At 42.2% G+C, this 144179-nt stretch overlaps 1 protein-coding gene across 1 annotated transcript; it reads right to left on the reverse strand.

Moving 5' to 3' along the window:
* Positions 1–16577: 16577 nt before the first annotated feature.
* On the reverse strand, positions 16578–81910 carry LOC141107850 (uncharacterized). The gene is made up of 4 exons (XM_073598875.1): positions 81744–81910; positions 46829–48502; positions 22313–22398; positions 16578–19103 (listed from the first exon to the last, which is right to left on the reverse strand). Exons 1-4 carry the CDS (start codon positions 81805–81807, stop codon positions 18900–18902), a joined length of 2028 nt encoding a protein of 675 aa, XP_073454976.1. The 5' UTR covers positions 81808–81910; the 3' UTR covers positions 16578–18899.
* Positions 81911–144179: the final 62269 nt, after the last annotated feature.

Consider the following 144179-nt stretch of genomic DNA (forward strand, 5'->3'; position numbering starts at 1 on the left):
TGCTAGTTACATCAGTGAAACTAGCAAAGAAAACCTTAATCATTTGTAGTGCTTACCCCTGCAGGAGTCGCTGGTGAGGATGGTTTCTCATGTAGTCAGGAAAAGCAACGCTGGAACCAGAGTCCAAATAAATCTTGATAGGGAATTGAGGGGTCAGTGCTCGGGCTCTAAGTGTCTTCCAGTCACCCATACAAAATGCACATGAAAATAGTCAGCCGGGCAACCCGAAACATCCAAGTGTATGAGTCTTTATTAGCTACAAGGTGATAACAGGATAAAACAGCTTACGCGTTTCATCCAGGTAGCCTTAATCATAGCATGACTCTTAAAGCTGCTTGGTTCCCACTGACACACCTGACTATAAGTAGAAAGCCGATCACAGCTGTGGAACCTAAGAATTAGTATGCTACACTATAACACTACACAGGAAATAGGCCAGGCAACTGGTGGTAGATTAGGGCTAGGGTTAGGATGAATACATTAAAGCAATGCAGTTAAACAATTCAGAAATCATACAACAGGGGCAGATAAAAAGATTTGAAGATACTGTACTGAGTAAAAAAAATCATAAAAATGTAATTTGGGTACAGCGTTGCATGACTGCGCTATTGTCATTCAAAGTGTGACAGGCAGGAAGGGAGTAAAAGTGCCCAGTATTGAAGCGTTTAACCATATCTCTCAGAGTAATGTTTTCATGCTATTGCTAGTTTGCATTAACCACATGCCAACCGGGCCATAGCCGAAAGATGGCTACAGCGCGGTCGGCTTATTCTGGGAAAGCGTCCATGGACGTCCTCCCAGAATCGTGCTCCCGCTCGCCCCCGGGAAAATCCATGACCGTCGGTCCTCCGGACCCGCCGTGTCATGGAACGGTGTAAAGGGCCAATGTCAGCGGCTCTTTACCATGTGATCGCTCCGTCCAATGATGGAGCGATCACTTGTCAACAAACCAGAGCTTGTCCGGTGCAGCTTCTCCCCTCTCCTCGCACCGATCGGTACAGTGTACGATGAGAGGAGAGAGCTGGGTGCAGCAGCGCTGTGGCCTGCCTCTGGAGTGCCCACAGTGCTGATCTGTGCCCATCCATGCTCCATCCATTCATCCATCCCTGACTCATCTATGCTCCATATGTGCTCATACATGCCTCATGCCTCATATGTGCCCATCCATGCTCCATATGTGCCCATCTATTTATGTGTCCATCTTTACTTCATCCATCCCTGGCTCATCCATGCTCCATCCATCCCTGGCTCATCCATGCTCCATCCATCCCTGGCTCATAAGTGCTCCATTTATCCGTGCTAATCCATGCTTCATTCATTCCTGGCTCATCCGTGCTTCATCCATCCCTGGCTCATCAATGCTCCATCCATCCCTGGCTCATCCATGCGCCATTCATCCCTGGCTCATCCATGCTTCATCCATCTGTGTTCATCCATGCTCCATCCATTCCTGGCTCATCTGTGCTCCATCCATCCCTGGCTCATCCATGCTCCATCCATCTGTGCTCATCCATGCTCCATCCATTCCTGGCTCATCTGTGCTCCATCCATTCCTGGCTCATCCGTGCTCCATCCATCCATGCTAATCCATGCTCCATCCATCCCTGGCTCATCTGTGCTCCATCCATGCTCATCCATGCTCCACCCGTGCTTATCCATGCTCCATCCATAGCTGGCTCATCTGTGCTCCATCCATGCTCATCCATGCTCAGTCGGTGCTCATCCATGCTCCATCTGTACTCATCTATCCTCCATCTGTGCTCATCCATGCTCCATCTATCCCTGGCTCATCCATGCTTATCCATGTTTATCCATGCTCCATCCGTGCTCATCCATGCCCATCCATGCCACATCAGTGCTCTGTTCATCTGTGCCACATCCATGCCACATCAGTTTTCATCCATGCTGCATCCTTGCCACTACAGTGCACATCAGTGTCTCACAAAAATGTAATAGGTAGTCAAATTAGATTTGAAATGTATGTCCCTGATGGTCTCCCTGCATGTTGGGCCTCCGTATGTGGCCAGGCTGAGGAAAAGTCTCCCACATGTGTTTTCATTTTCTTTCCACGTTTTCTAAAAACTTGTGGAAAAAAATTACATGTTCAAAAGACTCATTATGCCTTATAGAATATACGTTGGGGTGTTTACTTTACAAAATGGGGTCATTTTGTGGACGTTGCCATTGTCCTGGTGTTGCAGGGCCTTCAAAAGTGTAAGAGGTAGTCAAAAAATGAAATGTGTAATTTATGTCCCTAGAATGCCTGACGTTGCTCCCTGCATGTTGGGCCTCTGTATGTGGCCAGGCTGTGTAAAAGTCTCACACATGTGGTATCCTCATACTCAGGAGAAGTAGTAGAATGTGTTTTGGGGTATAATTTGTGGTATGCATATGCTATGTGAGAGAAATAACCTGTTAATATGACAATTCTGTGGAAAAAAAAAGAAAAAAAAATCTTCATGTTGCAAAGAATTGTGGGAAAAATACAACTTCAAAAAACTCACAATGCCTCTTTACAAAATACCTTGGGATGTCTACTTTCCAAAAAGGGGTCATTTGGGGGGTATTTGCACTTTCCTGGCTTGTTAGCATCTCAAGAAATGAGATAGGCCGTCAGTACATCAGGTGTGATCAGGTGAGATCAGTTTTCAGTGATTGGCACCATAGCTTGTAGTCTCTATAACTTTCACACATACCAAATAATATACACTGATTTGGGTTATTTTTACCAAAGATATGTGGCATTTTAAATTTTGCCCAAAATTTATCATGAAAATTTACTAACTTGCTAAATTTTATAATCGAAACAAAGAAAATGCTTTTTTTTACAAATTTTACGGTCTTTTTTCATTTATAGCGCAAAAAATAAAAAACCCAGTGGTGATCAAATATTAACAAAATAAAGCTCTATTTGTATGAAAAAAAGGACACAAAATTCATATGGGTAGCATGTTGCCTGACTGAGTAATTGTCATTCAAAGTGTGAGAGTACTGAAAGCTGAAAATTGGTCTGGTTAGGAAGGGGGTTTGAGTGCCCAGTGGTCAAGTGGTTAAAGTATATGTAAACCCTCACCTTGTAAAAAAAAACATTCAGTTTAAAATAGAAATGAAAGGTAAAGCATTTGTGTATACATATAAAAAAACATAATAAATATCCTTTTTTTTATAAGTTATCACATACGCTCTGTTCTCAGCTTCATAAGGATCTTAGAGAGCTGGGGGAGGAGAAACCCAAAAGCAAACAATTATTATATTGCAGCTTAATTGTCATAGGGCGTACACACGGTCGGACTTTGTTCGGACATTCCGACAACAAAATCCTCTGATTTTTTCCGACGGATGTTGGCTCAAACTTGTTTTGCCTACACACGGTCGCACAAAGTTGTCGGAATTTCCGATCGACAACCACGCGGTCACGTACACCACGTACGACGAGACTAGAAAAGGCCAGTTCAGAACCAAGCGCAGCACCCTTTGGGCTCCTTTTGCTAATCTCATGTTAGTAAAAGTTTGGTGAGAGACGATTCGCGCTTTTTCAGACTCGTGGCTTTCAGATCGTTTTCTGCCGTTCAGTTTGTGCTTGTGGGTTTGTATCTGCTCTTGAGTGCGTGCAAGCAAGCAAGAATTCATTGTATTCTTGTTCGTTCGTTACTGGTTTTCAGGTCGCTCTTCACAGGCCTTGCTGTTCTTCAGTGTGTTCTGTTACTTCGTTCTGAGCAGCCGACCGTTTTCTAGCCATGTTTCGTATGCGTACTCCTCGTAGAGTTCGTTCTGTGCGGGGGCTTGGTGTTGGGGTCCTGACCTTGACACAAGTCCAGTCCATGAACAGGGTGGGGAGGAGTTCATGGACCAAGAATTGGTTGCTTCAGCGTGACCAGTTCTCTCATATGCCTTTGCTCCGTGAGATCCGTGAGAATAATCCTGATGATTTCAGGAACTTTCTCAGGATGACGGACCCCGTGTTTCACAGTTTGTTGGCTTCGCTGACCCCCTATATCAGCAGGCAGGATACCTGCATGAGGCAAGCCATCACTCCGGAGCAGAGGTTGGTCGCTACCTTGCGGTATTTGGCCACAGGGAGAAGCCTGCAGGACTTGAAGTTCTCGACAGGCATCTCCCCCCAGGCTCTTCTTTGTGGACATTTACTGCTTGTGTTTGTTTGAGCTGACCCTGACAGAAATGTGTGGAGTCCAGAAAATGTCGTGATTGTGTAACCTTATACAAAGCACTGTTGACTGTTATTTACTAAATGCAAAGACACTTTTCACCACAAGTGCACTTGCAACTGCACTGAAACAGCACTTGTAGTGCAAAGAGGATTTGCCCTTAGGAAATTACCCCCATTTTCTCATAAAACAACAATTACATCACCCCAAAAGTGTTGTAGCGTTGAGACAATAATCCACACATTCTTGATGAACAATCTTTTTAATACCTGCACAATCACATGTGCATTTAACAAAGGTTTTTCTGACAAACCAACATGTTTGTTGTATAACAATTTTTGTGGTGTCATTATCCAAAATCAAAATGTGCATTTTATAGAAAACAGGCCTGTGTAAAACCCAAAGAAAGACACAAATCTTGATCTTACAAAGTTCACATTTGGTAGAACTGGAAGGCAATATCAGACATGAGTATTTAGGAACTGTGTTTGATATTGCGTTCAGATGGGGGGAAATCACCCCTGGAAAAGCCAAATTTGGAAGATGCACACAAATTTCACAATGTCAACATGTGCTATCTGCCATCACGGGGGATCAAGGGACGTGTTTTGGGGGAGAAAGCCCTTCTTCACCGCTACTTTGTTATTGAGGAAGGGGTTGCACCCCCAAAATGCCTCCATTGATCTCCCGTGATGGCAGATAGCACATGTTGGCACACTGTGTGCATCCTCCAAATTTGGCTTTGGGAAAAATCACAAAAACATTTAGCACATTGTAGCACACAAAAGAAGAAAGTGATTTGGAGGGGCTTTAAACTCGCCCCAAAACATCAATGATGTTTTTATATTTTGGAATAACATCATTGATGTTTTGCTTGATGTTTTCCAATTGTAAATTACACCCCATGATCTCCCTGATCAGGATCTGGGCACTTTCGGATGTGAAAGGATCTTCATCCACAACCTCACGATCACCTAAAAAGAGAGGAACCCCAAAATAAATTAGGTTTGCAAAAAAATGCCGCCATCCATCTCTTACGTGAGCCTGTGGTTGCAGACACTCACCTGTTGTGGTGACTAGTTCCACCACGTCTTCTTCCTCCTGCTCATCTTGTGTTGTTGGGATTTCCCCTTCTTCCGGGGGGGGGGCTCTGGTCTCCTGGGATGAGGGGTGTCCTCCGAGTCTTTTCTCCCCTATGTAAAACAAAAATGGTATAATTAGCACACAGATATTTAATGTCAGAACTATAAAGATGAAACATTGCTTGGAAGTGGTGTACAATTATCTATTTTAGCAGAGTTCCAAGATGTAGCTTTTTTAGTGTCCTTTGTCAAGCTGCAATACTTTACCTGTTTGGTACAAGCTTCACAGATGGAGACCCCCCTATAGTATACACTGGAGCACCTGTGTGGCCCCCTAATAAAAATGGTGTTCTGGGGTCCCACACTAGTGCTCCAGTGTCCAGATGTGAAAACAGCTGCTGAGTGTCCTCTCCTTACACACAATCTAGTTTGCATTTCATTCTAGTAACAAACCCATCTACACAACCCAATTCTTTGAAGCCAAGTATAGGGCGTCAAAATGGTGGCCAAATGCATATGGCCTAAACAATGGTATTTTATCGTCCGAAATAAAAATGTGTGATCCGAACGAATAATGTGCCCATGAACATGAAAGTTGCCATTTTAAACTGTACAACAGTTCCTAAAAGCACATGGAGCAGCACGAACGTAATAAACACAAAAAGAATAGGAACACAGCACAAATACTTACTTTTTTGCAGCACTCTCCGGATCTTTCTGTACTGCTCATGTTCTCGTAATTTCAGGTCCGACCACCGCTTCCTGAGCTGATCTTTCGATCGTCGTACCCCGAATTTCCGGTGCAGACTTCTGACCACTTTCGCCATTATCTTGGCCTTTCGGACATTGGGGTTGGGGTAAGGCCCATACTTTCCATCATAGTCGGCCTTCTTCAGGATGTCCACCATTTCCAACATCTCCCCAAAGGACATATTTGAGTCCTTTAATCTCCTTCAGGATCGGGACGTTTCAGGCTCCGGCCTTTCCTCCCCCTCCTCCTCGTTGCTACAATTAGCACGATCCTGCTGTCTATCCGCCATGTGCTCTTCCTCCACTGCGCCGAACGAAAAGGGGCGGGGAATAGAATAGAAAGAACTTCAGGGGCGGGCGGAGTTATACGCATGCGCAGTGTGTATAAATCGTAACGCACGCGTCTTACGTACGATCTGTGAGTGGAGGAAGGAGCATCGGAGACGCCGATCGTGCTAACGAAGGTAGGATCTAAACTTGGGCCTATACTGCTTCGAAATGGAAGCTTATATTGTAACAAGATTAGAGGAGTTTGGCCTGACATTAGGGTTTGTCTTGTGTTGTGTCTTGCAGAGAAAATGGATGGGTTCAACGACCACAATTTCCTGCCCCTGTTCATAGACAAGTACAGGGAGCTGCCCTGTCTGTGGCAGGTCAGACACCCCCACTATAATCACAAACAGAAGAGGCAGGCAGCGCTGGAGAAACTGCTGGAGTTGGTGAAGCCGGTGGTCCCCACAGCAACCATTCCTTATTTAAAAGCTAAAATTGGTGGCCTGAGGAGCACATATCTTAGGGAGCGCAAGAAGGTCACGGATTCCCAGAGATCCGGAGCTGCAGCAGATGACGTTTATGTCCCCAGGCTGTGGTACTACGAGAGACTGCGATTTCTGTCAGACCACACTGAAGTCAGGGAATCCCTCTCTACTCTTCCTTCCACACTTCCTTCCATACCAGCTGAGGCTTCCGATGGAGGAGCCCAGCTGGAGTCAGGTATAGCATTCTTCTACAGATTTCTGGGCAATAAATAAATGATGTTTCCTAGATGTTATTATTAATCACTAATTGCTGATTGAAAAAAGTGTTTTACATATCAATAGACAGTAGTGGGCACCCAAAATTGGGACAAGAATGCAAAATGCTGGGCTCAGAAGGATAGTCTGTTATATTTGTTAACATTAAATTTGCAGCAGTCAGGAGGTGAAAATTGTGTGTGAATGATGAAAACAATACTAAAACTATGTCCCTTTTTCATACACAGGAAGACCTCAGCCAGGAGGAGGTTGTGGAATGTGGTAGTCAGGAGGAGGCGGGGATTAGTGGCAGCCAGGAGGAGGCGGGGATTAGTGTCAGCCAGGAGGAGGCGGGGCTAAGTGTCAGCCAAGAGAAGCCTGGGACAAGTCGCAGCCTGACTGAGTCTCAGGTCCCTCCCCTCCGCCTGCCACATAAACGAGCCAGGAAGGCCACTCCCAGTCCTGTGCAGGATTCTGCATACAGGCTGATCCAGGAGGCTTCGGCGTCCCTCAGAGCCTTCCCCAGTTCTGCAGAGGCCTTTGCCTGCATGGCTGCCACCAAATTGCAGGGCATGCAGGAGTTCCAACGCAGGATCTCTGAGGACCTGATTTATAAAGTCCTACGTAAGAGGAAGAGTGGGGAACTGACACCCAAGACGGATGTCATTGAGATCAACGATCCTCCTCCTCCTCCTCCTGCTGCCACAACTCCACCACCACAGCCACCGCGTGGAAGGAGGTGTGGAAAGAAGACCAGAGAGTGATGGCCCTGGGTTCAGTCTGGTCTGACGGAAGATGCAGTCTCTCGTATGACCACAGCCTGGGGACACAGATGTCATCTGCTGCTTTCCGGATCTCTGGGACTTCTGGACCAGACTGCCCTCCCTTAGATATGGACTCCTCAGGCCACCAATTTTGCTTTTAAATAATTGATGTCTGCCCTGGGGGTCCAAGGCTTCGCCAATTTCTGCAGTTTCTCCAGTGTTGCCTCCCTCTTTGTTTTTTTATAGTTGTGACCCCTTAATAAAATTTTTTAAGGTAAATTCTACTCTCCTGTGTGTGTTTTCATCCAAAAAGGACAGTTTGTTGGTGACGATTCAGGTACATTTCTAACATAAAATGTGAAATTAACAAGAGACAACAACACCAAACAATCTCCTACAGATTAAATAGAACAACATATCAATGGTGTTGTGGGAACTTGTCACAAAAAACACACAAACATTTTCGGGAGTACAAATCAAAATCACCAAAAAAAAAAAAAAAAGAGAAACACAAAAAAAGATTCTACATTAAAGGCAAAAAAAAAAAAAAAGATACAAAAATATGTTGTCAGATGTGAGAAATCAAAATATATTGAGGGAATCCCGATAAATAGTAACGAAATAAGTTTGTGAGAAGTGTGTGTGAATATGAGCAGCAAAACTACTTAATTCTTGTCACATTATAAAGAAGAAGAGAGTGCGCTGTATTAAACCATTTTGAACATTGCAGCGTGACGAAAGTGCTGTATCCATTGCGAACGCTAAGTTTACCAGAACGAGCTGTCCCGTGTCGGAATTTCTTCTGAGCATGCGTGGCACTTTGTGCGTCAGAACAGGCCACACACGGTCGGAATTGACGCGATCGGATTTTGTTGTCGGAAAATTTTATCTCCTGCTGTCCAACTTTGTGTGTCGGAAAATCCGATGGAAAATGTCCGATGGCGCCCACACACGGTCGGAATTTCCGACAACACGCTCCGATCGGACATTGTCCATCGGAAAATCCGACCGTGTGTACGGGGCATTAGATGTGAGGGATGTATTAGTTTCCATTTTTAGACTTCTATTATCATCTAGTGATCCAGCCAGCAAGTCTGCTGTTTTTCACAAACTCAAGCTCTCCAGCAGAAAGTATCAGTTTACATGGATGGGACAAATCACTTAACACTGGCAGGAGTGATTAAAATGATCAGCTTTTATTTATTCAGAGTTTTATCCCAAAAGGAAATAAAAACTGTTGGCTGTACCTGATTAGAAACTGACAATGCTGCTTTTTGCTGACAATGACAATGCTGCTGGGTGCTGTGCCTCCTGTGTTCATTCCTCCAGAGTTGTGCCTCTCTAATACACTAATACAGGAGGTGTGTTACTGGCCAGATCACCAGGTAAAAACAGAGGAAAAAAGCCCCCCCCAAAAAAGAAAACGTATGCAGCCATCACAGTTAATGACTGGTAAGCTGCAATATAATACATTTTTTTTTTTTGGGTCTAATATCGCTTTAGCTTGTTAATCCTCTTGTCTTTTAGGCTATGCTTGGCCTAATAATTTCTTTAAAATACCTCAAGGTGTGTTGGTAAGTGCTGGGTGAGAAAGATGTGTCATCTTCAGGTGTGCAGAGAAATCACATTTATGGCCTCCTCTGGGGGTAGCGCTACAATACTTAAAGGTTTTACAATATTTTTCCATATTAAACCTTTGTATATTGTGAAAAAATCCATGTGTTGACTATATGAAAGAAATGATTTTCAGAAGAAAACAATGAAAATGAAAATGGATTGTTCAGGCGGGTCCTCCTATTCCATAGTCATGGTAAATCTAAAATAAATTGTTCAGAGACTGTACAATCAGATTGCAAAGTTTATGGCCATCTTTACACAAGTACATAAGAGGGAGTGGACGGAGACACTCAGCTGTCAGGCCCCATTCACATCTTTGCACAGTGGGAACTTGCGCTCCCGTGCATACACGACCCAGCTTGCACCGCTTGGTGAAGTCATAAGGGAGCAGTGCCACCAGGTGACGTCGCCTGGTGGCTCCGCCCCTTACCTATTTAACCACTTCAATACCAGGCACTTATGCACCTTATTGCCCAGACCAATTTTCAGCTTTCAGTGCTCTAACACTTTGAATGACAATTGCTCAGTCATTTTCTCACAAATAGAGCTTTCTTTTGGTGGTATTTAATCACCACTGGGTTTTTTATATTTTGCGATATAAGCAAAAAAAAGCGCAAATGTGCAAAAAAAAAAAAAAAGTAATTTTTCTTCATAAATTTTGACCAAAATGTATACGGATAAATATCTTTGGTAAAAATAACCCAAATTAGTGCATATTATTTAGTCTGTGTGAAAGTTATAGTCTACAAACTATGGTGTCAATCATTGAAAATTGATCATACCTAATGTACTGATGGCCTGTCTCATTTCTTGAGACCCTAACAAGCCAGAGAAGTACAAATACCCCCCAAATGACACCGTTTTGGAAATTAGACAGTCCAAGGTATTTAGTAAGAGGCACGGTGAGTTTTTTGAAGTTGTAATTTTTTCCCACAATTCTTGTTAAAATGAAGGATTTTTTTTTTTATTTCTCACACACAGCATATGCATACTTGCAACTACACCCCAAAATACATTCTACTACTCCTCCTGAGTATGGCGATACCACATGTGTGAGACTTCTACACAGCCTGGCCACATACAGAGGCCCAACATTGAAGTTGCACCTTCAGGCATTCTAGAAGCATAAATTACACGTATAATTTTCTGACTACAAATCACATTTTTGAAGGCCCTTCATATTTCTAACGCATAGCATGTCCATACCAGATAAGAAAAGATTACCTGTGGTTTTAGTAGTGCAGTGGTCCACAGCATTGGTCCAGGCAGCAGGCAGGGATGTGGTCTGCGACAGCATAAGCTATCGTCCAGCCAGCAGGCAGGAATTCTGTCCATAGTTGGTACAGGCAGAGATACTATCAGCTCAGCCAAAGCACAGCCAATGGATTGGTCCAGGTAGCAGGCAGAGTTGTCCAGGCAGAAATACTGTCCATAGTCAGTAAATGCAGAGGCAGTGATATGGTCAGCACAGCAAAAGTATTGGTCCAGGCAGGAGGAAGAAACATGGTCCATAAAGTCCTTGGTCATTACAGGCAGCTATATGGTCAGCACAGCCAAAGTATTGGTCCAGGACCATCAAACTTAGGGCCAGGGGGACAGGGGTAGGGGCTTCTCCCACTCAAATCTCTTTGAAGCCTCTGGGCAACCAGACCCTGTTCTGGGAACACAGAAAATCAAATACGGTTTTCTGTAATCACCAGTGGCGTCTCCAGCTTTCATATTTAGGGGGGGCACATGGGGGGACAGGGACAAAAGTAGGGGGGCAACTATAAAATGCAATTATATTTTTATATATATATATATATATATATATATCCTGGGGCCCTTTACTACGACCCCACAATGGGCCCTTTCACATGTTCTGCAGTGAGCTCCCTTCCTATTGTATTGGGGCCCCCCCAGGGTGGCAGAAAACAAGATATATATGTCGCCAGCATACCAAGAAAATATAAGGGTCCAAAGCAGTGGGAGAACAATCATGGTTGCAAATGTTGTCTTGCCACCGGGCCCTGGTGTTCTGCCACTGTGGGGTTCCCCAGCCTCCTCTTTTGCTGTCCTGCCCCTGCTATTGACAGTGCTGGTCTGGCATCTCTTGAAATTTACAGGCTGGTTCTCCTGTCCTAAGGATGGGAGAAATCAGTCTGTTTTTTCAGTAACTGAGAGTCCTGGTGGAGTCCTTCCTGCAACTTGCTCTTCTCCCTGCCAATGAGGATGCAGGGGAAGGAGCAGATCGGGTGGCCGTGGTTGTGTGAGCGCTCGCATTATGCAGTGTCAGCGAGCAGAGGGAGGGGGGAGGAATCACCCACAGGAGCTGACTGGGGACTCTCTCCCTCTTAGACATTGATTTTTTGTAAAAAAAAAAATTACATTTTTTTTTTTAATTTGGGGGGCACATGGTGGGGCGCAGCATAATGTTGGGGGGGTCAGGGCCCCCTCTGCCCCCCCCCCAGGGACGCCATTGGTACTCAGAACGCTATTCTGAAAGGCAAAAGATCAGTCCAAGTCGCAGGCAAAAACATTGTCACTTAACAGGCCAAGGTCCGTGCACATGGAAGTCAAAAACGTGGTTTAAAATGGCAGGCAAAGACATCATTGGTAAACAAGCCAGGGTCAGTTAACGTGGAAGGTAGAAACATGGTAGCAGGCAAATGATCCACACAGGTATTTGAAATGTTTTGATTTGTTATTTACATAAATGTGTTTAGTTAAATGTGTTTATTCTGTTTAAGTTGTTTTCAGAATTCTTTTTGTTTATTCATTTTGTTTATTCGTATTCAAATCAATTTGAATTTTAGGAATTGGAATCGATTCAAATAGTTTAGAACCATTTTCAAATTCGAATAGTTTTCAAATTTGAATAGTTTTCCAATTTCCAAAGAGAATAAAATAGAATAGAAAATAAAGGAATAGCATAGATTTGAACAGAATAGAAATGAATAGACTAGAATAAAAGAGAATAGAATAAAATTGAAAGAATATAACCATCTTCTGAAATTCGAATAGAAAAGAATAGAATGGTTAAGAATATAATTAAACAATAGAATATAAATAATATAACCTTTTCCCAAAATTAAAATAGAATCAATTTGAATAGAATAGAAAATAACAGAATAGTATACAAAAAAACAGAACAGAGTAGAATAGAATAGAACAGAAAGAATATAATAATCTTCCTATTCTGGAAATTTGGGGAAATGGTTATATTCTATTTTATTCTATTGTTTTTTGAATTCTATTCTTTTTCTATTTGTTTATTCTATTCTTTTCTAATAATTTTCTATTCTATTATTTTCTATTCTATCCTATTCTATTTTTTTAATTCAAATGTATTCTATTAGAAATTAGAATTTCGGTAGATGTTATATTCGTTCCTTTCTATTCTATCCTGTTTTATTCTATACTATTCTGTTATTTTCTAATCTATTCTAATCTATTATTTTCTATTCTATTCAAATTTGAATTGATTCTATTTGAATTTTGGGAAATGGTTATATTCTTTCTATTCTATTGTTTTTTTTAATTCTATTCTTTTCTATTCTATTATAGTCTATTCTATTATTTTTTTCTATTCTATTCTTTTCTTTTGTATTCAAATTCAAATTTATTCTATTTGAAATTCGAATGTCAGAAGAGTTTATGTTCTATTTAATTCTATTTTTTTTAATTCTATTCTATTCCTTTATTTTCTATTTTGTTCTGTTTTACTCTATTATATTCTATTCTTTTATTTCCTGATATATTATTTTATATTATATTCTATTTTTTTCTATTCCTTTATTTTCTATTTATTTTATTCTCTTTGGAAATTGGAAAACTATTTGAATTTGAAATCAGAAATTTAAATACATCTGAATTTCCAAAAAATGAAAATTCTTCAGAATTTCAATTCGGAACAAAACAAACTGCACATGTCTAGAAGAGGCCCTTGTCCCCTGCTCCAAAACACCCCCCATGTTGAGGACATGTGGCCTGGTATGGCTCGGGGGGGCGCTCACTCGTCCCCCCCTTTCCTGCCAGGCTGCATGCTCGGATATGGGTCTGGGCCATTTTCCTTTTCAGTTTTGGCGTGGGGGGGTTCCCCTAAGGGCCTGGTATGGATTTTTGGGGAGACCCTATGCCATTCTTTTAAATAAAGTTTTCGTGGGGTTTCCCTTTGGGTCTGGTATGGATTGGGGTGGACCCCCATGCGGTTTTTTAAACATTTTTCTAGGGCCGGCAAATTTGGCAATGTTATTTCTTTATCCAGCTGTCAGTGGGGAAGCCTGCTGATGACTCATCCGTTGTTAAGGACACGGCGGGCAGCTTCACGGGCCACTCCTTAACAACCTATTCACTGACACTGTGCACTCAGCAGGGGAGAACATCCTGCTAAGCGCCCCAAAACTTTGGGTGTCCAACGAACACCTGAACGGGCAATGTTCTGGGCCAAACTCATACTAGGCCCAAACTGCTCGCCCATCGCTAATGTACAACATAATGAACTGAGTGCACTTTTCATCAGGGTCCCCCAGAGTTCCCCCTATATTAGAGTCCTCAAAGATGCCCCACTCTCACATCAGGGTCCTTAGAGTTCTCTCTCTCTTTAAATCAGGGACTCTAACGCCTCCCCCATTGATCAGAAGACATAAGATATACCTGTGCTCAAATCCCAAAATCTTCTTTTGTAATTCTTCAAATGCTAAAGGGGTGTGACCACATTTTAACACTAAAAATTCTGAATGAACCATCTGCACACTGCTATACACCTTTTCTAGCAACTTGGCAATATAAAGACAGGGATTTTCATATACTGTACATTGCAATACATGTTTTAGTTGGTCAACTGTGTCACAGTAATCTGTCACCTACCCGGGGGAGATCAAGCTGGAGAGGGGGCTCTTGTCCAACACCTCTGGCAGTCGTAACAGGAGGGCTGAGGACACTAAGTTGCTTGACAGCTGATGTAGTGGGCAGTTCCAGCTGTTGGTTGCAGGACAGAGAAGACCATGGATCACCAGGTAGGAACCAGAGAAGGGTGCATGGAGACATTGATCAGCAGGCAGGAATGAAGACAGAGCACAAGTTAAAAGGTCCCCACAGAGTCCCCCTTCTTACATCAGAGTACCCCTTTTCATTAGGGTCGCCAAAGCCCCCCCTTCACCAGGGCCCCCAGAGCTCCCCCATTAAATCAGGGTTCCCAGAGATCCCCCACACTTACATCAGGTTCCCCAGAGACCCCTCTTTACATCAGAGTCCCTAAAGTTCCTCCTCCTTACATCAAGGTCCCAAGAGCTCCCCCTCCATACATTAGGGTCCCCAGAGTTCCCCCCTATATTAGGGTCCTCAGAAATCTGCCAAACTTACATCAGGATTCCCAGAATCCTCTCATTCTACATCAGGGCCTTCAGAGTCTCCCCCATTAACCAGAAGACCTAAGATACAGCTGTGCTCAAATCCCAATAGCTACTACATGTATGTAATCAATTGGATGCTAAAGGAGTGTGACCACATGCTAACACTAGAAATTCTGGATGAACCCTCTGCACACTGATATACACCCTTTCTAGCAAACTGTGCAATATAAAACAGGGGTTTTTAGTTCACATACTGTACATTGTAATACATGCTCAAGCTGGCAAACTGTGTCAAAGTAATCTGTCATGTACCTGATGGGGATTTTGCTGGAGAGGGGGTTTCTCTTACCCCTACCAGGGTGTTAGACTAGAAGTGTAACAGGAGGTGTGAGCACGCATATTGGCATTAAGGCCAATGTAGCAGGCAACACCAGCTGTTGGTTACAGGATACAGATGACCATGGATCACCAGGTAGCAACCAAAGACCGATACATGGTGACAATTGATCAGCAGACAGGAATGAAGCCAGGACACGAGCCAGAAAGTCATCAACAGCCAGACAGCAACAGGAACATCAGGCAGAGTCAGGGTACAAGCCGGGGTCAGTTCACAGCCGGGCAGCGGGTGCAGGAACGTAAGGCAGAAGCAGGATCAGAGTATGAACCAATGTCACAAAAGGTAGGCAGGAATCCGAGGACAGGTCAGAGAACTACAAGGTTCAGGTCTGGTCACTGACCAGCAATGCAATAGAAGTAAGATATACCTGTGCTCAAATCCCAATAGCTTCTCCATGTACACAATTAGGCGTTAAAGGGGTTTGACCACATGTTAACACTAGAAATTCTAGACGAACCCTCTGCACACAGCTATACACCCTGTCTAGCAAATCTTGCAATAAACAAAAAAGGTATTTTTTGCTCTCATACATTGCAATACATGTTTACGCTGGCCAACAGTGTCAAAGTAATAGCACTCTGGCCAGTCCCTACTCTGATCTGCAAAATGCAAATGTTTCATTGGATATAGTGATAATGTGGGGCAAATAGACATAAGTTGTAGGAGAGCTGCAAGGTTCGGGTCTGGTCACTGATCTGCAATGCATTATTGGGGTCCCCAGAATCTACCTCCCCCCCCCACATCAAAGTCCATTCCTTCTCAGTGCAGCAGGCAGCTACAAGACTGGTGGAAGCTGGGAGGCGGGGCACTGGAACAGAACAGATCTGCAGGAGGAATTCCATCTCCTCTTCCTCTTAATTCCAGGGCCTAGGGATGGGGCAAGCGTGCAATTCGTTGTTTTGACACCGGACAGTCCTAGCAACCAACCACTAGCGATTACAGTGGTAGGCAGCGGTGGTAGGTGGAAGCTGTGCTACAGAGTGGAAACACCAAAAATTCCACCTACTGTGCTTTCAGATGGCACATTTTCATCAGAACAAATCAGGTTTTTTTTTTAATAATGGCAGTCACTTGCTAAAGGTAGCCCTGGGAGTCACTTGCTAACACAGAAGCTGGAGTTCTGTGTTTACAAGTAACAGCACGTAGTAGTGAGCTCAAAGCTGGTTTCGGAGGTGGTGGAACTTTGTTCTGCCACGTCCTGGTTCAAAAAAATCCTTGGCCCCGACATACTCCTGACACTCTTTAAGCCATGCTGTACACCACAGTATATAGTCTCTTTACCACACTGTGCTCTTTAAGCTTCACTGAACAACCACTGATACCACTGATAAACTGAGAATAAAAATAGAAAAAACATCACCTTTTGTTATTTTTTTTTTATGGTGTACTGTATTTATCAGCATCAGAGAGAAAAAAAAACATATATTATTTAGCAAAAAATGACTTGAAAAAAAATTGTTTTAGAGAGTTTATTTATGTTACAATAATGGCTTTTACCTGCCATTTTTGTGGACTCTATTTGGTACAAATAAATAAATACTGAAATGGATATATTACATAACAAGGTTTTATACATTTAATTTAACATACTGTAAGCATACATGAATACATGAGTAAATATTAAACCTAGAAACAGAAATCATTACATACAAGAATATTCTAATAGGGCTCGTACAAGTAAAAATGAACTGCAGACGAAATAAACAGTTGAGCTGCTTTACCAACCAAATGATTTTTATTTTGTACAGTCATTTCTGGGTTCAAGTTCCTTGTCAGACAGCATAGTCAGGTTTTTGATCTCAATCACAGAAGAAGCAGTGCTTGCTAAAGAATACACCATCAGCCTGCTGATTTGACAGTGAAGACCCTGCAACACGCTGATAAGGTTATCACTCTGCTCTGTCCTCCTGTCAGGATGTTAATTGTTGTCACAGATCCCTGATTGGTTACTTTTGCTGGAATCCCTTGGGCAGTCTGACTGATGCTGTGCAGGGTACCATAGAGGCCTGATAGCAATACCGTTTCCAGCACTTCCACTAATTCTATTTAAAAATGAACTGAATTATTTATGATTTTGTCTTTGTATTTAGCTGTTTGACTGGAGTTAACCTTCTACTACTGGGTTTAGACACACTTTACAAAAAAAGTTCCAACTTTAGTCAGTCTTCCTTTAAATGGTAATTAAGATATTTGGGGGAACTGTTTATTTATGCATTAATTTATTTATTGATTGCTTGGTATATGTAAGTTTTTAAATTGATGCTTTATAACTGTTTTAACTTCACATACAATTTTTGTTTTAGATGCAAGCTTTCAGAATCTTAGACCTCTTCTTCAGCTTGCATTTTAACAACTTAAATTAGGCAATTAAATGTATCACCTAAACTAGAGGTGCCCAACCCCCCCGAGCCACGGACCAGTGATGGTCAGTGGTCTGGCCTGCTGGGGGCTTGGCAGAACAATGGGGGCTGAGCAATAATTGAATGAGCCAGCAAAACCCGCATTGCCTCCCTCCAATCACTAAAGGGCGCCCACTGAGAGGCTGGAGCCTTGGAGGTTTGGGACCGTTGACCTAAACTCAAAACTTTTTGCCTTAATTGATGGTTAACACAGTACAATACTCTACTATTTGCAAATAATAAAGGGCACAAGACTGGCAGTCTCAAACGTATCCCTCTTATATGAGGCATGCTACTCCTCTGACTTTTGTGTTTAAATTATTTATTTTAATATTTTTGTTATTATTATTATTACTGTTATTATTATTTTAATTTAAAGGAAAAAGTAGGGCATGTAAAGCATTTAAAAAGGGCCAAAGCTTGACCTTTTGCTTACAAAAATAAAAATGTTTATTTTTTTTCCAGTTTACACCATAATAAATAAGGAAACTATGTACAAAGTCACTATACATTCTGTTTAATTAAATAGATCAAAAGAACTGCTCACAGTTCATCACAATACTAATCCTTACTGTTAAGCTGGCCATAGATGGAGCAAAATTCTCCCTGGTCAGCAGGAACTAACTGAATTTCAATCCATCTATGGGCAGGCTGGTTGTACTGAAGTTGATACGGTATATCAATTGACTTCAGAACAACCAGCATGCCTTGTTTTGTTTTTTTTTAATCCAAGCACTGCTGGTGGTTATAGCCACCAGCAGTGATCATTGTATTCTGAAGGCAGGGAAACCTCCCACTGTCAGAACAAAATAGCGCAACGAGGGGATTCCCCAATCAACACTGACTGTGTTGATGGGGTAATCAAACAATTTTCTTTCCTCTAAACCATAGTTGAAGGAATGAAAATTGTATGTATGTACCAATTCTGGGCATATACCTTTCCATTACAGTGTGACTATAACTGTGGCTTTTAAATGTTTGTTTATAGAAAATAATAGGCACCTATTACCGAAAGCTCAGATGAAGTTGATGAAATAGATGTTCAGAGCGATATTGTACTAAGAGCCTCCATTTAAATATACTTAATTCTTAAAGGGAGAAGTCACTTGTGACATACCCATCAAAAAAATTATGCAGCAGGAATTCAGTGCTACATGTGGTCTGCTGTTTGTTATATGAGACTTTACATCTTTACTTCCCTGCTCTAGCAGTTGCACAGTGTAATTAAAATGACTGCAAAGTATGGCTTTAGAATTACAGTTTATAACATAATCAATACAGGACTATAAAAAGAAAAGAAAAAAAGTGTGAGGATTCAGTTGGGCTGCAAAATACTGTCCTAAATTATTATAAATTGAAAAAAAAAAAAAGGAACCTCCTAATCGCTGTGACATCTTACTGTGTTCACATCATATCGACCACCCATATTAGGTACGGCACCCATCTCCATATTGTTGTGCATTGACAAAGGATAATTTGTGACGTAGTTCCCCTCTCTTTGGTTAGATACACATGGCTCTCGGTTGGCACGGTTTGGACAATAGGAAGATGAAGTGCTTGTGGCACACCTTGGTTGAAACCACTGTAGGGAACAAGAAGAAAGTTGTTGAGAGATAGAAAAATAGCGTGAAATGTCAGTAGGTAGCAAGAGGAGAATTGCTAAGTGATAGAATTGCAGAATTCAAATGCTTAGAGCTAGCAAGAAAAGAATTGATGAGCAATTAAAGCATTACACAAAGCTTTCATGTAGCTTGAAGGTTCCACCTCTGGTCTACAATTCCCAATACTTCCTCCATCCATCCATCCAACCAACCAACCATCCAACCCAGCAGTCACCAAGCCATACTAGAATATCAGAGAGAGTAAGAATTTTTAATTGTCTTTGCATAGTGACCTAATAACTAATAACTAAATGAGCTCTATAGAGGTAAAGGCCTATTTTGCAGCTGTGATCAGCAGGAATATTATTCATATACCACTAGTGGGTCGTGGTTTTATTGCTTACAAGTGGTAAGTAGTTTTATAGTTGTTTGGTGCCACATTTGCATGGCAAATCAAAGGAGAAGTATATTCAAAGCTATTTTGGCTGTACTTCTCCTATCAATCACAGGAGTGCACTTAGTTCTGCACCCCTGTGACCCATTTTCAGATGCCTGGATCAGCAGTTGGGTCAGTGGAGTACCCACTGCACGGCCATTTTTTACCTTCAGCGGATTCCAGCGAGGACACAATGCTCTGCAGTGCCATGAGCGAAGGCACACCTATCTTTATCCTGGGATGCTTACTTACAGATGTGCCCCTTTTTATCTTCACCCATGTGTGTTGCCATTTGTATGTTACCATTAAAGTGCTTTAACTTCTACACTTAGAGGCGCCTCTCTCCCATGTTTATTCTCAGCTTTGCTGGAATCTCGCTTCTATTCATACTTGGTGGCAGCCCTGAGTGTATGGACTTTTTGATTTATGTATTATGGACTCTTATTGGGTTAAATTAAAGCCACAAGTGTTTTGTGCCTTTTACTTGTTTTATTTCTTTTCCATAGGGTGCACTCACATTGGGACCAGTTTAACTGAACCCTGCCTGAGTTTAATTGCCCCCCCCCCACTGGTCTGCACTCACACTGGGCATATAGGAAGTGTTCACAGGCACAATTACAAGTGTTCCCAAACACAGTTATGCTAACCTGCTCACAGTAACCTCTGCTTTAGTACATAGCCATCTATGAAGAGTTCTGTTTTCTGGCATGGTTTGTACTCACACTGAAGCAAACTATACTGGACCACATATGGTCTCGGGCTCAGTTGGGAGCACTTACACAACACAAATTATGCCAGTAAAATAATATGGAGAAAAAAAATATCCAAAATGGGCACACAAAAAGCACTAAAACATCGAAAGAGCTTCAAACACTTCCACGCCCTTAAAAAGGAAAAGAAAAGAACCATGACTGTTCTCTTCTATTGTAGCTGGGAATTCATAAGTGACTTCTTACCTGATCCAGCTCCACGGATTTCCTTTCCCTCTACCTTCCTTATCCCCCTCTCTCTTCTCTTTCCTATTTCACTCCTCTTTTTTCTTACATCACTGTGACATGGGGTCCTACAACTGTGCTCCTTTTTCAATTTGCAAGCAACTGTCCTTTGGCTTTCTCTAGAGGACTTCACATATAGCATTTGTTATAACTTCCATGTTTTCATGCTTTCCACATGTTACATGGACATGTCATGTTCTGTTTTTTTTTGATATGTTATATATCTGGTTCATGGTGTTTTCTGGATTTTTCCCTTTTTCGTCTAATTGTTTTTCATCTAACTGATTATATATATGTATACTTGCACCATAAGCTTCTATTGTGTAATGTATTTTAAAACTCCATAAACTTTTGTGAAAAAAAAAGAAATTGTTTAGTCTAGAACTGGGATTCAACTAGGATAGGAGAGGGAAGTTTGTCTCTCCCTGTGTGACTTCAGCTATGTACTGTATGTAGTTAACTGATATGACACCACCAATAAAATTTCCACCATGAACTAAACATCAGAAAAGACCTCTTACACAAAAAAATGTAGATATAAAATTAACTCAAAGTTCATTAATAAATATATAACACCCAAATGTCCTCAACCACTGTGTCCAACACCTCTTAGCTCCTGGACATTTATGAGGAAGCATTCAGTATATTCACTCATGTCTTACTGTACATGTAAAAAAAGCCTAAAGAAAGTCCCTACATTGTGTAAAACCATTGCCTAATTAAAATCAGTAGACATTTGTGATAGTAATATAAGAAAAAGGGGTGGTCGGTAAACCTTATGCCTTTGCACTTCCTTTGCCAGATTATTGTGCTCTCTCCAGACAATATCTTGCTCTTGTCACTCCTGCAGACATCCATATCTGCGTTTACTGTTTTCAACTGACCTTTGGCTTGTTCCTCTACTACGCTTCCGCTTGATCTCTACATGCTAATTCTGCTACTGAACCCCAGCTTGCTCACCTCCTGGTGGGACAATCCTGAGGACCACAACTTGGCACTAACATGCAGAAAAAAACATCTGCTACATCAGAAGCTCGAGGTGCTCTGGAGCACCTTGGGTGAATTTGGATCATCTCCCAGGGTGACTTGCTTCTACACCTATCCTGATGGTTGGTGAGAGCCGCTCTACTACTTTAGCTACTGGTCTCCAAACCTGACCCCTGACTGTGACAGTATGACTTCACTTATCCCTATGAACAGGCTTCTTCAGGGGCCACTGAGTGAGTACACTAAGGACTCATTCATGCAGTAAAAATGTGTGCGCCACCAAAAGGCACAGTAACACACCAAGCAGGGTGCAATGTGTTGCTGTGCTGTTCACTTTGTGTTGCAATCCAATGCATTTCCATAAGTAAGCTGGATTATTGCAGCAAAATACACCATAAAAAGGCTGCAGTAGCACAGCAAAGTAAATAGGTTTGAGCGAGCTGTCCTAAAGGTTTCAAGATTATTTGCTGGCAGCAAAAACACAGTGAATAAAAGAACATGCCTTATGCTTCTTGATGTACTGGAAGTTAATTTTTTGTGTATAAGAGATTATTGAATTGCTATTTGGATTGTTATACAGCATTTTCTATTTCCCTGATTTAAAAAATGAAAGTAGAAACGTTCTTATTTCTATATTTTTTGTCTATATAATGAATTAATAAAGAAAAAATCTACAAAATGACTATGCATTTTCTTCTGTATAATATTTAGTGGATGCTAGAGATTACCTAGGTGAAAACATTTTCTATTTATGGCAAAATGTTGTGCTTACCCTAAATACAGCAAAAGCCAACAGTGAAAAGGCTAGAATGGATCCCAAACATATGAGGATAATCTTCCAGAAATTAGCATTTATACCTAGAAAAAAGAAAACATTAAATAAATGTTATTACATTGTATTCCTTACGGGTCACTGGGTTATGTTTTGAACAACTCTATGACAAGAAGTAAAACATCTGTCTGCGTTCTTGGCTTTGTAGGATTACTTGGACCTGCTGTAATCTCCTACAAAATTTTTCAACCCTTATGACCCGTACACACGGTCGTATTTTCGGACGGAAAATGTTTGATGGGAGCTTGTTGTCGGAAATTGTTGGAGATCTGGATCTCAAATTTTCCGACAACAAAATCCATTGTCGTAAATTCCGTTCACGTGTACACAATTCCGATGCACACAGTTCCACACATGCTTGGAATCAAGCAGAAGAGCCGCACTGGCTATTGAATTACATTTTTTCTCAGCTCGTCGTACGTGTTGTACATCACCTTGTTCTTGGCGTTCGTAATTTCCGACAAGATATGTGTGACCATGTGTATGTAAGACAAGTTTGAGCCAACATCCGTCAGAAAAAAAACATGGATTTTGTTGTCGGAAAATCCTATCGTGTGTACAGGGCATTAGAGTGATGATCAATGACCAGATCAAGATCCTTATTTGATGGTCCGCTATAAAACCTATATAAGGATCGGATCATAAGGGCTATCATGGAGAAAAAAAATATTAAGTTCTTCTAATTATTAAAGCACTTATGATCATACAGAGATCTCCAAACTAGTTAGAGAATCTATATAAGATGCACTGGATAATATGTAAAATTCCATATATTTATATGACAAAAAAAACCTTTTTAATTTGTATTCATTTTTTTTTAGCTCTGACGATAAGTTAAACTGGTTGTAAACCCTTGCATACTGTATATCCACTAAGGTGACAAGACTCAGGTGATATAAAGAGATGAAACACACGGATCAATGGCCTTTTCTCAGTTCCAGCAAGCAGGGGGCAAGGATCTGACATCACCAACTGCACATCATTGAGCAGGGAGCTAAGAACACGCCCACCTCTCAGCTTCATAGGGAAACATGCACAGCTGAGGCTGTTATCACCTTCTGTGTTCTGGAGGAGGTTGGGGCTGTTTTGCAAGGTTCTATGGTGTCAGGATAACCTGTCAAAAGTGACTAATGCAGATAGCAGAGGGAAGAGAGAGGAGAAGGAAATCACACTCGGTGCTTTGGATTAAGTCTAGCAGACACTATAGAGGGATAGGATTTGTTCATTTTGCATTTAGAGGTTTACAACCACTTTAACTGCTTACCGACCAGCCGCCGTCGTTATACGGCAGCAGATTGGCTCTCCTGCGCGAATCGCAGTAGGTGTACATTGGCTCGCAAAGGCGCAGTTGCGGGCGGGCGCCCGTGCCCGCTGTGGGAGCGTGCCCATGGGTCGAGCAAGCTCAATGTCCACCAGCGACCCGCGATCGCCTAGTACAAAGGCAGAACGGGGATCTGCCTTTGTAAACAAGGCAAATCCCCATTCTGACAGGGGACATGACAGAGATCTACTGTTCCCAGTGATCTCTGTCATGTCCCAGGCAGCCCATCCCCCTACAGTTTGAACATGTTGAGGGAACACACATAACCTCTTCCCTGTCAGTGTCATTTTTACATTGATCAGTGCATTTTTTAGCACTGGTCAATGTAATAATGTCACTGGTCCCCAAAAAGTGTCATTTGTCTGCCGCAATGTGGCAGTCCTGCTAAAAAATCGCAGATTGCCGCCATTACTAGTAAAAATAATAAAAAATAAATAAAAACCAATCAATATACGCCTTTAGGAATTTCTTTTACCAAAAATATGTAGAAGAATATATCAGCCTAAACTGATGAATAAATTTTGTTTTTTTATAATTTTTTTGTGATATCTATTATAGCAAAATGTAAAAAAAAAAAAATGTGTTTTTTTTCAAAATTGTTCCTCTTTTTTTGTTTATAGCGCCAAAAAAAACAAAAACAGCAGAGGTGATCAAATACCACCAAAAGAAAGCTCTTTTTGTGGGAAAAAAAATCACGTCAATTTTGTTTGGGTACAGCGTTGCACAACTGCGCAATTGTCAGTTAAAGCGACGCAGTGCCGGATTGCAAAAAGTTGCCTGGTCATTAAGGGGGCAAATCCTTCCGGGCTGAAGTGGTTAAAGAAAAAAATAAAAATAAATAAATATAAATATAAGTATATACAGTTGTGCTCATAAGTTTACATACCCTGATAGAATTTATGATTTCTTGGCCTTTTTCAGAGAATATGAATGATAACAAAAAATTTTCTTTCACTCATGATTAGTGTTTGGCTGAAGCCATTTATTATCAACTGTGTTTACTCTTTTTAAATCAAAAGGACAACAGCAACTACCCAATTGATCCTGATAAAAAGTTTACATACCCCAGTTCCTAATACCGTGTATTGCCCCCTTTAACATCAATGACAGCTTGAAATCTTTTGTGGTATTTGTTGATGAGGCTCTTTATCTTCTGAGATGGTAAAGCTGCCCATTCCTCTTGGCAAAAAGCCTCCAGTTCCTGTAAATTCTTGGGCTGTCTTGCATGAACTGCACGTTTGAGATCTCCCCAGAGTGGCTCAATGATATTGAGGTCAGGAGACTGAGATGGCCACTCCAGAACCTTCACTTTATTCTGCTGTAGCCAATGACAGGTCGACTTGGCCTTGTGTTTTGGATGATTGTCATGTTGGAATGTCCAAGTACGTCCCATGTGCAGCTTCCTGGCTGATGAATGCAAATGTTCCTCCAGTATTTTTTGATAACATACTGCATTTAATTTGCCATCAATTTTGACCAAATTTCCTGTGCCTTTGTAGCTCACACATCCCCAAAACATCAGCAATCCACCTCCGTGTTTCACAGTAGGAATGGTGTACCTTTCATCATAGGCCTGGTTGACTCCTCTCCAAATGTAGCGTTTATGGTTGTGGCCAAAAAGCTCAATTTTGGTCTCATCACTCCAAATGACTTTGTGCCAGAAGGTTTGAGGCTTGTCTCTGTGCTGTTTGGCATATTGTAAGCGGGATACTTTGTGGCATTTGCATAGTAATAGCTTTCTTCTGGCGACTCGACGATGCAGCCCAACTTTCTTCAAGTGCCTCATTATTGTGCATCTTGAAACAGCCACACCACATGTTTTAGGGAGCTCTGTATTTCACCTGAAGTTATTTGTGGGTTTTTCTTTGCATCCCCAACAATTTTCCTGACAGTTGTGGCTGAAATTTTAGTTGGTCTACCTGACCGTGGTTTGGTTTCAACAGAACCCCTCATTTTCCACTTCTTGATTAGAGTTTGAACACTGTTGTTTGGCATTCTCAATTCCTTGGATATATTTTTATATCCCTTTCCTGTTTTATACAGTTCAACTACCTTTTCCCGCAGATCCTTTGACAATTCTGTTGCTTTCCCCATGACTCAGAATCCAGAAACGTCAGTGCAGCACTGGATGAAAGATGCAAGGGTCTGTCAGGAGTCCAGAAACTCATTGACCTTTTATACACACACACACTAATTACAAGCAAACAGGTCACAGGTGAGGATGGTTACCTTCAATAGCCATTCAAACCCCTTTGTGTCAACTTGTGTGCATGTTATCAGGCCAAAATCACCAGGGTATTTAAACTTTTGATCAGGGTAATTTGGGTAATCTCTGTTGACATTATGATTTAAAAAGAGTAAACACAGTTAATTGATAATAAATGGCTTCAGCCAAACACTAACCATGAGTGAAATAAATGATTTTGTGTTATCTATCATATTCTCTGAAAAAGGGCCAAGAAATCATAAATTCTGCCAGGGTATGTAAACTTATGAGCACATATATATATATTTTTTGCCTACTAGTGTTATAAATTGGTATTTGGCACCATCTAGTGGCTTAAACGTGAAATGGACTTCATTTATTTTTTCTATTTCAAGAACATGGAGAAATATTACAGGAAGTGACTGTTTGTTTACATTATACAAGAACTTATCTACCTACAATGCCAAGTGACCTACCCATGAGCACCAAAAGACCGAACTGCATGCTATAAAAGGTTATAAAAGGCCCCGCGTGGCCATCTTGGGTCCTGGGCTTGATGCATGGCCTGCCTACAGGGATCTGTGAGAAGGTGGCCCAGAGAGTGTGGCCTACAACACTGCGGAGTGGAATATTCAGCGATCCTGCATTACATCCCTGAGTGGAATAGACAGTGTGACCGGACAGCAGGATCCAGAGACACCTGATGGAGCCATCTGCGGGTCCCAGCCATCCTGTGAAGTGGAGCGGCGTGCTGTGCTGACTGACAACAGGATCCAGAGACGACCGGAGTGGAGGTTTCCAGTCCCTCCAGGCCCAGTGTGGTGAGAGGGCAGCCACCCACAGTTACTTGATACACTTTCACACAGTCATTGCCACAGTGTCGCTGGAACTTGTAGTTCTGCGGAAGAGATTTTATCCAGCTGGACTGAATTACCAGCAAGCCTAAAGTTTACACTCCTCTGGGGACTAACACTGTGTGATGCATAGACAATTACACTGGAAGAAATAATAAGTGTGTTACATTTCTAGAACAGTTCCAATAACTATTCTACAATACTCTTTGCCGTTAAATTCTTTGGATTACAATCAATTTAATACAATAGCTAGCAGAAAACAGAAGAAAGAAGACCAGAGATTATATTCCTTACTGTAAGGCCTTATGGTGTTGTTATTACCTACTAGAGACTGTAAGGGGAATATTGAGTTAATTATATTGTGGTATATCATTCTTGCCAAATACTGTGTGTTGCATTGCTGATCTCAAAGTGTCTACGCAGTGTGCTGGAACTGGGAAGGTGTCCAGTGCTGAGGTTGTTGCCTGAGCATTAGTCCCACTTGGAGACATGCCTGCAGGAGCAATACAGGTAGCTCTCAGGTGATAGCCATTCACAACTACTTGTCTCATTGTTGTATACCAATTGTTGTCCTTGTGTTAGTGATTAATCCTGTTCTAGTAAACTTACCTTTTGGTTTATTACAATCTGTTGTGAGGCTTGTTCCTTCTCAACACAAGTGTAGCAGTGTATACCCAGGTGATAACACAGGTAAAGTAAATATATTTTGTGATTATTTAACTGTCTTGTATTATTGATCTTCACACCAACATTACACCATAGTTGTGTCAAGGGGATAGAGAGCCAAGTTATTGAGGGTGTAAGAGCAGAGTACAGGCCCAATCAAATATCAGCAGCCCCTGCGGGGGTCAGTGCTACACGTGGGGGATCGTCCGGGATATCTGTTACTCTGCAATCAAGCCCACCCTAATGACCTCCAGAATGGACCCACTCACTGTGGCGCAGTGGTGCTAAGCAGAAGGCGTCCGCTCAGAGGCGAGTGTGGCAATTGAGCTCTGGGGAGATGTTTGGGAGGAAGAACAAATCAGCCTAGTGGTGAAGGCACTGTCCTCAAACAGAAAGGCAATAGTGGTCACTGTCAGGTCAGACCATGGGACCTCCCGCACTTACGCATTGTTGGAGTGGAGGAAGGGAGTCCCTGAGAACTTTAAAGGCACAAGTGTGAAGTTAGCTGATAAGACCAAGTTCTACCTGACACACCCGGACAGAGCAGGGGAAAGCCCTACCAGTTCCACGCAGGTGAAATCAGCCACAGCAAAAGTTCCCATAAACAATATAAATATAAATACTGCGCTGTCAAAAGGAAGAATGAAAGCAGCTAACATTAACAAGTGATCTAACCTGTGGTACAAAGCAAAAACATAAATGTAGCGCTAAAAATAAATTGAACACGTGTATGTATTATACAGTCTTTGAAGACATATAAAAGTCCAAGAAGTCCAAAAGGACTAAATTGTGATACCACTGAGGTGTAACAAATGAATAAATAAAACGTTGATAGTAGGTCCACCACCGTACTTGTAAGTGTGAGGAGGGGGGCTTACCAGAAGAAGTGGACACAGATGGGTGTACACTCACTGTGTCAATAAAGCTGATGTTGTTGTAGATCTCTGAAGGTGGAGTAGGGGTAGTAGAGATGCTTGTAGAGATTGTACACGATAGGAGTAAATCCAATCAAGTATCACCAGCATATAGAAAAAAGACATGGAGATACATAGCGTAATACTGCGTGGATAATCTTCAAGCAAAGGCTAGTATAGATAACTCCATATACACAAAACGTAGGTACACCGGTGAGAGTGAAGGATTATAAACACCCAGAAGTGTAAATAACAAAATATTTAAGTGATATTGGTGAGTCCACCACCATAGGTAAAAGTGGGGGGCTTACCAGAGCAAATGGACACAGGTGGGTATACACCCCCTGTGTCAAATGAGCTTGTATCAATGTAGATCCCTGGAGACAAGATGAGGGTAGCCAAGGTACTTGTGAGGAGTGTATAAGGTGTAGATAAATCACATATCTGCAAACAATGGTTTTATGGCATTTTTGGGCAACAAATGGTGGAGCTCTCTACTCATGCATGCTGGATGCTTATGTGGTCATTGTTTGCAGATATGTGATTTATCTACACCTTATACACTCCTCACAAGTACCTTGGCTACCCTCATCTTGTCTCCAGGGATCTACATTGATACAAGCTCATTTGACACAGGGGGTGTATACCCACCTGTGTCCATTTGCTCTGGTAAGCCCCCCACTTTTACTTATGGTGGTGGACTCACCAATATCACTTAAATATTTTGTTATTTACACTTCTGGGTGTTTATAATCCTTCACTCTCACCGGTGTACCTACGTTTTGTGTATATGGAGTTATCTATACTAGCCTTTGCTTGAAGATTATCCAAGCAGTATTACGTTATGTATCTCCATGTCTTTTTTCTATATGCTGGTGATACTTGACTGGATTTACTCCTATCGTGTACAATCTCTACAAGCATCTCTATTACCCCTACTCCACCTTCAGAGATCTACAATAACATCAGCTTTATTGACACAGCAAAAGTTCCCACCCGGGCACGTCCGGCTACGGTTGAACCAGAGCTCTTTACAGCCTTAGAGAACTTTGTGGCAGAATGCCAGAAGGGCAACCCCATACCCTGGAAATGCATACCAAAAACTCAGCATTTTATCGGGAAGACAGCCCGTACCTTCAGAGGAAGACAGCTTTGAAGAATGGCTGGAGCAGACCACACAAGCCCTGGATGAATGGGACATTCCTGAGACTCACAAAAAACAGAGATTCGCAGAGAGCTTAAGAGGGCCAGTTTCATAAGCTATCTGAAATTTGAAGCTCAGCAAGCAAGACTGTGTGGCCCAGGACTACTTAGACATTCTGCAGGATATATTTGGGTGAACAGAGAAAGTTTTCAACCTAATCTATCAATTGGAACACACTTATCAAAACAAGGGGGAAAAGCTGTCAGAGTACATGAGACATTTGGACAAGATCGTATACCAGATCTTGTCGAATAAGGGTCTAGACCCCCGGAAAGTAGATGAAACCCGAGCCAAACAAGTTTTGAGGGGTGCCCAGCCTTTGGACCCTATCGCGCTCCAGTTAAGAACCCGTCAAGATGGTGGCATCCTGAAGTATCCAGACTTGATCCGGATTGTGCGTGAAGAGGAGGCCTTCCTTGAGAGGAAAAAGAAAAAATCCAAAGACCAAATTCTGTTGTTGGAGTCAGGACAGCTAGTGCAACTGATGGCAACCCTCAGATCGAGCTTCTCAAGACTCGGGTGTCACAACTAATGGAGATGATGGCTCTGTTGACTGCAAGGCCCACTATTCCTCCTGATGGGGGAGTTCAAGTACCCAAAAAGCTGTTAAGCCCTACAGTTGTGGAAAAAAAAAACGACTCCTGTTTCAACTGTGGTGGGGTTGGACATTATAGGCGAGTGTGCCCAAGTCCCAAGCCAGAAACAAAACAACAAAAGCTGACGGAAAACATCAGAGGGCCCCAGTGAAGGAGTCAACTGGGCACCCTAATACAGTAGCCAACTCCAAACCAACCCATACATACCAGACTCCTGGGGCCACAGCTAGGCAGAAACAGAAAAGAGAAACTCCACGAAAGCAAAGTGTGAAGGTGCAAGCCACCAAACGGGCTAAACATGCCAAAACACATGGATTTCCTCCCAAGCTAGTGGGACCTTCTCCGATTGTCCCCATCCAAGTAGAAGGGATCTACACTAAAGCCCTGTTGAAACTGGAGCTCAAGTGACTCTACTGTACAGGGATTTCTATGAGAAACATCTTTGGCACCTGCCACTGCAGAAGCTGGAGGAATTGGAGATATGGAGCCTAGGGACACAGAACTTCCCCTATGACGGTTACCTCCCCATCAAACTCACCTTTGACCTGAGTGTGGCAGGAAAGGCAGAAACCCTCGATACCTTGGCAGTGGTGTGTCCTCACCCCCCCAGGGGCTGATAGAAGTTCCCTCGTCATTGGGACCAATAATGATCTGGTCCAAAGACTGCTGACACCACTTGTACAGGAGAAGAGCACTCCAGCCACAAGTGTACACCCTATGCTAACACAAGTGTACCAGGATCTAGTGCAAGAACAGGAAGCCCCCTCAGAAGGAGTGGGAAAAATCTGATGACTAGACAGGAGTGAAAAAGTGGTACAACCGGGAGAAGTAGTCTGTTTAAAAGCCTCGGTCAAGCTGAGTAGGAGACAACCTGGCCCATTCATCGTTCTTGAGACGGACAGCCAGAAGGAAGATAAAGATCTGGAAATAATCCCAGAAGTGTTGTCAACCAAGGCACTTAAGAGAAGCAGAGGGAAAGTCTCAGTCAGTGTCCAAAACACAACAGCCTCACCTGTGACGATACCAGCTAGAGTGCTGCTGGGACAGGTGACTCAAGCAACCCCAGTCTCACCGAGTGGTATTGTGGGAGGACAAGAGGGGGAGATTCCTCTGGAAGAATTTTACCCGAAGAACACACCCCTTACCCCTGCTTGGATGGAGAGGGCAAAACCCAGCTCCTGAGATGGAGATCTGCCTTTTCAAAAAGTGAGTTCGATGTGGGGCTTGCAAGGAGTGCTGAACATAAAATTCGGTTGGAGGAAGATAAACCCTTCTGAGAGAGGGTCAGACGGATTCCACTGGGAGATCTGGAAGACTTACAAGAACAGCTGGCTGAGCTGAAGAGGACAGGGATAATACGAGAGTCCCTGAGTCCATATGCCTCCCCAATAGTGGTAGTGAGGAAGAAGAATGGGTCATTACGGTTGTATATTGACTACAGGACACTGAACCGAAGGACCATTCCCGACCAATACACCACACCTCGGATAGAAGATGCCTTACAGAGCCTGTCAGGGGCCAAGTGGTTCAGCGTGCTGGATCTGAAAAGTGGATATTACCAGATCCCCATGTGTCCCGAAGATAGGAAGAAGACCGCTTTCATTACCCCTGTAGGATTCTTCAAATTCAACCAGATGCCACAAGGCCTGTCGGGAGCCCCGGCAACTTTCCAGAGATTGATGGAGAAGACTGTGGGCGACATGAACTTGATTGAGGTGCTGGTGTACTTGGATGATGTCATAGTGTTTGGTCAAACACTAGAAGAGCACAAAGAGCGCCTGGAGAAAGTCCTGAAGAGACTCCATTATGAAGGCCTGAAGCTCTCAATGGAAAAGTGCCAGTTCTACCAACCCTCAGCAAACTACTTAGGACACATCGTGTCTGCAGAAGGAGTGCCAACGGACCCTAAGAAGTTGGAAGCCGTCGCCTCTTGGCCCAGACCCACAAATGTGATCGAACTTAGATCCTTCTTAGGTTTTTGTTCATACTATCGGAGGTTTCAGCTAAAGCTACAATTTAGTGTAGTGCACAGTGTTCAGCTAAAGCTACAAGTTAGTGTAGTGCGTCCTCCTCACAGTGTTCAGCTAAAGCTACAAGTTAGTGTAGTGCGTCCTCCTCACAGCGTTCAGCTAAAGCTACAAGTTAGTGTAGTGCATCCTCCTCACAGTGTTCAGCTAAAGCTACAAGTTAGTGTACAAGTTAGTGTAGTGTGTCCTCTGAACAGTGTTTAGCTAAAGCTACAAATTAGTGTAGTGCGTCCTCCTCACAGTGTTCAGCTAAAGCTACAAGTTAGTGTAGTGCGACCTCCTCACAGTGTTCAGCTAAAGCTACAAGTTGGTGTAGTTGCGTCCTCTGAACAGTGTTCAGCTAAAGCTACAAGTTAGTGTAGTGCACAGTGTTTAGCTAAAGCTACAAGTTAGTGTAGTGCATCCTCCTCACAGTGTTCAGCTAAAGCTACAAGTTAGTGTAGTGCGTCTTCCTCACAGTGTTCAGCTAAAGCTACAAGTTAGTGTAGTACGATCTCTGCACAGTGTTCGGCTAAAGCCACAAGTTAGTGTAGTGTGTCCTCTGAACAGTGTTCAGCTAAAGCTACAAGTTAGTGTAGTGCGTCCTCCTCACAGTGTTCAGCTAAAGCTACAAGTTAGTGTAGTGCAACCTCTGCACAGTGTTCAGCTAAAGCTAAAAGTTAGTGTAGTGCGACCTCCTCACAGTGTTCAGCTAAAGCTACAAGTTAGTGTAGTGCAACCTCTGCACAGTGTTCAGCTAAAGCTAAAAGTTAGTGTAGTGCGACCTCTGCACAGTGTTCAGCTAAAGCTACAAGTTAGTGTAGTGCGTCCTCCTCACAGTGTTCTTCTAAAGCTACAAGTTAGTGTAGTGCGACCTCTGCACAGTGTTCAGCTAAAGCTACAAGTTAGTGTAGTGCATCCTCTGAACAGTGTTCAGCTAAAGCTACAAGTTAGTGTAGTGCATCCTCCTCACAGTGTTCAGCTAAAGCTACAAGATAGTGTAGTGCAACCTCTGCACAGTGTTCAGCTAAAGCTACAAGTTAGTGTAGTGTGTCCTCTGAACAGTGTTCAGCTAAAGCTACAAGTTAGTGTAGTGCACAGTGTTCAGCTAAAGCTACAAGTTAGTGTAGTGTGTCCTCCTCACAGTGTTCAGCTAAAGCTACAAGTTAGTGTAGTGTGTCCTCCTCACAGTGTTCAGCTAAAGCTACAAGTTAGTGTAGTGCGTCTTCCTCACAGTGTTCAGCTAAAGCTACAAGTTAGTGTAGTACGTCTTCCTCACAGTGTTCAGCTAAAGCTACAAGTTAGTGTAGTGCGACCTCTGCACAGTGTTCAGCTAAAGCTACAAGTTAGTGTAGTGCGTCCTCTGAACATTGTTCAGCTAAAGCTACAAGTTAGTGTAGTGCGTCCTCCTCACAGTGTTCAGCTAAAGCTACAAGTTAGTGTAGTGCGCCCTCTGCACAGTGTTCAGTTAAAGCTACAAGTTAATGTAGTATGTCCTCTGAACAGTGTTCAGCTAAAGCTACAAGTTAGTGTAGTGCGTCCTCCTCACAGTGTTCAGCTAAAGCTACAAGTTAGTGTAGTGCGACCTCTGCACAGTGTTCAGCTAAAGCTACAAGTTAGTGTAGTGCGACCTCTGAACAGTGTTCAGCTAAAGCTACCTGTAGAAGGTTGGTGGTGTTTTCCTGATCCTATCACTACCCCAGGCAGCTACATTATTTACATGTTAGTGTAGTGCGACCTCTGTACAGTGTTCAGCAAAAGCTACAAGTTAGTGTAATGCGTCCTCTGAACAGTGTTCAGCTAAAGCTACAAGTTAGTGTAGTGCACAGTGTTTAGCTAAAGCTACAAGTTAGTGTAGTGCATCCTCCTCACAGTGTTCAGCTAAAGCTACAAGTTAGTGTAGTGCGTCCTCCTCACAGTGTTCAGCTAAAGCTACAAGTTAGTGTAGTGCGACCTCTGCACAGTGTTCAGCTAAAGCTACAAGTTAGTGTAGTGCGACCTCTGCACAGTGTTCAGCTAAAGCTACCTGTAGAAGGTTGGTGGTGTTTTCCTGATCCTATCACTACCGCAGGCAGCTACATTATTTACACGTTAGTCTAGTGCGACCTCTGCACAATGTTCAGCTAAAGCTACGTGTAGAAGGTTGGTGGTGTTTTCCTGATCCTATCACTACCGCAGGCAGCTACATTATTTACACGTTTGTGTAGTGCATCCTCTGCACAGTGTTCAGCTAAAGCTACAAGTTAGTGTAGTGCGACCTCTGCACAGTGTTCAGCTAAAGCTACCTGTAGAAGATTGGTGGTGTTCTCATACTATAGGCAGGCAGTTGATTTTGCTAGCTGCAGTATCAGTATATACATATATATATCCCAGCTTAGGTATTCCTTGCAGCAGGGCTAGTTCCTGTGCTCCAACTAGAGCATCTGTGAGGGGTTCCAGTGTTGTGGCACCAGCACCAGTGCCTAAGGCCCAATTTTTCAGCCCCTGTTCAACAGGGACATGTAATTAGAATTATTGATCTAATATTTCACAGCAGGGCCTGTTTCCGCGCCCACCAAGAGTATCTGTGAAGACTTACAGTGTTGTGGCACCAGCACCACCACCACCACCAAAGGCCAAATTTTTCTGCCCCTGTTCAACAGGGGCATGTAATTATAATTCTTGATCTAATATTTCACAGCAGGGCCCGTTTCTGCGCCCACCAAGAGTATCTGTGAGGACTTACAGTGTTGTGGCACCAGCACCACCACCAAAGGCCCAATTTTTCTGCCCCTGTTCAACAGGGGCATGTAATTATAATTCTTGATCTAATATTTCACAGCAGGGCCCTGTGAGGGTTTACAGTGTTGTGGCCACAACAACAACTAAGGCCCACATTTCTGATGAGTATATAGGGCAGGCCCCTACTTTCAAACATCCAACTTACAAACGACTCCTACTTGCAAACGGAAGGAGACAACAGGAAGTGAGATGAAATCTACCCCTAGGAAGGGAAATTCTCTCCTGTAAAAGTTAATATGGGAAAAACTTTTCTCCTTTACACTGATGCTTTATCACCAATCCTTGTATCACAAAAAAACCCAAATTTTCAAAAAACATTTGTCATTGGGACAGAAAGTGAGGTGAAATCTTCTGAAGAGGAGCACAGACAGCAAAACAAATGTCACAGGGGTGATAACCCTTCCCTATGTTTTCCAAAAAGCTTAAAATAGATTTTTTGGCTGGAGCTAAACACGTTAAAAATGTACCAGTTCAAAATTACAAACAGATTCTACTTAACAACAAACCTACAGTCCTAACAACAAACCTACAGTCCCTGTCTTGTTTGCACCGCCTGTATACTGCTGTTCAGAATATATAGGGCCTGGGGGCCCCAGACCTTTCCTTTTTTAATTTGGGTGAGGGGTTCCCCTTAATATCCATACAAGACCCAAAGGGCCTGGTAATGGACTGGGGGGTACCCATGCCGTTTGTCTGACTGATTTTCATCCATATTGCCAGGACCCGACATTACATTAAAGCCGCAAGCAGTTTTAAATTACTTTTTTTCCTTTAAAAATGACATTTTGTGTAGGGACTGTTCTAAGCATGGGAAACACGCGCCACTTTACAGGCATACTATAGACACCCCCCAGGTACGATATTTAAAGGAATATTTCACTTTTTTTTTTTTACTTTAAGCATCATTAAAATCACTGCTCCCGAAAAAACTGCAGTTTTTAAAACTTTTTTTGCGTTGATACATGTCCCCTGGGGCAGGACCCGGGTCCCCAAACCCTTTTTAGGACAATACCATGCAAATTATCCTTTAAAATGAGCACTTTTGATTTCAAACGTTCGAGTCCCATAGACGTCAATGGGGTTCTAACGTTCGTGCGAATTTTTGCTCCGTTCGCAGGTTCTGGTGTGAACCGAACCGGGGGGTGTTTGGCTCATCCCTACTCCCTATCACCCACAAGGAGACCCCTAACTGGAGAGGTTTAACAGAACTCTTCTCAACATGTTGGGGACCTTGACCTCTGAACAAAAACCGCATTGAAGCAGACACATCACTGCATTGGTGCATGCCTACAGTAGTACCAGGAGTAATGCTACAGGATATTCACCCTACCGCTGTCAGCTTCCAGGGCTCCCAGTATATGAGATCAGACCAGAAGGGAGAACTGAAATACCTGGCATTGGAACCACCTTCTACCTCTCACGGAAGCAGTAAGGATTACCCCACAGGAGGGACTACCAACTACATCTACTGCTGTAGACTGACCAGTAACTAGGTCTCAGCCTGGATCCCTAGCAGCTGAAGATAGTGAGGGAGAAGAAATGGAAATAAGCTGGCTGTGGCCATCTGAAGTGTCAGGAGCTGATGTGGGTCTTTCACCTCACACAAGAGGAGGAGATAATGGGACTCTCAGGGCAGAAGCTCCAGAATTTGTGCCATTAACTGGACACTCTGAAAAACAATCGACTCCTACTAACACTGAGGTCCAAGAGTCTGAAATGAGAAGTAATGATACTTGCCAAAGAGTGGTGACCACACCCAAAAGACAAAGAGTTAAAAGAGACATTCGTCCACCAAAAAGACTGACTTACGATGCATTGGGCGAATGCTCTGAAGTGACTCAAATTACTAGTAAAAGAAATTCTGAGATGCTTGGTCCCTCTAATGCCAATTCAGAAAGGGACAACCCCATCTCACCCCTTGACACATCTGCATCCGACACCATAGTGTCAGCTGTGGGTACACAGAACAGTCTCCCATCATATGACCATTGGTGGGAGGCTCCTCTGTCAGTATTATGCAATCGCCTAGAGGCAAAAATGTTTATAGGAATAAGATTCTAAATATCTTTGGGGACCAAAGAGTTAAAGCAGGGGGAGTATGTAGCGTGGGTATTTTTGCCTACTAGTGTTAGAAATTGGTATTTGGCTCCATCTAGTGGCTTAAACGTGAAATGGACTTCATTTATTTTTTCTATTTCAAGAATATGGAGAAATGTTACAGGAAGTGACTGTTTGTTTACATTATACAAGAACTTACCTACCCACAATGCCAAGTGACCTACCCATGAGCACCAAAAGACTGAACTGCATGCTGGGTAGGTTATAAAAGGCCCTGCGTGGCCATCTTGAGTCTCGGGCTGGATACAGGGCTGCCTACAGGATCCCTGGCCTGCCTACAGGGATCTGTGAGGAGGTGGCCCAGAGAGTGCTGCCTACAACACTGCGGAGCGGAACATCCTGCAATCCTGCATTACATCCCTGAGTGGAATATACAGTGTGACTGGACAGCAGGATCCAAAGACACCTGACGAAGCCATCTGCGGGTCCCAGCCATCCTGTGAAGTGGAGCGGCGTGCTGTGCTGACTGACAACAGGATCCATAGACGACCGGAGCGGAGGTTTCTAGTCCTTCCAGGCCTAGTGTGGTGAGAGGGCAGCCGCACACAGTTACTTAATACACTTTCACACTTAGACTCATTACCACAGTGTCGCTGGAACTTGTAGTTCCATGGAAGAGATTTCATCCAGCTGGACTGAATTACCAGCAGGCCTAAAGTCTACACTCCTCTGGGGACTAACACTGTGTGATAGATAGTCAATTACACTGGAAGAAATAATAAGTGTGTTACATCTCTAGAACAGTTCCAATAACTATTCTACATTACTCTTTGCCGTTAAATTCTTTGGATTACAATCAATTTAATACAATAGCTAGCAGAAGACAGAAGAAAGAAGACCAGAGACTATATTCCTTACTGTAAGGCCTTACAGTGTTGCTATTACCTACTAGAGACTGTAAGGGGAATATTGAGTTAATTATATTGTGGTATATCATTCTTGCCAAATACTGTGTGTTGCATTGCTGATCTCATAGTGTCTACGCAGTGTGCTGGAAGTGGGAAGGTGGCCAGTGCTGAGGTTGTTGCCTGAGCATTAGTCCCACCAGAGACATGCCTGCAGGAGCAATACAGGTAGCTCTCAGGTGATAGCCATTCACAACTACTTGTCTCATTATTGTATACCAATTGTTGTCCTTGTGTTAGTGATTAATCCTGTTCTAGTAAACTTACCTTTTGGTTTAATACAATCTGTTGTGAGGCTTGTTCATTCTCAACACAGGTGTAGCAGTGTATACCCAGGTAATAACATAGGTAAAGTAAACATAATTTGTGATTATTTAACTGTCTTGTATTATCAAGCTTCACACCAACACTACACCACAGTTGTGTCAAGGGGATGGAGTGCCAAGTTATTGGGGGTGTAAGAGCAGAGTACAGGCCCAATCGATTATCAGCAGCCCCTTCAGGGGTCATATATATATATATATATATATATATATATATATATATATATATTAGGGCTGTTACTGATTAAAATTTTCATGTTTGATTAATCGATTTTTAAAAAATTGATTAATCGAGTACTTCCAATTAATTATAATGCACATACAGATCCAACTACTTTTAGCTAGCTGATTTAGCACTGTTGTTATGGCAACGACCGAAGCCGGACATAGCTGGGCATGGCTAGGACGTCACACGTTATATACTCAGCCTCACTGTGCCCATAATCTCAGCCTTACCGTGCCCATAATGCAGTCTCACCGTGCCTATAATCTCAGACTTACAGTGCCCGTAATCACAGCCTTACCGTTCCCATAATGCAGTCTCACCGTGCCCATAATTGCAACCTTACCGTGCCCATAATGCTGTCTCACCGTGCCCATAATCGCAGCCTCGCTGTGCCTATAATCGCAGCCTCACCGTGCCCATAATGCTGTCTCACCATGCCCATAATGCTGTCTCACCATGTCCATAATCGCAGCCTCGCCATGCCTATAATGGCAGCCTCATCGTGCCCATAATGCAGTCTCACCATGCCCATAATCGCAGCCTCACTGTAGTCAGTGCCTGTGCCTGGATTACACAGTCTGCGGGCATCTCCCGCCGTGTGTCTCAGAGCTGAATGTGAAAACTTTGGCCACGCTGTGAGAAAAGTCCCGCCCTCCTCCTAGATCAGCTTGTGTGATAGACAGAACACTGCGTCTATCACACAAGCTGATCTAGGAGGAGGGCGGGACTTTTCTCACAGCGCGGCCAAAGTTTTCACATTCAGCTGCGAGACACACAGCGGGAGATGCCCGCAGACTGTGTATGACATATAGTGGAGGAGGAGGAGGAGGGAGTGGAGTGCTGCGCTGCAGCCACAGGTTGGCCGAAAGCGGCCCCAGGGCAGGCAGCCTACCGATCAAAAAAATTAATGATTAATCAAGGAATGAATCGTTAATTTCCGCAAGCCCTAATATATATGTGTGTGTGTGTATATATATATATATGTATATATATATAATTCACTCACCCTCTGCTCCTACTGTGAACATTTTCCTATTATGAACATGTCTAGTATTTTGGACTCTCGGGCAGAATTGCTGCGATTCTGCCTGCGATTCCAAATCGCACTGCAATAGTGGCAAAATACACCAAACGTGTTCAGGTGTCATTCATTTCCAATGAGACCTAAACGTGGTGCCATTTTGCTGTGATTGTTGCACAAGAAATCATGCTGGAAATTGCGGTAAACCACATTATGAGAAGTTTGTCGCCCAAAAGAATCTTGTGCTCCTTTTTTTGGCTGACAAGCTTCGTGCGTGATAGCCGTGTATTCAAGAGCAACCTTCAGGAGGATAAAAAATGCCCCAAACCTGCATTCAGAGAGGAGTTTTCCAGCACAATTTACACCCATAAGCACGTAAACACATCTAAATGTGCATGTATGTGCATGTATGCACATATATTTATTCTAGTGACGAGAATAAATTCATATTCTTGCCAACAGAATAATTTTACACTCATAAGCAAGCATGTAAATGCAATATGGGCAATATGACGCCGCACACTGCATCAAATTGGTCGTCCCAGAAGGAAGCCTCTTCTAAAGATGATGCACAAGAAAGCCCACATACAGTTTGCTGAAGGCAAGCAGACTAATGCCCCGTACACACGGTCGGATTTTCCGATGGACAATGTCCGATCGGAGCGTGCTGTCGGAAATTCCGACCGTGTGTGGGCGCCATCGGACATTTTCCATCGGATTTTCCGACACACAAAGTTGGACAGCAGGAGATAAAATTTTCCGACAACAAAATCCGATCGCGTCAATTCCGACCATGTGTGGCCTGTTCAGACGCAAAAAGTGCCACGCATGCTCAGAAGAAATTCCGACACGGGACAGCTCGTTCTGGTAAACGTAGCGTTCGGAATGGATACAGCACTTTCGTCACGCTGCAATGTTCAAAATGGTTTAATACAGCGCACTCTCTTCTTCTTTATAATGTGACAAGAATTAAGTCGTTTTGCTGCTCATATTCACACACACTTCTCACAAACTTATTTCGTTACTATTTATCGGGATTCCCTCAATATATTTTGATTTCTCACATCTGACAACAAAATTTTTTTGTTTTTTTTGGACTTTAATGTAGATTCTTTTTTTGTGTTTCTCTTTTTTATTTTTTATTTTTTTGGTGATTTTGATTTGTATTCCCGAAAATGTTTGTGTGTGTTTTTGGTGACAAGTTCCCACAACACCACTAATATGTTGTTCTATTTAATCTGTAGGAGATTGTTTGTGTTGTTGTCCCTTGTTAATTTCACATTGTACTTTAGAAATGTACCTGAATCGTCACCAACAAACTGTCCTTTTTGGATGAAAACACACACAGGAGAGTAGAATTTACCCAAAAAATTTTAGTAAGGGCTCACAACTAAACAAAGAGGGAGGCAACGCTGGAGAAACTGCAGAAGTGGGTGAAGCCTGGGACCCCCAGGGCAGACATCAATTATTTAAAAGCAAAATTGGTGGCCTGAGGAGTCCATATCATAAGGGAGGGCAGTCTGGTCCAGAAGTCCCAGAGATCCGGAAAGCAGCAGATGACATCTGTGTCCCCAGGCTGTGGTCATACGAGAGACTGCATCTTCTGTCAGACCAGACTGAACCCAGGGCAATCACTCTTTGGTCTTCCTTCCACGCTTCCTTACAGGCTTTGGCTGTGGTGGTGGAGTTGTGGCAGCAGGAGGAGAAGGAGGAGGAGGAGGATCGTCCCTCTCAATGACATCAATCTTGTGTGTCAGTTCCCCACTCTCCCCCTTACGAAGGACTTTATAAATCAGGTCCTCAGAGATCTTTCGTTGACCCTCCTGCATGCCCAGCAATTTGGTGGCAGCCATGCAGGCAAAGGCCTCTTCAGGACTGGGGAAGGCTCTGAGGGACGCAGAAGCCTCCTGGATCAGCCTGTACGCTGAATCCTGCACGGGACTCGGAGTGGCCTTCCTGGCTCGTTTATATGGCAGGCTCAGTCAGGCTGCGACTTGTCCCAGGCTTCTCTTGGCTGCCACTTAGCCCCGCCTCCTCCTGGCTGCCACTAATCCCCGCCTCCTCCTGGCTGACACTAATCCCCGCCTCCTCCTGACTGCCACATTCCACAGCCTCCTCCTGGCTGAGGTCTTCCTGTGTATGAAAAAGGGACATAGTTTTAGTTTTTTATTCATCAATCACACACAATTTTGACCTCCTGACTGCTGCAAATTGAATGTTAACAAATATAACAGACTATCCTTCTGAGCCCAGCAGTTTTCATTCTTTTCCCAATTTTGGGTGCCCACTACTGTCTATTGATATGTAAAACACTTTCAATCAGCAATTAGTGATCAATAATAACATCTAGTAAACATAATTTCTTTATTGCCCAGAAATCTGTAGAAGAATGCTATACCTGACTCCAGCTGGGCTCCTCCACTTCTTCCTGGCTGGAAGGCCCAGGTTGGCCATCGGAAGCCTCAGCTGGGGGTGGAAGGAAGAGTGGAAGGAAGAGTGGAGAGGGATTCCCTGACTTCAGTGTGGTCTGACAGAAATCGCAGTCTCTCATAGTACCACAGCCTGGGGACATAAACGTCATCTGCTGCAGCTCCGGATCTCTGGGAATCCGCGACCTTCTTGCGCTCCCTAAGATAAGTGCTCCTCAGGCCACCAATTTTAGCTTTCAAATAAGGGATGGTTGCTGTGGGGACCACCGGCTTCACCAACTCCAGCAGTTTCTCCAGCGCTGCCTGCCTCTTCTGTTTGTGATTATAGTGGGGGTGTCTGACTTGCCACAGACAGGGCAGCTCCCTGTACTTGTCTATGAACAGGGGCAGGAAATTGTGGTCGTTGAATCCATCCATTTTCTCTGTAAGACACAACACAAGACAAAGCCTAATGTCAGGCCAAACTCCCCTAATCTTGTTACAATATAGGCTTCCATTTCGAAGCAGTATAGGCCCAAGTTTAGATCCTACCTTTGTTAGCACAATCGGCGTCTCCGATGCTCCTTCCTCCGCTCACAGATCGTACGTAAGACGCGCGCGTTACGATTTATACACACTGCGCATGCGTATAACGCCGCCCGCCCCTGAGGTTCTTTCTAGTCTATTCCCCGCCCCTTTTCGTTCGGCGCAGTGGAGGAAGAGCACATGGCGGATAGACAGCAGGATCATGCTAATTACAGCAACGAGGAGGAGGAGGAGGAAAGGCTGGAGCCTGGAACGTCCCGATCCAGAAGGAGATTAAAGGACTCAAATATTTCCTTTGGGGAGATGTTGGAGATGGTGGACATCCTGAAGAAGGCCGACTATGATGGAAAATATGGGCCTTACCCCAACCCCAATGTCCGAAAGGCCAAGATCATGGCGAAAGTGGTCAGGAGTCTGCACCGGAAATTCAGGGTACGACGATCGAAAGATCAGCTCAGGAAGCGGTGGTCGGACCTGAAGTTACGAGAACATGAGCAGTACAGAAAGATCTGGAGAGTGCTGCAAAAAAGTAAGTAGTTGTGCTGTGTTCCTATTCTTTTTGTGTTTATTACGTTCGTGCTGCTCCATGTGCTTTTAGGAACTGTTGTACAGTTTAAAATGGCAACTTTCATGTTCATGGGCACATTATTCGTTCGGATCAAACATTTTTATTTCGGACGATAAAATACCATTGTTTAGGCCATATGCATTTGGCCACCATTTTGAGGCCCTATACTTGTCTTCAAAGAATTGGGTTGTGTAGATGGCTTGGTTACTAGAATGAAATGCAAACTAGATTGTGTGTAAGGAGAGGACACTCAGCAGCTGTTTTCACATCTGGACACTGGAGCACTAGTGTGGGACCCCAGAACACCATTTTTATTAGGAGGGGCACACAGGTGCTCCAGTGTATACTATAGGGGGGGCTACATCTGTGAAGCTTGTACTAAACAGGTAAAGTATTGAAGCTTGACAAAGGGCACTAAAAAAGCTACATCTTGGAACTCTGCTAAAATAGACAATTGTACCCCACTTCCAAGCAATGTTTCATCTTTATAGTTCTGACATTAAATATCTGTGTGCTAATTACACCATTTTTGTTTTACATAGGGGAGAAAAGACTCGGAGGACACCCCTCATCCGAGGAGACCAGAGACCCCCCCCCCCTCTGGGAGAAGGGGAAATCCACCCAACACAAGCTGAGCAGGAGGAAGAAGACGTGGTGGAAGTAGTCACCACAACAGGTGAGTGTCTGCAACCACAGGCTCAGATAAGAGATGGATGGCGGCATATTTTTTAGACCTAATTTATTTTGGGTTCCTCTCTTTTTAGGTGATCGTGAGGTTGTGGATCCAGATCCTTTCACATCCGAAAGTGCCCAGATCCTGATCGGGGAGATCATGGGGTGTAATTTACAATTGGAAAACATCAAGCAAAACATCAATGATGTTATTCCAAAATATAAAAACATCATTGATGTTTTGGGGCGAGTTTAAAACCCCTCCAAATCACTTTCTTGTTTTGTGTGCTACAATGTGCTAAATGTTTTTGTGATTTTTCCCAAAGCCAAATTTGGAGGATGCACACAGTGTGTCAACATGTGTTATCTGCCATCACGGGAGATCAATGGACGCGTTTTGGGGGTGCAACCCCTTCCTCAATAATAAAGTAGCGGTGAGGAAGGGCTTTCTCCCCCAAAACACATCCCTTGATCCCCCGTGATGGCAGCTAGCACATGTTGACATTGGGAAATTTGTGTGCATCTTCCAAATTTGGCTTTTCCAGGGGTGATTTCCCCCCATTTGAACGCAATATCAAACACAGTTCCTAAATACTCATGTCTGATATTGCCTTCCAGTTCTACCAAATGTGAACTTTGTAAGATCAAGATTTGTGTCTTTCTTGTGGGTTTTACACAGGCCTGTTTTCTATAAAATGCACATTTTGATTTTGGATAATGACACCACAAAAATTGTTATACAACAAACATGTTGGTTTGTCAGAAAAACCTTGGGTAAATGCACATGTGATTGTGCAGGTATTAAAAAGATTGTTCATCAAGAATGTGTGGATTATTGTCTCACGCTACAACACTTTTGGGGTGATGTAATTGTTGTTTTATGAGAAAATGGGGGTTATTTCCTAAGGGGAAATCCACTTTGCACTACAAGTGCAGTTTCAGTGCAGTTGCAAGTGCACTTGTAGTGAAAAGTGTCTTTGCATTTATTAAATAACAGCCAACAGTGCTTTGTATAAGGTTACACAATCACGACATTTTCTGCACTCCACACATTTCTGTCAGGGTCAGCTCAAACAAACACAAGCAGTAAATGTCCACAAAGAAGAGCCTGGGGGGAGATGCCTGTCGAGAACTTGAGGTCCTGCAGGCTTCTCCCTGTGGCCAAATACCGCAGGGTAGCGACCAACCTCTGCTCCGGAGTGATGGCTTGCCTCATGCAGGTATCCTGCCTGCTAATATAAGGGGTCAGCAAAGCCAACAAACGGTTAAACACGGGGTCCGTCATCCTGAGAAAGTTCCTGAAATCATCAGGATTATTCTCACGGATCTCACGGAGCAAAGGCATATGAGAGAACTGGTCACGCTGAAGCAACCAATTCTTGGTCCATGAACTCCTCCCCACCCTGTTCATGGACTGGACTTGTGTCAAGGTCAGGACCCCAACACCAAGCCCCCGCACAGCACGAACTGTACGAGGAGTACGCATACGAAACATGGCTAGAAAACGGTCGGCTGCTCAGAACGAAGTAACAGAACGCACTGAAGAACAGCAAGGCCTGTGAAGAGCGACCTGAAAAACAGCAACGAGCGGGCAAGATCACACAGAAAACTCTAATACGAACTGACTGCACGCACTGAAGAGCAGATACAAACCCACAAGCACAAACTGAACAGCAGAAAACGATCTGAAAGCCACGAGTCTGACAACGCGCGAATCGTCTCTCACCAAACTTTTACTAACATGAGATTAGCAAAAGGAGCCCAAAGGATGCCGCGCTTGGTTCTGAACCGGCCTTTTCTAGTCTCATCGTACGTGGTGTACGTGACCGCGTGGTTGTCGATCGGAAATTCCGACAACTTTGTGCGACGGTGTGTAAGCAAAACAAGTTTGAGGAAAAAATCCTAGGATTTTGTTGTCGGAATGTCCGAACAAAGTCCGACCGTGTGTACGGGGCATAAGAACATGGATTACTGGAACCATGTCCTGTGGTCTGATGAGACCAAGATAAATCTGGTTCAGATGGTGTCAAGCATGTGTGGCGGCAACCAGGTGAGGAGTACAAAGACAAGTGTGTCTTGCCCACAGTCAAGCATGGTGGTGGGAGTGTCATGGTCTAAGGCTGCATGAGTGCTGCCGGCACTGGGAAGCTACAGTTCATTGAGGGAACCATGAATGCCAACATGTACTGTGACATACTGAAGCAGAGCATGATCCCCTCCCTTCGGAGGCTGGGCTGCAGAGCAGTATTCCAACATGATAACGACCCCAAACACACCTCCAAGACGACCACTGCCTTGATAAAGAAGCTGAGGGTAAAGTTGATTGACTGGCCAAGCATGTCTCCAGACCTAAACCCTATTGAGCTTCTGTGGGGCATCCTTAAAATGGAAGATTGAGGAGAGCAAAGTCTCTAACATCCACCAGCTCCATGATGTCATCATGGAGGAGTGGAAGAGGAGTCCAGTCGCAACCTGTGATGCTCTGGTGATCTCAATGCCCAAGCGGGTTAAGGCAGTGCTGGAAAATAATGGTGGCCACATAAAATATTGACACTTTGGGTCCAATTTGGACATTTTCACTTAGGGGTTTACTTACTTTTGTTGCCAGCGGTTTAGACATTAATGGCTATGTGTTGAGTTATTTTGAGGGGGCAGCAAATTTACATTGTTATACAAGCTGTACACTCACTACTTTACATGGTAGCAAAGTGTCATTTGATTTATTTTATAAATATTTTGTGACATTTGAAATAAAGGATTGCTGTATATTTTAAATGTGAAATGTGAGACTTTTCTTCATGACAGTAAAATATAAGATAACATATATTTCCATATAATAAGTAAATAATTTTGTGAAGAAAAACTGAAAATGATGCATCCTTGCATATTATTATTATTCCTATTATTGTTAATAATGATAGTAATTTACTTTGAGTGAAAAGGAGGAGAAAGAATAAAGAAGAAGAAAAAAGAAAGAGAAGAAGGAAAGAAGAAGGAAAAATATTGAGTGAACCATTTGCATCATTACTTATTATTATTTTATATTTTTTTAAAATTACAAATTAACAGCTTTTACTGGCAAATTTCACTTTTGTTAATGCACAGAGCAAGATATACTTACCAGTGCTAAGTGGTAGGGCAGCTCCACCTGAAACTGTGGTGTTTCCACCAGGGGTTGTGCTCACTCCATTAGAGGTTGTGGTGCTCCCACTAGGGGTTGTGGTGCTTGAAGCAGAGGTTGTGGTGGTCCCACTAGGAGTTGTAGTGACTGTGGTGCTTCCAGAAGAGGTTGTGGTGCTTCCAGCAGAGGTTGTGGTGCTTCCAGCAGGGGTTGTGGTGCTTCCAGCAGAGGTTGTAGTGCTTCCAGCAGAGGTAGTGGTGCTTCCAGCAGGGGTTGTGGTGCTTCCAGCAGAGGTTGTGGTGCTTCCAGCAGGGGTTATGGTACTTCCAGCGGGGGTTGTGGTGCTTCCAGCAGAGGTTGTGGTGCTTCCAGCAGGGGTTGTGGTGCTTCCAGCAGAGGTTGTAGTGCTTCCAGCAGAGGTAGTGGTGCTTCCAGCAGGGATTATGGTGCTTCCAGCGGGGGTTGCGGTGCTTACAGCAGAGGTTGTAGTGCTTCCAGAAGGGGTTGTGGTGCTTCCAGCAGGGGTTGTAGTGCTTCCAGCAGGGGTTGTGGTGCTTCCAGCAGAGGTTGTGGTGCTTCCAATGGGGGTTATGGTGCTTCCAGTGGGGGTTGGTGTGCTTCCAGCAGGGGTTGAGGAGCTTACAGCAGAGGTTGTAGTGCTTCCAGAAGGGGTTGTGGTGCTTCCAGCAGGGGTTGTAGTGCTTCTAGCAGGGGTTGTGGTGCTTCCAGCAGAGGTTGTGGTGCTTCCAATGGAGGTTATGGTGCTTCCAGTGGGGGTTGGTGTGCTTCCAGCAGAGGTTGTGGTGCTTACAACAGAGGTTGTAGTGCTTCCAGCAGGGGTTGTGGTGCTTCCAGCAGAGGTTGTAGTGCTTGCGGCAGGGGTTGTGGTGCTTCCAGCAGAGGTTGTAGTGCTTCCAGCAGTGGTTGTGGTGCTTCCAGCAGGGGTTGTAGTGCTTCCAGCAGGGGTTGTGGTGCTTCCAGCAGAGGTTGTAGTGCTTCCAGCAGGGGTGCTTCCAGCAGGGGTTGTGGTGCTTCCAGCAGGGGTTGTGGTGCTTCCAGCAGAGGTTGTGGTGCTTCCAGCAGGGGTTGTGGTGCTTCCAGCAGGGGTTGTGGTGCTTCCAGCAGGGGGTGTGGTGCTTGCAGCAGAGGTTGTAGTGCTTCCAGAAGGGGTTGTGTTGCTTCCAGCAGGGGTTGTGGTGCTTCCAGCAGAGGTTGTGGTGCTTCCAGCAGGTGTTATGGTGCTTCCAGCGGGGGTTGTGGTGCTTCCAGCAGAGGTTGTGGTGCTTCCAGCAGGGGCTGTGGTGCTTCCAGCAGGGGTTGTAGTGCTTTCAGCAGGGGTTGTGGTGCTTCCAGCAGAAGTTGTAGTGCTTCCAGCAGAGGTAGTGGTGCTTCCATCAGGGGTTGTAGTGCTTCCAGCAGAGGTTGTGGTGCTTCCAGCAGGGGTTGTGGTGCTTCCAGCAGGGGTTGTGGTGCTTCCAGTAGGGGTTGTGGTGCTTCCAGCAGAGGTTGTGGTACTTCCAGCGGGGGTTGTGGTGCTTCCAGTGGGGGTTATGGTGCTTCCAGCAGGGGTTGTAGTGCTTCCAGCAGAGGTTGTGGTGCTTGCGGCAGAGGTTGTAGTGCTTCCAGAAGGGGTTGTGTTGCTTCCAGCAGGGGTTGTGGTGCTTGTCTGAGCATCTGTACATATATATGAAGAGTAATTTAGTTATATATTTATAAATTATTGCTACGGTAAAAAAAATTTAGTATTTAATGTTTTTCTTTTTTGCTCGCAAAGACAAAGTTAAATAAATGGTTATTAAAATATACTGTACATATGACAGAAGGTAAATTTACTACTGCTACAAATATAGACCATGCCCTTAAATTAGCTAAATATACAACACAAATATTATCTTACCTGACAAAATGTTTGCAAAGCAATACACACTAGACATGTGCAATTCGTTTAGTTCCAAATTAGTTTTTTAATGAATTTTGACAAATGTATTAATTTCTGAATTTCTGAATTTCTCAATTCCCGAAATTCTGAATTTCCGATTTTCGAATTTCCGAATTTCGAATTTCCAAAATTCGGAAATTTCAAAATTTGGAATTTAAAAAAAAACTGGACCTTTTCTTCTGAAGTCGTGAAAATTGGTTTCATCATTTCCCTACTGTCTAAAGAGCCACAGGCCTGGGCCCATAGCCTCATGGAACAGAGAAGCCCTCTATTAAATTCCATGGATACCTTTTTTGAATCTATGAGCCAACTATATGATGACCCACAATGCACCGCCACAGCCGAAGCCACCTTACACGCTTTGTTTCAAGGAAAGAGACCGGTAGAGGACTATACTGTCGTGTACTGAATTTCGCAAATGGTCAGCTGACACCGGGTGGAACGAGGCCGCTCTCAGATATCAGTACCGCCAGGGTCTCTCGGAGGCTCTTTAAGATGAGCTGGCTCGGGTCGAGACCCCTGCTACTTTGGAGGACTTAATCCAATTAGCTACTAAACTAGACAGGCGCATGCGGGAGCAGCGCTCCGAGCGCTTCCAGGCTCCCCGACCCAGCTGGATGCTCCCTAAGTCTTCTTCTGCCTATCCACCATTTCCCTCAGTCACCTCTGCTCTGGAAGGAGAACCCATGCAGCTAGGACTGGTCCGATCGCCTCTTACCCCTGATGAGAGGCAACGGAGATGTCAATCCAATCTATGCCTGTACTGCGAAGGGACAGGACATTACCTTCGCAACTGCCCTGTAAGACCTAGTAAGTTGCCTTCACGGTTTACTATGACCTACCAAGCCACAGGTTTTGCTCAGTCTTACGTCACTCTTTTTGTCTCCCTACGGTTGTCGGAAGAGGAGTTTCAACTACCTGCCATCATTGATTCAGGGGCGTGCAGTTGTTTTCTGGACATTTCTTTAGCCCAAAAGTTGCACATCCCGTTCCAGAATAAGAAACAAAATCTTCTGGTCCATTTGGCTGATGGGTCCCTTCCTTGTTCCTGACCAGTCTCACAAGAAACCCAACCCATCCTTACTACCACAGACTCACCGAGAGTTCTTACGCTTTGACCTCATCAGTTCCCTATGTTCCCTATTATCTTGGGGCTCACTTGGCTGCAGGCTCATGATCCTCTAATTAATTGGAACAAGAAAGAGATCTCCTTCTCCTCTACATATTGCTCCCAGCACTGTCTTGTTCCAGCTCCAGCTTCCTGTCTGACAGTAGTTTCGGTACCTGATAATCTCCAGCACATTCCTCCAGTGTACCTCGATTTCAAAGACGTCTTTGATAAGAAAAAAGCTGACTGTCTGCCACCTCACTGGTCCTATGACTGCCCTATTGAACTGTTACCTGGCTCTGAGATCCCTTTCGGACGCATATTCCCCCTGTCTGAGACGGAGTTGGAGGTCCTTAAAGCTTACATTGATGAGAACTTGGAAAAAGTTCTTCATTCGCCCTTCCTCTTCTCCGGCTGGAGCCGGTATTTTCTTTGTTGGTAAAAAAGGATGACTCTCTAAGACCTTGAATCGACTACAGAGAACTCAACAAGATAACTATTAAAAATCGATACCCACTCCCACTCATCCCAGAGTTATTCCAGCGTTTCCAGACTGCCCAAATTTTTTCCAAACTAGACCTACGGGGCGCCTATAACCTTATTCGAATTTGTGCTGGTGACGAATTGAAAACTGCCTTCAGGTCCAGATTTGGACACTATGAATACCTGGTGATGCCTTTTGGGCTGTGCAATGCCCCGGCCACTTTTCAACATCTAGTGAATGATATTTTTCGAGATTATCTTGACAACTTTGTAGTTGCCTACCTGGACGACATCCTTATCTTTTCTGCTACCATTGAATTGCACCAAATCCATGTGAAAAAAGTTTTCGCAATCCTCAGGAGACATAGACTGTACCTCAAGGCTGAGAAGTGTGATTTTGAAAAGACTGTTGTCCAATTTCTGGGGTTTTTCATCTCCACTGAAGAAATCGCTATGGACCCACAAAAAACCAAGGCAATCCAGGAATGGCCAGCCCCCCGTAGATAAGAAGGGAGATTTATTATAGGTTTCTCATCCATTGTCTCACCCATCACTCAGTTAACCCATCAACACAGTCGTTTCCAGTGGTCCCAGGAGGCTCAAGAAGCCTTTGTCAAATTAAAGACTCTATTTACTTCTGCACCAATTTTACAGCATCCAGACCCAGTTCTGCCATTTGTATTGGAGGTAGATGACTCCAAAACTGCCACTGGAGCCATTCTCTCTCAAAGACGGAGTCCCAAGGCACTCCTTCATCCCGTAGCCTTTGAATCCTGGAAACTAAGTCCTGCAGAGAGGAATTATGATGTTGGTGACCGGGAGTTGTTAGCCATCAAGTTCGCCCTGGAGGGATGGAGATATCAGCAGGAGGGTGCGTCCCATCCTATTACAATTTTCACTGACCACAAGAACCTGGAGTACCTCAGGACAGACAAACGTTCAAGACCCCAACAGGCACGGTGGGCACTTTTTTTTCCGCAATAAACTTCCACATCTCATACAGACCTGGTTCCAAAAATGGGAAAGCGGACGCACTCTCCCGGATGTTCCCAGAATCTCCCCAGTTAACGGAACCCAGTACCATTTTATCACTGCAAAATTTTTTTTCTTCTTACTCAGTCCGATCTGATAGCCAATATCAAAAAAAGCATCCAGCCACTGTACTGATCCAGAGGTGCCCTCCTTGGAGAGACGCAACGACTTGCTTTGGGCCCGGAATAAGATTTTTGTCCCACTGGAAGGAAGACCTTTAATTATAAAAACTTTTCATGATCATAAACTGGCTGGTCATTTCGGAACTCAAAAAACCTCAGAATTAATCTCCCATTCTTTTTGGTGGCCTGGTTGGAGACGGGACTGTATTATGTCTCTTCATGCATCTCTTGCCAGCACAGTAATGGATTTAATGTCAAGTCTTGGGGGCTGTTGAGGCCCTTACCTATTCCAGAACGGCCATGGGCAGAAGTTTCTATGGACTTTATTGTCGATTTGCCACTCTCAGAAGGATTTACCACCATTCTGGTCATTGTCGACCGTCTCTCAAAGATGGCACACTTTCTACCCATGATAGGCACTCCCTCTGCTCTGGATACAACCAACATCACTAGCTCACGCATAACGTGAATCCTCTGCTGGCCTATAAAAGCTGCCTGGCTGTTCAAGCAAATTGCTGGTTTGTCTCTTCCCTGTGATCTTGTTCCTGTTTCCTGCTGTGACCCGGATTGCCTTGACCTTCACTGATTCTCTCCTGGACCTGACCTCTGGCTTGTTTAATGGACTCTGTTTACCTCTGGTGTTTGACCCTCAGCCTGCACCCAGATTTGTCTTCAGTCTCCTGTGCCTTGACCCTCAGCCTGTGACCCCGATTGTCTCCTGTCTCCAGTGCCTTGACCCTATGCCTGCTCTTGCATTTCCTCTAGCCTTGCATTCTGGCTCCCAGCTTGTCTACAAACTTGTCTCTGTTGCTTTTTCACCAGCCTATCCTGGACTTTGTTCTCTTACCTATCCGCTGGGCCCAACACCTACCAGCCCTTGCACGGCTATCCAGCTCCTCACTGACCTTCAAGCAAGATCTGCCTATCCTGCTGGTAGCTTGTGCCTCTTTGTGCAATTCGCCCTCTGTACCATCTCCAGGGGGTGGAGTGCGCTTAGTCGGTGAGTACCTTTTTCTGACAACACAGCTTGGGACAAGTCCTTTATTAAAAAATAAAAAAATAAAAATGTCCCACGAAGTCCATTCATCTTCTTCTCTTGCTCCACCGATGGACCGAAAAAGAAAAAAAAAGCCGTGACCTATCCGCCTCCATGGGAGGCACCTGCCGTATGACGCGTCTTTACTTTGACAGTTCTTATAAACTGAGGGCGGGGCCACACAGTGACGTTCACGGGTGACCCCGTCCCCCTCTGAAGAACTGGGACTTCCCCAAGGCTTTCCCGGGGCTTCAGAGGGGGACGGGCCTCCCCTTTACATAACCGGGTGGCCCCGCCCCCTCTCATGCCCGGGAAAGCCACGGGAAAGTCCCCGTGCATCAGAGGGGGGCGGGGTCACCCAGGAATGTCACCGTGTAGCCCTGCCCTCAGTTATTTAAGAACTGTCAAAGCGAAGACGCGTCATACGGCGGGTGCCTCCCATAGAGGCGGGCCGGTCACGGCTTTGTTTTTTTCCATTTTCTTTTTTTTTTCTTTTTTGAGAGAAGAAGATGAATGGACTTCGTGGGACATTTTTTTTTTTTTTTTTTAATAAAGGACTTGTCCCAAGCTGTGTCTTGTCTTTTGTACCATTTTGACACTTTTTTTGTGAAATAGTAGGGGTACATTTGTACCCCATTACCATTTCACACAGGAGGGGAGGCCGGGATCTGGGGGTCCCCTTGCTAAAGGTGGCTTCCAGATTCTGAAAAGCCCCCAACCCGCAGACCCCCACAACCACTGGGCAATGGTTGTGGGGATGAGGCCCTTGTCCCTATCAACATGGGGACAAGGTGCTTTGGGGGGCTACCCCAAAGCAACCTCCCCATGTTGAGGGCATGTGGCCTGGTACGGTTCAGGAGGGAGGGCGCTCTCTCGTCCCACCCTTTTTTCCTGCGGCTTGCCAGGTTGTGTGCTCGGATAAAGGTCTGGTATGGATTTTGGGGGACTCCATGCCATTTTTTAAAAATTTTTGTGCGGGATTCCACTTAAAATCCATACCAGACCCTTCAGGTCTGGTATGGATTTTGAGGGGGCCCCCTACACCATTTAAAAAAAAAAATTGGCACAGGGTTCCCCTTAATATCCATACCAGACCTGAAGGGCCTGGTATGGAATTTGGGGGGACCCCCACGCAATTTTTAAAAAAATTTTGTTTCGGGGTTTCCCTTAATATTCATACCAGACCCAAAGGGCCTGGTAATGGACTGGGGGGATCCCATGCCGTTTTTTTCAATGACTTTTATCTGTATTGCCGAGACCCAACAATTCACTATTACTTTTAAATTACTTTTTTTCCTTTAAATATGTCATTTTGTGCAGGGACTGTTCTAAACACGGGAAAAATGCGCCACTTTACAGGCATACTTTAGACACCCCCAAGGTATGAAATTTAAAGGAATATTTCACTTTTATTGTTTCACTTTAAGCATTATTAAAATCACTGCTCCCAAAAAAACGGACGTTTTTAAAACTTCTTTTGCATTCATACATGTCCCCTGGGGCAGGACCCGGGTCCCCAAACACTTTTTATGACAATAACTTGCATATTAACCATTAAAATTAGCACTTTTGATTTCTATCATAGATTTTAAAGTGTGTTCCGCGGCTTTCAAATTTGCCGCAAACACCCCAAATTGTTCGCTATTCAGCGAACAGGCGAACTTCAGATAAATTTGTATTTGTTACATTCACAAACAGCCAAATTTGAAAGGAAATTCCAATATCTATAATTTAATAGTTAGTTATTATTAGTTATTATTTAGACTTTTACTGATTTTCTTTCTTTTTTTTTCGGATTTTCTAATTTCTGAATTTTCGAATTCCGAAAATTCGAAAATTTGAAAATTCAGAAATTTTAAATTTGAAAATTCGGAAATTCGAAAGCTCGGAAATTTGGAAATTTGAAAGTTTCGAATTTTCAGATTTCCGAATTTCCGAATCCCGAATTTTCGAATTTCCGAATTCCGGAAAAAAGCAAGAAAAGAATGAAACAAAAACGAACAGTGCACATGTCTAATACACACTATTGTACATTGTTTTTCTCTCACTCCTGCTCTTCTACATGCCTGCATGCCATACAAATGGAGTCACAATTTTTAAGAAGATTAATGTCACCGCTCCGCCTCCTACCTACAATTCAGATGATTTCTCTTATACAGGTAAACCTAAGTATTTCCCCTTCCATCCACCAGCTAACAAGGAAAGACTTCCATAACAAAAAGAATTTTCATTTTTTGATGATATTGAGGTTTAAAATTAAAGATTAATTTCAGATATTTATAAAGGTGAAAATTGTTACATTTTAGCCACTGCCCACCCAGCTTATTGTCAAATAACGGCCAGGCGGGACCTTTGTCGTTTCAGGTGGATGTCTTATGATGTCCTCCCAGAATGGGCCACACTGGACACAGCCGATGACTGATCACTTAGACCGCTACCATGTTATGGCTGTGAACAATCTCAGCAGATCACATGAAAATTGTAAACAATGAATGGGTTGGATTCATACCATTAATTGTGTACAATTGTGTTGCTAGCTCTGATTGGTCACAGTGATCACAACATCACACACTAAGGCACTTTATAGCACCTTACGTTCCAGACCCACCAACAAGACCTTCTTTCTTTGGGGATCTAAAGGGATTTTACCCATGTAGGAAGTGTGAAGTTTGTGGCATCAATGCCTTCAGGGGGAGGAGATTAACTGAGTTCACATCAACACGAACTGGTGCCACATACTCAATTAAATCCTTTATCACATGCACTACGAAGTGCGTAGTGTATCTGTTAAGGTGTCCCTGTGGTTTGGAATACGTTGGGCGCACTACTAGAAAGTTGCAGGTTAGACTGGGGGAGCATCTTACTAATATCCGGAAGGGTTTTGACAAACATAATGTGTCAAAGCATTATGATCTTAAACACAATAGGGATCCCACTGGTACTACGTTTGTCGCCCTAGAGAAATATATGCCACACTGGCGAGGTAGCAATGGCAAACGTAGCATATCTAGAAGTGAGACCAACTGGATATACAAGCTAGACTGTCATGTCCCTGGAGGTTTGAATGTGGAGTGGGACATCAATTGCTTCATTAACAATGGTTGATGAACACTTCCTTTATTTTGATGTCCCCTCACACATTCGTGGTAAATAAGGGTGCCTATCTTGGTCCTGTTTTTCATTAGGAAGTTTTTTTTGGGCCTTGTATAACTTTAGGAAATCTTGGAAAAAATCCTCCAAATAAAATGTGTTGTGAGGTTCAAAAGGGAGATCATTGTATTTTTATTTTTATTTTATTTTTACTATAAAAGCTAATTATCCCTTTTTCTAATTTATCTGGATTTCTTCTGTTTGATTTGTCATTTAAAAATATTTTTGTGCTACACTATATGATTTTAAAATCTTGCGGGAAGCAATCCTCCCGATTGGAGGATTATTGCATTATAAATGTTTTTACTTTGAAGGGTGTTGCGAACTGTCCTTCAGCCATTTGCACTTTTTTATACATTTTTAAATCTTTAAAGTTCTTCTGTGTTCAAATTGATAAATAATTGTTCTCTTGTGGTAATATGCTAGTTGTCCACAAGATGGCACTAGAAAAGTTTAGGCGGCCCTAGGTGTTAAAACCAGGCTAATTATTATTTAAACCAATTAGTGTTTCCTTCTGCTGGTATTTCAGCTGTTTCTGTGAGCTCCGGTGACCAATGGCTGAACCTTTTCGTTCCGCCGTTCGGGTACTTAATGCGCATGCGCGGACATGTGGGCATGCCCCTGATGATGTCATTTCTGACGAAATGGCCGTAGGGTAGACACGCACGCACGGACTGCGCATGCGCGGACTTTCTGTATACATCGGAGCTGTTTTTAAACTCCTTGCAAGGAACTTTTATTCATGGATGCCTGTATGGCAATTTAAATAAAAAGAAGCTAAAACTTTTTTACACTATTGGAGTGTTTTCTCTTCCTTTTTTTGGATACTTATCATCGTTGAGAGGGGATTTCCCCTCCCCCCTCCCTCTACTACTGAGAATCAGTCTGCAAACCACCTTTCCAGCGCTCTCAATTAGGAGCCATCCACAGGGAGGACTACATCTAAAGTGGAGGATATTTCATGCTGTCTTTCAAGGGCTATCTGGTAAGCCTTTAATCTTTCTGTGATGACGGTTTTTATCAGCGGTGGGAGTCACGGATTTACCCAGCAGAATTTTCACTCATGCATCTGTGGACACTATAATATAATTAAGCACGTTCTTTTCTTTTTTATAAAATTTGAATTGGTGTTTGCCATTATTCACTTATGGATAATATCCACTAATCCTTATTAGGTCAATTAGTAGTTAAATCATCTGCACGGTTTGTCAGTTTATCATGGTTTCATTTGCTTTCTAGTACAGTTTTATTGTCTACTGTGTAGTAGTTATCCAGCGCTGCACTTTTTTGTATATATATTATTAGAATCACTGCTCCTGAAAAAACGGCCGTTTTTAAAACTTTTTTTTGCATTGATCCATGTCCCTGGGGCAGGACCCAGGTCCCCAAACACTTTTTATGACAATACCATGCATATAAGCCTTTAAAATTAGCACTTTTGATTTCTCCCATAGACTTTTAAAGGGTGTTCCGCGGCATTCAAATTTTCCGTGAACACCCCAAATTGTTCGCTGTTCGGCGAACTTGCGAACAGCCAATGTTTGAGTCGAACATTAGTTCGACTCGAACTCGAAGCTCATCCCTAGTCTTTAATGTGTTTTAAAGACTGGTTCATAAAAAATGTTTTTTATCGGTAGTTGGACTTTCTCCCTTTTATGGTTTAGCAGCTAGACATGTATACAAATCAGTAATAAATATGTAGTGGTGTAGTTGCCACTAGTAACAGACATCCACCAAATCACCCCACTGCCAGACTCCCATACATCACTTGCAGAGACAATGAACAGTCTTTTGCTGGTTTTGTTTTTGTTTATTGGGGATACAACTTGGTTGGGGAAAAGGGTATATGGGATGCCCATAGGATATTTGACTTGCCATCATATTTTAAAGATTTCACTCGCTAGCACATATTTAGAGCCAGAAGAGGTGATGTGCATGTATTAGTTGCTATGATCTTCCTCCTGCATCACCATGCAGACTGTTGCTCCTCCTCTGCGTAACTCCTGCAAACTATTTCTTCCAGGCATTCCCCATCTATTACTGTGTAAGGGATGAGGACATTACTTTTGACAGTGTAAGGGTGATGTTCCCAGAACTCCTCTCCTCCTGCACAAATCTTATATTGAAGTAAAGTAATGTCACATCTTCTTCCTTAAGCTAGGAGGATCCACTCTAAATAAATCCTTGCCTGGGGTATTGCCCAAGTATCGGCTGTATGCCATACCCAATTACCACCTTACCTTATCCCAATAATTAAGCCAGACAAACTTATTTTGAGTTTCAAATGGCCATAGCAGCCTATTTTATTACACAAAAACCAACCATAACAAAACACTTTAAACATAATAAGAAATGGTAATACACAGCAAAAATATCATAATCTGACTGAAATGAAAACTGCATAGGATTTTTGAAGGCACCTTGATTGATCAAATCTCTGTATCTGGCACCACCTTGCCTTTCCATGGCCCCCAGCCATGACTTACGCCAGATCTGGGACAATTTTTGGCAAATTCACCAGCCGATACAGCCAACTATTACTTCCTCCCTTATTAGGGCAGGTACACCCATACCAGAGATGGGCCCAAGCCATCGTTCTCCAAAGAACTTAACCATCTCCGCCTTCAAAAACCCTATGACCTCTGCCAAGACGCCCGGCATGAAATCTTATGCCTGGGCGGCCCGCCACACCTACAGGGCTCGCTGAATACCGTCCTGTAAGCTCAAGAACCAAAGGTCAATCCCCACCGCACTCAAATGAACCCCGTCCCCTCTCAAGAACAGCCATGGTTCCTTCTTCAACTCCCGGTGACGGATCACCAAACCTCTGTTGCGGACAAAGAATTTTGCTACCGCTTTGTTAACCTTAATCCTGGCTTTAACTCACTCCACTGAAACTGCTAAACGCCAGGAGGTCCTAGCCACCATGTCCGACCATACCACAATGGTGTCCGGGTACAGGGTACGCAATCGTAGTAAATCAAATTTTATGTCCCTGCATAACTCCCTGGAGGCCCGGAGCCCCAAATCATTTCCCCCCACATGTAGCAGAAGCATGTCGGGGGGCCTGTCCAGCCTGGCATAGTGGTGCACTTCTGGAAGAACCCTGGACTACAACATACCCGGGACCCCAATCCACCTGATCCTGACCTGGTCCCTTGGGAAGCCCAACTGACGACCCTCGGGCCTAACCTCAGCCCTTTTAGCCCCCCAGAACACATAAGAATGGCCCAGGATCCACACCAAACATTCAGGACCTGCAAAACAATACAGAAACATAAACAACAACATGAATCCCCATTACCAAAAAAAATCACAACATAGACCCAACGACACTGACACCAAAAAAAAAAAAACACCGAACACAAAAAACAAGGAACATAAAAATGTACGAACACCACAACCCGGCCCTGCCTCATGCCATGTGCCATCTTGCCAGCGCCCCACTATCACTTACAACAGGTGGGGCCACACATATAACCTGAAATGTTGCGACTCCCAGCGTCCGAGTTGACGTACCAGTTTGTCCTCTAGGCCCCAGCGGGCCGCTTCACCTGATTCAAAACGAATGGGAGGAGTAGTCCTGCGTAGGGAAACCCGCAGCCAGGAGACTCTTCTTAAAAACTGACCCAAACTGGAACCTAGACAAGGCGGACCCATCCCGATGTTTTAGGAAAGGCCCGGGTTCCACGCCCCTGATATCGAACCACTCCTGAAACGCCCACACAGGGCACACGGGCGAGCCCCATGCGACTCCCAAAGTAACCCACACACCCTTACCACATTGATCAGTTTTGGACCTGTTGATGAAAATTAACACCACCTCACCCCTTTGAACCACATCTGCCAGGTCCAACCCACCACCTCCACGTTTTGACCTGCACACTAACTCACCAATTCTAAAAGCCCCAAAAAACACTAATATAAATGCCGTCCTAAAAAGTGCAGCCTTGTAAGCCGATGAACAAACCTTACCCAGGGTACCCATTAGAGCACCTAGCATGCTGAAGGAGACCGGGTGGCGAGCATCCTGTGTGGTCTTGCCCCGTCTGTAGCCTCTTAAAACCCTCTTCACCAACGCATGCTTAGTGACATCCCTGACCCCCGACATCTGAAACCAAAAGGCCAAGCCGGTTATTTTTTGACCCAACTTGGAGGTAGATACCCTGTCTTCCACGTTCCTGCCAATGAACTCCAGCACCAGGCACAAACGGTCACCATCACTGGGACAACCTCCTACCTCCTTCTCCAGTGCAATTCACTCCCCCATACCTTCTTGTACGTGCTCCAAGTAGTCGTGCACACTGAATCCCGAATCAGACCCATTACCGTTCGAAGACGATGTCCCAAAAGTGGTCAGGGCAAGGTATGCCGTGCTGCTCCGCTGTCCCACTGTAGGCGAGACAACGCATCAGCCACATCATTGGTCACACCCGGCACATGTACCGCACAAACGTAACAATTCAGACATAAACACAGAAGCACCAAATGCCTAAGGAACTGCACCACCGGGGGAAACTTTGTTAATGGCCTGCACAACCCCCAAACTGTCCCAATGAAAGCGAACCCGTTTATTCCTGAACTCCTGTTGCCAAATTTTCACAGCCAGTACTATGGGAAATAGCTCCAATAGCACCAGATTGCCCAGCAAGTCCACCTTGCGCCACAAGTCCGGCCATCTGCCCGCACTCCACTTACCCCAAAAGATTGCCCCATAACCTACCGCCCTGGCCGCATCTGTAGATAGCTCCAAGTCACACGCAGAAACCATCTCGTCCATCCACAAGGACCTTCCATTAAAATGTTCCAGGAAAAGCTGCCATACTCGCAAGTCGACTTTGTGTGCTTTAGACAAACGCACATAATGGTGCGATGCCCTGACCCCCGATGTGGCTGCAGCCAACTGCCTGCAGAAAATCCTGCCCATGGGCATAATGCGGCACGCAAAATTCAGCTTGTCCAGCAATGACTGCAGGGAATGCAACAAATCTTTTTGCTGCCGAGGGCAACGGACACCACCGCCCGCAGGTCCTCCACCAAGTCAAGGGGGAGCCGGCATTCCATCAGCACTGTTTCAATCATGATCCCCAGGAATTTTAGCGTTGTGACTGGCCCGTCAGTCTTCTCCTGCGCCAGCGGGACACCAAACAACTCAAAGACATACTGCAAAGTGGCCAACAGAGTATGGCACACCCTGCCTGCCGAAGGGCCAATAACCAAAAAATCGTCCAGGTAGTGAACTACAGAATGCAATCCCAACACATCCTTCACCACCCATTCCAAAAACGAGCTGAACACTTCGAACAAGGAACAGGAAATGGCACAACCCATGGGTAAGCAGAGATCCACAAAATAACAACCCTCCCACATGCAGCCCAACAATTGGAAGCTGCTAGGATGCACCGGAAGAAGGTAGAAAGCCGACTCAATATCAGTCTTCGCCAAGAGAGCCTCTTTGCCAAACTTATGATCCCATGCAACGGCCTTGTCAAAAGATGCGTAGGAGACAGCACAAAACTCTCGGTCAAGGAATTGGGTTCCTTCTTGGGAACCACCCCCAACGGAGAGACAACCAGCTCGTCCAATGGGGGTGTAATGAAAGGGCCCGCCATCCTCCCTAAGGCCACTTCCTTAGCCAGTTTTGCTGACACCACCGAGTGGTGGTGCCTTGCAGACATTAAATTATTGGGGACAGGAGGAACACTGACTAAGGTGCAAGGGATCATGAAACCCGCAGAAAAACCCTGTAGAATAAGACGTGCCGCTGCCCGCTTAGGAAGGGAGACAACCTTTCCACCTTCATCGGAGTCCTCCCTCTTGCCAGCCTCACCGGACTTACCTTTGTTTTGCTTGAAGCATTTCGTGAGTGGATGAGAACCCCCGCAGCCGGAGCATTGGAAACGACAGGGTCCCCTGAATCTGCAGTTCCCCTCATTGAACTGCCAACAGAAACCCTTACGCTTCCTGGCCGATGGTGACGAGGTTCCTCCACCACCACCAGCCCCCCCTTGAAAGTGGGTGTTAGCGGCCCGCGCCTGGGTCATCATCTTCTTCCACAAACTGATATCCTTGTGGTCCCACCTAATCGATGGCCTGAGCGCCTTCCGTGGCCTGAATTGTTCATCGTAATGCAACCAGGACACACCCCCATACACCCCCTGTGCCTCACCAATTGCGTCCGCATAGCAAAAAAGCGCTGAGCACTGCTCGGGAGATTTTTCGCCAATCACACTAGCAAGTATATTGAACGCTTGGAGCCAATTACCAAACGTCCTAGGAATAAGCCGATAACGCCGCTTCTCCTCTTCTTCCTTCTTACTCTCGTCCGGTTTAACCTAATCCAGGTTAAACTTTTCCAAGGGCAAAAGGGAGAATATCTCCACATAGTCACCCTTCCAAATCCTTTCTCGCACCTCCAGCAGTCCCTCGATGCACACGTAGACTTCACATTTTGCCGCATCCGCCAAACGCACACCCTCCGTGTCCCCTGTCGACTTCATACTCTCTTCAGCCGTCTTGACCGAGGTCTGCCACAGAGCCTCCTCGAAAGCCGTAGCCACTACTTGTTGCCCAGCCCCTGACAGAGGAGACGACAACACCAGGACCCCGCCTTTTTGCCCCACTGGCGAGCACAGGCTGGCCGCCGCCCCAGATTGAGCCACTGGAGCCAGCGCAGCTGTCCACGCAGATGCCGGGTAAACATCCCTTGTAATATAAAAAAAGCATGACAGGTTCTCTTAAATATGAGATCTGGGGGTCAAAAAGACCTCAGATCTCATATTTGGACTTAAATGCAATTAAAAAAAAAAAAATGTCATTTGAAAAAATGACAACAGAAAAATGTGCCTTTAAGACGTATGATGTTTTGACGTCGCTTCCGCCCTGCTATAGTATGGATACAGGTGGGGGCCAACTTCCCCTCACTCGTCTCCATGCACAGACACAGACAGGTCCCGATCACCTCCGCCGATGCTGACAGCTCCGGTAAGCGGTGGAGGGCATGGGAGATCACGGTGATCCCGCGGCGAATCCACTGCAGAGACCACCATTATCGTGAACAGAACTGCCGGCTCTAAAGATGGATACCTTGGTTGTGGCAGCATCTGCTGCCGTTACCGAGATATCCATCTTCAATAGTATAGATAAGGGGGTGGTAGTTGCGCTGTGATAAAGGAGGGAGAGGGGGGGAGGGAGGAGGGGGAGAAGGAGGGGAACTGCCGACGTATATGTACATGAGCTGGTCGGTAAGTGGTTAAAAGCACATGTTGGATAATGGACTACTGTTCCCAGCCAGCCAGCCAGCCCAGCTTGCAAATCCTATGCCCTCAGGCCACATCAATTTGACACATATGCCCACAGTCTCTCCTCTGATCCAGGACTCCCCATCATTGACCGTGTAATGATGAAGACTTTGCTGATGACCATGTAAAAGCAAAGTTCCCTCACAGACTTCCTGGCACATCCAGCCCTCCACTGTGGTACACTCACGGACCTTTCTCTGCCCTGAGTCCTTGATGGAGAACTTGACCCGACCATACGTTCCGACAGCTTCACCTGCCCCTCTGCTCCAGGAGTTCTTTATCAATGAGCTATAAAGACATTGCCAATGACTGTGTAATGGCAAAGTTCCTTCACAGCTCTCCCTGGGCCTTCTCCTGTGATCGGCGCAGTATTCCATCCTCCACTTCACTCAGCCGACAACTCCCCCCAGTGGCATGTTACCTCAGCTTATATAGGAGGCCCACCCAATCCCAGTTGGGGATTGGTCAGGGCTCCCACATGAGCTGCCTGCCACTCCAGTTCCAGGTCCTGCCCCTCTTCCAGAATATTCTCCCTGGAAGCAGGGGAGGCACCTCAGAACTAGAGCACAGATGGCCACACCCACTGCTACTCTGACCACTCCTAACCCCAGTTTAAAACAGTCAGGCCTAGCTTGCAGCATAGGCCTGGTTAAATTTGCCTGTGCTGACAGTCTCCTAGTAAAAATCCTATTACTAGCACCTACCTATTGGTAGAGGGTGCTACATTTACATAATCAAAAAAGGGTGCGCTTGGCCAATATAGTAAGAGACTGCTGCAATGAAAAATCCCTGGATAGGTGGGATGCAATAAATATGGTAATAAATGTAAAGTGCGCTGTCAAAAATAAGTGCATAAGCTCATAAGCTTACATGAAAGTATCATGTGTATATAAACAGTTAATACAAAATTACAAAAAATTTAAACAAACCAGTGAAACAAAGTCTGAAAAAACATAAGTCCTGAAATAAATGAAAAAATTCTGGTGCAAAGAACCTCTAATTGGTGGGTTCAAAATGTGGTTATATTAAAAACAACCTTAATAAAAAAACGTGTGTGGGAAATTAATTTGTCCATCTGTGAATCATCTGCTAGATCAAATGACAATGTCCGTCCAAAACAATACATATGAGAAGATTCACTGTAAACATATCTAAAAACGTTTCACCATAGTGGTGAGAAATAAATAAATAGATGGCAGCTTACCAGATCCACGAAGGGAAATCAGCTGTTGAAGATCACTCGCTAAGGCTGAGCTCCGGCGTGTTCACACACCCCACGTGCAGAGCCCGCCAGGATGTCGGCACTGCGCTGCGCTAATCACAGGCAGTGACATTGTCCGGATGTGCGGCTGCAGGGATCGGGAAATTTCTCACTGCCTGTGATTAGCGCAGTACAGTGCCGACTTCCTGGCGGGCTCTGCATGTGGGCTGTGCGAACACACCGGAGCTCATCCTTATCACTCACTGGGACTTGAGTCAATGTAAATCTCAGTGATTGATCACGACTAGCTAAATTACCCTGGTGGACACACACACACTTTTAGGATCTTTGGATCTGATAAGCTGTTATCTATTTATTTATTTTGCAGCACAATGGTGAACCATTTTTGAATGTTAACACTGAATCTTCACTTATGTATTGTTTTGGACGGACACTGTCATTTGACCTAGCAGATGATTCACAGATGGACTAATTCCTTACACACACACTTTTTGTGTTATTAACCACTTCCACACCGGACCTATTTTGGCACTCCTCTCCTACATGTAAAAATCATCATTTTTTGGCTAGAAAATCACTCAGAACCCCCAAACATTATATATGTTTTTTTAGCAGACACCCTAGGGAATAAAATGATGTTGCAACTGTTTATGTTGCACGGTATTTCCGCAACAATTTTTCAAACGCATTTTTTTGGGGGGGGGGAACAGTTTCATGAATTAAAAAATAACAAATCAGTAAAGTTAGCCCAATTTTTTTAGATAATGTGAAAGATGATGTTACACCGAGTAAAAATACACCCAACATGTCACGCTTTAAAATTGCGCACACTCGTGGAATGGCGCCAAACTTTGATACTTAAAAATCTCCAAAGGCGACGCTTTAAATTTTTTTACAGGTTACCAGTTTACAGTTACAGAGGAGGTCTAGTGCTAGTTTGAACAGTGTTTACACATGTGGGTGGGACTTACGTGTGCGCTTTAAAATTATTATTTTTTTTATTATTGTTTATTTTACTTAAATTTTCTTATTTATAGACTTTCTCTTTAGAAAATGTTTTGATCACTTTTATTTCTAATACAAGGAATATGAACATCCCTTGTAATAGGAATGGTGTGTGACAGGTCCTTTTTATGGAGATATATGGGGTCTATAAGACCCCACATCTCTCCTCCAGTTTTGTTTATTCCTCACTGAGGCAGCCCACTATGCTGGAACTTGTAATGTCCTTTTTAGTGACAGTTTTGTTTACACACTGCTCCCAGTAGGAGAGAGGGTGCAGCGTGGAAGTTTTAGTTTGCCTGCTATTTAAGCTGCTGCAAGAACAGGAGAGCGCAGTAAGGCTCAGCGAGGTGGTGAGCTTACCTCACTGTCAGAACGAATCAAAGGATGTCGAGTAAGATGGAGCAGTAGGCAGATCCCAGGTGTATGCAGGGAGGGGGTCCTGCTGTCAGGCAAGCTCAGAGATGGCAGTGTGTGCCCGGATATGAGGGGTGGAGGAGGCTCACCGCTCCTCTTTGCTGCAGCTGCCGCCACCTGAGATCCTGGTGGAGATCTTCTCCTGACTGCTGGGACACAGCAAATCATCCTTGCCCTGGATGCCCGATACTGATCCCATCTAAAGGAGCTGCAGGACTGGACAGATATGGGGGGTATTGTTAAATCCAAGGTGTGTGTGTGTGTGATGGAGGAGGGGGGTATTTAGGAGGTGATCAGGATGCGGAGTATGATCAGAATGGAAGGGTCTGGGGGTGTGATCAGGTTGGCGTTATGTGCAGAGCCAGCATGAGCCATAGGCAGCGTAAGCAGCCACCTGAGGGCGCCAGGAGGAGGAGTGCAGATTTGGAGTGCCATGACTGATGAATGGCAGCCCACCATGCTGGGACTTGTAGTGCCCTCTGTAGGGGACTGAGATGTGGCAGCCAGCTATGCTGAGACTTGTAGTGCCCTAGACTGTGGGGGACTGAGTAATCCTCAGTCCCCCACAGAGGGCACTACAAGTTCCAGCATAGTGAGCTGCCATATCTCAATGCCTTACAGACGGCACTACAAGCCTCTGCATTGTGGGCTGTCATATCTCAGTCCACTAAAAAGGACATTACAAGTCCCAGCATAGTGGGCTGCCTCAGTGAGGAATAACAGCCCGCTATGCTGTGACATGTAGTGCTCTACACTGTGGGTGACTGTAGAATGGCAGTGCAAGGGAGAATTCTGGGAATCTTGATGTAAGGGGATCTCTGCAGACTCTGAGTTCCCAGGGGGACTCTGGGAAATATGATGCAAAGGGGAGCTATGGTGATCAAAGACCCCCTTACAGAGTTCTCTTTTACACCAGAGTCCACATCATTCCCAGCATTCCCCCTTAAATCAGGGTTCCCAGAACTCCCCAGAGTTTCCCCTTACATTAGAGTCTGCAGAGTTCCCCCTTACAGTGTAAAGGGGAACTCTGCAGACTCTGATGTAACTCTAATGTAAAGGAGGCTATGTGAAACCTGATTAAGGGGGGGCGCTAATGAATAGAGGAATTATGTGAACTCTGATGTATAAGGAAATCTATGGACTCTGGTGTAAGGGCAAACAATAGAGGCTCTGATATAAGGAGGGAATGCTGGGGAAAATTTGATTTAAGGGAGATCTCTGTGGACTCTGATGTAAAGGGGAACCCTTATGTAAGGGGGGGAACACTGGGGACTCTTATGTTAGGAGGGACTCTGGGAACCCTGACCTATAGGGAAATGCTCAGCACTGTGATGTAAGGGGGACTCAGACAGAAAAAATTATATCCTTTTTGTGTGCACAAAAGCATGTAATGGAAATGTTTATTTTTTAAAAATTATCCTTTTGAAAAAATTCCCTCCTGTCACAATGGTGGGTGTGGCGGGAGGATGGTGTGTGGTGGTGGGAGAGAGCTGCTGAATAAACCAGGGGAAGGGGGCAAAATACACTTTCACCAAAGACAAAGCTTCTTGCACCGGTTCTGGACCTTTATCAAGGATATTCACCCTCGTTTATATCTTCTGTTTACAATTATTATCGAAAGTGAAAGTAAAACAGAATCACAATTTTTGGGTTGACATTAAAAAAAAATCAATAGAGGGGGAAATCTTCCAATGACGACACTAGTTCTGTGACCCTGGTGACACCCTGGGATTCCCTCAAAAATGACAGGGGTTAACAGGGGTTATAACCCTACCTTTTCTGCTTTTATCCAAAATGAAAAAAAAAAAAAGGTTTTAGCTTTTTAGTTACGCTTTAGGCTGTTTTGCACTGCCCAAGGTCTTTATTAGCAGCATGTAACACATTACAGTTCCTGAACCATACAAACCACTTATTTTAGTAAAGGTGGCAATTGGCCCCGTCACTTGTTTGTTTTAATCTTTTGCTGCTTACTTGTTGTTCATCTTTTCCCAATACCTAAATGGTGACACTGTGCTGCTTTAATTGACATGGGCTCCTGTCTTGTGATGCTGTAACGTGGCTTGTGATCTAATTACACATTCACTACTCTGATTTGTGACCAGTTCAAAAACAAGTGCCACCTACCCTGCTCCCAAGCCTGTGGGTTGGCCAAGATTCTGTGTAGCCTGCCCTCATCATAAGCCTGTATCCTGGCTAAAAACATGTTCTGCGGGGCGTGGCCGAACGGAGAGCTGAACAGACGTGCCTGGGGTGAGCTCCTCCAGGCAAAGAACACACCTGGAGATATACTCACCCACGGACCAGCGCTGACCCTGCTTGAGCCTCAGACAGGCACACAGACAAGGAGGGAGCTTTTTGGGACCGGGATCGCGGCATCCGCAGCGATCGCGGAGCTCCGGGCCGACTACTAGGAAAGGCCGCGTCTCCGGCCTACTCACGGGGAACGGCGGCCATCTTGCTTCACCCAGAGGCCGTGCCGGCCCTGTCTCCGGCCGCTACGCATGCCCTGCCTCCTGCACATTCATTGGGGACATTCAGCCTGCTACTGGGGGCCTGTGATCCCCTCCGTACCGCTCTAGGAGACCTGCCAGAGGGACCTGGTAAGTGACGGCGGCCATTTTGCTACACCCGGCGGCCTATCCATCTCTCTTGGGCCCAATGTGAACCCCCGCCACCCCCAGGAATAACTTGGCCTGGCCAATTGAGACCCCGATGGGGATATTTAGTGACCATTCACCCCAGCATGTACTCACAGTACTGCCCTAGCTCCAGAGACTGAATGTGGCGGCCATCTTGCTACACCCCGGCAACCCCTGTCTCCTCTGGGCCTAATCTTAGCCTCACCCACCCCCTGGGGGCACCCTGAGCTGACAGACTGTGGCCCTAGACGGGGACAGTAGCAAGCATCTACCCCCATAAGTACACGAACTGTCACCACGGCCCTGAACACGAGTGGCGGTCATCTTGCTCCACCCAAGCTGCGGTATCTACATACGCTCCTGGTATTCTTACCTCTCTGAGCCTGGATCGCTCCCTGCACAGCCACAAGAGAAGCCCAGCGGGGTCGGCGCCCACCAGTGGTCCCCATCCATACAACTTTGCAGAGAAGCAGAACAGACCATATATGGCTAAGCAATGAGCTGCTGAGCTCCGCAACTGCCCGTAGCTGACAGGCTATTCTCCAGTCGTCGCACATCTTTGAAAAGCATGTCCACACACAGTGCTCGATCTACTGAGTCCACGGACCTGCAACAGGGCACAATCCAACGATACCTGCTCCGCACATCTCAATCTGATTCCCGCACTCCCAAGGACAAGATGGCGTCCGCTCGAAACCCGGGGAAGGGCAAGCCTCCCCCTCCCACTCAGCCGGCGACAGACAGCAGCGAGGACTCGGATGACCCTCCCGTCCTGCACTCGGACCTATCAGATGTGGCGTCCAGGTCTGAGACCCCTGCTGCCCCTCTTTCGGACATGGGTCCTAGAGATGTGGCCCCTCAAGCTTCAGGAGGATCGAATAGATCCGAGGCCTCGACCCTTCTGGCGGCCTTCAGAGCGGAGTTTGAGTCCTGGGCGATCAAAATGGAGACCTCACTCCACAAAGACCTCCAGGCCCTCCAACAGCAGGTCTCGACTAATAAGACCGCAGTGTCTGCCCTAACTGACATTCAATCTGATCATGCAGCCCGCATCACGTCCCTTGAGCATGCCTCCAGGGAGCACTTGCACCGTATACGACAACATCAACTGCGCATAGAAGATGGAGAAAATAGGAGCCGCAGGAATAATATATGGTTACAGGGCATACCGGAGGCCACAGCGGGTACAGACTTAAAACCTTCCGTCATCGCCATCCTCAACATAGTCCTGAGCAGAGAGGTTTCATCACCCATTGAACTAGACCGGGTGCACAGAGTGGGGGGGCCAAGGAGAGAACAAAGTGACCGCCCACGCGATGTCCTCTGCAGGGTTCATTATTACACCCTTAAAGAAGAACTTATGCGCAAGGCATGGCGTTTGGGTCCCGTGGACTTTGATGGTTCTGCTATCCACTTATACCCAGACCTCTCTCGCAACACTCTCCACATGCGCCGAATGGTCCGCCCACTACTAGATCTGATACGTCAAGCCGGAGCAACTTATACGTGGGGACACCCCTTCAGTATCAAGGTGACCAGAGCTGAGCATAAATTTACCCTATCTGACCCGGATCAACTCCCAGCCTTTTTCAGCTTTCTGGAACAAGACCCAATTGAGGTACCGAATTGGCTGGACCCGCCGGATGACCGCATTAGGGTGCAAATACGGGACCCTCTCCCACAACGACGCAGGCAACCGAGGTCCAGATCACATTCTACAGGCCCCAGAATACGTCGGCCTACCTCCCCAGAAGCTTAAGGTACCTCTAAGACGTTACATGAAGCCATTTCAGCGTTCCCCACATGACTAGCACCCTCTCAGTGCGCTGCTCATCTCTTGATCTCTTGTCTCATGATCAGGATGAGGTTTGGAATCCCCACTACCCCTTTACAGAATTTTTGGGTTTTTTTTCCTTTGTTCCACCTGATTTCAGCAAGATATGTTACGATAGGAGACAAGATGACCTGCTCCGTACCCCAATGTCTCAGGATAGAGGGAGCAATACATTGACAGGCCTTCTCCCTGCCCTTCGCTAGTGTATTATACCTAGCTGGGGTTCGGGAGAGGCTAAAGGACTGCAAATTTCTGATGTTTGATTTGGTTATGCTATTATTGAGCTTCTAACATATTTTACCACACTGGCCTTATATTTAGGTATTTAGTGGAGATGTTCCACCTGGATACAGGTAGAGGGGCCGATAGATGGACTGGATGGGTCCACGGTCTCTTGCCATTGTCCACATGGACACCTCTAGCTCTCCATATACGGTTTCTCATACACCGCTTAGTCTCACCTTAAAATGTTACTACACACTGTTACTGACTTCAGTATTATTACACAGATTTGTTTCCGGGGCCCCTGTTGGGGTCTATGGATAGCATATGTTGAAAATGTTTACTTCCCCCTTCCCATGATGTTATTTTACAGATTGATGTCTCCTCTGTGAGGGAGGGAGGGTGGGCTTGTACGAAGTCATTTGCCCACGCGGACCCCCACCCTCCTTCACAGACGATCTGATGTGTGTTCTGCTGTTTAAATGTTTTGTTACACTGATGTGCCTCAAATAAGCTACATATGCCTGTCATGCTACTGGGCTCACGGCTCAGACTCTCCACTTCGACCTCCCACCCTCAATAGGTCAGGCACGGATAGTGCCTTTGTACGTGATTTTTCACGTGGTGTCCCGTTTTCGTGGACCCCAATAGATTTGTTAGGCTCCTTATTTAGGTGTCCCCCCTACCTAGTTGTGTCCTGGTATATTTTTGCCACCTTATAATCCCCCCCCCCCCCATCCCTCTTCCTCCCTCTGTTGTCTCTAGGCTGACTCTCTTTTTCTCATTCCACTATGGCCCACACGGTGCTATCTCATCCTCACCTGAAATTTTGCTCCTACAATGTAAATGGCCTCAATATAGCATCTAAGAGAGGGCAAATCCTCTACCAAATGCATAAACAACAGGTCAATGTGTTACTGTTACAGGAAACTCATTTCCACACAAACTCCACCCCTTCCTGCTCCAACAGGTACTTTAACAGATGGTTTCACAGTACAAACCCGTCTCAGAAAACCAAAGGCGTTTCTGTTGCATTCCACAAAACGCTTCCGATTGACCTGATAGACCAGGTCTCGGACCCCCAGGGAAGGTATGTGTTCGTAAAATTCTCCTTATGGGGCACGAAATTCACTATTGCCAACCTCTACCTACCAAATACTAATCAAATATCGTCTGCTCTGCGGTACATGAGGATCTTGTCAGAATTTGCAGAGGGTAAAATAATCATAGGCGGGGATTTTAACGCCCCCCTGGATCCACTCTTAGACTCATCAACCTCTCGCTCATCCATCTCCTTTACTAAATTAAGGGCATTTAAACGGGCTATATACGATTTACGTCTAATTGACATTTGGCGGGTCTTGTTCCCCAAAAATTGCAACTATACCCACTTCACACAGGTCCATCACTCTTATAGTCGTATAGACTATTTTCTTCTTGACCACAGCTGTTTGGATTGGTCACCTGAATGCGAGATAGACTCAGTGGTCTGGTCTGACCACTCGCCTATATATCTGACACTAATGATTCCCTCCACGCCGGTGAGGGAGTGGACGTGGAGGCTGAATGATTCCATTCTCACAAACTCTGACTGTTCCCAAAAGGTCTCAGAAACCATTTCTAATTTTTTAATAGATCATGCATCGGACACTACCTCGCTACCCATACAATGGGAGGCACTTAAAGCTGTCCTGCGAGGAATCTTTATTCAGATGGGGACCCGCTTGAAAAAGGTTCGCTCAGCTGCAATAACCTCCGCAATGCAAAAGCTTCGAGACCTTGAGACCCAACATAAACGAGCTCCAACGGTGGGGACTCTTACAGAGGTCTCAACGGCTCGATCCCAACTCAAGGACTTATATGAGGCTTTGGCTCGTACCTATGCGGACAGACTTGCATTACATCAGTACCGATTCCAAGACAAATGCGGTAGACCGTTAGCTCGCACCCTTCACCCAAACACGTCTTCCACATTTATACCCCAGATTCGGGCCCCCTCTGGAGAAATGCTCAGTGAGCCCTCCAAGATATCACAAACATTCCGAGATTTCTACCAAACACTATACAATCTTTCGCCCGGCGTCTCTTCTAGCCCCACCCTTACACCTGACACCGATAGACAGTCTTATATTGAGGAGACAGAGCTCCCTACACTGGACGGCGATACTGTAGAAGAACTAGAACAGGTAATTACAGCGGATGAGGTCTTGGGGGCGATAGCGGCCACCCCGTCCGGTAAAAGCCCCAGGCCCGACGGCTTCACCCCTAAATTTTACAAGACATTTGCTCCCCTATTGACCCCCTTCTTGACTAGGGTATTCAATTCCATATCGGAAGGCTTGGCGTTCCCTCCACAAACACTTGAAGCCCACATTACCATTATCCCAAAACCAGATAAGGACCCTACTTCGTGCGCTAATTATAGGCCCATATCGTTAATTGGAGTGGACTTGAAAATATATGCAAAAATTTTAGCCACTAGATTGAATCCGCTTCTCCCCCGCCTCATACACCTGGACCAGGTGGGTTTTGTAAGGGGTCGCGAGGCAAGGGATAACACCCTGAAAACTCTGCTTCTTACCGACTATGCACTCACCCATGATGTCCCTCTATGTCTTTTGACGGTCGGTGCGGAAAAGGCATTTGACTGTGTTGACTGGCAATTCCTCCAGATGTCTTTGAAACAGATAGGTCTGGGCCCCAAAATGCTATCCTGAATTATGTCCCTTTACTCCTCTCCTTCTGCTAGAATACGGGTGAACAGCTCATTATCACCTTCATTTTCCATCCATAACGGGACACGACAAGGCTGTCCTTTATCTCCCCTTCTCTATGTCCTTGTCATGGAACACCTGGCAATTGCCTTGCGCAATAACCCTAACATCTCGGGTGTATCGATAGGCCCTATTCATTCCAAACTGGCTCTCTTTGCGGATGACCTACTAATGTTTGTAACCCAACCCCATATATCTTTAACACATATTATGCAGGAATTCATGAGGTTTGGGAAGCTGAGCAATTTCAAAGTGAATCATACTAAGTCAGAAATCCTGAACATTTTTTTATCCCAGGAGGCCCTCCGCCAAGTATCCACTAAGTTTCCCTTTAAAACAGGCTCCACTTCCATCCGTTACCTCGGAATCCAAATACCCACAGAAAGGTCCCAATTGTTCTCTCTGAACCATGCTCTCCTTCTGCTTAGAACCAAGACTGATCTATCAAACTACATGAAAAAACGCCTATCGTGGTTAGGGAGAGTGAATACTCTAAAAATGGACGTCCTCCCTCGGTTTCTTTATTTGTTCCAGACAATTCCTATTTCAATACCCTCCTGGTTCTTTAAGAAACTCCGCCAACTGTTCTCCTCCTTTATCTGGGGGGGGGCTCGTCCTCGGATACGCTATGAGACGCTGTCGCTTCCCAAGATCCGTGGTGGAGCTGGAGCTCCAGATGCCTCTATATACTATAGAGCAGCAGTACTAACACGTATAGTTAACTGGTTCCATCATTCCTCCACCAAACTATGGGTACAAATAGAGAGCCATCTCAATTCAATAGATCTCCGCGCACTACCGTGGACGCCTACTGAATTCCTTAAAGGGGGATTACCCCTGAGTGACCTCACCCGACAAACTATACAAATTTGGACCCGAATGAATTCCTCCAAGACCCTATCTCCTCTGAAAGGACCCATGACTCCACTGTTTGGAACTCCGGCTTTTCCACCGGCCCTACAAGTAGAGAGCTTTGGCCCTTGGTGCAAGAAGGACCACAGACGACTTGCCCAAGTCCTGCGTTCAGATTCTTCTCTGATTCAAGACGTTCCCTCCGGCCCACCTTCCCATACTTCCACGCACTGGCTGCAGAGGCAACAGGTGCTATCTTTTATTCGAACCTTCCCATCATTACCTGATGTACTTACTGACACAACAGACTTGGAGAACATGCTGCTCCAGATTGACCCTCCTACGCATGTGGTCTCTCAACTATACTCTCTCATACATATGGTCTATAATCCTGACCTCCCCCCATACACACAGGCCTGGAGGGAAGATTTGGGTCACCCCATCTCACCTGTAGATTGGCAAAAGTGCTTCATTCTGACTCATAAAATATCCTTAGCCTCCAAATCGCAAGAAAAGGGATTTAAATTACTGACCCGTTGGTATAGATGCCCCTCGACATTACGCTGCATAAACCCGGCGCTCCCAGATACCTGCTGGCGTTGTTTGTCATCAAAGGGAACCTTACTCCACATTTGGTGGGAGTGCCCCCCTGTGCGGAGGTTCTGGCAAAAGATCCTCGACTTGTACTGCAGACTCATGGCGACCTCGGTTGCATCCTCTCCTGAGGTAGCCTTGCTATCTATGCTCCCTGGCCCGCTTAAATCGGTCAAAAAAGACGTTCTGCGTCACTTTCTGGCGGCAGCTAGAACGGTTCTGCCCAGACATTGGAAGTCGACAAGCATGCCTTCCCTGGGGGATTGGGCAATTGAAGTGGACCAAATTAATAGACTGGAACGGATGTTGTCGCAGGAAACGGGTAAGGAGGAACAATTTTCCAAGACCTGGACCTCGTGGTCTATCTTCCGCTATTCTGCGGAATTTATTTCATGGGCTACAGAGGATTCCACCAATGCAACTGTGTGACCAGAGTGGAATCTCTTTCTCTTAATCTCTGTATTCCTTACTCCCTTGTCCCCTCTACTCTTACTCTTCCTTTTCCCTTTCTCCCCTTATATGTTACAGCGCTACACAATCACCTAAATCATACTCTCTACCCTCATCAGACCAATAATGTGACACACATTGAGCTTCCCCATCAGAGAAAACACATTTAGCACAGCAACAATAGCCCTAGCGTGTTTGCAATAGGTGGACGCCACTCGTTGAGTGGATAGTGGTGCTCACCTGCACTTTAATCAGCTTAGACGGTATAACTACGCAGGCTTAAATATCAAACTAAATCATTAAGAGCTCACAAATTGTTTAAAACATGAGATGATATGTTACCGGTATTGCAACGATGTCTATTTCTATTTTTTGTGTTTTTGTATGACATAAATGTATACTGTACATTTTTCCTTTCTCAATAAAATAAGATTGAATTAAAACATGTTCTGCCAAATATAATCATGAGCCTATGACCTGGTCCAAAGCATGTGCTGTCTATCTGTTACAGGCCTGTATCCTAGTCAAGAGCATAGCCTGTCTATCATGATCATGATTCTGTGACCTAACCAAAAGCTATTCTTCCTTTAACAATCCTTTAACCTGGCTAGGAACACACCGTCTACCAAATCTGATCATGAGCCTGTGATCTCACCAAAAACGTGTGCTGGCTGCCAAAATCATGGGCCTGAAACCTGACCAAAAAGATATGTGTCCTCAACTTTGAATCTAATGCTGCATACACACGATCGGAAATTCGGCCAGCAAAAGGCCGATGAGAGCTTTTGGTCGGAAAATGCGACCATGTATATGCTCCATCGGACTTTTGCTGGCCAAATTCCAGCCAGCAAACGATTGAGAGCATGTTCTCAATTTTTCGATCGGAAAAAGTTCCTATCCAAAAATGCGATTGTCTGTAGCAATTCCGACATGCAAATTCCTACGCATGCTCGCAAACATTTCAACACATGCTCAGAAGCATTGAACTTCATTTTCTTGGCTTGTCGTAGTGTTGTACGTCACCACGTTCTTGACAGTCGAAAGTTCAGCGAACTTTTGTGTGACCGTGTGTATGCAAGGCAAGCTTGAGCGGAATCCCGTAGGAAAAGCCATCATATCTTTTTCCGACAAAAATCCTGATCGTGTGTACATGCCATTACTTGTAACATGGCCAAAAACCCATGTTGCTTACTGTGATTACTAGTATGTAACCTGACCAAGGACCTGTGCTTCTTACCATGATTGGGAGCTTATGACCTGGGCAAGTATTTGTGTTGGTTACCCGATCATATCATGTACCCCTGCCAAGAACATGCATTGTCTAACATAATCATTAGCCTTTGACCTGACCAATGACCTGTGCTGCCTACCCTGAACATGGGCAAGTTATCTGGCAAAGAGGGTCTGCATCCTATTAGAATTTAGGAATCTGCTTAGTGTGCTGTGTTTGGGGTGCCTCTACCACACTCAGTCCACACATATGCCTCCCGTGTCAACTAATTAGAATTGCATGGGTGAATGCCAGTCATCCACTACATACGATATATGATTCCATCCAAAATTGACATACAAAGTGATGCTTAGCCTGCAAATCCTCACACTTAGCAATCATTTTCTGAAGTGTGATGGCAAGGTCTAGAGTAGTATCTTCACAATAGAAATAGGTAGGAAACTGCATAATAGTTTGGTAGAACTCCCAAACAGTATGGTACATGTGTGTGTGATGTACAGTATATGTGTATGCATATCCTTCCCAGTCATTGTGGGACACTTCATGTCTCTTTCATACCATGCAACAACATGCACTGTGGTAACATGCCTTTGTTGCTACATGTTCTTGAATACATTTGAATAAAATCCTGTTTCATTGACTTAAATGGGACCTTGCAGGGAAGCACATTCACAAATGCAGGGTGACTTTTTTTTCACAATGTTCCTTAACATACTCTATTCAAGCAAATTTCTGCCTGCATTACTCTAAATGTTCCATAATTTGCAAAATGTCTAATAACATGAACAGTGTGAACATACTTTCAGCTCTTCCCTTCACTCTTTAAAATCCTTCCTGTGATATTTAGTAAGAGTTATGCACACTGTTCAGTCATTGTTGCCAGTAAATAAAAAACTGATCTAGCTTTTCTGAGATTTTTTTTTTTTTTTTGCAGTTTGAGCACAGTACGAGAAGCCTATAAATTACTTTCTGCATTTCATAATGTATGAGTCAGTTTTTGTTTAATTAGACATGTCAGCAAATCTTCGCTTTGGAATAATAGTGTACACTAAAACTGAATCAGAATGTCTCCATATACCTGAAGGTAAGGTGCAAAGCCTTGCTCGAGTGTCTGTATGCAGATTATAGTCTTTTTATCTTTTATTTTGCTTTAAGTTGCATTGTTTTCCCATGCTTGTTGCATGCATTTAATATTCATGCTTAAATAGAAATGGAATTTGGTCATAGAATTCTGTTGGTTGGTATTCATAGTATGTTATATGATCTTAGTGAATTTTTTTTTTTTTTGGCTAATTGGGAAATTGAAAAAATAAATAAATAAATGTGGTTATGAGTTATTACAAAGCATTCTATACACAATGCTTTCAATTAGGTTGTAGAATATTAAAACATGCATAGCACCAGTGGTGTCGCTAGGGGATAGCTTTTGGGGCTATAGCCCCGAATCTCTGCAGGGGTCCCCAAGGGGAGGGGAGGCTCTGTAAGTGGGGGGGGCTCTCTAGGAACCCTGATGCAGGGGGGAGGCTCTCTGTGAACCCTGATGCAAGGGGGAAGCTCTCTGGGATCCCTGATAGAAGGGGGAGGCTCTCTGGAAACCCTGATGCAAGGGGGAGGCTCTCTGGGGATCCTAATGTAAGGGGGCTCTCTGGGGACCCTGGAGTAAGGGGGGGCTCTCTGGGGATATATACATACTCACGTATATTATATACATGTGTATGCCCGCCCAAGCGTATGACTTTCTTTACTACGTTGCTATGGGCTCTAGCCCCAGATCTTTTGTAGACCTAGCAACGTCCCTGCATAGCACATTCAATCACTTTTTCTTTATATAACACTCATATTTTCAGTCTCTTTTATTTCAAATCCAATGTTTTCCACTGATTAACATATATTAGAGATGCTTTACCTACCAGAGATTTCTATTTCTATCCATAAATTGCTGAGATTCACACAGCTTTTTCTAAAATACAGTCAGACAAATAACCTGACCTTTGCTCTAATTGGAGTGTGAAGGAGTAAAGTAACTGTAGGTCTCCAGATTGTCCTCAAGTCTTCCAGTCGGAGAGTTGCTGTACAGAAGATTAATGTAAACTAAAATTTAGGCATTTACACTAGTTGTATAAATAATAAAAAAAAAAAAAAAAAACTTTTATTTTGTAAATTTTTTTTTTTTTTTTTTATGCATACATCATCCAATAATCTCATCCTGTGTAGTAGGCTTAAATCTGCACTCATGGCAATCTTATTATTTGGACACTGATCACTCAGAAAAAATATATATTTTTGGAAAATTGTGTTTCTGTTGTGTTAATAATGCCATTTTTGTGTCGCATGCCTCCTTCAGCATCTATCTGCATCTTTAACCCAGCTCAAAAGCTTATGATTTAAAGCAGAACTTTATTCAGAAGCACTGAAAGTTTTAATTGGGATAAAATCTGAGTAAACTGTAAATGGGAGTGGGCTCACTGGTGTATTCCTTGTAACGGCTAGTTGTGTTTAGAATGTACTGAAGCAAGAGTTTGCATGAGACATGATTTCTTTACTGCTTCAGAACAAATATTTTATAGAATGTTATTTTTTTTTCTGAAGTGCATGAATGCACAAAAGACTGAGATATCCAATTGATATACTTATTATCTCAACTGGTTCCTTCTACTGACTCATATATCACTAAAGATTCTTTAAATATGAATGTAGGGCTAAAAAAATAATTTATGTTCTATTTATATCTATATTACTAGGAAAATTACATATAATTGCAGTTAATTGAGGTTCACAATGTCATTTTAGAATGTGAGATTAAACCCCCCAAAAACTAAAATATATTATACTGCATTTTACCTATTAGATGTGGTTGCTGCATTAGATCTCTTTTTTTTAGGCATTTTTCCTTTATTTTCACCTAGTGATCTGGCCAGTAAGTCTGTTATTTTTCAAAAGAACTAGCTGTCCAGAAAAAGTGGAAGTTAGATAGTTGAGATAAACCATTTACCACTGACAGAGGTGCTTACAATGGTAAACTTTTATTCATTTATGATCTCAAAAGGGGGAAAAAAAGGTGTTACTGTAACTGCTTAACAAGTGTTAGCTGGAGATTGGATTTTGTTTGTTAGTCTGTCTAAATCTGCTAGCGCATTTAACACTACCCTCTCCACAGACTAGACAATGCTGTCGCTAAAATGTCTCCATTGTGCCTCCAACCAAACAGAAATGGTGTTACTGGCTGGATCACCAGGTGAAAATAAAGGAGTGTAGCCAGACACTAAAGTAGCTACCACATTTAAAGTTTGGTAAAATGCATATAACATTTTTGTTTTGGGGTTTAATGCAGCTTTAATACATTTGTCACCACTATGATAGTTATTCCACTGGATTATAATTTCACTGGTTTATGGTAATCTAGTGGAATGCCTTCATTGAGCAGACCCGATACATTTTAATATGGTGAGAGTAATTTATAAAAAAGTAACTTCAAAATTCAATTGCTAATTCTTCTTTACGCCTCAGTTATTCTATTGCATTCTTAAAACAGTTTTCAAAATACTTGTCTTTTTGATCATAGATATACTTCTTCTTTATAATGGCAATTGCAAAGCGCTAAAAGTCTGTGGTCATTCAAGGATCCAAATCTAATATTTCCTTTACAGGTTTATTTTGGATACTTGAATGACCAAATAGTGTTTTTTTATTGTTGGATTTGTGAAATCTCTCCCCAATAGGGTCACAGACAGAAACAAAACCACTAACTTCTCCCCATTGTATTAAAAAAGAAACCATTTTCACTGGAATTCATTTTCAAAGGTTCCTCTTCCCACCAAAATTCCTTGTTTACCCTGCTTTCTTCTTTTCCAGCTATAACAAGAACTTCAGTTCTTCTGATACATTATCTGTTATGTAAAGTGTCTTTAAAATGTGTACAGGGTAATTAAAATCTCCCAGTACACACTATAAGAAAATCGGCCAAAAAATTGTCTGGTTTGCCTCGATGTTTCACAGCCGGTCAAAACCAAGGATGGTACTAAAGAATGGTTTGAACTGTATGAAAATTTTCAAACAACAAAAGCTTTTTTTTATTGTTTCTGACCATGTCTTTCGTATCCGATTTTCTCGTAAGAAAACAGTACACATTAAACAAAAATTGTTAGTTCTGTTCAACTACAAGAAAAATTTTGGAATTTGTCCCTTCAGAAATGTTCACTTGGAAAATCCTGAATTGGGTGGGGGAAGTAGTGTGCACACTATACAAAAATCGAACAATCGTTCCTCGTATAGAATTTTTCTTCAGAATTTCCCATAGTGTGTACACCACTTTACTGGGATCCTGTCCCTTCTCTTCTTATATATACAAGCATCCTCCCTTGAACTGGAGGATTCCACTGCTAATGTGTGGACAAGCAGATCACTGTGAAATCTGCAAGCTTCAAAATTGGACTGTAAAAATCACAGTTGGAGCCCCTGGATTGTTATAGGAAGCAAAACATCTTTAGCACATAGTTTTTACATGAGACACATTCTTACAGTTGTGCATGAAATCCTATAGTTATTGGACTAATGGGTCAGTCCATCAAAACTAAAATTTTATTCTTGAGAGGTTTCCAGTAGGTTTAATTACTCAAATACTTTTTTCACCTTCTGGGGACCATTGCTCTGAAGTCGTTCAACATCAGTTGACAAGGCTGACCCTCTTGCATTGTAATTGAAAGGACCCTGTAACATTCTTTCCTACATCTCCCAGCAAAGTCAATTAACATGTACTAAGGACTAATGCCCTCTCACTCATAAGCCTGGTCCTAGGTTTGGGGCTAGTAAGTTAGTCAAGGAAAGCAGTAGGTTATTAAGTGCCCCTTTTCTGTCCTATTTTTCCTATTTGTACACTTTCCACGTAATAAATGCAAACCCATGCTTTATGCAAGGACAAATGAGTTCTCTCTTTTTAAACGTGCGATTTAAAAATCAATCACTCAATAAATATATACTAGAAGGAAATAACCCAGGAATAATTTGCAAACATTCTAAATGTAATAATTCAATAACTACAGTTTTGTAACTTTAGTGACTAAAATAAATGCTCATTCTCAATATTCAAAAGGTCATTATGCAAATTAACAAATAAGCTACACAAGAGACCGTGATTTCTTAAGTTTTTAGAGTTGTCTTTAAAAATAAAATTCCCAAAAGTTTTCAGTATAAACTTTGATATTGACATCTTTCAAAGTTTTTGAAAAATGAAGTTTAGTTGATTTTTAAATTCATATAAAGTATATTATGTCATTTAAATCTAACTGTTCCACTCAAATCTACACAGTGGTCTTATATTAAATTGTAGTACACTAAAGTTTTACATACATTTTTCTGGCGGAAATGTTGAGCACTTGCCTCGAATATAGTCTAGTTTTATTACATATTACGGCTTTTATCAAAACATGCAGCCTTCGATAATTATCATATTTTCATTCTATAAAATAAACTCTGAAACCTAATTTTCTTAAGTCAAATCCCCAACTTACCCGTCTTGATCAACAGAAGTAAGAATAGAAATCCTTTAATCATCAGCATCTTTGAATATCCCATAATGCTAGTGCTATTGTCTGGGAGTCACCCGGGCTAACAGAGCAGAGGTCCAAAATTGTCTTCAGCATCAACGCTGCCTCTTTTATATCCTTCAAAGAATAACTCATATGCATATATTATGATATAGCATCAGTTTATAAATAGATATAGAAATTAGACAATCCTCAAAATGAGACGTAGTAAATTGGTTTTAGGCTTTTGGCATTCTTTGAATATCCTAATTATTCTATCATTTGAGTTATAAAAATTATCCTCTTGTGAGTGCCCAGTAGATGTGACTCTTACCTGGTGGAATTTATGGGAACAGCCCTTTTTCAAAGCCTTAACTAGGACAAACTGTAGAATAATTGGATAATGTAGGTAGTTATGACACATGACAGATGCCAGCCATGATTATTGTCATAAAAGGTATATTAGGAATAATGATATACCGGTAGTTAGAGGTGAAGGTTGTCCTTACATTGTAAATAAGACCAATGACACCATCTTGCCAGTTACATCTGTGAAACAAGCAAAGAAAACCACAATCCTTTTGTTGAACAAAATCTACATCCAATGAGTTCACATGATGATCAAGAACGTTTTATGTACCTGAAAGTTGTTTTTTGTTGGCCTTCATAATTTTACACACTTGATTTTTATCAGAGAATAGGAATAGCATTCCCTGAATAAGAAATGTAGATGTAGGTCCAGACAGGACATATCTAAACCTGTAAGATTCAGGGAGAGAAAAGGACTTGGGGGGGCTGGGGGTAATTTCATATTAGTGCAAAATTAGCAAATGTGGCTGCTACACCAGCAGAAAGAAAACGGTCCAGTATGCATAAACCATTTGACCTTGGGAAGGTTTTGCCCACTTCATGATTGACCATGTCATTTTTTTGCTATTCAGTATTGCTCTATTTATATATATATTTTTTTTACATGCTGTGACTGGTATGGCAGTGATCAGAGATACTGACTGGTTACAGTATGTAAAAAAAAGAAAAAAAACACTATTTTCTATTCAATTTTTTTAAACTTTCTTACATTTTTAATTTTTGTTTTTTACCATTTAAAAAAAAAATTCTTACTATATATATATATATATATATATATATATATATATATATATATATATATATATTTTTTTTTTACATACTCTCATCAGAGTAGTTCAGTGTCACTATAGCAACACTGCAACTTTGATTGCTGTTACAATGATGAGCACTGTAACAGCAATATTTTCAACTGTTATGAATAACAGCTGTGATTACAAGTGATCTGCATACCATCTCATATTATAACAGATTTGTGGAAATTGTTATAATGTGATCATGTGCTATGTGATCACATGATCCCCTGGATGGAGAAAGCAGGCAGGTACAGAGATCTGCATTCCACTGTGTCCAGTGCACACCCCTAACACAGAACGGGCTGAATGATGTACATGTATGTGATCCTGCCTGCCAGTGCCGCCTGTCGGCAGTAAATCTACTATGGGTGGGAGGTAGTGGTTAATAAGGTGGTTCTATAGACTTAAGAATTGTTTTTTTCAATTCTATGCATTTTTTGTTTGCAATCTATACATTATGGTAAAAAAACTTTTGTTCTACAGGATCTCCCCCTCACCCCCCTTTATATTAACCTGATCCCAATCTCCATCCAGTGCTGTGCATGAGAGCATCGGCTCTTTCCTCTCTTTCTTTCCTCACAGGGCAGATTGCTAGTAGCGGGGGCCATTGGCTTCCGTTGCTGTAAATTAAATTCTGTGATGGGGGGGGCAGGCCACACTGTCTGCGTCTATAGACTCAGACAGGGCGACTCGGGTATAAGCATGCATGGGTGCCCCCAAAGAAAGCGACTTTCTTCAGGGTGGGGGGGGGCACTGGCTGAATGGCTGAAGAGGAGGAGCCAGGAGCACCAGCAAGGAACCCAAGAAGAGGATCAGGGCTGCTCTGTGCAAAACAGGTAAGTGCTTTGCAGGTGCTGGAAGTATGAGTGAGGGAATTGATGCAGCGCCACTTTACACTTATGGGCCTGGCCAAAAGGTTGGTGAGGTAAAAATGGTTATGGCCAAAATAAAATATTAAAAAAAAAAAAAATAAAATAAATATTTCTTCCACGGCTATAGCTTGTAGCATGTCATCTTTATCACCTTGCATAGGCTAAATACAGCCTGGACATACACTGAAGAGATTGTAAAAGTAAAATAAGCTACATTGGGGCCAGCAATGACCCCCAGCAATGACCCCCAGGAAAGTGTTGGGGTCAGCAATGATAGCACCTGGCAAGGTGTCAGGGCAAGCAATAACCTCAGGTCAGTGGGGTAGCTAAGTATTGTAATTCAATGGCTGCAAAGAAGCCAGATTAACCATCTAAAGACTCACACACTTAAAACAAGCCACGCAGTCAGGCACTCTGCCCCATGCCTATGCCACAAGCTCTTCCAGACAACTTCCCCCTTGCACCAGCAACACTCTTCTCATATCAGTCTGCCAAAGAGGGTAGTTCTGGCAGCTCTGAGTCCCAGCAACCAACACATTGAAATGAAGGGAGACATGCTGCAACCACCTTTCAACCTCATGCATTGTGATTGTGGCACAGTGGGTGTGCATTTTGCCCCTACCACTTTATATTGATGGTGGCTGGCATGTCCCTATTTATTAATGGGCAGTTTGTTCCACCACAAGTATTACATTATGCTGCTCTTCCACAAACTTTACAGTATGCTCCACCACAAACATTACAATGTACTGCTCCATCACTAACATTACAGCTGATCCACTACAAACATTACAGTATGCTCTACCAGAATCATTAAATCATGCTTCTCCCCCTACAAACATTACAGTAAGCTACTCCATTACAAACTTTCCAATATGCTCCACTACAAACATGTGCATTATAAAATAATATTGTATGCACATAATTGGAAAACTATATTTATGACTATTATTATATATCACTACACTATATTTTTTAACCGTTTTTGAAGTATTACAGTATTCTCCACCATAAACATTACAGTATGCACTGTATAAACTGTATACATACATGCACTATTTAACTGAAGTATAAACAAGATGGATAGATAGATACGGTATACATGTTTCATGCACACAAGCAGAAAAAATACAGCTTTTAGAGGCACTTTGTTTTTTTTAATGTCTCTGAACACAACTGAAACACAACTGAACAATATAAGTGCAGAACCTAACAAATTGTGATGCCCTGAATACATATAAAATATAATAAAAATTAGCTGAAAGATCCAAAAAATTTAAAGTGAACTAAATAAAATTGTGAAAGGAGTGTCCACAATGTGTAGAAAGTTCATCCAGTATATAAATTATTGGTGTACTAGACACTCACCATCTAGCAGTAAGTGATATCCAGCAAGATGTACCAGAAGTTGTGAGACAATCCAGTGCACATGAGTCTCCACCCAAGTCCAAGCACTTACTGTACCAGAAATAAAATTTAAAAAATGGCTCCTATTAGGGATGCACCAACACCATTTTTTTTTACAATGAGTACACGTACCGATACACTAGTGTTTCAGCGGCTGAGCAATGTTGTTAATAAACATTGCCAGCTGCGTTTTTTTTTTCCAGCTCCAATTACCAGACTTCTTTAACACTTTTAGCTGTCAACAGGGGAGATCCACTGACAGCTCAAAGAACAGAGCCTGAAAGTATCGGTTTCAGGTATCAGTGCATTTGCATGAGTACCGATACTAGTATCGGTGCAACCCTAGCTCCTATCAATACTTCTTAGTAGGCACTCCTCATCATCTCCTTCTTCCAGGAACCCACAAACTACATATAAAGAGCTCGCCCAAGCGAGGAGCCCAAAAATACTTGTATAGTGTAGTTAGTAGTTTATTGTAAAATGTTAAAATTACATGTAGGTAGATGCCGCAGCACTTTAAAATGTGATAAACAAAGAAATCAGAGAAACATAAAATGCCAATGATAGATTACATTACTTGCATAATTTAGATGACATTTTTGATCTTGCTCATAGTTCCACTTGAAATGATGCAGCAGTACACAACAGTACTGTGATTTTTTTTTTTTTTTTTACCGCAGACACTGCCAGGGTGGACGGCGCACTCAACGGACCTCTACATACAGCATAAGGAACGTAAGATACTACTTGGTATACCTCCCATTTCCCTCCCCATTGAAGGACTGTGGAAAGGCCTGACCCTGCCCTTACTGAGAGACATCTGTATGAGCTTTTAAGTTCCTGCTCCTAGCTGCATACCCCTTGCCTAGGGGGGAAAGTGACACAGCATCATCAGTGGGCTTTGCCAGACTAACCCAGAGGCTGAACCTGACCTCCTAATACGCTGTCCACTGACAGTGGTAACTTTATTCTTGCCTGAATATTTGTGTACCTGAGTGCTGTGCCATTCACCCTATCTCGAATTCAAATTCGCCTATATAAATACCCCTGATGAAAGGGCTTTGAACCTGAAACGTGTTGGGTACCAGACATTGGGTACTGAAAAGTTTTCTTGGACATTGGAGAGCAATTACCAGACATGTGTACCTATGTTCTATTGCAAGACAATATGTATTTTGTTTTTGTTCTTTGTCAATTGTCTGTGTGTTTTAGCAATCATCATGTTGTGATTGATTTATTTTTTTTTATCTCTTACTTTTCAATAAATACCTATGTTATACACATTTTAGTGTTGTTACCAATTTCCCACCTAGGGGGTATTCCAATTTTTTTTTCTATACTTTTTTAAGGTAAACTTGATCCTTCTAAGGACTCAGTTAACTCAGCAGAGTGTGTTTTAAGTATTTTTAACCATTAACAAAAGGTATTATGCATCACAAAAGGCTTACCCTTGCAGGGTTTTGTTAGCACCATACTGGCACAAACAATAATTATACCACTAGCTATGCAGTTGCCCAGAAGTACAGGCTCTATGCCTATTCAAACACTATCAATCTGTCTGCAAAACAGTGACCCACTCTCCTTCCATTAGAAATCAACCTGGTCTAAGCACCTGTTTGTAGGGCCTAGACATTTGCGGAATAACAACATTTGTCTTATTTTGATTCGTTAGTTACAAAAATTAGTTTAGTTAAATTTAGTGTAATTCGTTTTTGAAATTTGTTTTTTTTATTCGAATTTGAATCGATTAAAATTTTCCAAATTTGGTCAAATTGAACTCAATTCGACCAAAGTCAGAACATTTAAATCAATTCGAATTGCATTCGAATTCGAAATTTAATTTTGGAAGATGGTTATATTCTTTCTATTCTATTCTGTTGTGTTTTTTTATTTTCTATTCTATTCTTTATTTTCTACTCTATGCTTTTATTTTCTCTTCCATTCTAGTCGAATTTATTCTATTCAAAATTTGAATTTCAGAAGATGGATTTAGTCATTCTATTCTATTTTATTCTATTGTATTTTTTTCTATTTTCTTTTCTAGTCAAGTTCAGATTTATTCTATTTGAATTTTGGGAAATTGTTATATTCTTTCTATTCTATTCTATTGTTTTCCTAATGCAATTCTATTTTATTTTCTATTCTACTTGAATTTGAATGTATTCTATTCGAAATTCATACCTCAGAAGAAGGTTATATTCTTTCTATTTTATTCTATTCCATTCTTTTCTATTCAATTATATTCTTTTTTTTTTTCTATTCTTATATTTTCTATTATATTCTTTTCTTTTCTATTGCATTCAAATTTGAACTCATTCTATTTGAAATTCGAATTTCAGAAGGTGGATTTATTCTTCTATTGTATTCTATTCTTTTGTTTAGTTTTTTGGAGAATTTTCTCAGTTGAATCAGTCAGAAATTGATCAAGTTCTATTTAAGCTTTTTTGTATATATGTTTATGAGACGGAGAGGGCAAATTTTGAAAATTCTCTGAAGCTTTAAAGCATGCTTCTTCTAGTTGTTTTTGAAGTCGTCTTTGTTGTTTACGTTGATATGATGTTTTACTGATGCAAACCCCTCTGATAGTTGGTTTAAGAGCCTCCCATAATGTCAAGGGATCGGTATCAGTAGACGTATTAATTAATAGATAGTCTTGGATAGCGTTTTCTATGTCCCGTCTATTGTTAGGATTCGTTAGTAGACTGTCATTCATGCACCAAGATCTGTAGTCAGGTCTTGGAACCAATGAGGAGGAAGATGTCATGACCGCATTATGGTCCGACCAGGAACACGGTATGATGGTATAATCTTGTATAAGGGGTAAGGTGCCGATATTGACAAGGAGGTGGTCTATACGAGAAAATTGTTTGTGGGGATGAGAATAGTGTGTGTATTGTTTCTTTTTAGGGTTTTGTTCACGTCATGTATCAAGTAAGGAGTGTTGATTGAGTAGCTGTTGGTAGGAGAGCTGTTGGGCATTCATGGGAGCTGGTGATTTATTCAAGAGTTGATATATTGTTTGGTTTGAGTCACCACACAGTATAAGGGTACCTTGTTTATGAGATTCCGTTATGGAGAACAGGTGGGAGAGGAATGACAATGGGTTTTTATTGGGTGCATAGTATTAAATAATAGTTATTTTGTTATCTTGTAGGAGACCAGTAAGTAGTAGGTATCGCCCCTCAGGGTCTTATACATCTCCTTATGCATAAATGGTGTAGTATGGTGAAAACCGCTTAAAACCCCTCTCTGTTTGGTAGAGGCCAAGGCTGTGTAGTCCTGGGGGTATTGGCGACCAAAAAATTTTGGGGAGGATTGTGAAGAGAAGTGTGTTTCTTGAAGGCAAACTACATGTGCAGACAATCTGGAAAATGATTGGAATGCTTTAGTTCTTTTTGGGGGGGAGTTTAGTCCCTGCACATTAAGAGTTAGAATAGTTAAAGCCATCTATATCTAGTGTGTATAGGACTAGGGAGCCTAGTGGTAATGTATTTACAGATTATTATAGTAGGGAGGGAAGTCTGCGGGAAAAAAAAAAAACTAGTTAGAAAGTCAAATAGGAATTAAATGGTATAAGTAATATTTGATCATTAGAGGTGTAAGGAGAGGCTCTTGGTTGAAAAAAGGGTGGTAGCTCCTATATGGAGCGTGTATCCAGAGGGTGGTGAAAAGAGGCCAACAAAGGGATACCTAAGTCCAAAGAGTATCTGAATATGTCGGGTACTCGAGGAACAAATAAGAGATGCAGTGAACTGTCACCGGGACTTATGGCAGCCATATCTATAGCAATATACACAATATAACAAGCAAGTCAATAACATTACTGTAACTAGTAGTTTAATGAAAAATAACAAAACTAACACGGTGTTAGGTAAGGTAAAGAACAGGGTGTTACAAACTTAGGATGGTGAGCTGAGTGTTCTGCAGGCAAGTTGAGAACAGTAAATAATTATAAGAAATCAATCAATCAATGCCAATGCCAAGAGGCAAGGAACTCTTAGGTTGTAATAGGAGAAGAGTTGTTATCAATCTCCCTGCAGGAAGTAGGAAATTGGGTTTTTGGGTGAAAACAGTAAATGAACAGGCAGTGATACCCCGCTCTGCATATAGGGGGAAGGGTAATGGAGAAAAAAAACAAAAAAAAGGGGGAAAAAAAAAAGTAGTACCCTTAGAGTACTATAACCTGTATTTGAGTAGTAAAATCAGGACTGATTCGGTATAAAGCTCATCACAATGTATGTGAAATAAAATAGCCAAGACTTTGAAGGCAGACATCATCTATAAGAGAACATCGGTCCATCTATTCTTCCAGAGCTGCAGGTGGTGAGGCAAGACGACTCCTTTTTATGCGTACTGGAATGTCCCTGTAGGTCAGGAGTGTCTTGCAAATTTTTGGGGAGCTAGAATTTGCTCTGCATTTGGATCCTTCCATAGCGTTATCAGGCGTTGACAGGCAAAGGTCATGTATTACCTTAAGAAGATCATCAACAAATTTGCAGGTGTAAGAGGTTCCTTGATGGGAAAAGTGAATGGCAAAAGGAATGCCCCAGCGGTAAGAAATGTGGTGATGTTGAAGAATCTGTAAGTGCGGTTTCATCACTTTTCTTTTCAAGAGGGATTGCTGTGAGAGGTCATGGAAGATTTGGTAGCGATATCCCTGGAAGATCAATGTATCCTTGTTGCGGGCTGCTTCCATTAACTGCTCTTTAATGCAGAAGTAATGCAGTTTTATTACAATATCCCTGGGGGGGCATCCTCTTTTTGGGGGGCCAGGGTTCTATGAATCCTGTACATCAATAGGCATTCTATGGGTATTGATAGAGCCAGTTCCTGAAATAGCGCTGTAATGGTAGATTGCAAGTCCTCTATAGCCTCCGGTATTCCATGGACCCGGAGATTAGACCTTCTAGCTCTGTTTTCAAAATCTTCAAGGCAAGCATAAAGGGAAGAATTTTCTTCCATAAGGGCTTCCAATTCATCATTGTGGTTATTAGTGATAACATCAAGTTCATCCATTTTCTGTTCTAAGACAGATGTACGGCAGCCCACCTCACAAATCTCCCTTGTAAGCTTTTCAGTAATTGTATCTGAGGTGTTTTGTAAAGCCTTTTGTAACACCCTCTCAAACTGACAAAGAAGGTCAGAGCCAGGGGGAGAATTTTGTAATGTGGTCGGAGTAATTCCAAAGTCAAAATCCAGCTCACCTCTCTGTGAGGAGGGAGAAATTCTTGTCTGTGACTGTATCTGTAACAGGGCTGTGTGGGAGGATAACGCTACCGCCATTTTAGCTGCCACTCTAGTCAGAGTGTCTAGGTTCTTTCCTTATTTTAGTTTTGATTTTTTTTTTTACCGCTATACATTCTATGAAATTGTGCCCAGTGTCTTTAGTGATAAAGTAGTTACCATGTAGAAACGAATAACTGGCTGCAGCACCGCTTTATAAGGCTATCTTGTCCCGGTGTGCGCGGAGCTCTAAGCAGCCATGTCCTGCCTAGTCAGCCGTGTGCATGTGCCTCGAGTTACTTTTTAAGTGTATATAGATACATAATCTCATTTAGTTTAGGATACAATTGGGAAGGTTTAAAACTTCAGGTTTTAATTGTTGGATACTAGGGACAGAAGGACTAAGGACATAAAACAGAAAATGCTGAATTTTATCATTCTTACCAGAACAGGTGAAGGGAATCCTTCCACTGGGGACACCTGTTTTGGGAACAACTGCAATTAGCCAGTAATAAATAATTAAGCACATTTATATTTTTGGTGTATCTGTTGCAATTGACTAGCTTAAGGTCCTGCCAGTTCCAGCACTCCTTGTTTAGGCCAAGAGCACTAAGCTGCTGCCTCAATGCATGCTGCTTCAGTTGGACGTTCGCCTATTAGGTCTACACATACGTTCACCTTAAAGTAGGTCGGCACAGTGGTGTAGTGGTTAGCACTTTCACCTAGCAGTAAGAAGGGTCGTTGGTTCAAATCCCAACCATGATACTACCTGCATGGAGTTTGCATGTTCTCCCTGTGCTTGCGTGGGTTTCCTCAGGGTACTCCGGTTTCCTCCCACACTCCAAAGACATGCTGCTAGGTTAATTGGATCCTGTCTGAATTGTCCCTAGTATGTATGAATGTGAGTTAGGGACCTTAGATTGAAAAGCACCTTGAGGGTAGGGACTGATGTGAATGTACAATGTATATGTAAAGCGCTGCGTAAATTGACGGCGCTATATATGTAACTGAAATAAATAAATAAGTAGAACTATAGGCAAAACTTTTTTTTTCATTTTGGATAGTGCAAGGGAGGATTTTTTTTTTTGCCATCTGTGTCCCAATGTGCAAATTTAACTTCACTTCCTTGGGGATCCCCAGGGAATTCCTTGGGGACCCCCAGGTCTCTAGAACTAGTGTCCCCATTGGAAGATTCTATTAATTTTCTGGGAACAACCCAAATTTTTATTTTATTTTTTGTACTTTCATTTTCAATGGTAATGGTAAATAGGATAAATAAAGGGAGTGAATCTCCCAAATGAGGGTACAGACAGCAAAAAAAAATCTAATAGCTTTTCTAATTCCCCTGCATATACCTCTACAAAGACAATAATTCACACCGCATCAGAAAACCCTTAGCATAAAAATGTATTTACTTTTATCTCATATTAGAATGAGAGTTTAACAGTTTAAGGTCGGGCTTGGGTAAATTTTCTTTTTTTTTTTTTTTTAAATCAGCCAGACACACAAGGGAGGTACAGTGAGGGAAAAAAAGTATTTGATCCCCTGCTGATTTTGTACATTTGCCCACTGACAAAACAATGATCAGTCTATAATTTTAATGGTAGGTTTATTTTAACAGTGAGAGACAGGATAACAACGAAAAATCCAGAAAAATGCATTTCAAAAAAGTTATAAATTGATTTGCATTTTAATGAGTGAAATAAGTATTTGACCCCTTCGCAAAACATGACTTAGTACTTGGTGGCAAAACCCTTGTTGGCAATCAGACGTTTCTTGTGTTTGGCCACCAAGTTTGCACACATCTCAGGAAGGGTTTTGTCCAACTCCTCTTTGCTGATCCTCTCCCAGTAATTAAGGTTTCGAGGCTGACGTTTGGTAACTTGAACTTTCAGCTCCCTCCCCATATTTTCTATGGCTAGGCCACTCTGGGACCTTATTGTGCTTCTTCTTGAGCCACTCTTTTTTTGCCTTGGCCGTGTGTTTTGGGTAATTGTTATGCTGGAATACCTATCAAAGACACATTTTCAATGACCTGGCTGAGGGAAGGAGGTTCTCACCCAAGATTTGACGGTACATGGCCCCGTCCACTGTCCCTTTTGATGCAGTAAAGTTATCCCGTCCCATTAGCAGAAAAACACCCCCAAGGCACAATGTTTTCACCTCCATGTTTAAAGGTGGGGATGGTGTTCTTGGGGTCATAGGCAACATTCCTCCTCCTCCTCCAAACATGGCGAGTTGAGTTGATGCTAAAGAGCTTGGTATTGGTCTCAGCTGATCACAACACTTTCCCTCAGTTCTCCCCTGAATCATTCAGATGTTCATTAGCAGACTTCAGATGGGCCTACATGTGCTTTCTTGAGCAGGGGGATCTTGCGGGTGCTGCTGGATTCAGTCCTTCACGGCGTAGTGTGTTACCAATTGTGTTCTTGGTGACTATGGTCCCAGCTGCCTTGTGATCATTGACAAGATTCTCCCGTGTAGTTGTGGGTTGATTCCTCACCGTTCTTATGAACACTGAAACTCCATTAGGTGAGATCTTGCATGGAGCCCCAGACTGAGTGAGATTTACAGTTATTTTGTGTTTCTTCCATTTGTGAACAATTTCACCAACTTTTGTCTCCCCCTCTCACCAAGCTGCTTGGCGATGGTCATTCCATTTCAGCCTTGTGTGGGTCTACAATCTTGTCCCTGACCTCCTTGGACAGATCTTTGATCTTGGCCATGGTGGAGAGATTAGAATCTGATTGATTGTTTCTGTGGACAGTTGTCTTTAAGAGAGTGCTCATAATCTCAGCTTGTTACCTGTATAGAAGATACCTGGGGGCTAGAAACCTTGCTGATTGATAGGGGATCAAATACTTATTTCACTCATTAAAATGTAGTTCAATTTATAACTTTTTTGAAATGCGTTTTTCTGAATATTTTTGTTGTTATTCTGTCACTCACTGTTAAAATAAACCTACCATTAAAATTATAGTCTGATCATTTCTTTGTCAGTGGGCAAACGTACGAAATCAGCAGGGGATCAAATACTTTTTTCCCCTCCATGTAGGTGGAGGAATGTGTGCTATTGTATTCTGACAGCAGCGGCCCCCTCTGCTATCAGAATACACCGATCCACATTGCAGCTGATTGGATGCAGCCCGCTGATCATGAAAAAAATTCCAACAGTCCTGTTCCACAGACGTTGAATGTTAGATCAACTTCTGTTTAGCTGGAAGAGACATAGATGGATTGAAATTCACCCTGTCCCTGTGAAGCTAGCCAAATGTCAATCAATCTAAGACCAGCTTAAGGTGTTTTTTGCGATTATTCAGAATTCATTGACAGGTGCATTTGACCTACAGTTGACCTCTTCTGATCTGCTTTGAGTGACTTTTGCATTCCTTTAGATTGCATGGGAATGTAAAACCCATCTGAAGCAAATAAAAGCTCATTGATACAGCTCTTTAAGCAGGTCTACTTGCCATCTGCATTCTTTCTTTAGGCATAATAGATAGGAGATGGGTGAAGAAACCTGTACAGGATTGTTACAACAAACACAACAATATGTTTGTTGTGTGTGTGTGTGTGTATATATATATATATATATATGATTTATTTGATGAAATGCTAAACTAATATTCTCAATTTACTTTATCCAGCTATAAGTACCTCTTCAGTAGTAACCTAATCAAACGTTTCCCTTGAGAAGCCCTTTTAATTGTGCGAATCAAGAACACACGTTAAACTAATTGCAAAATTTTATGTTTAATAAAGCAATATTAACATTAACAACAATAAAAGGTTAAATAGAAACATCATACAACATTTTAGGTAATGGGTGAGTTGGTTGTATTTACTTGACTTATCTAGGTATATTCTTCTACTGTTGCTTCAAGCACTTCCAGGTTCCATCATCCAGCAGCTGGTTTCTTAAAGTAATTATTTTTGTATGCACAGAGGTATATGGAAAATGTTTTACACACAAACAAAAAATCAAAAAAGACATGCATGTGCACAGTGTAGGACTTTATCAAATGTCAACTAATTCCGGTAAACCACTACCACCTCAGAATCACTTGACAACCATTTCCTCCATTGGCTTCTTTTTTTTTAAGTAACCCAGTTTAACACAGTATTTGTAACATTATTTTCTGAAAGGATTTTGTTCCTTCCTTCAGTTCTTTTTCAATTTGTTACAAAAAAGTGTCACTCTCCTTCTGCTGAGCTCTTCAATTACTTTTATTTATATTTCAACATTGTAAAGAATTGATCATAGGGACAGGTAGAACTACCATCTGACTTTTTTTTTTTTAAGAGATCCAGTCAAGTTTGGAATATTAAAATATATATTAAGATATGCAGTCCTAAAAAGCCATATTTTCTTAGGTTCACTTATTTAGTTGTGTCTGAGTCTTGTTATTCATTATTCAAGACTCAGGGGTAAGAGGTTATCTGAATCCTGACATCTCAAGCCCTGGCAGCTTATTGTCCTTCAACATTAAGGTTGTAAGGACTGGTAGATGTTAACTTAGCAAAGTGAAACTTTATTTTGTAGGGTGATCCTGTGTTGATTTAAATACCCATTTTTTTTATCAAGTGAAAGAAATTGGAGTCTTGCTAGCAGTTGATGCTTTGCTAATTAACAACCCAATAATCTTACCGCTCCCAATTGTGCATATGAATATCAAAAATTGAACCCTGTGGTTATCAGAAGAGTAAACAAATGCAGAACTCTGCTACTTATTTAATGCACAATCATAAGTTGGGTAACAAATTGGGAGGTTAGATAGTTAGAAGAACACCAACTGTCATACTTCAGGTACCCTATGACTACTGTCAGACTAAAATGTCATCTTCCGATAAAGGCCAAAGGCAATTATATATTTTTCATATGGGCACCTGCATAGTTCTTATAATTTCAGGCTAATTACTGAGTCCAATTCGATTTTTGTGACTAGATAAAGAAAAAGCATCAGAGCTAAAATTTCATACAGGACCTCGCAACTAGTCCTTAAAGCCTAGTACACACTATCTTTTTTTTCGTTCAATCCGATGTTAGTACAGCGATCTTCCCTGCTGAGCTATTGTGTTCTGACAGGGGGACTGCCCCCCTGCCAGAACACTCCGGTCAACGCTCTCAGCCATTGGCTTAGAGTGCTGATTTAGGGCCATTTAGCTGCTGGCTTTCCAGCATACCTGTCCGACAGAAGTTGGCTGGACTTTGGTAGTGCACACAGGCCGAATGAAGGCCAGTTTTTGTGATATAGAACCAGAATATCTTTTAATGCATATGGCAAGGCACCAATAATGCATGTGTAAGTCTGTAGAGGTCTAACTATTATTTAGATTATTCTTAAAGGGAAGCTATACTGTGTTTTCATTTAACACATATATTTTCGCTTGTTATTACAATGTTTAACGTAAAGATTTCACACTCAAATGTTTGCCAAGCTTATTGGCCATATTTTTTGCCATTGTAATTATTAGTAATTATTAGTAATGTAGAATTTCCAACTATAGGCAAGATAAAATAGTCATATTTATATAAAGTTTTACACTGTCAACAATTTGCATTTTAATCAAATAAAATAATGCTGCACTAGGATTTGCCTGGCCTGGTGCTTCTCTTCCTTTTTTGCCTTCCTTTTCTCATAACATTTACTCCACCTCCCTGCTAACCAACCTAAGAAAATACTTGCTCAACAACTGTTGAGAAAATATATCAGCCACAAAAGGAGTGCATTGCTTTAAATACATAAGGACAAACACTAAAGCACAACCATTGAGTAGCACTGCAAAGTAGAAAGCAGAGCCTGTCTATGTATGGAGCAAGTTTGGCTACTCACATCTAGCTGATTACACATTATACATATAATTTTTTTTTTTTTTTTTAAACTTTAAGACACTTTTACACAATTATTTACATCCAGTTGCTCTCTTTTTCATTGTTAGATCTAAATAAAATAAATAAAATAATATACTGCATTTATCGGCGTATAACACACACTTTTTTCCCCTGAAAATAGAGGTTAAACAGTGCCTGCTTGCTATACACCAATATATTTTTTTTTTACCAACCAGGACAGTGATTGGGTGGTCCACCCTGGGTGCCACCCATTGGGGGGTGTCAGGCCGGCTGCCATCCTCTCCTGGCCCTGGGATAGCACTGTCAGCATACTTTAAAGTTAAGAAAACATTACTGCCAGCCCTTTCTCATACACCGCTCCTCCTGTGTCACTCTCAATGTAAATCGAAGCCTCTAAATACCTCAATTGATGACGCTCATTCTGGCCGCTCTCCTCCTCCCGCTCTGCCTCCTCCTCGAGTATAGATTTTGAATGGAGGAGGAGAGCAGTCACATGACTGTCAATGAAACATCAGAGGAGAGCAGTCACATGACTGGGTCTACGAAAGAGCTGCGTTAATTGAGTTATTTAGAAGCTTTGATTTAACAATGACCGTGACACAGGAGGAGCAGTGTATGAGAGGGGGCTGGCAGTGATGTTTTTTCAACTTTAGAGTATGCTGGCAGTGCTGTCCCAGGAGACTGGGGGTCTCCTGGGAGTGCAGGGGGGCTTTATAATGAAAGGGGGCTGTTTGATGTGCAGGGAAAGGGGTGTGTGTACTGTGCAGGGGTCTTCATAATGTGCCAGGGGTCTGTGTATTATGCAGGTGGTCTGTGTGGTGTGCAGGGGTCTGTGTAGTGTTCAGGGGGTCTGTGTACTATATAGGGGTCTGTGTAGTGTGCAGGGGGTCTGTGTAGTGTGCAGGGGGTCTGTGTACTGTGCATGGGTCTGTGTACTGTGCAGGGGTCTGTATAATGTGCAGGGGTCTGCGTACTATGCAGGGGGTCTGCGTGCTGTGCAGGGGTCTGTGTAGTGTTCAGGGCATCTGTGTGGTGTGCAGGGGTCTGTGTAGTGTGCAGGGGGTCTGTGTAGTGTGCAGGGGGTCTGTGTAGTGTTCAGGGGGTCTGTGTAGTGTTCAGGGGGTCTGTGTAGTGTTCAGGGGGTCTGTGTACTGTGCACGGGTCTGCATAATGTGCAGGGGTCTGCGTACTATTCAGGGGGTCTGTGTACTGTGCAGGGGTCTGTGTACTGTGCAGGGGTCTGTGTACTGTGCAGGGGGGCTGTGTGGTGTGCAGGGGTCTGCGTAGTGTGCAGGTGGTCTGCGTAGTGTGCAGGTGGTCTGCGTATTGTGCAGGTGGTCTGCGTATTGTGCAGGTGGTCTGCGTATTGTGCAGGTGGTCTGCGTAATGTTCAGGTGGTCTGTGTAATGTGCAGGGGGTCTGTGTAATGTGCAGGGAGTCTGTGTACTATGCAGGGGGTCTGTGTAATGTGCAGGGGACTGTGGAAAATTAGGGTGTGTTATATGGCTGTGTGTGTTATATACACTGATATATAAGGCATATTCTCTTTAACTCAAGGCATAGGTGTGCAAAGCCTAGTAGCATGGGCATCCCAAAGCTCATACATTTTTTTAAATGTATTAAAACATGGATGGTGTCAGTAGAGCAGTGGATGATGTCAGTAATGCAGTGGACATTGTCAGTATGGCAGAGGTTGGTGTCAGAAGGACAATGAATGTTGTCAGTTAGTAGAGCAGTGGACGTGTCAGTAGGGTAGAGGTTGGTGTCAGTAGGACAGCACATGGTGTCAGCTAGTAGAACTGTGGATGGTGTCCACAGGCCCAATTCTCCATCCTGAAACACCCCCCACAGCAGCTGGAAGGAGAGGAAAGGAAGGAAGCCGGCAGTACTGCGTTGGTGGAGGGGGGGGCATGGGACTGCTTCAAAGATTTACCACTCTGCTTGTCCTGGTGACCTCAGGAAGAAAGTCCAAAATGTTTTATAGTTGTCATGAGAGCAAGAAGGAAGGCTAAATCTTCCAATGAGCACAAATATTCTGGAGACAATTGAGCAAGTTGGGAATTCCCTTCCTTTTTTTTTTTTTTTTTTAATATCTTTATTTGTCCAAAACATTTTACACTTTATAACATAACATACAAACACAATCATATCAAAAGTATTTATCTTCAGTATGCTTCAAATCTACATCCACTCTCATACTAACTAACTATTTTGGATTAAACACATAAAAACTCCTATATCATCCCACCATCCACCCGTTCATCCTAACCATCCATTCATATGAAGGGGAGGGGAAAAAGAAGAAAGAGGAAGAGAGAAAAAAAAAAAAGGGGGAAGAATCATCCGGAAATACAATGTCTCCTGTCCCCGGGGGTCTACATATTTCTATCCATCACATAACAGTTGTGAGGAGGCACTATAGTCTACCCATCTAGCCCATGTGGCTTGTATCTGTTTTATCTGTTTATTTGAGCCCTCCTCTATCACTTTTCTCTCCTCTAGAGCCCGCATTTCCGCCATCTCACATTCCCATTCCATCATGGAGGGCGTAATACTACTTTTCCATTTTCTCGCTATGCAAGTACGTGCAGCAGTTAAGAAATATTTTAATGAGTCTCTTTTTATGTTTTTTATTGAACCAGGTATCATAGATAATACTGTTATTAGTATATCTGGATATATTTCATTTCCTGTCATAGCCCTATAGATTTCAAAAATCTTTTGCCAGAATGGCAGGATTTTGGGACAGTAATACCATATATGGGACATAGTCCCTAATGAAGCTTGACATCTCCAGCATTCTTTTTCATTTGTTGGGTTCATCCTATGTAAATCTTTCGGGCACTTATACCATCTAGCTAAAATGTTATAATTTCTTTCCTGATGCTTACTGGATACGGATAATTTATGGGTTACTGCAATGGCTTTTTCCCATTTTTTCCTATGGATCTCTATCCCCAGTTCCTCCTCCCATTTCTTAATATATGATATCACCTGGTCTTGGCTTTCGTCATTCAAGATTTTATATACCTTAGATAGTACATGTACGGGTCTCTCTTCTTGAGTAAATATTTTTTCCAGGGCTGTTAAGGGCCTATCCATTGCTGTTTCTTTTACCAGGGATGATACATATCTTTGGAGTAGACCATGTTGCATCCATTCATTTTTGTGGTCCTCTCCCATCATCCCCAACGGGAGCACATTGTTCCCCACCATGGTTTCTATTATCCTTGTATCTTCATGTCTTTTCCATTTGAAAAAGGTTTTTGCTTTTAGTGCCAATGGAAATTCGGGGTTATCAAACAATGGGGTCATAGGCCCTTTAAACGTAGAACCTATTCCCTTTTTAATCATATTATCCCAAGTTTTCATTGTTGAAACTACTAAAGAGGGTATAGCGCCCTCTACCGATCTTTGTTCTCTTTGAATCCATGGTAGGGATTTCAATTTTAATCCTGTGATCTCCTCTTCCAATTTTACCCACTGTTTATTATTCCTATTTTGGAACCAATCTACGATTCTGGTGATCATTATTGCCCTTAAATAACTTGCTATGTCCGGGAGGGCAAGGCCACCATTTTTTTTAGACTTATTTAGTAGTTTTCTATTTAATCTAGGTGTCTTGCCCGCCCAAACAAATTGTCCAATCGCTCTGGTCAGTTTTTTCATAATGCCCGTAGCAGGATATATAGGGATTGCTTGTAGGATGTATAATACTTTGGGCAATATATCCATTTTTACGATATTTATCCTGCCTATCCAAGAGAAAGTGCCCTTTTCATATTGCTGGAGTGTTTTCGTTATTTTTTGTACCATCGGTACATAATTATATACCTCCAGTTTTTTCAAATCTGTGGGGATATATGTACCAAGGTATTTGATAGAGTTTTCTTGCCATCTAAAGGAAAAATCCTTTTTGAGCAATTCTATCATAGTTCTTGACATATTGATGTTTAATGCCTCGGATTTATTAAAGTTTACTTTGAAGTTACTTAAGATCCCAAATCGGTCAAATGCAGCTATCAGGTTTAGTAATGTTATTAGTGGGTTTGTAACATAAAGTAAAATATCATCTGTGTATACCGACATCTTGTATTCCCTATCTCCTACTTTTACCCCTTGTATATCTTTACTCGCCCGAATCGCATTTAATAAATGCTCCATGACCAGTATGTACAGTATTGGGGATAGTGGGCAACCTTGCCTAGTACCATTTGCTATATGTATTTCTTCCGACGTTCCACTATTCGCCCGAATCTTTGCCGTAGGGTGTTGGTATAGTGCCATTGTTTTATTTAACAGTATAGGTCCTATTCCCCATTGTATAAGTGTCTCTTTAAGGAAGCTCCATCCCACCCTGTCAAATGCTTTTTCAGCATCTATTGAGAGTAGACAGGATGGGATGGAGCCCCCCTGTGCATATTCCATTAATGTAAGAGTTTTCAGGGTATTATCCCTAGCCTCTCTACCCTTTACAAAGCCCACCTGGTCCAGGTGTATATGGTCAGGTATTATAGGGGTGAGCCTATTGGCAATAACTTTTGAATATATTCTGAGATCGATATTTGTTAACGATATTGGCCTGTAGTTTCCACACAAGGTATGGTCCTTGTCTGGTTTAGGTACTAACGTGATGTAAGCCTGCATACTTTGTGATCCGAAAGGTGTTGTTGTAGATACTGTATTAAAAGTTCGTTTCATTATAGGCATAAGCTCTGTTTTAAATGTTTTGTAAAAACGTGGGGTATACCCGTCTGGGCCTGGACTTTTCCCGAGTATTAGCGAATCAATCACTCTTTGTATTTCTATTATAATGAAGTCTTGCTCTAACTGCGTTGCCTCAAAAGAGTTTATAGCCGGTATTGCAGTTTCCTTTATATATTGCCGTATCTCTTGTTGAAATTTATCGGGGTTTCTATCCGCCCAATGATTAGGTATATTATATAATTTCGTGTAGAATCTCTGGAACTCATTTAAGATCCTTTTGGGTCATATTTCGTCTCGCCCGACTCTGTTTTTATCTTTATGATAGGTGTTGTTTTACCTCTATTTTTAAGGGTTCTGGCTAACAATTTGCCTGGCTTGTTCCCTTGTTGGTAATATAGGGAACGATTGTTATCCCTAATATTAAGTGTTTTTTCATTTAATAGTGTTTGTAATTCTGCTTTTAATTTTGTTACCTCTATTAGTGTTTCTCGTGTAAGATTTTGCTTATGTTGGTCTTCCCCTAGGGATATTTCTTTGAATAATTGAGTTATTTTATTATTTTTCATTTTTTTCAGCCTAGCCCCGTGTTTTATAAATAGGCCTCGAATCACACACTTCAGTGCCTCCCACTGTATTGGCGGGGATGTATTGTCTCCCGTATGATCATTTACAAAGTCCGTTATTGCTTTTCTTATTTCCTTTACACATGTCTCATCATATAATAAATTATCGTTAAGTCTCCAATTTCCCCTACTATTCTCGCTTATATATGTATCTACTTTCACAAAAACGGGCATATGGTCGGACCATATTGTACTACCGATCTCTGCGGTCAATATAGTATTTACCCCTCTCTGATTTATTAAAAAATAGTCTAATCGATGATATGAACCATGAACCTTAGAATAGAAGGTAAAATTTTTCTCTGATGGATGTAAAAGACGCCATATATCCACCAGTTGGCATTTCTGCATCATTTCTTTAAATTTCTTCTTATCCTTACTAACCTGTATTGTCTTTGGCGTTGTAGTATCCATATTTTTATCCAAAACAAAATTGAAGTCCCCCCCGATTATGATTATACCTTCCGCTTTTTCCATCAGTTGGCTAATCAGTTGTAGTCCTATTTTAATCTGGTTTTGATTGGGTAAATATAGATTTATAAGCGTATACTTTTTACCATATATGTTGAGCTTCAATAGAATTGCTCTGCCATCCCTGTTTCGCCATTCTTCCAGTATTTGATAAGGGATTGTTCTATGGATTGCAATAGATACTCCTCTCGCCTTTGAATATCCATAGGAATCATGGAACCATGTAGTATAATATTTGTTACGCAGGTTAGGTATGTGATCTGTCCGGAAATGCGTCTCCTGAAAGAGGGCTATTCCAACCTTTTGTTTGTGGAGAGAATATAGAACCTGGAATCTTTTTGATGCCGAGTTAAGGCCCCTAATATTATATGAGCATATATTCATTATATTTCCAAGATGACCGAACAAAGAGAGAGAAGAAAGAAAAAAAAAAAAAAAAAGAAAAAAGAGGGAGGAGAAAAGAAAAGGGGAAGAAACGAGAAAGAGAGAAAGAAAAAAAAAAAAAAAAAAAAAGAAATCAATGTAATCCACTCACACACACACACCCCGATTCGTACTCTAATGACTAAATAAACAGTCTATCTTACTTTATGTAAGCTCCCTCAACTTAGGGAGATTGGAGCCTAACGTCCAGTTACTGCCACTCAGTCGGTGGCGACACGCTGACCTTTTATATTACAATCTTATATATGCTTTATATTATGCATCTTCTCTCTGAGTGTTGGAGTCTAGGGGGGATCGTTCCACTTAAGGGAGCTTCTGTCTCCTAGCCCCCCCCCTGACCCACCGGCAGGGAAGAGGCAGAGGGAAGGAGAGGGGGAGAAAGGAGACCCCGAGGCATGGGAGGGAATGGGGGACAAAAAATTAAAAAAAAAAAAAAAAAGGGAATTTTTTGTCCCCCCATCCCAACCTCCTCTCATCCTTCGTTATCCGTAAAATATGTGGTATACCCTACCATGGTAATGATATTAGCTTCATGATCTATAAAAGACTCTATATCCAAAAAAAAAAAAAAAAATATAAAAAAAAATAAATATAAAAAAAAAAAATATACAAACTATTACCATAATTTACATCTATATCCCACCCTCCCCCCCAACCCCCCCGCATCCCCATCACGTGCACAAAACAGGAAGTGCATTACCCATCATTACATTTCTATATACTCATAATCTGCCATAATGCAAGAAATACTACAGAAAAAAAAAAAAAAAAAATTCCATTTAGTGTCCACAATACAAGAAATATTATTAAAACATCCAACGAAGGTTCCATTTCATGTCCAGTATATAGTGAAGTACCTTTAATAGTGGGGGAAAAAAAAAAAATTTCTTTCCCTTTTCTTTTCCTTTTTGGAACCAGACCCCATCCCCCCACCAAACCCCAGATCCAAGGGGGATCTGGGAGAGGAAGAGTATCCCATATACAATAATTGGTGTATTGAGAGTGTGCGCAGTGGTTGTAAATTTTGTGCTCAAAACCTGCTCTAGTGAAAAAAAAAAAAAGAAAAAGGTGTCCGTTTATGAAGCAGTGAAATCTATTCACTGCTTCATTCTCCGGCATTCACAGTGAAGATTTTTCTCCTCTGTGTGCCAGTTTATGAAGCTTTGTAGATCGCTTCACCTTTGGAGGAGTGAAGAGATCTACAAATGCTTTCAACAGTGGAGAAAGGCTCCTGATACTGGAATCTCGTGAGACTTTACGAGATTACAGCACCAGAAATACAGAGATGTCAGTTTATTAAGCAGTGATAAATTATCACCGCTCAATACACGGACAGACGGCATGAATTACTGTTAATAAAATAATGAGTCCCCCTACATTATATACATATGTATACACACACACACATTATATATACATGTATATACACATACATTATATATATATATACATATACACATTATATGTATATATGTATATATATGTATACACATAAATATGACAGGGGGACATGCTTACAGTGTTGGGGGGTCTGAACGAGGCATAAGGAAGTTAAAAATCTTCCTCCTTCCCCCTCAGATCCCCCCAGATTTCCTCTTCACTCCCCGATTCACCACCTCTGAGCTGGTGAACCTGGGAGTGTGAATTCTGACTCAGATCACCAGTGAAGCGGTAAGATCACCGCTTCATAAACTGGCCCTTTCTGTGTCATTCAATGAGGATTCTCCGTGTGTAGAGATAATCGGAGGGAGAACAAGTTCAAACATGTTCTCCCCCGATTATCACTGTTTCATAAACTGTTTATGGACTGTGATCAGCGGTGATCCTCCGGATCACCGCTGATCACTGCTTCATAAACGGACACCAAAGTGTATTATCTTGAACCAAATGTCCTATTTACATCTAGTATATTTGTGTTTGCAAATCTATTTATAGTGAGGGGAAAGAAGAAAAAAAAAAAAAAAGGGGGGGAGAAACTCCGCCCCCTATCTATCTCTATGTTATAATTATGTGTTTTAAAGTGTGTCTGTTTACCATCTGTTTTTCAGTGTGTTTACATATACCACTATCATCAGTTCCCCATTACATCCCTCCTCCCCTCTATATCTCATCATCTATTAAGTGTGCACATATTGTCACCCAAAAAAAAAAAAAAGGGAGAGAGAAAAAAAAAAAAAAAAAAAAAGGGGGGGCACCATCCCCTCCCTCCTCCCCGTCATACCCAGAGCCCCCCATTCTCAACTCCCATTTATTATGTATATTCTATTAGAGTTATCTGAACAACTGCATAGATGAAACGGGCCAATTCGGTAGTTCTATTTCCGGTAGATTAAGAGTTGATACAAACTGTGGTAAATCTTCCAGGTCCCTGAAAACTATATTGAGTCCCTCTTTTTGTGTCTGTAGTTGAAATGGAAACTTCCATCTATACTGTAGATTATTTTTCCTCAGTTGTTCCACTAGGGGTTTTAATGCTCTTCCACGGTCCAGTGTAAATTTGGATAAGTCTTGGAAAAATTGCAATGGGGCCCCTTCATACTGAATACCGTTATTTTGTCGGGCAGCTTGCATGATCTTGTCCTTTATATGGGCATAATGCATCTTACAGATAATGTCTCTCGGCCTATTGGGATCCACTCTTCTATTTACTGCTGTTCTATGGGCCCGGTCTATTAATAAATCTTTAATTTCTATCTCCTGAGTCAGATCTTGAAAGATCTTTTGTAGTGTAGTTATTAACTCTTTACCGCCCACCTCTTCCTTTAATCCTCTGATTCTAATATTGCATCTCCTGCTTCTGTTCTCTTGCTCATCGAGATTGCCTATTAGTTGATTTATCTGTATTCCTTGTTTATGCACATTTTCCTTTAGCTTCTTTGATTCTTGTTCTAGTTTTAAGATTTTTGTGTCTAGTCTAGAGGTTTTTTCCTGTGTGGTTTTAATGGATTCTTTGAGCTCTTGTATTTCCGTTTTGTATGAATTTTCCAATCTGTGCAGATATTGGTCCATATCCTCCCTGGTTGGGAGGGATTGGATATATTTTCTCATATCCCATTTTTCTTTTTCCATGTCCTTTGGATCACTGGCTGAGCCTGTTGTATCTAATAATGAGCTGTTTCTAGGGTGTTGCAGTTGCAGTTCCCCTGATGAACTAGATGTAACTGATGTTTCCGCTATATTTGAGATATCTTGTGGTGTATTAATCCCTTGTGGAGCTCGAGGAGCTTGCAACTGAAGTTGTTGAAATATCTCCTTAATATCTGATGTCTGTGTGGTTTGTGTCCCAGTGAGGTTTTTACTTTTATTTTCCTCTTTATCCTTTTTGTTTTTCTGGGGTTGTGGCGTTTTATTACCTTTTTTGGGCGCCATACTAAAGGAGATACTGTTCTTATTATTATACCCTTTTGTGCTTTATCTTGTCCTTTCTTTTCTTCTTTCTTTACGGGGTATTTTATATGGCCCAAAAGTTACCAACCCATATATACTCTGTTATACGTTATAACAATATTTTGCACCTTATGGTCTCTCTTTACCAAGGCTATCCCCAATACAGTGATGTTTTCTTGGGAAAGCAAAAAAAAAAAAAAATAGCTGGTCCGCTCAATATCTCTGCCTTTAGTGTCTTATATTTATATGTTTGTATTTCTGTTCCTTTGAGCACTATGCTCTAATCCAGCCTGTCAGATTCAAAAGTCTATGTATCTTCTAGTATGTCAGATGCAATGAGATAACATGAGTATCTGCGTTATTCCCAGTTATATATAGGAGACTTAATTTTCTTCTTTTTATATACCCCTATTGCATATTTCTTGCAAGTCCATACATATAATTTGTTTGTAGACAGGTATTTTTTGTCTTACCGGTTCCTGATAACCGCTTTCTGACCTGGTGGGGGTTTTACCGTTAAGCCGTGTTGAGGGGACACCCCTCGGTCCTCTTGCTTTCTCCTGATCCCTGCCGGATTGAGCCTTTCGACCATGCGCGCGCGTCTCTGCCAGTGAGCCGTCTCTGTCGAATCTGCCGACTGTGTGTGCAGACCCGCCAGGCACCCGTCCGGCCACGCGCTCTCGCTCAGGTCCGCCTTCGCTTCTTCGCCGGCACTCCACAGGTAGGATTGCGCTTCGTTTTTAGGGTCACCCCTCCGTTATCCAGGCAGATGAGTTATAGTACAGAGATATGGTAAGCTTTTGGTTGTGTCTTGAGACAATCTCCCAAAGATACCTGTGTTCAGCGTCTGCTATATTCAGCTTAACAACATGTCAGCGTGCCAGCCAATCTGTTTCACTGAGCAGCCATCTTGGGCGTCAGCTCCTCCTCCCTGATCTAGCGCAGCTCCTCGGGAATTCCCTTCTTGATGCATCTCTGAGACAGAAAGTGAATGGAAATCTTCACAGAAAAAAAAAAATACACTTTACTCTTTCCTTAGTGCAATAAAATACTTTTAAAAACTTTGTATTTAGAGCAACAAAAAATACTTAGCACCAGAAAGCTGATTTTCAATTTGCTGATGTAGGGACAATGGTTGCATAGGTTAAAGCTATGGCAATGGTTTTAAGTTAAGAGGTAGAGACTGCTTAAAAAACTATTGGCTCTTCTCTAATAGATTGGTACATCCAAAAACAATACCTGTTGTATGTTTGCCTGAAGATATATATGATTTTTTTACCAGTGAGACAACAATCAGTTTTTGATCTATAAATATGCGCATTATAGAGACTTCCTCCTCCATTCCACTATGGCCCAAGAATCTATTGTATTGCCCGCAATACAAATAAGAAGGGGCTATCAAAGCCCATAGTAGCCAATAAATATTTTATATTCAAAGACAAGAAAAAGGCTAATACCTGTTTGCACTTTCCACTTTGCACCAGCCTTTGCAAAGCAGTTAAAACAAAGTTTAAAAATCTAAAATGAATATAGAGGATATCAATGTCATCAATCCAATTTTTAGAGATCATCTGTAATTTACATACAGCCCATTGTTGGAAGGTCTTTGTGGCTGATATGATGCCTTTGAAATTGACATATTTCTTTCATGTTCTTTTAATTCAATTCCTTTCTCTGTATCTGTGGCTACAGAAGGTCTTGGTGAACTGAGCCAACCATAATGGGTTTGGTAACTGGGATATCCGACCGATGCATATGCAGATGAACGACAACCGGCCAGTATCTGCAACAAAAAAAAAGAAAAAAATCAGTTGCAAAAAAATGTATATAAAAGAATTGTGCTTTATTAAGAATCGTATTACTGAGTTGGATGTGTCAGATACCGTCCATTTAAAATATTTGTCTACTTACCAGAAATATAATCCCAACAAGTAAAATGATGCCAAGGATGGACGCCAATGCAATCAGAATTATTGCCCAGTATGGCACTGTAAAGAAAAAGAAATTACCATTTTTAATGTATTTTGTATAGTATTTTGAAAAAAATCATATGGTGCAGAAGGACAGAAGCATTTAAGCTGAACCTCATGCAAGAAAATAAATTCACTATTGAAATTTATATGTGGCATTTGTGTTCTTGTAATCCTCTGCCAGCAATTATGTAATCCAGGCAAACTTTTCAAACTGCATTGCCACTAAAACATTAATCCCCCCCACCCCCAGGGATGAAGCCCACTGCTTTTGGTTGTATTTCTTTAAAGGACATTGCTAACAATTACAATAGTCAGAGAGAAGCCACCCCATTTGCATTGTTGGTACTTTTGTGGTCCCATCAAACATCAACTACCTACAAGTACTTTCTTCTTTGTGAAGTTATAGACACAGCATTGACCAACTGTGCTGTTCCTGCTGCCAGAAAACAAAAGATTGTAGATGAGTCCCCTAGAAATCCAATGGGCGCTAGCATTCTTTTATATATGGACACTTACCTGTCCAGGGAGCCCACGATGTCGGCACCCCAGCCAATCTTCGGATCAGCTGTCGGGTGCAGCCACCGCCATTTCTGGTAAGGGAACCCATCAGTGAAGCCTATCAGCTTCACAGTCGGTTCCTACTGCGCATGCGTGATGCGTGATGCATGCTTCGCTTTCTAATTGGTCCGGTAGTGGAGGAACCAAACTTCCGAGGGACCAGGCCATGGCCCTGTCTCCCGGAAGTGGGGAACGGTACCTGTCAAAACAGTTACCCATTTCCCCCTCCCCCCTGAAAGGTTCCAAATGTGGCACTGGAGGAGACAGATAAGCAGAAGTTCCACTTTTGAGTTGAACTCCGCTTAAAGTTGATTTGTGTATGATCTGGCTCTGCCCACTGCCTGACATGAGGATTAGACAATGAAGGAGCAGCAGCACACCAATTTAGTTGTGCTACTTATTCTGTTCTCTACCCTGTTCTCTAGCATGTTTCCTATGAGCCCATGTGCTTCCAGCAGAAGCTAATCATTGTCTACTACTTCCCAAGTCTACCCAAGTGCTGTTGAGTAGAGTATTCAGGAGTCTGATTTTAAGAAATGTTTAGTACTTTCATAGTAAAAACATTAAAATACATGTAATGACTTTCCATTGGGAAACTATAATGGACTGGGTCGATTTTTTTATAGTTTTTATATTAATGTTATATATAGGTTTTTGATTAATCTCTGTTGGTAGAAACAGAGGTTAACCTACCTGCCCACCATAAAGTTCATCAGATACAAAAAATACCAACAGGACCTATATTATTATTTACAATATTGACCTGTACCTTGCAATACATGCAGCTTATCTAATAAGCAATGCTGTGATTCATGGAACATTTACAAAACTATAATTGAAGTGCAACACTATCCAAATTGTTGAAATACATATGTGATAACTATTCTGTTCTCTTCAGTTTCAGGACTCACATACTCTTGCAGCACTGCCTAAATAGAAAGACATCTGCACTGGTTCCTTAGTTCAGATTTCCAGATTCCTGTGTCATCTGCCTACTTATTGGTCAGATGTTATGATGCTGATTAATTGCCCAAATGAGCAAGCTGAAGATGAAAAAGTGACATTGGAAGCTGCAAAGTTGAGTCAAGAAGTAAAGTTGTCACTCTACTGGTTGCGCAATTGCCCAAAATGTGTGAATCACAAAACTCACTAAACAGGCTTACACATTTTTGGACAGGGAAAATGGTTTATACACGTGTATTTCAACTATGTATTAAGATGTTTGTCTAGCATTCCCCTTAATATGCTTAAAAAGTACTTACTTGCTGATTGATCAGAAGTTGCTTGGGGATATATATTATATTCATAAATATTTTATAATTTCTCTGCATAGTTGCAGTTTTTGCAAAGAGGAACCCAAATAAAGGCATGATATCACCATCAATATTCAAAAATTTTCAAATGGATACACAACCGTGCAGATTTTTACACTTAAAGCTTAACATTAGACAGCTATAAAAGACACACATCCATTCAGCTCTCTAATACATCATTAAATATATTTTTAGATGAAACAGTATAATGAATTAAATCTAAAAATATAGATTTTTAGATGATACAGTGTAATGGGTTTAGGCTGGGTTCACATATGAGCATGCAGCGGCTCACAGCAGGGGTCCGGTGCATCCTCATTCACAGTTTCAGGTATGATTTCAGCCTGAATTTTTGGCTGAATTCAGACCTGAAACAGACGAAAAGATGCACAGCGTTCCTGTGCAAATTGCACCAGAGCCACTGAGGAGATGTGTGAACTGGTTCCATAGAGAGCAGGTCACAATCTCCTGCTATTCTACTTTAATAAAATGTACAACAATATTTAGAAATATATTTACCAGTGACTATTTCAGTGGGACCTGTAGAAATAGTTGCTGTATTACTTCCTGCAGATACAGAAACATTAACCAATGTGATTGTTCCTGTAGGTTGTGTTGCAGCAGCAGTAGTAGTAGATGTATTGCTGTTGGCCCCAGGTTCAACAGGTGCAACAATAGAAGAAGTGCTGTTTGTGCTTTCAGTTGATGCTGGCACAGTGGATCCTGTGTTTGAAACCACTGTTGTACTAGCTGTGGAGGTAGTTACAGTTTGTGATATTGTAGATGATGTTAAGGAACTGGTGGCATTTGTAGTACTTATTGGGATAGCGGAATCTGGAGTAGATCCTGTTATAGTGGAATTTGTTAAAGTAGTTGAGCCTGCTGTATATAGGGATATTATAGTACTATTGGGTGTTGACATGCTAGATGTTGTAGACTGAGTAGTAGATGTTGTTGCACTAAATGTGGAACCACTTGAAGTGACAAATGTTGTAGTATTTGTTGAACTTGTAGTTTCACTCCCAGTCAATCCTGCTGTAGTGGAAGTTGATCCCATGTTTAAAACAACTGCTGTACTAGCTGTGGAGCTAGTTGGAGTTTGTGATATTGAAGATGGTGTTAAAGTACTACCATCAGTACTGGTGGCATTTGCACTCATTGGGATAGTGGATCCTGGAGAAGATTCTGTTATAGTGGAACTTGTTAAAGTAATAGTAGTAGTGGGTGATGTAGTAGATGTAAGTATTGTTGTAGCTGTTGAACTAGTAGATGTACTGTTTGCGGATTCTACTGTGGTGGCAGTTGTTGGAGTAGTAGAGCCCATTGTGGTAGATGCTGTTGAAGGTGTTTTTCCAGCAGTAGTAGTGGGTGTTGTAGGGGATGTAAGTGTTGTTGTAGATGTTGAACTAGTTTCTTTACTGTTTGTGGATCCTACTGTGGTGGAAGTTGTTAAAGTAGTAGAGTCCGTTGTGATAGTAGTTGTTGGAGTTGTAGAGTCCATTGTGGTAGATGTTGTTAAAAGTGTATTTCCAGTACTAGTTGTGGGTGTTGTAGGGGATGTAAGTACTGTTGTTGTAGTTGTTAAACTAGATGCTTCGCTGTGTGTGGATCCTACTGTGGTGGAAGTTGTTGAAGCAGTATAGCCTGTTGTGGTGGTAGTTGTTGGAGTAGTAGAGCCCATTGTGGTTGATGTTGTTGAAGGTGTACTTCCAGTAGTAGTAGTGGGTGTTATAGCAGACGTTGTTGTAGCTGTTGAAGTAGGCACTTCACTGTTGGTGGATCCTACTGTGGTAGACATTGTTGAAGTAGTAGGACCTATTGTGGTGGTAGTTGTTGTAGTGGAGCCAGTTGTGATTGATGTTGTTATAGTTGTACTTTTAGTAGAAGTAGTAGATGGTGTTGTACTATCTGAGGAGATAGTAGATGGAAGCAGTGTTGTTGCAGTTGAACTTTGACTGGAAATAGGTCCAGTAGCAGATGATAATGCACCATTTGCTTGGCTAACTAGAGAACTGGTGTTTACTGGAACAAAAAAAAAAATATTTGATAAATAATTTATATTTCTAAAATAATAATTCATTAATAACAGAACCGTTTCTGGTGATCTCTTTGGGAGATTGTCCTGTTATTACAGAAGTACTATAAGCATTTTTTAGAGTTTAGAAGGGGAACAGTAATATGTTGATGGGACACCATCAACCAGTGAAGACACTACAAAGTCTAATGTTCTGGCGATTTGTTTTAAAAAAATATTCCACAGAGGTACAACCAGTGATCTGCCTGTATAAGTTTGAAACATGTGCATTTGCCCAGTGCTTATTTAGGCTTTTTTTTCCCTAGAGAGCAATCATAGTGGAACTTCTCTTGTCCAAAGGTTAGCTCATACCTATGGGTACTTTTAAAAGTCTTAGCTGATTTTAATGGACGGCATTACACAATTTTGAAACTTAAGAATACTAGTTCAATTTTGAAAGCTACACTAACTATAGCATATTTATAGGTAAGCTTTAGTGTTTTTTTTTTCCTTCTCTTAAGCTTAGAATATCCAACTCATTCACATGCAAACATAGACTTTTATAGGAAACGCAAGAACAAAGTATTTCTTCTAGATGAGCTTCTATACTCTTCCAGTCACATTACTATGATGTGTGCCTTTTACTTTTACCTTTTCATTGGAATTGTACAGCAGAGTTCAGAGTAAAGTTTTGCATATTAAGACTTCTAATGGGCTGTGTTCCACTTCCAACATTGAGATACAATGAAGTCAGCTCCATATATGTCTTGACTGTTGAGGAGCATAGGCTGAAAGCTAGAAAACCACATCAACCAATAACCTTGTCCCAAAAACTACACTTTAGACAGGTTAAGTTGCAAAGGGCAAGGCCACAGCTTAATTTGACATTTCCAATAAAAACACTTAACTACTATAGGGGATTAACCAGTGCCAGTCACAGTTGTACTGTGAGCACTCTTGAACATTACTTTGACCTAGTCTAAAAAGCCTGGGGTTACCATGAGTGGCGGATAGACATTAGACTAATCATACTTCCACTCAATACCTTAGCCCATTAAAGGAAGAATTAACACTAGAAAGGTAAAACCTCTGTGAAAGCTGTGACAACCAACCTTAAACAAACAGGGTGGACGGGCGGGCAAGTCTTCCAGGAGTGTCAATTTCTGGTTTTCCCTGTAGTGCTCAGTTGTTCCTCCCGCTGACTCCCATGTCACCATTATATTCTGTAGTGACATGGGGGTCAGCAAACCACTGAGCAATGTGGAGGACCAGAATGTCAACATTCTCCATATTTTTGGTTTCTGCACAGACTGCACTTGGCGATTCCTTTTAAACAGAGCAGCGTAGGCAGTAGGTAGGTATTTACATTCAGCAATAGAGTCGCTTAAATAAATGAAGGAAAGCTATTGTTTTTGTGGTAATGATGTATCCGTTATTCTGTACAGTTCTGCTAATGCATAAATAACTGATGCAAGTAGAGTGGATATCCAGGCAGATGTGAATATAAGGTGTGGCTGAGAATCTTCCAGAATGCATGTAAAGAATTTATTCTATTGTGAAAAAAGAGTAATTTGAGGCAAAAGAATGATTTGAGAAATGCTCATACTGTACCTCCTGCTGTTGTGCTTGTTTGGGCGCCTACAAAAAAAAAAAAGATTAATAACATAACAGACTATGCCCTTTTAAGTAAAACAAGAACGCATACATTCTTTATTGAAAATCACATATGCTAATATTAATAATAATTCTAGTAAAAAAAAAAAAAATGTATGTATTTATGTATTTTACATTCACTGGTTTATACATAACTATTGGTATCTGTATAAGCAGTAATCATTTTTTTTTTTTTTTTTTTTTATAATTGACAATTTTTATTAAGTTTCAGTGTGAACAATACAATTGTTTAAAACAACATTGTGGGAGAAAAAAGGTAATGAAAAAGCAGTAATAGTAACACACAGCTCTGGAAAGGGCATAGTGGTCTACATATAACTGGATTAACATAAAGTCCACAGGGTCAATTAAGTAAAGTACCGTTCTATAAAACGAGAAGACTGAGCACTGGGGCGATCGCAATTCTAGCCCTTCTGTCAACTAGACCAACAACGGATATCATAGTTTAGAATTGCTTGGCCTGTTTTTCCAGAGGGGGGGGGGGGAAGAGAAAGAAGAGAAAAAAAAGAAGGGGGGGAGAGAAAGGTGTAGGAGAGTCCCTATAATTAGGGCGTGTCTCTCCTGTGCTCTGGGTGTTAACAGTGTACAGGGGGGGTCTCATGGAATCATGGGGGGTCCATTCGCTGGTGCCACGGCTCCCATGTTGCTATGTGTCTGTCTACTCGATCTGTTAGTCTAGACGTCATGGACTCCATAATCTCTATGTCTTTATTTCTGGTGTAAAGATCAGATAATGATGGGAGATTTCGATGTTTCCAGTTGAGGGATACTAGACATCTGGCTGCCCTTAATATTTTTGTTGACAGCTTTTTGGCTAGTCCGGGGAGTGCGGGGGGAGGGAGGCCCAGTAAAAAGAACTTAGGGAAGAGGGGGATATCTAGCTCAAATAGCCAGTGAAGGAGGTCCCGGACTGTGCGCCAATAAGGCTGGAGGGATGGACAGCTCCAGTAGATGTGATATAGTGTGCCCCGGTCCTGGAGACACCTCCAGCAGCAATCCGAGGCCGATGGGTGTATAGCATGCAGGCATGATGGAGTTAGGTACTAGTGAAAGAGTACCTTATATGAGGTAAAGTGTGCATATAGAGCTCTTGGCCGCCCATCTCCATATAGTGGCCCATTGTTCGGGTGTTAGTTCCTCTCCGAGGTGTTCTTCCCATCTACGCATGTATCTATGTTTCCCCCTAGTGACCATATCATATGAGTTTAGAAGTTTATATATGTCTGAGGTCAGTCCTTTCTGTGTGGGGCACGAAAGGACTAAACATTCAAATGGGGATGGCTTAGATAATTGGAGGGTTGGGGTGATGGTGAGTGCACAATGCCGTATCTGGAGGTAGCCAAAGAAGGCACTAAGGGGAAGCTTGTGTTTAGCTCTGAATTTGTCGAAGGGTAGCAAGATCCTAGACACTGGATCCGCCAGGTGTCCATAGTGAGAAAGTTTCCTCTGTAGCCATGGGGAGATCATTTGAGAGGTTAAGCTATGGGGTAGTTTGGGGTTATAAAGGAAGGCTGTTACCAGAGAAGCCCGGACTGCAAGGGGGTGCTGCGGTTCAGCTGCCTCCTGATAGTGTGTAGGAAGTGCATGGTATGTAGTAGGGCGGGGGAGGGGATATCGGCGTTCCACAGTAGATTGTTCGGATGGATGGGAGCCAGCCATATTTTATCTATTTAGGTCCAATGGTTATAGGCAGGAAGGGTGACCCGGGAAGCTATAGCTCTCAGTTGTGCAGCATAGTAATAGCGTTGAAGGTGTGGAAAGGCCAAACCCCCATCACTTTTGGAGGCAAACATTTCGGAGCGGGCTATTCGATGTTGTTTGTAGTTCCATGTAAAATTCTGAGGTCATAGCAGTAGTCTTAATAGTCTTAAGAGTAGTCTTTAAAAATAAATAAATAAATAAATATAGATTATTAAAAAACAGAGTTTAGAAATGCCATCCATACGTATCTGGCATGCATACAGCATGAAAGTGACTGGAAAGAGGATGCAGAAGATTACCAGAAAAGGCACAATGCTTCAGCAAAAATAGACCTCATTCAGTTAGGGCTTACATAAATATATGAAATTTCTGGATTAGGTGATTTTGACTTTTTAATTCAATAATGAAAGAAATTTGTGGCATACATGTCAAATAAGAAAATTCCTTAAAAAAATTCCACTCTTGCTTATTACTTGCTTATTGAAAATGCATCCTTGCTTCCTTTTTTACCTGTCTTTTAAAATAAACAAACTATTGTTTTGTACTTATTTTTTGCCTATATTTATAATTTATGTAATACTGAATACTAATATTTTTAATCTCCTTTTCAGCCCAGAGGTCAATTAGTCAGACCTCCCACTCCCCCACCCTTTGTACATCTCTGTCCAGGGTTTCAGTGGGTGCACTCTAGCTGTTGTTTTCTCGGTTTATTTGTTAATAGGGCTTGTTTCCTCAGAGAATGGGTGCAGGTAATCCCCCCCCCCCCCCTTTTGAGTCACCCCTTATTTTTGCCCCCTACCCACCTCTGAGTACTGTCCCTTGGTTTCACCCCTTACCCCCTCCCAGTACCTCCCCATTTAGAGAATACAGAACCAAGTATCATTTTGTGGTGCCAAGTAATTTGTATGGAATTTGTTCATGATAACAAAAAAAATGTATAAAATACATCCCCGGCAGCCAGCAACAATACACCCCCCAACAACAAAGGACCCCCTCAGCAACAAAACACCCCCACAGCAACAATAGATCTCCCACAAAAATAAAGCCCCCAGAAACAATAGATCCACCCAAGCAAGAATAGATATACCAGCAGCCAGCATTAATAGACCCTCCAGCTCCCAGTAACAATAGAGCCCTCCCTCAACAGTAGATCTCTCCCAGAAACAATAGATCCCCCACAACAGTAGATCCCCAAAACAAAGCCCCCAAAACAATAGATCCACTCAAGCAACAATATATCTCCCAACAGCCAGCATTAGTAGACCCTCAAGGGTGCCAGCAACAATAGACCCCTCCCTCAACAGTAGATCCCTCCCAGCAACAAATGACCCCCATGGCACAACAATAGAGCCCCCCAGCAGCTATCATCAACAAACCCTTCAGCATACCCTTGCACCCCTGCATGGCTCATATGCACGGCTTAAACTCCTAAACATACCTCATAAAGGTACATATAGGAGGCATTCTAACTGGTCGCTGTCATGGACATCCAGTGCAGTCCCCCTGTGTTCCCACTGAAAAAAGCCCTATTTGCTAAAAACTGGCCCATATATATATACACAAACGCGCACACACACACACACACTAAAATAAAAATGAATTAAAAAAAATATCGTTTCAACATTAAACTGACAAACAACCAAAATGACTCTCTGTTATACCATTTTTTTTAAGACATATATATTATAAAACATATATTTACAGCCTACTTCTTACATGAATTTTATCGCAACATTTTTGAAACATATAACTATTACAGTGATTGTTCATTATACTTAAATGCTAATTGATTTTTTTAACAATTTCTATATTATTTTTGCAGCTCATTTTGTTGGCTTACCTGCAGTGCTGACGAACACGGCTATAAAAAATAAAGTTCTAGTCAAAAGACAAGTATTCAAGATCCCCATGGTGTTTCCCCAAATCTTTCTTCAATATATAAATTACTAGATATCCACAAGCAATAGCCACAGTGCAAAGAAGGATAAGGATATTATGAGCAGTAACTACAGAGGGGTTTTATGCTTTATGTGTGACAAATTGTTTAGGTCATAACACACCCTATGCTCCTTTTAACCAATGTACTGCCTTCTGGCTATTTATTCAATCGTCATAAGTAGTTTAACAATCACTATAGTGGTACCTATGATGCATGAAATAAATATGTGATTTTTTTCACAAATAAGTGCGTGGACTGGGCTTAAATATGACGAAGTTTAGAGGGAGATGGTTAAGGTGTGATAGACAAGATATGTGAGGTGTGCCTGCTGCTAAGGACAGAGAAAATAAATCATGAACTAACTAACTAAAACATGAATCCACAGTAAACCATAGAAACAAATGAGGTTTTAACATTCTTTCTATTAAAATGTTTAAAAAAAAAAAAATTAACCTTTTTTTTTTTTTTTTTTTTTTTTTTAATTGTGGATGGAGGGCGAACCCTTGTCAGATTTATATTGCTACATTATAAAGTATAGATGTTCCACTACACTTAAAGTCTAGAATAAGATTTTATTTGCAATCATTAAAGGGTAAGTTCACCTTTACAGAAAATCTGTAAGGTTAACTTACACTGGACCCCCTCCCCACCCCCCTGGTCCCGCTGACCTGGAGTCCCGCTATCACCTGCTGTGAGTCGCCGCATCATCAGTCAGGAGATTTGAAATTTCCATGGCTTAAACTCCTAAACATACCCCATAAAGTTACATATAGGAGGCATTCTAATTGGTCGCCGTCACATGGACGGTGCCAACCAATTAGGACCCGCCTAGCCCATCCTGTCAGCACTGGAGAAGAGGAGAGAAAGCCGTGGGGATTTCAAATCCCTGGACCGGTAAAGCAGCATACCGATGTGTCACAATGGGTGATCGCGGGACTCCAGGTCAGTGGGACCAGGGGTGATGGGGAGGGGGGCCCAGTGTAAGTTCATTTTACAGATTTAAAGGTGAATGTACACTTTAAGGTTAAGCCAACATGTTTTTGAGGTTGAAAAATCCCCCCTTTTCAGGTCTATGGATATAAATTTAAGACATTTAATTTGTGTCTTTTTCAAATAAAAAGAAAAAAAAGGTTTGTCAAGCCTTAATTATTCTATCAAATTGTATTAATCCATTAAACTATTCTATTTGATCTATATATTGATCTATATATTAACCACTTGGCAACACGCCACAGTAATTATACTGCGGTGGGGCGGCACTTGCAGGCACAAGCACGTAAATATACATCGTTGTGCCTGCTCCAGGTAAGGAGCATGCAGCATGCCCCTTCTGTGATGGTCGATACAGAGAATTAGTTACCAGTGATCGGTAACCGGGTATCATGTGATTTGCTATGATTGGTAATATCAATCACATGATACCAATGTAAACAACCTGTCATGAACACCTTGCTTACTATTGTGATCTGTTATTGATCCAAAGCAATAAAAATCCTGTATCTAAAAACTATACAAATAACAAATAAATATATTCTAAAAAAAGGATAATAATTGGAAATAATATGGTTAATGGGATAAGGATATATATGTATGTGTATGTGTATGTGTATGTGTATGTGTGTATATATATATATATATATCATAAAAAGAGCAAGTTTATGCGAAAAAGAAGAAAACAGCTATTAATAACCATTTACACTCACAATATAATACTACAAACTATTAGTACTTACTCAATTTTGCCTCAAACATAATTATTTCGAAATTGATGGCACTTTTTTCCTCCAAATTAATGGCACATCTATGGGGGGCTAATTTTGCCCTTAGCTATACTAATCTCGCGATGGGATACTGGGAACATCTATATATTACCAATAACAATCCATTTTCTGCCCATATAGTGTATTACAGTCATTACATAGACGACATACTCCTCATATGGGACAGACCAGCACATACAGTGCATGCCTTTGAACAACAATGCAACGATAATACATTGGGGCTCTCCTTTACCTGTGTGCAAGATACAGAGACCCTTGCCTTCCTGGATTTAGAATTAGGTCATGGTAGCAAACAAATATTTGCTAAAAATTACGTGAAACCCATGGCCAGGAACTCCTATATCCACTTTCAGAGTTGTCGTCATCCGAGGTGGGTCTGGAATATCCCTAGGAGCCAATACTCCTCATGTTCTTCATGGTGTTATGTGAATAAAGCCATTTGGATCTCAGTTTGGTGTGCAGCCATCCGGACTTTCCTTTCATTATTAGGAGCCAATACTGTCGCCTCCTACAACTGTATCAGAAAGGAGGATTACATCACATACGGTTATGTCCTTACTACCAAATTCATGGACAAGGGGTACTCTGCTCCCCTTGTTCAAGAAGCTTTTCAATATTCCCTCCACAACCATCCCCGCAACTCTGGAGAGGCTGCCACATCTAATCCTGTATAGCCAGTCCGCTTTACCACACAATTTCATGCTCAATATAAATGAATGGAGAATATACTATGAAATCACACTTTTACCCAGTGCTCCAAGGTATCATACTGTAAGGCCAGGAACATAAAAAGTAAATTGGCCCCAAGTAAAGTTAAATATTCTTGGGACCGCAACATACAACAATCCATTACTCTAATTCCCCTTACTGGTATGTTCCAGTGAAAGAAAAAACTCTGTCTCACGTGTGATTTTGTACAATATGGCCAGAAAACTTTCATGGTAAAAGGGAAAACGTATACACTATTAGAGAATTCTACAACTGCTTAACAGAATACGTTGCACATTGTTTAACATGCCCATGTGGGTTATTCTACGCAGGTAGAACCATTAGGTCGCTACGCAAGCACTTTGAGGAACACAAGGGCTTCATTGAAGGTGGCTGTGATAAACACAGTGTCCCAAGACACTTTCTGGAGCATCAAAATAAATCTACCAATGAGCTTAAGGTGTGGGTCATTGAGACTATTCCTGCAATATACCCTGCGGCTGAACGTTTCAAACATTTATGCCAACAAGAAATTGGATTTATTCTCTTAATACTCTCACTCTGGGGGAGTTGAACGAAGGAAACAAAATTCACACATTGTTGTAAATGTTTCAGTTTTTTCCATCATACATTGCATTATGCGTAGTACTGATTGCATCTTGGTGTTTTGTTCCCCTTCCTTGTTTTATTGGATATGTTTTATAACAGGAAGTAGAAAATGTTGTTTTTTTTTCAAAATGTTCTGTCTGTTTTCATTTCTATAGCAAAAAATAAAAAAAAAACAGTGATATAAATTTAATTTGTGTACAGTGTTGATACAGTTGCCGATGCAATTGCCAGTTCAAGCAGTACAGTGCTTAATAGAAAAATGGCCTGGTCATGAAGAGGGTAAAACCTTCTGGAGCTCAAGTGGTTAAAATTGTTTGTATTTGTTTGTTTGTTTGTATTTGCTTCCATGTCTATTGTGATAAGAAGTACATGCATTAAATATGGATTAAATTGATGGTAATACATTGAGTCTTATATAACCACCCTGCACAGAATATAAGGTGTGACCTGAGTCCAAATTAGGTGCCAACATCACAATATATAATATATAGAGTACAAACTTATTTGATTCTTTATTTATACAAAGAATGAAATTATTTAAAAAAAACAATAGATGACCAGAAGAATAGATGAAGGAGAAGAAGAGATTTTACCCTTTCCAAATGTATTTCAAGTAACTCTACCTAGGGGTAGATATGAAACTTCAAGATCTATATATTGATACACAATGGGATCATAAATGCCCTGGACATAGTTAAGTGTAATCAGCTAAAGCAGTTGATGCCAAAAAAACCCTAGGACTTATATTAACAATGATAGTAAAATACTTATCAGCCATATAGACGTTAAAATCAATCCAGCCCTTGGATCCAATCGGCACCCGGCCTGGGGTGCATGTAGATGGGGGGCACTAAGAACCCTGTGATAAGTAGCCAGCTTTATTTAGAAAAATAATAATAAATAGCCTAAACATCCCAATAATTTGCTCTATTTACCACAAAGCGGAACTCTTAAAATCCCAAAGCTCTGGCAGAACAAAAACATTAAATGCCCTAAATACTAAATATCCTGAACATAATTACAAAACGAAAAAATGGGGGAACCACCACCATACACAATTTATACTTCCACCATAAAATAGCAAAATAAAAAATAACTGGGGTGAACCACCACCCTACATAATATTTACTTCCTAAAAAAGATTTCTGCTGAAAGGGGATTGTACCTATTTATTTTGAGATTATTAATATTCACAGTTGGAATTGAGCGCTCCTAGAAGTAATGAAAGTGCTCCAGTGCTAGCACCACTGATCACATGTTCCACTGGCTAGACAGAGCCCTAAAGTACTAGGTAGCGTGTACTACTATTGCTGCGAGTATTTGTATTATCTTTAGTGACCTACTTTTCTACAGTGCTAAGGAAAGTTACCTTTGCCTATTGTTCCAGTGTCAGTCCCTCGCACAGGCCTAGTGCCTGTTCAGGTCTAGTTCTTTCATATTTCATATTTATGCTGATGTGGGTAACGACCAGAGTTGCCTATAAATTATGTCACGTGTAACATGATGTTTGCAGTGTTATTCTGCACTTTATTTGTGTAACCCCTATTTCATCTAGAGGGCTTTTCCTGATATATAAAGCCTATTTCAAAGGTTCCGGGTTTATTGGTGTCACTTGAGTGCAAGTACAGGGTAGATCATCATTAGTAGGAGTAGGGCAGAAGAACCTAAACAATCCAGCGCCTCCTCCAAGGATAGCACTACATAATAATAGCCACATTTACATGTGCTTGTTTAGCAACAGTAAGATATGTAAGATGTTTTGGCACCATGAGGAAGCCACTAAAATGAGCGGTGAAACATCTTACTGAAAACTGTATACAGTAAATCCCTCGCACTCACCCAAAATATGTGATGCAATACAGACAGCTGCAGTACTCAAAATAACTTTGAAATGAATATATAACAAAATGTGCCACGCTGAAAGAAACATCAAAATATTGTAGGCCTCAGGGGCACTGAAGTAAGTCAAAGAGAAAAAGAAAAAAAAGAGTACACCAGCCTTGTGCATTATTCTTTGGATATATTTTATTAAAAGTAGGTAAAAGGAAAACTACTCACAAACATACGTAGATAACTCGCAGTGTAAATAGTCTCCAATCACAGCAATTGGTCTAAGACAGATGAACTCCAGATGGTCACGGAGCCCAGCAGTGTTGCCTCCTAAAGCTGTACATATATATACTCATATGCACCATCAATCAAGGACTTCCCAGAGGGGCCTAGAGGATCCTCCCACTACTGTGGCTGGCCTAAGGCCAACAGGTAACGCCCACTAGAGGGTAATAGCGTGACCTTTACTAAAAACAGATATACAACTGATGATAATGATACACTGACCAGTTAACTGAAGTAAGTATATGACCCTTTCAGTATTACATGTTATAAGATCTGGAATATCATATCTCCTCTTGGTGCTATATATTTCAAACTGTTTGCTCCTCCATACATTGTTGTGAGACTGTTGCGAACTGTAGCCAGAATACAATCACGAGGAATCACAGGAACCGGAACTGACTCCATCTTGGAAGTGGAGGAAAATTGTTGTGACAAAGCGTCAGCCCTTACATTCTTAGTACCGGGTAAGAATGAGACAATGTAATTGAAACTTGACAAGGTAAGAGCCCATATCACCATTCTGGGAGAGAGGCGTTTAGCCTCAAACAAGAATGTGAGATTCTTATGGTCAGTAAGAATGAGAATCGGCACAGTGGTACCTTCGAGGAGATGTCTCCATTCTTTCAGGGCTAAAATGATCGCTAACAGCTCTCTGTCACCAATCTCATAATTACACTCTGCAGGTGACAACTTTTTGGAAAAGTAGCCACAAGGATGCATAGCGCTCTCAGAAATAGGATGTTGAGACAGAAGGGCGCCAACTCCAGTCTCAGAAGCATCAACCTCAAGGATAAAAGGTAACATAGGATCAGGATGTGACAACACAGGAGCAGAAACAAAGGCAGCCTTGAGACTCTCAAAGGCCTTATTGGACTCCGGAGACCAACTCTGTGAGTTACCGTCCTTTCTGGTCATATCAGTCAGGGGCTTTACCAGAGACGAGAAGTTACGAATAAACTTCTGATAATAGTTGGCAAAGACAAGAAGACGCTGCAGAGGACGTAAACCCATGGGTTGGGGCCACTGTAGGACTGCTGAAAGTTTCTCTTGGTCCATCGAAAAACCAGCAGTGGAAATGACATAACCCAGGAATTTAACCTGTTCACGATGGAATTCGCACTTCTCCAATCTACAATAGAGATTGTTCTCTCTTAGTTTCTGAAGCACACGACAGACATCTGTGTGGTGGCTCTCCATGGACTTGAAAAATATGAAGATATCGTCAAGATAAACCACCACACATAACTGCAACAAATCTCAGAGGACATCGTTAAGAAATTCCTGGAAAACTGCTGGGGCATTACAAAGGCCAAAAGGCATTACAAGGTACTCATAATGGCCTGTTCTGGTATTAAACGCAATTTTCCACTCGTCGCCCTCCTTAATCCTCACGAGATTGTATGCCCCTCTCAAATCAAGCTTTGTGAAAACCGTTGCTCCCTTGGGGCGGTCAAATAACTCCGTAATCATTGGAATCGGATAGGCATTCTTATACCTCTATAATCAATACAAGGTCTCAGTTTATTACTCTTCTTCTTCACAAAGAAGAAACCAACACCAGCAGGAGACGAGAAATTGCGGATGAAACCTCGAAAAAGTGCGACTGCAACATACTCCTCCATGGCCTTATCCTCCAAGACTGACAAAGGGTAAACCCGGCCATGAAGGGGTGTGGCACCAAGTTGAATGTCAATTGCGCAATCATATGACCAGTGTGGAGGCAAACTACCGGCCTGACCTTTGTCAAACACATCGCTAAAATCGCGGTACTCCTCCGGCAGGGAGAAGAGTGAAGAGGTGCACAGGACCTTGGCTACCTTCTGGAAGAATGTATTACTACATTGTGGTGACCAGGAGAGAAACTCAGCACGGAGCCAATCAAAAGAGGGGTTGTGCCTCTGTAACCAAAGATAAGCAATAACCAGTGGAAACTTAGGTGAGGAAATAACTTGGAATTGGATTATCTCATGGTGAAGAGCTCCTACGGCCATGAACAACAGAACAGTGTCATGAGTCACATGGGCAGCCTGCATCAATGAACAGGCCTGCAGCCCCAGAGTCGATTAGAGCCTGTATCTCAACGGACGATTCAGCCCAAGAAAGGGTAACTGAAACCAGGGGCTTATCCTTCTGGATAACTGGGGACGAAACAACGCCACCTAAGGTCTCTCCGTGACAGGACCTCAAGGTTTGGCCGTTCCCTGGATGGGTAGGACAAGACTTCAAAAAGTGACCTACCTGGCCACAATAAAGGCACAATCTCTCCCTCCTCCTAAAGGTTCTCTCATCAGCAGAGAGATGCGTGAAACCCAAGTGCATGAGTTCACCTTCACTGACCGACTCGGTACCAGGAAGCATGGGAAGTGAGGGAGGCAAGGGTGGGACTGCAAAGCTTGGAGACAAATGTACAGAAGGCTTCTGCAAATGCTCCTTAAAAGACAGTCTTTCTCTGAGTCTGGAGTCAATGAGGATGGCAAACGTGATCAACTTCTCCAGCTCAGTGGGTATATCTCCGGCTGCTATCTCATCCTTGATGGTATCCGAGAGACCATGAGAAAAAGCAGCCACAAGGGCCTCATTGTTCCAAGCAACCTCTGCTGCCAGAGTACGGAATTCAATGGCGTAATTGCCAACAGTTCTCGTACTCTGTTTGATGGACATGAGGCACTTAGCAGCAGAAGCGAAGCATGTGGAAACGTCAAATACCCTTTTAAAAGAAGCCACAAACTCAGGGTAACTCAAGGCAACAGGTTTTTGTGTCTCCCATAGAGGATTTGCCCAGGCCAAGGCTCTCTCAGAAAGCAAAGATATCACAAAACCTACTTTGCTTCTGTCCGTGGGAAACGCCTGGGGCAACATCTCAAAGTATATCTCAACCTGGTTGAGAAACCCTCTGCATTGGACTGGATCGCCCCCAAATCGCTGGGGAAGCGGAGTGGAACCAGACATACCTCTTTATAGAGGTAATACTCAAGGCGGGTGCCTGCACACAGACTGGAGCAGCAGCAGGGATGGCCTGCAACACAGGTTGTACCAGAGCAGCCACAGTGGGAGATTCCAAGTGAGCCGTGCGACTCAGGAGCATTTGTAACGCCATGGCAAACTGATCCATGCGGTGATCCTACTTATCCAGTCTTGAAAAAATATTACCAACAAGTGTACAGGCATACCCCACTTTTAAGTACACAATAGGGTTTATTTACTAAAGCTGGAAAGTGCAAAATCAGGCTCACTTCTGTATAGAAACCAATGAGCTTCTAACCCTAGCTTGTTCAATTAAGCTTTGGTAATAAAACCTGGAAGCTCATTGGTTTCTATGCAGAAGTGAGTCTGATTTTGCACTTTCCAGCTTTAGTAAATAAACCCCATTGTGTACTTAAAAGTTGGGTATGTCTGTATTGACTTATTGACTGCATCTTCTGAATTCATGGCCTTCGCCTACTGTAAGAAACCACGAATCAGACTGAGACAGAAGTACAGTTAAATCACACTTGTTTAATAATAATAAAAAAGGTAAACAGAGTAAACATAGTCAAAACATAGCCAGAGTTCAGGAACCGGAACGGATAGTCAGACAAGCCAAAACATCAGGGAGCCAGAAGGAGTGTCAGCCAAGCAAGTCTTTAACAGAAACACAGGAGAGCGTCTCTAGAGATGTGACCAAGGCGAAGGCAGAGATCATCTGGACTGGACGGCTTAAGTAGGCAGGACCGACGAGCAGGATCATCAACACGTGAGTCACTGTGGAGAGATAGGAGCTGGCAATTAGCCGACAGCTGAGAGGCCAGCTCAGAGAAGGAAGGGTTGGGCCCAGCCCCAACAGTTCTTAAAGGGGTTGTAAAGGTTTGTGTTTTTTTCACCTTAATGTATCCTATGCATTAAGGTGAAAAAAACACCTGGCAGTCACCGGCCCCCTAGCCGCCCCGTTTTACTTACCTGAACCCCTTCATTCAGTCGTCGGGGGCGCGCTGTCTCTCTCCACAAGCTCCTGGCTCTTGATTGGATGGATTTATAGCAGCGCAGCCATTGGCTCCCGCTGCTGTCAATCAAATCCAATGGCTCGAGGGGCAGGGCCGAGTCCTGCATTCCTGCATGGCCGCCGAATGCTGGACTCGGGAGTGGGCCCACAAGGTAACCCTCTCGGGGAAGCGCTTCTCCGAGGGGGTTATCAGATGTGAGGAGGAGCCACGAGAGCCGCCAAGGGACCCCAGAAGAACAGGTTTGGGGCAACTCTGTGCAAAAGGAGCGCTGCACAGTGGAGGTAAGTATGATATGTTTGTTATTTAAAAAAACAAAATAAATTACCCTTACAATCACTTTAACAGTATTGCACGTCCGGCGTCTATCTACCACAACTGTAGAAAATCACATCATCCAAGAAATGAATGGTTTTATTCAAATGAGTTGGGGGGTCAATTACACTTCTTATATATAAAAGTTTGTTTATTCGGTAAGACACATTCCAGATGTTGATCGTTGAATCGTTTTGGAAGAAGGACTTTCACGATTTGTCATGGACTGATTTAAGATTTATCTATGGTTATGTGCACATATGTATTTTTGGAATATTCATGGTATCTTTACAACACATTATATTATTTGAGTATCACTGCACATTATTGAAGCATCTCTTTTCTTTTATTTCTGCTGATTGTTCCGCAATGTGGAATAGATTTTTTTGTTGTTTTATTTACACTTTAGCGTGGCAAATTTTGTTATATGCCTTTTCCAGGAACTTGTGCAATGGGAATATTAATATTACATTTTGTTAATTATCTTATTGAAGTCAATGGCTGCTGAATGTTGAAAAACAGTTCTGACCATTTTCTAGACTAATAGGCAAGGGAGTTTAAAACAAAAGCCTTGAGGGCTGGGCACTGCCAAGGATAACAAGTATTAAAAAAAATAGTTGGAAGCAGTGATTTTTGTAATGAATAAATAACATATCTCGGGAGATGCCTTGACCCTGCCTGTGAAGTGGCACATCTGTGTGATTTTTACAATCTAGTACGGCAACACTAACATTTACTATGAAAAAAATCTCATAGGCGTGTGCAGGGGGTGTGCCAAGTGTGCCTGGGCACACCCTATTCACTCTGTGCGGTGCCAATTCTTCCTACTGCCCGCCCCCTCATGTTGGGCCCCCCCACCATAGTGCTGTTGGCTTCCATCCTTTCCCCCCAGCTGCTGCGGGGGATGTTTCAGGATGGAGAGTGGGGTAAGGGGCTAATCAATATCTAATTTACTGCCCCTTTCCTTTTCTGAATGAACACACTCGCTCACTGTTTTTAATCATAACTGAAGCATAGCAAACTGTTTATTATGCTTCAGTTTGTGAATGAACAGGAAGGCGTTCAGCACAGAGCACTTCCTATTTATTCACTGTCCAGTGCAGCTGAGGTCATGTGGGTTTGAGCTTTGGGATGCACACCCTAATGCAATAGGCTGCGCACACCTATGATTCATCTATACCAGATTCTTAACCTATAATAAAGCTCGCCATAAACGGATCGAAGTTCATCCAGTTCAGCAGCTACTGGCTGAATTTTAGTCCGTCTATGGGCAGGCTGGTAGTACTGAAGCCGAGTTTGGTCCACAGTTGTATTTAGACCGAACTGTAGGTTCATCCTTGTTAAGATGCAAAAGCTAGATATAATATAAATACCATACTGGGCTATACAAGTAATATCTATATTTGATGTCAGAAGCCACGTTTATAAACAATGAAAAAGGTTGACAAGAGCCATACAACAAGCAACGTTGTTACATTCCAGCCCCACCTGTTTTCAATTGCCGACTCCAGAGCACTTACAACATCCTTTCAAATGTCAAGGAGTGGAAAAAGTGACTCTATAAGTGTCAGACTTTACTAGGATAAACACGTTGATGTTATGCAGATAATTGTATGAATTGTGCATTGAGTGGTTTATGTAAGTTCTACTTTCTCAGAGAGACAAGAACGTAGCTCAAGTGAAAGAGGCACTGACTGCCCAGGATGTATAGGAAAACAAAGGTTTCCTCTGTGTCCATACTTTTATACTCAGACAGGAGTAGTGTATAAATGGTCAGTCCACCTAAAATGATTATTTCTGTTTTAGGTAGACTGGTTTCCAATACCTTTTGGGGACGAGAGTTTTGTAAAAGAGATTACAGCTCTACCAACCTAAAACTGTTTCTATACGATTCCATTTCTCATTTTTTTTTTTCTTTCCTTACATTATAGAGAATGCCGGAGAAGTTATAGGAATCCAGTGAATATCCCCCTGAGGATCAGGGAGGATTGTTTTCCCCCGCTGGAGGCTATTGGGTCATGCTTGAATGTTTTTTATTTGCCTTCCTCTAGATTAACTGTGGAGGTTTTCTATTTGTGTTTTTTTTTTTTCTTTTTTTTTTTTATTGGTTGAACTAGATATAATTTTTTAATCTGATTAACTAAGAGTAATGCCCCATACACACAATCGGACTTTCCGACAACAAAATCATGGATTTTTGTTCGAAGGATGTTGGTTTCAACGGTGAATGCCCAGGTCATTTGCTTAATTGCAGATTAACAGCAGCAATTTAGATTCATAGAAACCCCTAAAAATTCACATGACCTGTTAAAATCTCCTGATAATATCCTACATGAATTAGTAAACTTCTACTCTGTTATGTATCACTTCAAATGAACAGTATCTCTTTCCACCTTAACCCAATACTTACAAGCTACTTCATTTTCAATACGTTTTTGGAATCAGACTACTTTGGTTCTACATTTAATCTGCAAGATATTGGTGTAGCAATCTCTTCATCTGAAGATCCCCTGGAGGGGAACGTTTACCTATGATGGTTTACATAAATTGTATGCTTAAAGGGGGCAACAGGTAGGAGTGCTCATCTCCACCCCCACTATTTTGATTGAGCCTTTTGATATTTTAATTAGAAATAATAAACAGATACTGTACATATATTGATATGGGGTTCTAGAGGAAAAACATATATGCTGATTTTATGATGTTATCTTGAGGACAATACCACCCTTAGCAGTTACTATGGAAGTGATTCAAGACTTTGGTCAATACCCTGGTCTATAGATATATTAACCCAACATTTCATATTCCTGATATGTGTTTGTTGTACTATGCACTTGTGTTAAAAAATAACCGGTTCTCTTTATATTTCTTTCTTTGTGTTAAATACCTGGTGTTCCTGGCAGTCTCCCTGCTTTCCTATATCAAATTGACCACGCTAGGCATGAGAGCACATCCATCCCAGTGTGGTCAGTTTTCTGGCTATGCTGGGAGAACAGCCTGCCTGTCCCCCAATGACCAATGCCCCCCTGCACAGCCATTCACTGGAAGATCAGTGTAGCATTGTTTCTGCACCTCCAGCTCTCTAAACCCCATACACTGCTGAGAACGATAATTATGTGATCACCTATGAAATAAAACATAATTTGTATATGTATAAATGTTTTTCCTTTCATTTCAATTTTAAACTAAATTATTTGCTTTACAAGGAATGGTTTCACATACACAGTACTTTCACTGGAGTAAATCAAGACTTTTACAGTTGGACAACCCCTCTTCACAAATTCTGGCCCCTCAATGCCCTATTTGGATAAAGGGGTGTTTCACATCTTTAGGACATTTAAATATCCTAGAAGATTTCTGACTTTGACATTCTGAATCAAATTGCCAGTATCTGTATGGGCGGGTCAATCTTATTAAAATTATTTGAATTTAAATTCTTCTATATTTGTTGCAAAGTTACCCTATATCTCTCCAATCTGACACTGATTAACAGGGGGTGGAGCTTCATTTGCTTGTCTGCTGTGAAGATAATATCCCTGCATTGTAGCCGCACAGCAGGGCTCCTACCGCTGACAAGACAAGAGACAGAGCCCAAGCAGCAATGCAAGCAGCCACCATTGCAGATCAAGCTTCGCTCGCCCTTAGCAGGTCACGGACTAGCTTGTTTTATAACCTTCAGACACAATATACTTTACTACAAAATAGTTTTTTTTTGCATCTGAAACACACATTTGTTGTGTTGTTGTTGTAGCTTTTCAGACATGAAGTTGGAGGTATCCCTGCTCTTGTCTCTTATGCATCATTTCCAAGTCTTCTGCTTCCTTTGGCAACAATTGACAGGAAGGAATCTCTCATATATAGTAGCAGCAGAAATATTACTGCTATATATGATGTTTGTCTTCTGGTGAACAAGCAAAAAGTCTACTGTTTGGACAAATATCCAAACAGCCAAAGTTCAGTGTGATTTGGTAGTTGGCCTCCCTCCAGGTAAATCAGCAGACATGACTCTATAACATGGTTTCCATCAGATAACTTTATTTTTTTAAATGTTCTTGATAACACTGGTTGTCCTGTAAAATGTCAATAAAGCTAACGTAATAAAGATACTTCCAAGACAGCAAGGGGCCACACATCTGACACACTGGAAATCTAGAGTTGGGCTTAAGGCTGGGTTAGCATATGCGTGAAATGGATGTAGGGTTCCCCGCATCCAATTCGTATGACAGGCGAGTGTGCCCGGCTCGCAATGGAGACGGTTCACACAAGTCCGGGGTGGCCGCAGTCCACATTCCAAAGGGATCCTGTATGTCTTTGGGTCCCATTCAGGTGCAAATTTGGGCAAAAATTTGGACCCGATTCGCGCCTGAACCGGTGAACCGGGACACACCGGTTCCTATGCTGAGAACCTCGGCCGCACATACTGTATGTGAACCCAGCCTTAAACTGCTGCATGCTTTGCCTTGATTCTATTGGTTTATTTTACATTTTATTGAATGGAATACAAAAAAAGGTCACTGCCCCCACTTATAACTAGTCTTCGCAGCCTGGAGCACTGGAAGGGCAAACGCATGTAAAATAAAACCAAAGAATTTCCAAGCTCAACTTACCAACCAGCCTGCGACCAACCGAGTTAATCTGTCTAACAGTATGCGTTAAAAACAGGGGTTTAGTTGCACACATTTGCAAATACATGCGTAAGCTGCAGGCCATGGCAAGGCACCCTGTATCCTGCAGACCCTAATGCCGCATACACACGAGCGGACTTTACGGCAGACTTTGCCCGGCGGACGTGATTTCGTCGGACAATTCGATGTGTGTGGGCTCCAGCGGACTTTGTTTTCTCAAAAGTTGGACGGACTTAGATTTGAAACATGTTTTAAATCAATCCGTCGAAATCGAGTCCGGTCGAAAAGTCCGCTCGTCTGTATGCTAGTTCGACGGACAAAAAGCCACGCTAGGGCAGCTATTGGCTACTGGCTATGAACTTCCTTGTTTTAGTCTGGTCGTACGTCATCACGTACGAATTCAATGGACTTTGGTGGATTGTGTGTAGGCAAGTCCGTTCATTCAGAAAGTCCGTCGTAAAGTCTGTTGAAAAGTCCGCCGAGCAAAGTCTGCCGTAAAGTCCGCTCGTGTGTACACGGCATAACTCTAACTTTGAAGAGTCTCCACAGTGGGAGCACATGTATTCTGTTAGTTAGGGTCTGCAGGATACAGGGTGCCTTGCCGTGGCCTGCAGCTTACGCAACTGTATTTGCAAATGTGTGCAACTAAACCCCTGTTTTTAACGCATACTGTTAGATAGGTTAATTCGGTTGGTCGCAGGCTGGTTGGTAAGTTGAGCTTGGAAGTTCTTTGGTTTTATTGAATTGAAACCTGTTTGTATTATTACTTCATTTCCACTTTCACTTCTTCTATTTTTAAATTGTGACTGTTAAAAAGCTAAAAATAGCATACATACATAGAATATTGTAATGTTTAAATTCATATTTAAAACTTTTTAAAGACTGATTGAAAAAGGTTTTAATCTGCAAGTTAAAAAAAAACAGATAATCTTCCAAATTTCAATATACTGTAGAATAAAAATTATTAAAGATGACCAGTGGAGTCCAGCATGTATGTTTTAATAATAATAACACTATTAATATTTATTTTTCTAATATACAATATACATTGTAATAAATACAAACATTTTAACAAATGTACAAAATTACAATATCTTACAAATTGCTATCGAATTGACACATTAGTAAAATTCCTTTAATCACGCCAAGGTAAAATAAATACTACAAACTATTCAGCCATTTCATTATTTTATTCTTTGTCATAAGCCAATATTACCAAAAAAAATATTATAAGTACTGTATAAGTACTGTATTTTCATAGACAAATCATTGTGTATTGGCTGGCAATCTTCAACTCTTGAAGCCAACTCCTCAACTCTGCAAAGCATTGATTATTTAGGAAAACTTGATGTCTGATACAGGTTTTGAGTTCTGACCTTACAAATGCAACATAAAAGTTTAATGTTAAAATGGTAGAGTTTTTTTCTTATGCATTTGCATTACTCATTTCTATAATAATATTGTTCCATGCTAGCTCTGCATTTATTTTTTCACCATCTAAGAAGTTTTGTATCCATGTAAGTCTGTGGGAGAATTTCAGACTTTGTATAAAGTTAAATGGTGCAGGATATACCTGAATACACAGAGGAAATTATCCAAATGTTTTGAATGTTGGCAGAGAGTTATTGCCATACTGGACTTTCTACATGACCCTGCCTGCACCTAACCCTGATCAGTAATTTTTTTCTCAGTTGGCCTTTGATTTTAATTGGATATCTCACTGAACAACTTGCTGTTCAGGATTAATTGTATTGTCCCTCCTCTGTTCTTCCCTGAAAACCCAAAACTGATGGTGGGTGGAGGGTCGTGCCTTGGCCTAAGGCTCCTTTTAGCTCATAGAAACTTTGGTGCAGATGTTTTCTTAAAGTTGTGTATATGCCCACCCATGCCACAGCAACATTGTCACTAGCATGCTGTTAGATTCTTGAGTTATTTATTTTACATTATAGAAAGCCCATTGATGAGAAAGGGACATCATGATTCTTTTTTTAATTAAAGTTGGCCAGAGCAGGGAATTATTGTGGAATCTTACCATTGGCATTCCCAAGAGACTTAAAATGCAAGCATGTGATTGACATTACCATGAATATCTCATGCCTAAATATAATTTAAGAGTGCAACTGCTATGGGCAATATATATCAGAACTGAATAGCTGATCTCTGCCTACAGCAACATAAAAATACACAAATAAAAAAGAATCTAAGCAATCAAATGAAAATGCAAAACTCTGCATATAATTAGTGCAAATAAGGTAAACAAATAATAAAGTGTGAATAAATTATATGTAAAAACTAAGTACTGAGGTCAGTAACTGTAAAATCTATATTTACAAGCATAAATTACCTAGAAAACTGCAAGCATGTACAAACAAAAACCTACAATATATTTTCAGAGATAAATTTAAATGTCTTCTCAGGGTATTGCACAAAATCTCCCTGTGTAGGAACATCTAAGCTTCCACAAGAACACAGACTAACCTTGACATTTATCCAGTGATGCAGACTAGGCAGAGAGGGTTCCACCGCTCAGGTAGGCTCAAATCAGTGGGAAGCTGATCCCTGTACACTTCTGCTGTAGTGTTTTGTATACCTCCATGATCCAGCTTTTTTATCAATAAAGGCACTTATCATCAGACCGGTGTGCGGCTTCCAGATCTCTCCGTTCTTCTCTGCCTAACCTTGACATTGCCAGTAATCACAAAGGTTCTGCCATGTATGGTCCTCTTCCATGAAATATTCTTTATATCAATATAGACTTTGGAATTAAAGGCTGTAGCTACCTAAGCTTTAGGGTTTCTTTCATTGATCACAGGGGACTTCTAATATTCAAGAAAAAAAGCAGCTTCCCCCAAATTGTATAGCAACTGCTGAAATTTACTAAGCAGCATAGTGATGTTGAAATTAAAGTTGCACTTGTGATAACAGTGGTTATGTCTCAACGATTAAGCTAGGAGTTGAAAAAGTCTGTTATTGCAAATTTGATTGAGTTCAACTTTTGAAATCTAACGGGCTGGCTCCAATTCTGCGCATCTGAAACACTCATAGTAGCATTATTTATTGAGCAGGGGGACAGTTACAGTATTATGTTCTATGGTCAATTGCCAAATAGTTTTAGAAGATAAACAAAGCATGGATCAACCATGACACCAAGACCCACAGATCTATTAACATGCCTATAAAGTGGATGTCACTATTTTCCCATAAAAGGTACTGTATTTGTATTACCTATGTTATTTTATATTGTGGCTTAGCCACAAACCCTGGAATCCCTTAAAACGAAAAATATTCAATATTTCATTCGAAAACAGATCAATTTTTTCCCCTCTTTTGTACACCACTATAAACATTATAAAATTACACGTAGTATAACATATAATAAATATTCTTCAGTCTCAGTGTCTCAGCTATTAAATATCGTACATCACTTATGAATGCCAGTACTAGATGGCCATGGAGGATGGAATACTGCCTGTGAGACTGTCGGCCTTTTTTCATGTTCTCCTTTTATCCCTTTCTCGGCATCTGTGGTTTCAGAAAGTCTTGGAAATTTATACCAGCCATAATGTGTTCTGTAACTGGGATACCTTGCAATTGGATATCGAGGAGTACGGCAGCATGCTAATATCTGTAAAAAAGTGTGAAGGAAATAATGAGTAAATCATACATTGGTAGAATGTACTCTAAATGAAATTGCAGAAAGGGAATTTGCCATTTGCCAATCCAGTGCTTGTGTAGCTAATTGTTGGCCCAAGCACTGTCACATGGGGAAGAGGAGAAGACACTAGCCCTGTGGTTGCTCTGACACAGAGCACAAGCAGGGCTGAGATCCACAAGACAAGTGGGACAGTTGGAGTGTGTGGCAAAGTTAAATATCATTGGGTGGGGATATGGTTTAATAAGAGAACCTTACACTTTGCTCATTCATTTTCATTGGATGGAAACTAAAGTATTTGCTTAAAGGAAATGTCTACTTACCCAACATAATAAACATATGAGCAGGCCCATGCCTAGGATCGACACCAATCCAAAAAGAATTATTTGCCAGTATGTAACTGAAATAGAAAATATAAGAATGTTTTAATGTATATAATTATTTTTGGGAACGTGTTGGGGGACTCCTGTCATTATGAGAAATACTGGGAAATATCTTTAACAAAGACAAAACCAAAAACACATTTTGTAAAAAAAATATGCAAAAACCTTTGCCATTTCTTTTAGTTGCTAAGAAAAAGTGATCATACATCTACTCCATTATCAATGCAAATCTTAACATGGTAAATACATTGTCAGGATTCATATGATATAACACAAAATATTACAGCTTTCCAATAACACAAGGGATGTTATTGCCAATAAATAAAAAGTGACCCTGTCACTTACAGCCCCCCCCCCCCCCCCACCTCAAGAGAATAAATAAAGGAAAGTAATAAAAGGTAAGAATATAAGCTTACACATAAACTAGTACAATAATACAGGCTTTGTATGCGTTCTTATGATGTGTTCCTAAGCTGTACTATATTTGAGTGTTGTTTGGATGTTTTGTAATGTCAGAGAATACTGTGCTCAAGGACTTTCTGTATTACGTTATCTGCCGGGTTTGCTTGAAAAAGCTCCAAGGTTCTGTGGCAGAGGTGGGATACAGGGAATTCTGTCTGTCTTGTTAGCTGGCCATCCACTGGTGAGTTTCTACAGTCTCTAGAAAAAGCTGAGCCCTGTCCTGGATGAGATTTTAAGTCTTCTCCATAGGGAGAGGATCCTTATTTAGTTATCGGGGGGGGATTGTGAAGCCCAAGACTGTGTATCTGGTGCTTATGTGCCTGAAGCTGCATTTAGAGGGCTGAGACTTAGCTACTCAAGAACATCAGTTATTCAGTGATGGCAGTATGCTCCTGGAGGGGAAATCCACCCAGAGACTGTGAACCCTTAGAAGTTATTGAATCATGGATGTCAGATATTGGGTATTCCACATTTCCCTGCCCGCCTCATGTCCTGCATTAAAGTTGTTGAAAAGCATTCAAAGACCATAGTAGTTGAAATCATCCCAGTGGCATTGGACCTTCCAATAGTGGTTGTACTACTTGGTGGCACAGTACCAGCAGGCACTGCCTGAGGAAAAGGTGTTCTTGGAAGAAGTGTCCTACTTGCAAGCAAGGCAAGTATAGACACTGTAAAGAGAGTATTTGGGACAATTCCCAATCTTCCAAACAAATGAAGATCAGATCTCTTTGTTTACAAAGAAAGAGGATATAAACTGCCAAAAGATGCTCATCTTATGTTACCCCCCTCTTCCTCCTGAAAACTGTGACAAAGTGCTTACTTTCTGACTCTTCAGAGTTGATAGTAGTGGATATCAAAGTAGTTTGAGTAAGGTTATCTCCATCTGGTCCTGAAAGACACAAGTTAAAGAATATTTGTTTAGAACATTCATTATCAACTCTATAATATTTGACCTTTTTAAAATATTGGCCAAGTAAATGGGAAAAAAATGCAATCCTTACAAATAGTTTTGCAATCTATACCAATGTGGATTCATGGACCAGTATGCAATAGATTTTGTTTACTTACTGTATTTCTAACTTTCCCTAGATGAAAAGCAGTACTGAATAAATCCAATAGCTACTCAAAGCATTGCAGCTTCCGCTTAGAATTTAAAATGTTAAACTAATATTGTCTGATTACGGTTGTGATGCTAATAAAGTAGCAGTTTTACATCCAATGTTAAACTTGACAAAGCAGTATAAATTAATTTTAACATAATTTAAAGTTATCCAATCACTTTACCCAATCAGGGCAACCTATTATGTACAGTATATAAATGCAAAATGCCAAAGCGAGGCCCAAATAAAATGCAGTATTTCTACAAATGGGTAAAACATTCCAAGGGTATACTGTAAACACATGGGTAAAAACTTTCAAAGGGGATATATTTAAAAGTTTTGATTTCAAATAATTTCTATATAATAAAAAACTTACTGCTGGTTGTTGCAGATAAGCCTGTGGCAGAAATAGTTGCTGTGTTAGTATTTGCTGTCATGGATGCAGAAGCAGTAGTTCCAGTAGGTTGAACACCACCAGTAGTGTAGTTGCTATTGTTGTTTGTTCCAGTGCTTGTGCTGACAGTAGCCTGAATAGTCATTGTTATTATAGTACTGTTGGATGCAGCGTTTGTACTTCCAAAAACAGGTCCTGTTGAAACATTCATAATGGAGGAACCAGGAGTGGTAGAAATGTGGTTGATAGAGTTGATACCACTAGCAGTAGTGTTGTTGTTGATTCCAGTGGAAGATGGTTCTGTTATAAGAGAAGTACTTATTATAGTCCCAGTAGAGACAGAGTCTGTACTGCTAGAGTTGATGTTCCCAGGTGCAGTGGTAGCTCCATTAGAAGGACCTGTTATATTAGAAGTACCTATTGTGGTCCCCATAGCAGCGAATGTTGTAGAATAAGTAGAACTACGGTGAGTTGCAGTAGCATTGGACTCTAACAATGTAACTGCACTGGTCACGGTTCCAGTGATAGTGGACTCTCCTGCAGCAGATGTGCTAAAAAGAGCCGTAGGAATAGAAGATACTGTAAGTGAAATGGAAGTAGCATTGTTTTCAGTAGCTTTTGTTTCAGAAGAAGTAGTGGTTTTGCTATTGACCCCAGCTCCAATGGGTGTTACTATAGAAGCAATGAGTGTACTTTCTGCAGTTGTTGATCCAGTAGAATTTGTAGCAAAAGTGGACTTAACTGTAGTCTCAGTGGATGATAAAGAAGCAGTAGTGCTATTAATGTTTGCAGTGGGACCTGAAATTGTTCTAGTACTTATTATGTCCTGGGTAACAGGGGATAGGGAAGTAAAAGTAATGCTGGCAGAGGTATTATTTCCCAGTATAGTAGTAGTAATCATTGCAGTGGCACTTGAGCTTCCAATAGTAGTTGTAGTACTTGGTGTTACAGTACCAGCCGACAATGTTGACACAGTGCTGTTTGTGATAGTACCAGCTGGTAATGTAACTAAGGAAATATTAAATGTGCTTCCATTAGCTTCCGATACAGTAGTACTAGATGCATTAGCAGTTGTCCCATTTAATACAGTGACTGTAGTTTCAATGCTATTAGTAGCAATGGATATTGATGTGGTTGAAATGGTACCTGTTGAACCAATAGTAGTGGCAGTGGTAGAGCTACTGGCAGAATCACTGGTGACTGATGCAGAAGAAGAACCTATGACTGTTCCAGTAAAACTAAGATCAGTAGGTGTTGTATTTGATGATGTTGCAATTGCGCCTGTAATAGTGGATGTTGTTGAAGTAGTAGTCCCAGCACCAGTAGGTATTGACATGTTAGCTGTTGTAGTGGCTGAAGCAGTGCTTGCTTCACTGGTGATAGATTCTGTTGCAGCAAAAATGGTTGGAGAAGTAGAAACAGGAGAAGTAGATGCTGGTAAAATAAAAGACCCAGGGGATGCAGGTGATGAGGTTAGAGCAGAAGATCCAGCACTAGTAAATGCTTTTGTATTAACTGAGGAGCCAGTTTTACTTGGTGATACTGTTGCAGTGGTAATAGATCCTGCTGTAGTGGAAGTTGTTGGAACATTTGAGCCTGTTGTAGTAAATGTTGTTAAAGTAGTAGTTCCCATAATAGCAGATAGTGACATACTAGTTGGTGCAGTAACTGAAATGGTGGTTGCATCATTGATAATGGATCCTGCTGTGATTAAACTTGTTGGAGTAGTAGAGTCTGGGGAAGTAGATGTTGTTAAAATGTTAGACCCTTTTGTTGTGGATGAGGTTACAGTAGAAGTTTCAGTACTAGTGGGCAGTGATGTACTAATTGAGAAGCCAGTTAAACTGGGCACTGTTATTATAGTTGTTGCATTCGGTGTTTTACTGGTAATTGAGCCAGTTGTATTGGAAGTTGTTGAAGTAGTAGACCCCAGTGTAGTTGATGTTGTTAAAGTGGTAGTTTCAGCACTAGTAGGAGTTGTACCAGGTGGGGAAATAGTTGAACTAAGCATTGTTGCTGCAGGTATTGAATTAGGTGTTATGCCAGTGGTGATGGATCCTGTTTTGGAGGTTATCTGAGAGGCTGAGGATGCTGTAATGGATGTTGTTAAAGTATTAGTTTCTATACTAGTAGGTGTTGAGGAACTAGATGATGTAGACCTTGCAACAATGGTTGTTTCACTGGTGACAAATGCTGCTGTGGTGGAACTTGTTGAAGAATTGGAATTTGAGGCAGTAGATGTTGGCAAAGTGGTAGACAATGGTTTAATTGATGAAATGGATGTGGTACTTTTGGAATTAGTGGGTGTTGCACCTGAAGAACCTGTTGAACTAGGCAGTGTTGTTGCAGTAATTGAACTAGCTGTTTCACTGGTAATGGATCCTGTTGTATTGGAACTTGATGGAGAAGTAGGACTTAAGGTAGTAGATGTTGGCAAAGTTGTAGACCCTGTAGTAGTTGATAAAATCAATGGGGAAGTTCCAGAATTAGTAGGTGATGTTGTACTAACTGACAAGGCAGTTGAACTAAGCAGTGTTGTTGCCATTGAACTAGCTGTTTCCCTGGTAATGGATCCTGTTGTGGAAGTTGATGAAGTAGTAAACCCTAATGTAGTGGATGTTGCTAAAGTACTAAGTCCAGCATCATTGGGGTTTACACTAGTTGATGAAACAGTTAAACTTCGCATTGTAGTGTGATTTGTGGAAATAGTTGAATCTGCTGTATTGGATGATGTAAACGTAGGAGATGCAGTAGTTGTGGGTATTGAAGTGCTAGCTGTTGTTGAAGCAGCAGTAGTTTCACTGCTGACAGGCCTTGTTGTGGCTGAGATTGTTGGAGTACTAGTACCTGAAGTGGTAGATATTGGCAAAGTTGTAGACCCTGTTGTAGTTGATAAAATTATAGTAGCAGTTCCAGGACTAGGGGGTGTTGTTGTGCTACTTGAAGAGCCTGTTGAACTAGGCAGTGTTATTGCAGTTGTTGAACTAGCTGTTTCACTAGCAATGGATGCTGTTGTACTGTAAGTTGTTGAAGTAGTAAACCCCGGTGTAACTGCTGTTGTTAAAGTGGTAGTCTCAGCACTATTAGGAGTTGTACTGGTTGGGGAAACAGTTGAACTAAGCAGTGTTGTTGCAGACGTTGAACTAGATGTTGTGGTGGTGTTAGTGTGTATTGTGGAAGCTGTAGGCGCTGATAAGCTTGTTGTAGATGTTGTAAAAGTAGCAGTTTCAGTACTAGTGGAAGTTGTACTAGTTGGAGAAACAGTTGAAATAAGCAGTGTTGTTGAAGATGTTGGACTAGATGTTACGCCAGTGGTGAGGTAACCTGTTGTTGTGATGGTTGTTGGAGTCAAAGAAATTGAGGTAGTAGATGTTGGCAAAGTTGTAGAACCTGTTGCCATTGAAAAATGAATATTAGAAGTTCCAGGGCTGGTGGGTGTTGTTGTACGAACTGAAGAATCTGTTGAACTAAGCATTGTTGTTGCAATTGTTGAGCTAGTTGTTTCACTGGTAACGGATCCTGTTGTACTGGAAGTTGGTGAAGTAGTAGACTCGAATGTAGTTGATGGCATTAAATTGGTAGTCCCAGCACTATTATGAGTTGTACTAGTCGGTGAAACCATTGCACTAAGCAGTGTTGTTGCTGAAGTATGACCAGATGTTATGCCAGTAGTGAGGGAACCTGTTGTTGTGGAGGTTGTTGGAGAAGTAGGACTTGAGGTAATTGATGTTGGCAAAGTTGTAGGCCCCGTTGTAGTTGATATAATTACAGTAGTAGTTCCAGGACTAGTAGGTGTTGTTGTACTACCTGAAGAGCCTGTTGAACTAGACAATGTTGTTGCAGTTGTTGAACTAGTTGTTTCACTGATAATGGATCCTGTTGTACTGGAAGTTGGTAAAGTAGTAGACTCCAGTGTAGTCGATGGTATTAAAGTTGTAGTCCCAGCACTATTAGGAGTTGTACTAGTTGGGGCAACAGTTGAACTAAGCAGTGTTGTTGCTGATGTCGGACCAGATGTTATGCCAGTAGTGAGGGATCCTGTTGTTGTGGAGGTTGTTGGAAAAGTAGGACTTGAGGTAGTAGAAGTTGGCAAAATTGTAGACCCCATTGTAGTTGATATAATTACAGTAGTAGTTCCAAGACTAGTGAGTGTTGTTGTACTACCTGAAGAGCCTGTTGAACTAGACAGTGTTGTTGCAGTTGTTGAACTAGTTGTTTCACTGGTAATGGATCCTGTTGTACTGGAAGTTGGTGAAGTAGTAGACTCCAGTGTAGTCGATGGTAATAAAGTTGTAGTCCCAGCACTATTAGGAGTTGTACTAGTTGGGGAAACAGTTGAACTAAGCAGTGTTGTTGCTGAAGTCTGACCAGATGTTATGCCAGTAGTGAGGGATCCTGTTGTTGTGGAGGTTGTTGGAAAAGTAGGACTTGAGGTAGTTGATGTTGGCAAAGTTGTAGGCCCTGTTGTAGTTGATATAATTACAGTAGTAGTTCCAGGACTAGTAGGTGTTGTTGTACTACCTGAAGAGGCTGTTGAACTAGTTGTTTCACTGGTAATGGATCCTGTTGTACTGGAAATTGGTGAAGTAGTAGACTCCAGTGTAGTCGATGGTATTAAAGTTGTAGTCCCAGCACTATTAGGAGTTGTACTAGTTGGGGAAACAGTTGAACTAAGCAGTGCTGTTGCTGATGTCGGACCAGATGTTATGCCAGTAGTGAGGGATCCTGTTGTTGTGGAGGTTGTTGGAGAAGTAGGTCTTGAGGTAGTTGATGTTGGCAAAGTTGTAGGCCCCGTTGTATTTGATACAATTACAGTTGTAGTTCCAGGACTAGTGGTTGTTGTTGTACTACCTGAAGAGCCTGTTGAACTAGACAGTGCTGTTGCAGTTGTTGAACTAGTTGTTTCACTGGTAATGGATCCTGTTGTACTGGAAGTTGGTGAAGTAGTAGACTCCAGTGTAGTCGATGGTATTAAAGTTGTAGTCCCAGCACTATTAGGAGTTGTACTAGTTGGGGAAACAGTTGAACTAAGCAGTGCCATTGCTGATGTCGGACCAGATGTTACGCCAGTAGTGAGGGATCCTGTTGTTGTGGAGGTTGTTGGAGAAGTAGAACTTGAGGTAGTTGATGTTGGCAAAGTTGTAGGCTCCGTTGTAGTTGATACAATTACAGTAGTAGTTCCAGGACTAGTGGTTGTTGTTGTACTACCTGAAGAGCCTGTTGAACTAGACAATGTTGTTGCAGTTGTTGAACTAGTTGTTTCACTGGTAATGGATCCTGTTGTACTGGAAGTTGATGAAGTAGTAGACTCCAGTGTAGTCGATGGTAATAAAGTTGTAGTCCCAGCACTATTAGGAGTTGTACTAGTTGGGGAAACAGTTGAACTAAGCAGTGTTGTTGCTGAAGTCTGACCAGATATTATGCCAGTAGTGAGGGATCCTGTTGTTGTAGAGGTTGTTGAAGTAGGACTTGAGGTAGTAGATGTTGGCAAAATTGTAGACCCTATTGTAGTTGATATAATTACAGTAGTAGTCCCAGGACTAGTGAGTGTTGTACTACCTGAAGAGCCTGTTGAACTAGACAGTGTTGTTACAGTTGTTGAACTAGTTGTTTCACTGGTAATGGATCCTGTTGTACTGGAAGTTGGTGAAGTAGTAGACTCCAGTGTAGTCGATGGTAATAAAGTTGTAGTCCCAGCACTATTAGGAGTTGTACTAGTTGGGAAAACAGTTGAACTAAGCAGTGTTGTTGCTGAAGTCTGACCAGATGTTATGCCAGTAGTGAGGTATCCTGTTGTTGTGGAGGTTGTTGGAGAAGTAGGGCTTGAGGTAGTAGATGTTGGCAAAGTTGTAGGCCCCGTTGAAGTTGATATAATTACAGTAGTAGTTCCAGGACTAGTGGGTGTTGTTGTACTACCTGAAGAGCCTGTTGAAATAGACAGTGTTGTAGCAGTTGTTGAACTAGTTGTTTCACTGGTAATGGATCCTGTTGTACTGGAAGTTGGTGAAGTAGTAGACTCCAGTGTAGTCAATGGTAATAAAGTTGTAGTCCCAGCACTATTAGGAGTTGTACTAGTTGGGGAAACAGTTGAAATAAGCAGTGTTGTTGCTGAAGTCTGACCAGATGTTATGCCAGTAGTGAGGGATCCTGTTGTTGTGGAGGTTGTTGGAGAAGTAGGACTTGAGGTAGTAGATGTTGGCAAAGTTGTGGGCCCCGTTGTAGTTGATATAATTACAGTAGTAGTTCCAGGACTAGTAGGTGTTGTTGTACTACCTGAAGAGCCTGTTGAACTAGTTGTTTCACTGGTAATGGATCCTGTTGTACTGGAAGTTGGTGAAGTAGTAGACTCCAGTGTAGTCGATGGTATTAAAGTTGTAGTCCCAGCACTATTAGGAGTTGTACTAGTTGGGGAAACAGTTGAACTAAGCAGTGCCATTGCTGATGTCGGACCAGATGTTACGCCAGTAGTGAGGGATCCTGTTGTTGTGGAGGTTGTTGGAGAAGTAGAACTTGAGGTAGTTGATGTTGGCAAAGTTGTAGGCTCCGTTGTAGTTGATACAATTACAGTAGTAGTTCCAGGACTAGTGGTTGTTGTTGTACTACCTGAAGAGCCTGTTGAACTAGACAATGTTGTTGCAGTTGTTGAACTAGTTGTTTCACTGGTAATGGATCCTGTTGTACTGGAAGTTGATGAAGTAGTAGACTCCAGTGTAGTCGATGGTAATAAAGTTGTAGTCCCAGCACTATTAGGAGTTGTACTAGTTGGGGAAACAGTTGAACTAAGCAGTGTTGTTGCTGAAGTCTGACCAGATGTTATGCCAGTAGTGAGGGATCCTGTTGTTGTAGAGGTTGTTGAAGTAGGACTTGAGGTAGTAGATGTTGGCAAAATTGTAGACCCCATTGTAGTTGATATAATTACAGTAGTAGTCCCAGGACTAGTGAGTGTTGTACTACCTGAAGAGCCTGTTGAACTAGAC

The sequence above is a fragment of the Aquarana catesbeiana genome, linkage group LG09 (genome assembly GCF_042186555.1).
Source record: "Aquarana catesbeiana isolate 2022-GZ linkage group LG09, ASM4218655v1, whole genome shotgun sequence".
Classification (NCBI taxonomy): Eukaryota; Metazoa; Chordata; class Amphibia; order Anura; family Ranidae; genus Aquarana; species Aquarana catesbeiana.

What these genes read in the sequence shown, in the direction of transcription:
- LOC141107850 (XM_073598875.1), bottom strand. Translation starts at nt 81,807, where the DNA reads ATGGGATATTCAAAGATGCTGATGATTAAAGGATTTCTATTCTTACTT. An exon ending in TGCCCTACCACTTAGCACTG is followed by an intron (nt 22,399 to 46,828) that starts GTAAGTATATCT and finishes TCTTTTTTCTAG; the next exon opens with GTATAAATGCTAATTTCTGG. An exon ending in TGGCTTTTGCTGTATTTAGG is followed by an intron (nt 19,104 to 22,312) that starts GTAAGCACAACA and finishes TGTTCCCTACAG; the next exon opens with TGGTTTCAACCAAGGTGTGC.